Below are 144,179 nucleotides of genomic sequence, written 5' to 3'. Positions count from 1 at the left end.
GAAATTGGTCATGAGGATTCTATAAAGAACAAACTCTTCAGTTCAAGTATCCATATTTGATCGAAATAGACTTCTCAATGTATGTAACATAGACCAGGGTTTACGATTATAAAGAAATGGATAAATAGGCCTAAAACATGTGTTTAAAAATGATCAGACTAAGGATCATTTCATATCATGTGAGGCACTTTCTTTTAGGCATTCATCCTTTTTATTTTTTCAGTTGTAATATTCAACCATCTCATTTTTTCTTCTTTTTTTTTTTTGTTTTCTTATCTTTTTTTATTGCTTCGACTTTTTCTCTTTCTTATATGTTCCAACATTTACTGAAATATGTTCAAAACTTCTAAAATTCAATTTGTTTGACATTTGCCCCTACAACTTATCACTTCATCAAATAATTTTTTTTTGTAAAAAGTGATCCTTGATCAAGGTTCATTTAGAAAGAATTTACTAGGCTCAAAGGGGTAGCAAATGGATAATTTTTTATTTGTGAAAAGATGAAGAAAGATGGCCATCTGTCATCTCAAGCCCGGTTACTTGTGCTGAAGAATGATTCCTTAAAAAATCAAAATTTTATTTTTCTCACCTCTCATTTTTTATTATTTTTTTTTGCTTTTTTTTTTACTTTCTCTTTTTAGGATCGTTTGAATATCTAGAGTGCATAATGTACACATCAATATTTTTTTTACTTTTTTTTTTTTTATTTTCACAGCTCATATGACAACCAATCTTCGTCCTATCTTGGTAAGTCAACAAGGTTTATGTGACAAGGCAAATCATGTTGAAAGGGTTTGTTTAGGTCCCGATTATGCATATCATCACCAAATTAGGTAGTGGCATGAATTAGGTAAATTTGGGGCGATTGCAAATTTCTTTTCTACCAATATGCCCCTAGATAAGAAAAGGTGCATTGTGTATTCGTGGCTATAAAAATAACTTTTTATTTAAAGCATAGTCTTGACACATATCAACTCATCAACTCAGAAGGTTTTTTTTTTTAATTAGTCATTCCAGTGTTTGTTACCTTGACAATAGGCATCACAAAGTTCAAACTTATATCCTTTAGAGCATTAAGGTTTTTCAAGTGATTTTGGGACATGAAAAGGACACAAAAATATTTTATTCGAATAGATACATAATAACGATCACCAAATTTTTTAAGATTTTTTACTATGAAAAACTTGAGATAAAAAAGAAAAAAAATTTTGAATTAGCATTCAGATTCAACTTTCATACAAGTCATAAAGTTCATATGTATGTTTAATATGAAAGTGAAAAAGGAAACAAAAAAGGCATTTTTTTTTAATCAATCCTCTTCTTTGTAACACCAAATGAACCATCATTTCCCTAAAAAAGCCACAGAACCATTTTCCAATTTCTTAACTATCTATTGCATCCAAATTATTCATATCAATGTTTTAACACCTTTTGTTCACCTATTTTCTAATATATCAAGGTAGAGAGTTTTCAGTGACATGATAATCACTGTTAGTTTCAATTTTTATTTTTCTAGCTTTAATAAGATCTCTAGCCTTGTATTTCAGTGCGAGATAATTTTTCTGACGAGTGATCCTAATTTTCATTATGATAATCATATTTTGCATTAGGATCATACTATTTTAAGTAAAGGGGTTGAAGGGGTTCTAGATGCATAGGTTTCAAAAGTTTATTCTTGATAAGTTGAAGTAACAATTCTATGTAAGATATGGAAATAGGATCGAAAGTGATTTTTTTTTTAGTATTTTTTAAAGCTCTCAGACCACTATTTGGATTAGATCTCTGTTCTGATTTGATAGGTACAACGAGATGATTGTATAAATAACTGGGTGTCTAAAAAGATGGCTGAAAATAAGGTAGATAAGCTGGTTATTGTGGTAGCTGATACGACTGATAAGGATGAAGGATGGATGTAACATTATTTATGGGAGGGTAATGGGTTCGGTACATTAGTGTGGGATATGAAGTGAAACCTCTGAACTGTTGCCCCACGTAGTTTACTACTTGGACTTTATTTTTTTTCTTTTTGGTAGCTCTACATTTTTTTGCTTTATTTGTCTCTCTTGTATCAAGTTTGCCACTTTTTTGGCATTTTCAATAATTTCACCTAATATCACCATATCTGTAAAGTTTTTGGTTGCATTACCTATCAGTCTCTCATAGTACAATGCTTCAGGGTGTTCGTGAACAAGACAATTGTCTCTTTCTTAGTGATGAGAGGTTGTACTTGTGTGGTCATATTTTTCCATCTTTGTGTATACTTTTTAAAGTTTTCTGTTACCTTTTTTTCTATATTTTATAAAGATAAACGGTCTGAAGCTAGATTCATAACATGCCGATATTGTGTAAAAAATACCCTTGTGAGCTCTTGTCAGGAATGAATACGAGTATTGTCTAATTGAACATACCATTTGGCTGTAGATCTCGTAAGGCTATCTTGAAATACATGCATTAATAACTTCTTGTCATGAGCATGTGTCATCATCTTACGACAATACATGGTAACATAAGTCATTGGACATTTCGTGCTATCATATTTTTTAAATTCAAGGTCCTTAAATTTAGGTGAAATGACCACATCTGGGATCAAATAAAGCTTGATTGCATCAATAGGCCATAAAAATTTATTTCTTACACAATTCTAAGTCTTTCTTCTAATAATTTCATCTTTTGTTAGGCACTGGTATCTTTTACTTTCTCGAGTATCTTTATCCCTGGCTTTTCTCTCTCCTTGGGATCATCCAAATCAGAAATCAAGATCAATTCAGGTGGTTTTTCCATTATAATAGGATTAATAAAATTTTAGAATTATTTTGGAGCAGCTGTGAATGTCATTCATTGATAAAGATTGAAATATCCATCAGGAGTAGGAATTTGCACTCTGGTTCCTTAAAAAGGATGGGTTGGTCATGGCTCAAATCCTAGAGGGTAAACAAGATCCACCATGTCTGGCGATTGCTTTTGAAAGATGAAATTTCTTTTCATTGCTTTTCCTTTATCATGTTTCTTGAGCTTGTCCATTATCTTATCAATATCCCTTTTTAGTTCTTCTTGAGCCTTTTCCATCTTCTCAAATCAACTAGCATGTTCTTGTTCCATGATTCTTGTTTGAGCTTTGATGTTGTATGAATGGAAAGTAGGTTAGTCAAAATTCTTGGTGGGCAACTTGTTCTTGAACCTTTATTACCATAAATTTTTAAAATCAAAATGCCATGCATTGAAATTTTTATTTTTTTAATTTTTTATTTTTTTTGAAAAAAAAGGTGTACATGATGCATGAATACAAGTGAGAGATATCTGCTCTCGGATAAATTTTAGCACTAAAAATTTTTATTAATTTCATACAACTTTTGTTACATAAGATTTATCATCCTAGAAAAGGATGAGCAACTCTATAGTTCTATGGGATCCATGAAGACTGTTCGGGAGAAAGATGTCATAGAGCAAATACCTTAATGCAAAATTGTATAATATGATTAATGTAAAAAGAAAAAGAAATCAAAATAAAATTGAGTTAGTGTGAAGATGTGATTTGAGATTAAAAAAATATTTTTATTTTTTTGAGATATTTTTGTTTTGTTTTATTTTGTTTTGTATTACACACAACTTTTATTCTTATACGCTTTAGACTTAAGTATTTTCTACGAGAGGGTGGGCAAGGCTCTACCTAACGTTAGCTTCCTAGGCTTATTACATGCTTAGTTTAGGTTGACATACATCTAAAGGTTCTCAAATTGTTCTTTATTATCGTCCACGCTAAACTAGTAAGGCACCCCGATCCTCATCCATTATAGGCTACGAATGGAAAAGATTCAATTTGAGTGAAAATATTTCACTTGTCATTATGAAGGTTATCACCTCACGAAGGCATAGGTATTTTACTTCCTCCTATAAAGGATGAAGCTTGGGTATAGAGCTCATGTATGAGATGTATTGTGTCATTGTGTGTGCATATGTTTTCTAATTTATTAGGAATAATACATAAAAAAATAATAAAAGAAATGCGTATGAAAATTTTTTCATTTTTTGGTTTGTTTTTTATTTGTTTGGTTTTTTTTTAAGTAAAAAGAATCTAGAAATTAAAAAACAAATACCAATTAAGACTTTTTAAATCAAAATTTGAGGATAACATGTAGTTAATTTTGGCTTGACTCTTAAAAACAAATGGCATCCCCAGTGGAGTCACCAAGCTATCCTAATGGTTTTCTGTCCATCGAACAAATTTGAAAATGAATAAAAAATATAGAGTCGCCACTAATCTTTTTTGACTAGGTGCGATTGGTCACCTATTAAAGCATATCGTTTTAATGAAATCTTAAAATTAATTAAAATTTAATGAAAGGATAATTTTAGGGTCTACAAAATAGTATGGGTTCGAGAATCGATTACGTGTGGGAAAGAATTAGCATCCCTACAACACCCATTTAAAACAGTACCAATTAATTACGTGTTATTCATTCATTTTGATAAAAACAATCTTATTTTCAATGTTTGAAAAATAATTTTATTGATTTTTTCATTTATTGGAAATTAATTTTTTTTATTTTATTTTTAGTGTTCAAATTTTATTTGAGAAAAAAAATTATAGCCATTTTTATCGGAATAATTCTTAAAATACTTCAGTATGTTGGTAATATTAGAAGAACTTTTTCTCACATAGAGATTTCTTAGGCATCGTTTCTCAGAATATCTTAGAATCTCATCCTCAGATATTCGAATTTATTTTTCATAAAAACTATGTTGTGCATGCAATGCAAAAAAGGCTAATATGTTAATGCACACATTTTATTATTGATTTTTATTATCATTTTATTATTTATTTAAATTTTTGAAAAAAAAGAGAAATTTTTATTATATTGAAGATTTTTTATAAATATTCTAATATACTAGTAATATTTAAGAAAAATATTCTCACCTAAAGATTTCTTAAAGCATCTCTACTTAGAATACTCTTAGAATCCCGTCATTAGATAAAATTTCATTTTCCTCATTTTTTATCACCTTATTTCAATTTATTAGTTAATTTTATTTTTATTAAAAAAAGAAAAATTTTTATTGTATTGAAAACTTTTTTTATAAATATTTCAACACACTGATCGTATTTTAAAAAAGTCTTTTCACCTAGAAATTTCATAGGCATCGCTTCTTAGAATACCTTTGAATCACATCGTCGAATAAAAAATTTTTTTTTATTTTTTTGCATTTGTTATTATTTTTAAGTTTATTATTTTATTTAAAAAAAAAAACAAAAATTATCAAAATTTTTAATTATGTATTTCATTATTTATTTATATTATTTCAACAAAAATTTGTTCTAACAAAATTTAAATTTTTTTTAATATGTATAAATACCAATAATAAAATTTTAAAATAAAAATAATACATAAAAAAATAATTCAAAAAATAAAAAAATACCTTAACCGGACCAGTCAACGTCAGTATGGTCTGGTCAATTCAACGATTCGGCGTCGGTCTAGTCTGGTCCGAGTCAATTCAGCTAGACCGATCAGGAGTCAAAGGGAGAATGGTCATCGGGTCAGGTATACAGACCTCGGGTCGAGTTATGGGCCGACGCACGGATCCTTTGGGATAAAATAGTATCGTTTTGCTTATTGCCTAAACGGTGTCGTTTTGAAGGCCTATTTAAAGGCCAAATCAGCTTTTTTTTTTTTAGTTTTCTTCTTTTTCTTTCTTTTTCTTCCTTTCAGACACACACACTCTCTCTAGAACCTAGAGTCCAACGACTGATATGCCGTGCCAGCCATCATCGGTGGTTACTGATCGTCATTTGTCAATCGCCAAAAAATTCTAAAATTCACCAAATAAAGGTTCCCAGCCTCTTGAGTTCAAATCCAAGCTTAGTTTTGTCAAAAAAAAGCTTTGAACAGCAGGGATCTGGCCTGGAAGGTTCGACCAAACTGATTTTTCTTATTTTGTGGTTTTTTTTTTACTGGCGCAATAGTTCCCGTTCCATAGACTATTTGTTTTGTTTATGTTTTGATTCATCCTTTTTTTTCTCACAAAAAGTTTTTTTTTTTAATTTGGTAGTGCCTTTTTTATCTCTCTTTTTTTTTGTAAGCCTTCATCTTTCTTCCCTTTTTATTGGCTTTATCACTCTATTTATAGAGCAAAAAGAATATCAAAATCCTAAAAATCTAAGATTTTGATGGCCTAGGATTAGAGCAGCCATCGGCTGTCAGAACGAATGTCGATGGCTACTAGGGTTGCTAACAACGTAGCTACAAACAGTTGTCAAAGCCGTTATCAGAAAAAAATAAAAAAAAATAAAAAATAAAGAAAAATAAATAATAATAATAATAATAATATGGTGTCTACAAAATCCATGATATACCGATATTGACTAATGAAGTCACGGACTATATCACTCTAAGAACGAATGCTGGTTCTATCTAGCTGGACATATCACCTAGTAACAGGCCAGTAAAGTTATCTTGAAAGATGTGCATTAATAGCTTTTCATTATGGACATGGGCTACTATCTTCCAACTGTACATAGTAATATGAGTCTTCGAGCACTTCGTACCATCATATTTCTTAAACTTCAGTACTTTGAACTTTGAAAGAATAACCACATCTGGGATTAAACAGAGCCCTGCAGCATCCACTGAACTATAAAAACCAATTTCTTTCATTGCCCACAACCTTTCTTCCAGCATACTAATCTTCGAGTCTTTTAGAGATTCAATCACTTTTGCCTTCTCTCTCTCTTTTTCATTCAAATCATCCAGATCAAGAACTTAGATTGGTTCCACTGCCTTTTCATTAAAAATAGGATTCACATAGCTATGGTAATGCCCTGGGTTCGAAGTTGATGGCATTCTAAAATATGTAGGGTATGTGAATTATTATGGTGGTACCTCTTATATAGACTAGGCTTGAGGTGAACCAAAATCAAGTGGATATAAGGGGTCGACCACCTCATGTGATAGAGATTATTGTTGGCTAATATTGTTTTTTATTTCTTTCCTATTTTTTAACTTGTTTAGAGCATCCAAAATTTTACTCAGCTCACTTTCAAGCTTTTTTTAAGCTTTTTTTATCTTCTCAAGACGATGAGAGTTTTTTTGCTCTATTTGTCTAGTTTGGGCTCTTGTATTGTATCGATGAGTGGGGTTTCTGCTGTGTGGAGCTATCCTTGAACCTTGATTACCATAATTATATTATTATTAGAAATTATATGCTTTATGTTTGATATGTTAATGCATGAACGAAATGTACTAATATTTTCCACACCACTATTATTGATAAAAGAAATCTCAATTTGAAACTTTATTTAATAAAATTTCAAAATTATATCCTAGTAAAGCCAAAGCAATATTCTAAGGTTGTAAGCATCATCCTTCATTTTTATTGCCTCCTTATAAATTTCCTAGCTTGCTGGTAATGATTTTATGCCTCGTCTAGAAAAATTAAGCAATTGTCACCCATGAACTCCCACAAATTGCACCACAGCCTTCAAATCTTTCACTTTTTCTTCCATTTTTGATGCTTTGTTTGCAACAATGCATAGCTGATTGAACAAATGCCTTAGATTTTTTTTTGTGCACATGTCTTTTCATTGCTCACTCTGTTTAGCTTATCTCCTGTATTCATTAGATAAGACTTCTACTTATGTTATGCATCGACCCACTATCTCTTGTAGCATCTAGCTATGTTTATGTGCCCTAGCAGTGGCATTTTGTCTTTCTTCCACCTTTGTTTTTAGTAATTCATTTTCTTTTAAAATTCGGGCAAGCTCGAGTATAACTGACGAATGTATCATATCTAGATCATTGAATAAGGCTTTCCACTGATCTTTTTACTCCGTGAGGCTTTGGATTTTTTATTCTTGAAGCTTTAAACTCTCTTTTATTTCTAACTTCAATCGCTTATTTTCTTGTTCCAACTCATCTTTTTTATTTGAAGTTTTATTTTTGCCATTTCCACTTTAAGTAAGGGATCTTAAGGAATCAATTTTGGGGAATGGCCAAATATTTGTTCTCAAGGAAGCATAATGTCTTTACCCTTCATTGCATGCCACACACTATATTATGGGATGACATCATAAGTAAACCTCCCTTGATTAACTCGAATAGTTTACTTCCATGCTTTTTTTACATTTTCAATCATTTCATACGCCCTTTTATCAATGAAAGAGAATTCCCACTGGTTAAATACATAGGTTTTTAGAATGAATTGCTCGCATCTGGATTGTCTTCTTACCAAAGTTAGGTCATAAGTAACAGCACCTTATAGGCCCAATAAAAACACTCAAGGTTGACTCTCACAATTATACAACACTGTGTTATGACACATCTAAGGAGCTCTCTAAATTATCCATTGGCTATTAAAAGCCTGAAAGTAGAAAACCCATTATTCTTTTGCCTTTGCTTTAGGCCATGTACTACAACAAAACTCTTTAATTAGAATGTTGAAACATAGGTATGATTTACGAAACTAACTTTCTTTACACCCAATGTGACTCTTCATCCATACATAAAATAGCTATAAGCACCTATTAAACTGACCCTTACCATTTTGGCTACAAAAATTCAAAGAATGAATAGTTTCTACTAAAATGGTTGGTGCTGCATTGACTTGGTATGCTAACTAATCAACAAAGTTTATCACTATGACATCAACATACCCAATGACTTTTGAGAAAATCATCAATCCATATAGAGCTATAGCCATTACCATTAACCTCTGATCATCATCCAAATGTCCCTAGATGAAGTCTCGTAAAAAACTCTATGGGATAGCCTTACTTCACCTTTTATCTTGACACATGCATTAACTTAAGGTAAGCTAAGTCCAAGCATTTGCACCAGCTTTTTACGATAGCCCACCTTATTTGACTAGTAAATCTTGTTCGAGTTTGGCAAATTGAAGTGAAGTAGAACCATATATTCTTCAATTGTGGACATCATGTCTGATTCATTAAAAATGAAACACCTATAAGAAGGATCCCAAAATTGAATGATGGCTCTAATCAAATTATTGTCCATATCCACTGGAAGTCGTGAAGCTATGTCTCTATATTTATTCTCAAATACCTTTTGCCTTGCTCTATTCATACATCCCTAGACATTGCTTAAGTTAGTCAGGTCATTTTGTTAGAGATCGAAATGAACTCTCTCAAGCAATGATGAGATAAAACCCTCAGGCAAGCAATCGCCCTATTTTTTTTTACCTTCTTTTAACTTGATTTTTAATTGATGAATAGATTCATGACGAACTGATGAAAACTTTGATTGCATTTAGTTTTCTATTGATGCAAGTGTGAGATCTGATTTATCAATAACTGATATATGGCAAATATTTTCTATATAAGAATGATATAAATGATAATATTAAAACATGAGCACAAAAATGATGCATAGAATGAAATGATATGAAAATGATGTAGATGCACAAAATCAAACAAACAAAATGGTTAGATAAGCAATATACAAGTTGTTCCATCTTGTGTCCTAATTTCGGGTTATATCTATCAATGGATAGGAATGGCTCTATCTTAGGAGTGGCAAGAATGAACTATATATAAGGTTAGGTGATTTTGATCACTAAAGGTTCTTAAATTATTCCTTACATCATCGTCCATCACAAATTAGTAAGGTAATCCAATCTTTACCCATCACAGGCTATCAACAAAAAAGATTCAACTTGAGTAAGAGTATTCCGCTAGCCATTGTGAAGATTATCATCTCATAAGAATGTAGGTTCTTTACTCTCTCCTAAGAGGGATGGAGCTCAAGTATAGAGCTCATGTAATGTAAATGCATGTGATAGTGTGTGTGAAAAACATATAAGTTTTCAAACCCTATAAATAAAATACAAGACAAAAAAAGAAAAATATTAGTAAACAAATAATTACAATTTAAAACCATTAGATCAAAGGATAGGATAAAATCAAAATGCTATGTCCTAACTCTCTATAGTGTTCCCAGTGGAGATCCGAAAATCTATAGCTAGACAGAAACTAAGGAGTTGCCACTATTTTTTTTTTAACTAAGTGTGATTGACTACCTAAGGAATCTAACATTTTAAAAAGCTCCTAAGCTTGACTAAGGGTCTCTAAAAGAATAGGTTCAGGTCTACTAACTAGAACAGGGTTTAGGAGTTTAGTTACATGTAAGAAAGGTTATAAACCCCCACATGCACATCCAAAAGATAATACCATTTTATTTTAAATTTATCCTAAGGTCTTAATTCTAATGGTCTTAAATTTTTATGTTGAATATTAAAAATAATTCATAAGATTCTTTCATCAATTTGGTAGAATTCTTAAAATATTTCTTCACCTCAAAAGTATACAAGAATCACATTTGTTTTCCTGAAGAGGCTCCATTGTCGGAAAAAAAGTTTAATTATTTTTTATTTTGATTTTTTTTGAAAATATATCTAATTATTCCACCATTTAGACCAAATTAGAAATATTTTTTTTTTTTAATTTCTAAATTTTTCACTATTTGGGCCTATTTAGAATTTTTTTTATTTCTTTTTTTTTAAAGAAAATAATATGACAATTATTTTTTCTTGAAATTTCATTTAAATTCTTTCACCATTTAGAACACATTTAAAGAAATTTCTCACCTAGAGATTTCTTAGAAATTTACCATTTGAAATTTCTAAGAATCTCATCATTAGATAATTATCAAATATTTTCAACCAAAAGTTTTTTTTCTTTTATTTTGGGAAAAGAATATCATTTCTTTTATTGAAATTTCATCTAAATTATTTCATCATTTGAGACAAATTTAGAGAAATTTTTCACCTAGAGATTTTTTAAGAATTTACCATTTGAAATTTCTAAGGATCTCATCCTTGAATAATTAGTATTTAATTTCAAAATTTTTATTAATTTTTTTTCTTTTTTTTTTTTTATGAAAAGTAAATATTAATTATTGTTATTGAAACTTAAACTAAATTATTCCACTATTTGAGACAAATTTAGACAAAATATTTCACCTAAGAATTTTATAAAAATTTACCATTTAAAATTTTTATAAATTTCATCATTGGATAATTAATAATTATTCTCAAAAAATATTTTATTTTTTATTTTTTATTTTTTCAAATTTAATCATGCATAAATACTAAAAAAAATAAACAAACACATAAATAAAATATTAAATAAAATAAAAATATATATATCAAAAAATAAAAACGGCTCGACTTGACGGCTGAAACAACTCGATTGGAGGCACAAATAATGGCTCAAAGGTGCGGCTCGGGGACGCGGCTTGGCTTGACTCAGTTGAAGGAATTGGTTGAAACGCGGGTCGACAAAACGGGTTACAATCGGGTCGGGTCACCCAAATGAAAAACAAACTGATCTTGAAGCTCCTTAAGGCGAAAACGACATCATTTTAAGACTGGTATAAAAGTCCAAATTTAGTTTTTTTTCGTCAGATCTCCTCTGCTCCCTTTCTCTCTACTTTCCTTTTTCTCTCCCTTTTTCTCTAAAATCCCTAAGAACACTGGTTGAATCTTATCGAATTCTAGGATTTTCACTGAAATCTAGGTTGTTCGCCAAAATCTAGCCAGAAGCTCACCAGTTTTTGGAAAATGATCGTCGAAAACTAGGAACCTCGCTGAAAACTTGGGATCTTACAAGAATCCTACTGAAAAACTTAAACGATGCTAGAAAATTTTCAAAATCCAATTAAATTTAATTCATTTTTTAGAAAATTTAACCAAAATTTGGAAATTTTCTAGAAAATTTTCAAATTTTTTTTTTAAAACCCAAAAATTTCCAGACAAGCTTCTGACTTTTGCGTGCTTTTTCTTACCTATGTGTTTCTACTTTCTGCTTTGATTTTTTTATTTGTTTATTGTGTGTTTTCTATGTGATCCAAGGCTGTATTTATAAGGCTTCAAATTCGATAACCCTAAACCAAAAAGGATTTCAATCGCTTCTAAGTTCTAACTTCAAATTTTAATTCAATTTAAACTCTTCACACAATTTCACACCAACTTAACACCTATTTTTTTCTTTTTCTTTTTTTTTTATTTTTATTATTTTTTTATCTTTTTATTAATAGAATTATCTAAATAGACTCCCAGACAGATTGGGGTGTTTATAATTACGTATATACTTTTATATAGAACTAAATTTGGTACCATGCATGTTGAAATTTTTGGGTAAAGGGAAGCTATCCACCATAGTTGATGAAATTTTAAGAAAAGTAAACATACTTTATAACCATCTGTCACTTTTCACACTTTGCTACTTCTTTTTTTTTCCTTTTGTCTTTATAGCTCTTAAATTGCCTAAATAAATCACGTAGAATCAATTATATTAGATCAGCTGCGTAATGGGTATTTTCAAATATTGCTTTCATTTCAATTTGATATTGCAAAATTGAGGAAGCTGAGACCTAGTTTCAAAGAGAATGGCATTGTTACTACTGGCAATGTCTCAAGCATAAGGTCAATTACTTAGCATCTTTATTCGTTTATATAATAGGTAACATTTCGATTATGTTAAATCATCTTCATATTAGGAATGCTTAAGTAAAAGGCTTATTTTTTTACTGAATTCTTCAATAAACCAATTTAGTTGCCTTATATTGGTAGTTTAGATTTCACTTTGATGAATTGTTATTTATAGGCCTCTTATTGAAGGTTGTACAACTATGCTATTACCTGTTTGATCAAATACTACTTTTCATAGGTTCAAAAATTATGAATGATTTTCAATTTAATCTCATAAGTCTTTTAAAAACATGATATAGAGTTTGTAATTAAACTTGTCTTATTGGCAGTGGTGGTTTGTATTTAGCATACATCTTGTATATTGAAATCAAGAACATTTAATCATAATAGGTGCTTATATTGTTAAAAAAGTAAAATTTGTTGCATTTGGTTACTTCATATTTTATCATCATAGGATTCTTTCTTAACTTAGATACTACTAACTTAAGTGCATTGCTTTGTTGTGCTAAGCACTACCAAATTATGACACTTACGAAGCAGGGGTATGTACAAAAGATAGTTGGCTGCTATTAGCTATTAGCTCAACTTGAGGATTGAACTTAAGAGATACCTATTTTGTTGAAGTTTTTTTCTATTATCAACGAGGCCATCCAATTGGGAGTAGTGAAAAAAATTTTCCACTTCATTCACTTGTCCAAGTCATTGGTAAAGTAGTTATAGAAGTTTAGCTTTCTAACATTTGATATTAGATTTGTTACTTGCTGTGATTGAAGATTTTTCACAACTGAGACTTGAAAAGAAGCATTTTCTGTTCATATTTTTCATATACCTATTAGATAAACAAACATATCTATAATATTTTTTTCATGCTTAAAAATATATCCAGTATGTTGTTAATACACATGTTTAAACTTTATATTAATAGTTTTTTTAAAAAGGAATGATTAATTTATATAGTGTAAAATAAAAAAAAGTTTTTATATTTTTTTAACCTTTAGTTTTAATAGATCCAAAAAATAAGAAAGAGAAATAAAAATAAAAAATAATAATTTAATCTTATTATTTGCATTTATTAAAATTAATAGTGAAAATTTATGAAAAACTAAAAAAAAATTTAAATTATGTAAGTCACTTTTTATTTAAAGAGTTTACAATTTAATTGTACTCCTGACGCGTAGTGCCGGCTACACACTAGTTATATATTAAAATTTTTCCTTAAAAATTTTTTTTTGACACATGTCCAATAAATAAAATAATTTTTATATCCTTTAATTAAAATAAAATACTTAAAATATAAATAATGAAAATTTTAAATATATGAAAATTAAAAAAAAAAAAAACAGATCTATAAATTTTCTTTGTAGATCAAACACACAAATCTGCAAATTTTTTTAATATGAAATCTACACCACCCATCCTTATCACCATTAACCACTGTCATATTCATCTACGTAGTCAATCCAAAACTCAATTATCACCAAAAAAGCCAGACTAAAGCCTACCACTTAGTAAAAAAAATACTTAAAAAAAAAAAAAAAAACTCAAGCATCATTCCATCATTAAGGGAAGCCACACAAGGAAAAAAAAACAGTAAAATCAACCAAAAAGTAAGATAGGGTAGTTTTGATTTTGGGAAGATTCAAGGGATTTCTGGGCTTGAAAATTAGAAGGAAGGAAGGGATAGGGATAAACATAATAGAAGATAAGGTTATTTTGAGCGGCGGATGCAGGTGTTCGGTGATTTTTAGGTCTCAACTAGGCTTATAGATTTAAGTTTTTAGAGATTAATTTTGAAAATTCCGAGTTTGGAACGGTGACGAGGAAATTGAGAGGATGTATGATGAAAATTTTGAGTTGAAAGGGCTCAGACGCCAGCAACGGACAACGGCCAGCATGGCACTTCTCAACGACCAAAAATCATCTAGAGAAACTTTCATTGCAATGACAGGAAAGGTAAAAATGAAAAAAAAATAATAATAAAATAAATAAAGTTTAGCATTTAAAAATGAGAGAAGAAAAAAGAAAGAAAAATAAATAAAATATAATCATTTTAAAAATTAAATAAAAAAATTATCAGGCTGTAGTTTGCAACGGAGCATAGGCCAATGATACTTACAGTATGTTTTCTTTAGATATTTCAAGCAAGCAATTGTGATTATTCTCTGCCGACCTTATGTATTGGAAGAAAGTTACATAATATTTAGGAGAACTAGGATGTCGCCTGTTTAATTAATTCTTCCATTCCTAATCTTAAAAAATGGGAAATGAAATATTAGAGTTGGAGAGTCCTGGACTGAAGAATTGGTTTTGTAGAGTTTAACTATGTTCAATCTTCAAGACCTAAATGCTGCTAGAAATGTCGTGTTGATACCCGTCACCAAAGTGATATACAGAAGTTCAATCTGGAAGTTTCTATTTGCACTTTCAAATTTGTTCTATACATTTTATTTTTTATTAAAACATATTTTTAAATAAATTATTTAATTAACTTTTGTCAAATTATCTTTCAATCCTTTCACACATTCATTTTCTTTTTTTTCTCTCTGCTTATCTCATCGCAAATCTTAAATTATTAAAACTACTTTTATTGTTTTATATATTATGAAAATAGATATCTAAAAAAAAAAATTATCGAAATCTAGAATACCAATTATTTAAAGATATCAATTCCCAAAAATACAGACGTGGAACATCAAACTTCGAACTCCTTTAGGGTTCGCACACCTTGCATGATCGGTTAGGATTTTCTCTTCTATTTAAAAATGTCATTAATAATCCAAGTATGCTGATTCCCGATTTAGGGTAGGTTAGACTCTTCCAATCAACGATCGGTTGTCACTTGTTGGACTTTTCCCAACCTAAAGTTAAGCTTCATTATTAATCTGATCTAAAATTGGCTCAAAACTAACCGATTCCGGTTTGTAAAGGGTTGCCGATCGACTGACTTGTCCTTTTTTGTCTCATTTTATTTCTTTGAGAAATTAATTAGTTTGTTAATTAGCAAAAATACAAAATTTGGTGCTTACGTGGTGACTCCCGCACCGCTCAAGACTGAAATATCTCCTCTAATACTAAATTTTTCTGACATTAAACCTTTTTGACAACTTTCCGTAATAATGAAGTCTTATCATACTTCAACTTTTCAGTTCCTTGATTGTAGCTTTGCCTCTTCATTGTGCTTCAGCACAAACCTCATAACCGGCAAATAATTGCCACTAAACTACACGCTTGCCTAGATATTTTGTAGCAAATGTCAGTTGCCATGGAATTCCACCCAAATTGGATTGTATAGGCCTTCATATATTTGGTTCAGTCCACGTGATTATGAAATGTCTCTTTTTCAGAATCATATATCACAAAAAAGACAGTGAGCCTCTAATCTAATGGATTGGGCTACTATTAAGACCCGTTACCGTTGATTGATTTTAATATCTAATTAATCAGGTTTAACCTAATTACCATTTATTTATATTTGAATTGGGTTGGGCTTAATCAAGTTTTATGACTAAATTCCTCAATTTTATGAATGATTTTTGTCTCAACAGAAAATACTATAGTTAGGGAGAATGTCCCATTCCAAATGAACAAATCTATTTACGGAAGAACCATCCTTAGGCCAGGCCTTTTAAAGGGTTCATATCATAATTGTTAATTTTGTTTAGCTATCAGTTGTATGGATCGATAAATTTTAATTATATCAAAATATAATACATTTAAAAATGATTTTCATACTAGATTCGATATTGTATAATATCAATTATTTTTGTTAATTTTGATTTATTTTGATAAATTTTAATAAAATAACATATTTCGATTGATACGTGAATATAAATATATTTTATAATTTTTAATTTATCTATTGTTATTTAATTATTTTTTATCTAATAAAAATAAAATTAATTGATAAATTAATCCTTAAATTTTGAGTTTCTTTATTTTTTATTTTAACTTTTTTTATACTTTATTTTTTAAAACCAAAATTTATTATTTTATTTTTTATTTTTTCAAACCAAAATTTATAAATATTTAATTTTTTTAAGAAAATAATTATACTCCTTTTATAAAGTTTAATAATTATAAAATTTTGATTAATTGTTTTCATCTCTTTATTTTTATCTTAATATTTATATAAAAAATACTTATTTAAATATCATATAATTAGATTAAGTGTTTAAAATTATTATAAAAAATTTATGATATTATTTCTTATGTTTTAAACTTATTTATTTGATTTGAATATATTACATATTTATTTTGTGACTTATTAATAATATTATAATGTACGAATTTATGTATATTTATAAATATATTTATATTAAACAAAAAAATTTAAAATAATATATTGAAATAATTAATATTAATATATATCATTTTTTTAAAAAAATTAAAATATTATCTAATACGATATTAATAACTTTAGTTCAGATACTGTCAGATATTTCGCTCAAATTGTCACCATGAATCCCTAGTGATTTTTAACGGTCTTAATAATCTTAAGACAAAAATTATCAAGATAAAATCCTGTAAAAAATTACTTGAAAAAAAGTGTGAAGCTTTATCATTAATTTGGAAGACTATCAATTAGCGGAATTAAAATACTCTACCGTCATATGTTGGATAATCATCCACTTTCGAAAGTCCAAAGGAAATTTGGAAACTAACTTTTGCGGAGAAATTTCAACTATTCCCTTTCAACTTCAAAGCAGTTCCATCCCTGGCTTTGGAAACTGCAATTGACCAGTTAAGTCTGGGTCCCGGGGCTTTTGACCCAAAACAGAGCAATTTCCACGTTTACAATTTCAACCTCCACCAATATCGATTGATAAAATGTTGAATATTACCAGAATTAAGATGAATCAAATTCTTATTTCTATCAATTGATAACTACTGATCATTTTTCAACTTAATTTTTTTTCTTTTGCAGATTAATGAAATTTCGTCACATCCCATTGATGGAAGAATAAAACTTACTTATTCATCATGGATATAATTTTAAGAAAAATTTTCATCCACATCGGCAGGCTTATCAAACAGGTTATCCTGGACCAAATAAGAGGGCAAAAGAAATCACATTCTCGCTTGTTTCCCCTTTTTCCATGGATACACTTATTCATTAATTAAAAAAAAAGAAATCACATTCTCGCTTTTTTCCCCTTTTTCCATGGATACACTCATTCCAAAGAGATGATATCTCAATTTGTTAGTCAGGTTACAGCCACTCACAAATCAAACTCTCCCCACCCAACAAAATTAAAAAAAAAAAGCTGTTGAATTCATCAGTTTCACTCAAAAGTAGTTCTATATATCTATATGCTGAAAATATGAGAGCAAATAGAATGAAACGATAACAAGAGTTATCTCCCTATTAACTAACCCAACAACAAGCAAATGATCAATTTCAACTTGAGCAAAATGATTCTTCTTTGATTGTCTCTAAGGAAGGTTTTCTTGACCTACAAACAGATAACCTGTACTTATATTCTGCCACCGGAAACCCCTCATCAACCCCTTCCAAGCTCAATCTTGATCCTCGATCTTCACATTCTATTGACCTTTTTTGCATGTGAGCGTTGCCAGACTCTGATAAAATCCTCACTTTTCCACCAGATATTCTATTGGCTGCAGAGTTGGCTGCCATGAAAAGTATAGCCATATCAGCTGCAGTCACCACAGAGTTTACTCTCTTTATCGGGAACATGATGAAAACGTTACCAAACTCCAATTCTTCATCAGCACTTAGAGCTGAAAATCTCCTGCCTATATGAAGAGATTGGGAATTTGTCAAGAAAAAGTTTGGACACTCCAACATGAGCTCTGCAGCCTTTACAGACTCCCGGAATTGCCTGATTTCACCTCCGGGAAGGATCACCCTTGCAGCTTTCCCACTCTTGATTAAAGGGGTGGCCAAGGTGCACGAAATATAATTTCCCATGGTGAAAAGAAAGACCGAAAGGGCAAGAAATGTAAGGTTTTGTTGAAAAAAAGAGGCTTCTTGAAAGGAAAACAGTTATGGTTTTGTTAAAGAGAATTTGAGGGATCTTGGGATATTTTTATGGAGAATGTAATGGTCAATTGTAGAAGGCTGGATAATCTTATGCTACTAGAATTAGATGATAATAATAATAATAACAATAATAATAATCTTGCAATGAAAGTTGCGGTGAGTCTTGATTTTTATGGGTTGTTAGAAAATAAGGACGCGTTAGGCAAAATTAGATGACAGGCCAAAGGGGAAGGAAAAGGGAAGGAAGGTTCATGTTTCCCTTGGTTGTACTGATTTGTAATGCTAAAATTCGCTGTTAATGCGTGTGGGACCGGTGGGAAACAAAACATTAGGTGGCGATGTTCTCATTGCACTCGTTTGTTTGAAGGCTAGGTCCAGTCTTTCTTTTTATGTCTCTAAAATTCTGTTAGAGATTTTGCACTTTGTTAAGATTTAAAATTTCATCTTTGTATTATAATTTGTAAAAATTTAATTTTTATATTATTTTAATTTAATAATTTTAATCAAATCATTAATTTTATTAAATTTTTATGATTAAAAATATTAATATGATAATTGATTTAATAACATAAGTATTAATTTTATCGATATAATATTGAATTTACGATGTAACAACTTAAATTTATAAAATTAATTGTTAAATTATATAAATAATATATGTACTTATATGAAATTTTAATTTTAATTTTTTTAATATAATTTATTAAAATATCATTCTCATACAAATTGAATTTAATAATATTGGTTCAATTATTAATCAAAATAATATTTTTTGACTTTTTTAAGAAATCAAATTTAATTATTTTTAAAATATAAATTTCAAATTTTTTAGCATATTTTTTAAATATTAAATTATTTAAGGTTTTCGTGTTTCGTCATTACTATATTTTCTCTAGATTTGTATACTAAAACAAAACAATTTCTAAAATCTCATATCTTCTCTATAATTTATTTATTTATTATTTAAATATTAAATAATTTTTAAAATTTAAAAAAAAAACATAAAAATATAGAAAATTTTATAAAAATTTCAAAATTTTTAAAAAACAAATAAATATTTTGATTAAATAAACATGTTGAAATTTTTAAAAAAATTTCCAAAGATAAATTTTATTTTAAAATTTTCAAATATTGAAAAAAATAAATTTAATATTTTTCAAAAATTTAGAAATTTTCTAAAAAGTTCAAAATATTGAATTTCATTAAAAAAATTAAATCTGATTTTTAAAATTCAAAAAATATGATTTTTTAAATTTCAAAATATTTAAAATTATTAAATTTAATATTTTAAAAATTTTAAAAAAATTAAAATATTGATTTTAAAAAAATAAAATCTTATTTTTTAAAAAATAAAAAAATAATTTTTATAATAATTGATTCAATATTATCAAACTCAAATTCTAAATTTTGCAATAATATAAAAATCTTTAGCATAATTTGATCTATTTTTTTCCCCTATGTTTGTTTACACGAACCAAATATCTTTGGCTGGACATTAGCTTGGTGGGGTTAAAGGTAGCAAATGGACACACTTGTTTCTGTTTATCCTAGGTACACATTATTTCGATTTTGAGTTTAAATTATTTCGTGTTTAAATTATTTTTGAATTTTAAATATTTTAAATTATCAAATATATATATATTTGAATATTTCGAATTCAAAACATTTTATATTCAACCAATCTAGCGTTTTGATTATTTTTAAATTCGATACAAAATAAAGTTTCGTTAGTTTCAATTTAATTAGAATTAATTTTAACAAATTTTAATCAAAAATTGATCTCGGGATTGATTCATTGTCTGTTCCAATTTCTTTGAATCCTAATCGCTTCAACTATGAGGTGTTTCAAGTTCAAATCATCTCTTAAATTCAAATTATTTCGAATTTATATTTTTTGAGTTTAATCTTTAAGGGCTATTTACCAGACTCTTTTATCTATGATTATTTTTAAGTGCTGCACGATGCATGTGTAAGTTTTATCTTTAAAATTTTATTTTAATAAATAATTTTATAATGATAAATACTAATAATTTAATTTTGATTTTAATATAATATAAGTAAAAATTAATAACTTTTGATATAATTTTGATTTTAATAAACTTTTGATAACCTTCAATACAATTTTGGTAATCTTCATTATTAGCTTGGTAACTTATGATATAATTTTGATAATTATTAATACAATTTTAATAATTTTTTTATAAACTTTTGATAACTCTTAATGTAATTTTAATAACCTTTCGATAACTTATTGCATAGACATATACTTTTAATAATTATTGATAAAATTTGTATCGTTATATATTTAGCAATAGATTCTCGTAAGAAAACACATAATTAGTTCGAGTATAAGATAATTTTTTTTTATAATAATATTATTGTTTTATTCAAATTTAAAATTTTCTCACTAAAGTTTTTATTTAATTGATTCATGATAAGTTTATCCTAACCCCACAAGATGAAATTTCTAACTTTGTTTTTGCTAGTAACTAAGGTTTAATTCCTAATAATTTCAAGTATAAAAAAATTAATCAATTATTGAAAATTAAGTGATCATTGATTTACTATTATGTTATAAATGATTGACTACAATGTATCAATGATATACTATTTCATTATCAATGATTTATTACTAAATTAGCATTGATTTACTATAAGTTTATAAATAATTTACTATTAAATTATTGATAATTTACTACTAAATTACTAATAATTTGTTATAAAGCTATAACTGATTTACTATTAATTTATTAATGATTTACCATAAAGTTATCAATAATTAACTAATTTACTACTAATTTACAATTAATTTATTAGTGATTTATTATTAAGTTATCAATAATTTACATCTAAATTATCAATGATCTACTATTATCTTATTATGCATTTACTGTTATGTTATTATTAATTTATTATTTAGTTTTCGATTATTTACTACAAAATCATCACATTTTTATTATTAAATTAACCATAATTCATTATCAAGTTATATTGATTTATATTAAATTATCCATAATTTATTATTAAATTATTATTGATTAGCTATTAAGTTATTAATAATTAACTACTACTAAGTTATATTGATTTGCTTTTAAATATTTAATTATTAACTACTAAATTATCATTGATTTATTACTAAATTATTTATAGTTTACTACTTAGTTTATCAATTAATTACTATTAAAATGAAATTGATTTATTATTAAGTTACCAATAATTTACTATTAAATTATTATTGATTTATTATTAAGTTATCAATTATTAACTACTAAGTTACTATTTGATTTTTATTAACGTATCATTGATTTACTAATATATTGATACACATTTACAATTATGAAACATGAAATTTAAAAAGTTCATCACTAATAATATATAAGATAATTTTTTTTTATATATAATAACATTATTTTTTGATTGAAGTTTAAAATTTTTCACTAATTTTTTTATTAAATAGATTTATGGCAGAGTTATCCTAGCCCCAATAATAAAAGTTTTGACTTCATTTTTACTAGTAACCAAGGTTTACTTCCTAACAACGTCAATTATAAAAAAGTTATAAACGATTGGCAATTTAATTATCAGTTATTTACTATTAAGTTATCAGTTATTTACTACTAAACTATCAATTATTTATTACTAATTTATGAATGATTTGTCATTAAATTATGAATGGTTTACCATTAAATTATGAATGATTTTCTATTAAATTATTAGTAATTTATCAGTAAGTTATTAATGATTTATTATAAAATTATAACTAATTTATTAATAATTTACTAAAAAATTATCAATGATTAACTAATTTACTACTAAATTATCACTAATTTATAATTAAGTTATTGGTAATTTACTTTTACGTTATTAGTAATTTACTACTAAGTTATCAATTTACTACTAAATTATAAATAATTTGCTATTATATGTTTATATATTTACTATTATGTTATCATTGATTTATTATTCAAGTGTTGATTATTTACTACAAAATTATTATCAATTTACCACTAAATTATTTATAATTCACTACCAAGTTATTACTAATTTATATTAAATTATGCATAATTTACTATTAAGTTATTATTGATTAATTATTATGTTATCGATAATTTACTATTAAGTTTTACTCATTTACTTTTAAGTTTTTAATGATTAACTTTTATATTATCAATTATTTACTACTAATTTATCATTAATTTAATATTTAAATTATTTATGATTCATTACTATCAATTAATTACTATTAAACTGAAAATGATTTATTATTAAACTATCACTAATTTACTATTAAATTATTATTAATTTATTATTAAATTATCAATAATTAATTATTAAGTTATCACTTATTTATTTTTCATTTACTATAAACAAAAAAAAAATCTCTTTTATAATATGTTTATTGTTCATTTAAGACGATTAAAAATTATATTTACAATAATAATTTTTAAACCGTTATGCAAGATTTTTAATATATATTCAGTATTTTTTTATGTATATATAACAAATTGTAATTAAAATTTTATCAAAAATATTTAATCATAAAGTAGTCTCCTAAAAAGAATAAACATAAAATATAACAAGTATTTATTAAAGTTATTCACAAATATTAAAACGAATTTGTTCATACACATAAATGAATCAAATAAATTTTTATTTGTATTCAATTTATTTATTAAATAAATATTAAAGCATTATTTAAAATTATTTATTAAATTTGATAAACAAACAAAAATTAAATATATTTATAAATAATTTTTCAAAAATTTTATTCATTTACACTCAAAAGAAGCCAAATCTGCATTCAAAAAATGCTTTAGACCTTCGGGTCAAATCAGGCTCATCGAGCCACACTGTTTTCAATCAAAAGAACTAAAAACTATTTTCTGTTTATGGTTTCTTCTGGAAATTTCTTTTCTTGTTCTTACCAACTATCAATTTCATTGAAACTAGTTTTTTTTTTAGTTCCAGAATAAGAAAGCATATTTATTGTAAAGCTGAGCAGCATCTCTAATATTAAATTGGATCCACTTCATGTTGTCATGGTCCAAAAGTGAGTGGACCACCTATTTATCTACCCAATTTTGGTCATAGATTTACCGCCATCCATTTATGAGGGTTATCCTTCTCCAACTTACTATCAATTCCTCTGTTCAGCTTCTGGCTCATGGGACTTTGGATTGGGGAATGGATTCGTCTAACATCCGAGGTTAATCTATTATTTGAATTAGAATAAGACACCCAATACATCCGGGCTAATCACCCAAACTATTGCAAAACAGCCTTGCATATAAAATACTTTGAGAAAAAGTTTAAAAAAAAAAAAAAACAGAAGAGAAATATAAGACGAGTAAACTTGTATTATTAAAATATCTATATATATATATATATATATATATATATAATGCAAGAGTAAACACGTGTCAGTCAAGTTCAGATGCGTACAAATGAGAGTAAAAAACCTTTTGTTTATAGTTGAGATCCTCTTATATCAAGATTGAGATTGATCCTATCAATGGCTCTAAAGAGAAACATAAGATAAGAGTAAATGTTACTCAAGTTCAGGTGCATACAAATTAAGGTGAAAAATCTTCTATTTATAGTTGAGGCCTTTTATATTAATAATTGAGATAGATTTTATCGAATGGCTCGTATAGAGTCCAAAAATTACTTCATCGTTCAAGTTTGAACAGGTGGAACTCTATCCTGAAATGTTCCAAGTCTGTCTTCAGCAGTGCCCGCGCGTAGGCCCACCCTTGGGCTCATGCCTAAACCCACACACTTGTATCTGTGCCTAAGCCTGTTTCAAAGTTGAAGAGCCTAATTACCTAACCTGGGCTCTTGAAGCCCTTTGCACACCCATTGAGTCTTGATCCTGCCCCCAAAACCTCAGTTGCACCTTTGGACTTGATCTTTCTCACTGTTTGACTCAATCCCACGTGATTTAGAACTCTACGCCGACTTGGAGAGATCCTCTGGGCCTGATTCATTCCACAAATCGTCACATTTTTTCTCTCATTCTAGCAATGCCGTTATTGTTAAGGGATGTTGCGCCCAAATTGCATGATCCTGTGCACATCGGTTTCATCTCTTACCCCACAAATCAATTTTCTGTCATTTGATCCCATACTTGAATAAATACGCTACACATTCTCTCATAAAGTTGATGAGGGAAATAGTGGCAACGGAGTGCCACGATTGTGTTTGTTATTTGATTGTCATTAAATAGGAACAGCTTTGATATTTGTTTTTTTTTTTTTTTCAGCTTAGCTGGACCTTTCTTGGATCCAATAATAATCAAAATTGACTGTCCTAACTCCTAATTTTGAAATCTGTATATATTGGATTGCCTACTAGCCCTCAGACCTAACCCATCTTGGGCCGGGCCCTTGATAGGATTTTTTAGACCAATTCACGTTTGACCAGACTTAACTTGATTTATGGATATCCGTGCCTTAAAAAATACAGGAGTTCTGGTTTAAAGCCCCTTCTCTCAAATAAATAAGATTAGGGTCTTCCCTTGGCGCCTTTCTAACATTTTCGTCTGCCTACACTGTCATTTGTTCTAGGAACGCCAATGCTCAGAGTTAGGAAGTGAGCAACACAATTTTTTTTCCCTCTTAGCAAGCAAACACTAAGCACTATTGTTCTAATAGTAAGAAGATGAGGCAATTAGCAGTGCAAAATTGACACACATTTGACTAAAGAGCATTAAGTATACCATTGTAAGAATATATTTCATATTGGTCATTCAACTATCACAAAAATCTCAACTGGGTACTAAACTTTAATTTATCCAACAAGATTACTATAATTTGATAAATGTACCAAATCTAGTTACTATAAAGGATTTTTCCAAAAAGTGATAGAAAATTATGTGGCTGTCATGTTAGCTATCATATGAGTTAAACTAGTTTATGGTTGAAGGGAGTGAGAGGAAGAAGAATAAAATTTTTTAGAAAATAAGAGGCCTATATCGTGGTTGACAATGGTGATAGCGACACCTTTTGGTAGCCATAAAGCAAAAGCCTAAAGAGAAAGGAGAAGATCTGTTAAGAGAAATTGTAGAGAAAGAAAGAGAAAAGGGAAAAATAAAAGTGAATTTTTAATGAATATAGATCCCTCCTAGTGAAGATTGATCCCTAACCCTTTAGCGGTAATATATTTTTGAAATACAGCACAAAGGATTGATCCTTCAAGCATAGGGTTGATCTTTTCATGCTTGACACCAAGCAACGGGAAGAAAGTGTCCAAATTCAACTACACTATTCATATTTAATGAAGATCCGATGACTCTAAATCATTTCCAAGTATAAATAGAGCCTTAAACACTATTCACTTAAGGAGACAACAATTGCAAGAGCAATTCATCAACTCTCTAGCATTAAAAAGCATTTAAGTGATTCAATCTTCAAATTCTTCATTCCTTGCATTTAATCTCATTAATTGTCTCTCACTGTGCCAAACAAATACTTAGCCTTTGTAAGGTATTAAATTTGCAAAAAATGTCGCTTACCAAATTAATTTTTTAAATTTAAAGGGAGTGAATCTTTTGAGTGAAATTAGTAAAGATTTGGGTAGAATCTTAAGGGTTTGAGTTGTAATTGTAAAGGTTATGCCTTAATCTTGGAAATGTAATTGTAAAGATTAAAGAATGGTGGATTTAACACCTTTGGCGAGAAAAGCTAAGGGAGAAAATATAAGTATTTTTAGAATAAAATCAAATTTTTATAAATTTTTGTATTTGATCCTTTATCTCTTTCTCTTTAAATTGTTTAAGTTGTTTATATTGCTGTCTTATCAATTTTTCATTAAGTCTCACACTTGATTAAAAATAGTTGAAAATTTCTAAATAACCCCCTTTTGGTTAATGAAATCCTTGAGCAAACACTTATATCAGAGTTTTGAACTCTTTTTAAGGTCTAAAAATAATGATCCTAGCTCAATTTGAATATTGTGTTAGATTAAGTGAGTTGCAATATACGTGTAAATTGTGGTTTATTGTATTTGAGAAAACACTCGTTGTCAAGCCCTTAGATAAAAAAAAAAAAAAATACATTCTAAAAGTTCTTTGGTTATATTTTTATAAAATATTTTTACAATAGACTACATTTTATCTTATCTTAAAATCGTAATCTATGTTAATTTTACTGAAATCCTTTAGTTTTTGTTTTAAAAACATAATCTCTGTTGAAATTATACAATTTTAAAAATTAAATTTTCTTATAATATATCAACAAAATTACATTTTTTTAATCTAAAAAATAGTCTTTGTTAACAAAGATAGTGTAAAATTTTATAATTTCAACAACGATTAAATTTTTTTAATAAAAATTATATTTTTATTTAAAAGTTTGTTAACAAAAATACGTTTTTTTTCTTCGTCCGCCAAAGCTAACATTGTTGTTTATATTTTGCTCTCAACTTTATTCTTCAAAATCATTGAATGAATGTAGTTTATTTTAGGGTTTCTTTCAAAGGCTTTACGTCAACATCGTGGAGCAAATGTATTCATCCTACACACTTATTTTTGGGTGCTACAAAGGAAGGTAAGGGTCTCGTGAAGATTTGAGCCTAAGTATGATCATTAAGTAGCGTGCAGTTAATAAAATATTACGTTTTTATTTTAAAAATAAAATCTTTATCGAAGATAAATAAAAAAAAATTACTTTTCTTATGAAATCTAAAAAAAAAATCAAGGAGTGAAAGGTTTCTAATTCTTCTTATTTTTCCCAATTTTAACCCGATTGAGAATATAAAATTCTTGACGTGAAAAAATTTTCCTAACTAAATTATCAAAAATTAAGATTCCAAAAAAAATATTAAATTTTACCAACCAAACGACCTTTTAATAATTCCTTTCCAAATACAAGAGCTGGTGTGTTTAGGTTTAGCCTGAATTATAGAAGAATATGGAAAGTATTTTAGCTTTTAGAACTTGAGCCCAAACACTATTAGGATTAGTGAACAATCTCCAAACCAATTTTGAAATTAAAGCTGTTAGTATGACATTTCCATCTGTCATTTTTCAACGTTTTAAGCATCTTTGTACCTTCAAAAGGAATCCTTACAAGTCCTCTAATCCGTTCTTTGTGAGGTGTGTTTCAATCAAGTTTTTACCAAACTTCTCATTTTAAGAATCAAAATTACCCAAACCACACCTTGCCTTCTTACTTTTACAAATTTTAACGAGGCAGTGAAGAATTCAAAGATTTGATTTTATCTCAAAATTTAACTCAATTAATTTATTTAATCACTTTTAATATTAAATAAATCTAAAATTCCAATACCAACAACTACAATTACTTTTTTTATTCTTAAAATACTCTTAAACTAAGATATCTTTTGTTAAAAAAAATTCTTAAATTACAATTTTTTTATAAAAAAAAAAAAATGATTCGCTTCTGTCATAAAGAATCCAAACTCGGCGTCCTGGCCCCATGGTTTATTATTTCGGTTTTGCTTTTTTGCTTTTGAAAGAAATAAAATAGGCAAACAAGAAGGCAGGGAGTGAGCGGCGGGGGAGTCTTCTAGCCAACCTATTTCCTTGGGAATTTTATGCTTTTAGCAAAATGATATCCCTGCAAAAGTATGAATTCAAATCACAATTTTAATGGAACGGGGGGGCAATCCTCCTCTTCCTTGTTGATTACATTTGCTTACACAACTGCTAGCTCCTAGCTAATTTGGCCACCATATTGATAAATAAAACGTAAATTTCTAACCTCGTAAAGGCTAAAAGTTTTCAGCACCCTTATAGCAAAGCTTCCCGTTCTACTATTCCCAAGTCGATAGCACTGCTGAAATTTACCCTCACTGCTCCACACCAAGATCACCCCACCGAACATTGTATCTCGCTGCAAGATAATGAGCCCCAACAGGGCCACGGCTTCCATACGGATAGTATTCAGGTATAATTTTTTTCACTTCCAGTTCTGCCAAAACTGGAGTGAAGAGTTCCCAGGCTGCATCCAGCTCATCACTTCGGATAAACAGCCTCCTCTCACCCTCAATTGCATCCAGTAGAAGCCTCTCATAGGCATCAGGGATCTCTTTTGAATATCTACAACCAACATTCCAGTAAGTTCAGTTTGGAATTTGATTTTTTTATTTATTAAAATAGTCACCAAAGCAAACACTAAATTAGTTGATGTAGGGACTTTTTTTTGGCTCAAATGAAGTGTTGTCAAATTAATAACAAGAAATGTACAACCTGGATGAGCTTCTAGCTCAACATCTTTAAACAGTAAAAGCAACTACATATAACATTTCATCCATATACTTAACCAAACAGATTATATAGCTAGAAACAGTGAAAATTTTGAAAAAGCAATTTTAAAGTTTACCTAGCAGCATAATGAAGGTTTAGGTTACTGCGGTCCAATCTCATCCCCAATCCAGGGACCTTGTTATTGATCTTCAAATAAATAGCTTCATCTGGTTGCACTCGAATGACAAGCTCATTTGTGGCTCGATCAAGATCAGTTCTAAAATTTCGGTTATATAAATTGCCAGGAACATGCCTGAACTGTACCCTTATCTCTGCCCTGGATAGGTGAAAGAAATCTAAGTAGCAGGCATGTATTAAATAATCCAATGCTAGATAGAATCTACACTAATTCAAATTTCTTTATCAATTCCATTTACCTCTTATTGTGTAATGCTTTTCCTGCTTTCATCAGAAAAGGCACGCCATCCCATCTTGCATTGTCTATGAAAAGAGCAGCAGCTGCAAAAGTTGGGGTCAAGCTACCTTTGGGAACAGTCTTGTCATCAGTGTAAGCGGGGTAAGTAACTCCTCCTTTATTGTGGCTCTTGTACTGTCCTATAACTACATTTTCAAGCTGCAATGGCCTCATTGACCGCAATACCTTAACCTGAAACCCATAAAGCAGTTTAGTTAATACATGCATATAAAAAGACAAGATCATGCTAATAGCCCACATCACGTTACCTTTTCATTTCTAATATCCTCAGCATCCAAACTTACAGGGGTTTCCATAGCAAAGAGAGCAAGTATTTGAAGTAGATGATTCTGCATTATATCTCTAATTATTCCATAATGGTCAAAATACCTAGATAACCAACAACAGAAGCAAAAAGTTAGAAGTCTTACACAGAGTTTTAGTTCAAAAGTAAAAACAGAAAAAGATGGAAGATTACCCTCCGCGTCCTTCAGTTCCAAAATCTTCAGAGAATATCAGCTGTACATTTCTTATATACTGCCTTGACCACAAGGGTTCAAAAATAAGATTAGAGAACCGGAGAACAGATAGATTTTCCACAAGTTCCTTTCCTAGATAATGGTCTATCCTGCAAAAAGAATATCAATCGGATCAGATTGCAGTTCACATTCTTTGCAAATCAAGCACCAATATGGGCACGAAAACTCCACCTGAATATTTGATCCTCTGCTAGGTACTGCTTCAGAGCTTTTGTCAATGCAGCAGAAGATTCTGAATCTCGACCAAAAGGTTTCTCAACAATGACCCTGGTCCAACCATTACCAGATGAAGCTGACAAGCTTGCACATTTTACAGCCTCAATAAAAATATTTGGAGGGATAGATAGATAAAAGAGGCGATTAGAAACCCTCCTACCCTGCACGAGCAGTTTCACATCATCAAAGAGAATTGAATTCTCAAATTATGAAAAGAACCATTAAAATAATTCTATCCACCCAAAGAAAATTATAATAGGGTACAAGCAGATCCTCCTACGCTACTAGATTTTAAAGAAAAAGAATTCTTAAATGAAACATGTAAAATACTTATTGCAACCCCATACCTGGAGTGCATTAGCTCAATAAATAGACAGTCTTGTGGGAATATTATGATGGCACCATTTTCACAAGTTCAGATAATACAAAGAATCTCCAGCCATCAATTTCCCAGATAAAAATTAGCAACATAGTTATTAGTCAACTATGGATACTGACTTACATACAAGTACCATCGCTGTTTAATAGAACCAGAGCGAGAATACTTCAAAATATCCAGTTCAAAAAAGTAACTTAAAACTTGAGAAAGTGTTGAACTGCTAGGGCACAAATTCAACTCATCAGTAAAAATGGAGAAATAGGTAAATATTGTGCCCAATGCATTACTCGAAAACTTTGGTCTAAACTCTCAATATGCTTGCCACCAACACATTCAATTTAACAAAGATCACGGACAGCAAGCCAGAATTCACTCACCCCCACAACTGAAATCGTATGAAATTCCAGTTAAATGGATCAGAACCTAATTACCTCATGCTCCTTGAGCTTCTTGTCCAGCTGAGCAAAATTTTCCTGGGAATCATACTGACCAGAGTGGTAGAAACATCTTTTAAGAAATTGTTCCATCTTTTCACCACAGTTTTCCCTGAATTTATATATCAGACTCATTTAAAGTTTTATAAGCAATTAAAAGCCAACATCAAATCCAATTTTGACTGCATGTAAGCTTCAAATGGAAAAAAAAATGATAGAAAAAAGTTCACCTTTTATCAATTCTGCAAGTAAGGGTCTTGCTCACCATATTCCTTAGTTCTGCATCAGTCATCTTACTCCTCGCATAACCATAGACGGTAAAGTGCTGCAACAAAATAAACTCACATTTTTCAGACGTTAATTAAATTACATCATTAACCAGATTAAAGTTTCAAGCAGTTTAGAAGAGAATAATAGAGTGACACTTTTGGACGAATAGTTACAAAGGGGAAAAAGAAAACCTAAACCTTAGGAAGACAGTCTTCATAATAAAGTGCAAAAAGTGCAGGAAATATCTTCTTTTTTGCAAGGTCCCCAGAAGCTCCAACCACTGTGATACTGACAGTTGACTCATTTTCATTGATATCAAAACCTGCTTTCTCATCCCATTCTTTTGAAGACGTAACTGACAACAACTCATCTTTCAATTTCTCCAGACCAGTTTCTTTTTCCACAGTGGTCGCTTTTGTAGCCACTGCACCTATGCATGAAAACCATTTGTGTTACGATATTTAAACTCAAAGTCTAAAGGAAGTTAATAACTTTGTTCATGAAAAAAAAAATCTAAATCAGCCATATAATTGGAATTAAGCTAATTGATAGTGAAGTTAGGCTTTTTTTTCTCAATCATAAACAGAAACTGAAATTTTTGTCCAACATCTTGCCTGTATTCCCGTGTATTTAGAAACAAAACAAGAAAAAATAACAAATTGAAAATGAAAGGAGAGAGACCCAAAAGAAAGACTAACCATCTTGCATGAGCACAGCGTTTTGATAGGAATTTCTTTGAGATTGAAGAAAGACCTTAGCTTTAGCCGGAACAGACAATCTCAGAAAAGAAGAAGAAAAAGAAAAGCGTTGATTTCGCCCTCCATTTATTGATGAAGAATAAGTATATGAATATGAACGACAATGCGTTGCATAAAAGGCTGCCATCTCTCTATTAAAACTCTATGCGGTATAAGCTCTCTTTGTTGAATCAAGAAAAACAAAAACGACAGCAAAAGAATGACAATTTATGTAAAAGAGAAAGAAACGCAAAGATAGAAGAGTCGCAGTTGGAGTTTGAAGGGGAAGACAGAGAGGTTAAGACACCTTCGGAAACATCGAGGGGTAAAACCCTTGAGATCTCCGAAAGGGTATCCACAGGGAGAGAAAGGGAGGACAAAATTACAATTTGATTCCTTTTTATTGTATTTAGTTTTGGTAACAAGGTATTATTTTGAATAAATTATTTTTCAACAATAAGATTGGCTGGATTATTTTAGAGGGCTAGCCCAATATGCTTTTATGAAAGCCAGCCCAAATTTTTAAAGGGCCAAGCCGAATTTTAAACGTTAAGAAACGACTCCCTTTTCTTTTTTTATATCCTAAAATTGTGTATTCTTAACATCTAAAATTTTTATTTTTTATATTTAAAATTATTATTCATGATTATTTTTTATTTTTAACATTAAAAATCATAATTTTATGAAAAATCAATTTAATATTAAGTACATTAACATTAATTTTTTTAATTTCGTGAAAATCAAAAGTCTTAAAGATTTTGAGATTAAGGGAGTATTATTTTTTTAATAAAATTAAAATTTTAATTAAAATTTTATTTAAAATATAAAATTTTAATTAAACATCTAGATGGTAATAAATATACTCTCAATTGGTATTGATTGACCACTAACCATTGTTGTTAGTCACAATGATCAGTGACAATCACGATGTCAAACTAGACTTAAGTAATGATACTGAGCTGTTAAACAATCCAAAAAAATCTTCTAAAAACACTCAACCTCAACCTTAACATTTTCTCAACTAAATAAGAGCTTGAATTCTAAACTTAAGCCAAACTTGATAAATCCTGAAATAATCAATTAAACAAATTTGAAAAGTAGAGTGCTTTATTAGAAAGAATAAAGTTAGAGCCGTAAGGAAAGGCCATCAGTCATTTGAAGGCTGAAAAAACAATCAAATGAGATTTGAAGGCGGTAAAAACACCAATCCGAATTGCAATACTGCAATCGAACTTTCTAAGAATAAATATACTACAGATAGAAACAACAGGTTTCCCTTCAATTTCCCCATAATTTTGTTTACCTTCCATTTCTCTAATTCAAAATTCAGTTTCAAGTATTTAGCACTTTTCCCTGTGTGAAACAATTAAGTTGGAGAGTCTAGGCATGTAATTGGCTACTTGAATTCGGAAGCCTTGTTTTAGTGCGGAGCAGTTGGATATGGCGGGCCCAGTTCCTTGGTCGTCTTCCCTCGTCTAAAGCAGCCTACCACAATTTAGAGTTAAACATTGCATACCAATTAAAGGATATTAGATTTATTTTTTAATTTTTTAATTTATTAATTGAAGAAATATTAAATAGTTAATATTATTTTATTCTAAATAAATTTATATAAATAAAATAATTATTTTATGACAAATAAGATATTAAAATGATTTAAAATAAATAATTGTTTAAATAATTATAATTATTTAAATTTATTAGATAAACAAATTTATTTTATAAATTTTTTACTTATTAATCTTTGAAATATTAATAAATTATTATTATTTTATTCTAAATAAATTTATACGAACAAAAATAATTGTTTTAAGACATATCAAAATGTCATAACAATTTGAAAAATATAATTGCTTTAAAAGTTATCACTATTTGAATTTATTCAATGAATAAATTTATTTTCTAAATTTTTTATTTATTAATTTTTAAAATGTTAATAGCTTAGTATTATTTTATTTTAAATAAGTTTGTCTAAATGAAAATAATTATTTTATGACAAAAGAATAGATAATAACAGTTTGAGTCAAATAAATTCGAATTTTCTTAGTAAATATATTAATTTTTAAATCTTTAACTTATTAATTTTTTGTATATTTATAAATTAGTATTATTTTATTCTGAATAAATTTGTATAAATGAAAATAATTATTTTATAATAAAACAAAAGGTAATAATGATTTAAAAAAGATAATTATTCAAATAATCATAATTAGTTGAACTTATTCGACAAACAGATTTATTTTTGAAACTTTTTACATATTAATTTTTGAAATATTAATAAATTAGTATTATTTTATTTGAAAAAGCTTTTATAAATAGAAATAATTATTTTATAATAAAACAAAACTTTTAGAGCAATATAAAATAGATAATTGTTCAAATAATCATAACTATTTAAATTTATTTGGTAAACAAATATATTTTATAAATATTTTACTTATTAATTTTTAAAATATTAATAAATTAATATTATTTTATTTCGAATAAACTTGTATCAACAGAAATAATTGTTTTATAACAAAACAAAATGTTATAACGATTTTAAAATAAATAATTGTTCAAATAGTCAAATTAGTTGAACTTATTTGGTAAACAGATTTATTTTTTAAACCATTTACTTCTTAATTTTAAAACAATTAACAAATTAGTATTATTTTATTTCGAAAATGCATGTATGAATAGAAACAATTATTTTATGATAAAACAAAAAATTATAATTATATGAAGTCATACCTATTTAAACTTGTTCAATAAATAGATTTATTTAACAAAATATCATAACAAATTGAAGTAGATAATTATTCAAATAATCATAATTTGTTGAATTTGTTTGGTAAACAAAATAATTTATTAAATCTTTTACTAATTAATATTATAAATATTAATAAATTAGTATTATTTTATTATTAATAAACTTGTATAGACATAAGTAATTACTTTATAACAAAACAAAATATTATAACGATTTGAAATAGATAATTGTTCAAATAATCATAGCTATTTGAACATATTCGATTAATAGATTTATCTTTTAAATTTTTTACTTATTAATTTTTTAAATATTAATAAATTAGTATTATTTTATTTCAAATAAATTTTATGAACGAAAATAATTATTTTATGATAAAATAAAATATCATAGCTATTTAAAATAATTAATTATTTAAAATAGTCATAACTATTTGAATTTATTTGATAAACAGATTTATTTTTTAAATCTTTTAATTATTAATTTGTAAAATATTAATTAATGTTATTTTATTCCAAATAAAGTTGTATGAATAGAAACAATTATTTTATAACAAAACAAAAAGTCATATTGATTTAAAATAAATAATTATTGAAACAGTCATAACTAATTAAATTTATTCTTGAACAGATTTATATTTTAAATTTTTTACTTATTAATTTTTGGAATATTAATAAATTAGTTTTATTTTATTCCTAATAAATTTGTATGAAAAAAATAAATTTTTTATGATAAAACAAAAAGTCATAACGATTTGAAATAAATAATTGGTTTACAAGTAATAATTATTTAAACTTATTCAATAAACATATTTATTTTTTAAATCTTTTACTTATTAATCTTCAGAATATTAATAAATTAGTGTTATTTTATTCCAAAAAACTTGTATAAATAAAACAATTATTTTATAACAAAACAAATGTCATAACAATTTGAAATAGATAATTGTTCAAATAGTGATAAATATTTGAACTTATTTGATAAACATATTTATATTTTAAATCTTTTAATTATTACTTTTTGAAATATTTATAAATTAATATTATTTTATTTCAAATAAGTTTGTGTGAACAAAAACAATTGCCTTATAACAAAGCAAAATATTATAACAATTTAAAATAAATAATTATTCAAATTGTCATAATTATTTGAATTTGTTCGGTGAACATATTTACTTTTTAAATCTTTTACTTATTTGTTTTTCAAATATTAATAAATTAAGTTTATTTTATTCAAAATATGTTTGTATGGACAATATTAATTATTTTATGATGTTAGCTTTATAGGTTATATGGTGATCCAAGATGGGGGATGAATTAGATTTCTCCAAATTTTTTTCAAACAAATGATTTCAATATAGTTGAATGAAAATTAAAACAATAAGCACTTTTGATGAAAATATAAAGCAAACAATAACAATTAATGAATCTAAAATCAAATATAAACAACAATAAATTGTAATGAGATATGGATAGAAAAATCAAACACAATGATTTATAGATGTTCGGTCATTCTTCACAAGGTACCTACGTCTTATCTTCTTGGTTGTCCACACCAAGGCTTCAATCCACTATTCTTGAATTGAAAATACAACCTATCTTTTTCTTTCAAAAGCTTAAGATAGAAACCTCTAACCTTTGTAGTAATTTACACAATCTCACTACAAAGCTCTCAAGAGGATACATCACCTCTTGTTCTCTTTCACCCTTGTATATCAAAGGTAATTTTGCAAACAATAGAACAACCTCTCTAAAGCTAAGTGTTTGCTAAGTTTAAGTAGAAGAAAATGATGAATGAACAACAAATAAAAATTTGATACAATAAATACAAAGATATGGACTTTGAAGCTCTAAAAACTCTTGATTCTTTGAGAGAATGAAAATGTGGCTTATTGGCTCTTGCTCTCTTGATTCATCTGTCTTCTTGGTGTGCTGGAGTGTCCAATTTATAGAGAAATTGAAAAGGTAGCCGTTGAAAGTGTTTGGGAGAAGAAAATAGCTGTTGGAAGCACCAAAAAGTAGCCGTTGAAGTGTTTTCACCCAGAACCGATCGATCCCTTGCTTGAGAGGATTGATTGGTTCATGTTTTGAACTATTTTTCACTTGAAAATCACGACCCGATTGATCCCTTCCATGAGGGGATCGATCCTGTCAGTGGTTGGGTGATTATCTATTGTTTTGTATTCTACTCACTAATTTGATCATATCTTGAGTGATATAAATCCAAATCACAAATCGATTGAAGATTTAGAAACTAGACTTAAATGGCTTTCTATCCATATAAAATTCATCACGTAATTCATTGATTATGAATTATAGTAAATTTTCAAAATTATGCCTTGTGCAGTTTTTCTGACAACTGCATAATGTCTAGTAAAAATTCAAAATTTTTTCTTAGAAAATTTGGATTTTGATTTTGTTTGATCCATTAGAAAGTAGACTCAAAAAACTTTCCAACCATATAAAATTTAAATTTTAAGACTTTGTGAATTAATACAGAAAAATAAAACAATTTCAATATTGAAAAACTTTGTTTTTGTAAAACAGCTTTCTTAAGTTAATCTATTTCTCAAAACCAATATTATCAAAATTGTATTAAGTCCAAAATGAATAAGTTCACTTTAAAAACAACATTTGAACTTTCATTTAAGCTCAAATAAATAATCTTTAAAGATAGATTTGATTTGAGAAATATGAAAACAAAGAAATGTTTGTTTAAGCTTTTAAAATCATTTTATTTATTTAGTACCAAAATATAAAACTTAAGAACATGTACTAAATAAATCCTTTTTCAAAATCTTGATCAAGTTTATTTAGCTTTAATATTTTATCATTTCAAAATAAGGATCAATTTAAGATTAACATATGACAAAACAAAATGTCATAATAATTTGAAGTAAATAATTATTTAAATAGTCATAACTATTTGAATTTATTCAGTAAATAATTTTATTTTTTAAATATTTTATTTATTAATTTTAAAATATTAATTAATTACTATTATTTTATTATGAATAAACTTATATAAATAAAAACAAATATTTTATGACAAAACAAAAAGTCATAGTGATTTAAAATAGATAATCATTCAAATAGTCATAATTAATTGAACTTATTTGGTGAACAGATTTATATTTAAATTTTTTAACTTATTAATTTTTAAAATATTAATAAATTAATTTTATTTTATTCTGATAAGCTTGTATGAAAAAAAAATAATTATTTTATAACAAAATAAAATCTCATAATAATTTGAAATAAATAATTATTTAACTAGTAATAACTATTTGAACGTGTTTGATAAACAAATTTATTTTTTAAATTTTTTACTTATTAAATTTTTAAATATTAAAAAATTAAATTATTTTATTTCGAATAAACTTGTATATACGAAAATAATTCTTTTATGATAAAACAAAATTCCATAACAATTTAAAATAGATAATTATTTAAATAGTCATGACTATTTGAACTTATTATGTAAATAAATTTATTTTCTAAATATTTTTCTTATTAATTTTAAAATATTAATAAATTAGTATTTTTTTATTCCGAATAAAATTTTATGAACATAAACAATTATTTTATGACAAAACAAAAAGTCATAACAATTTGAAATAAATAATTGTTCAAATAGTAATTGCTATTTGAAATTGTTTGGTAAACAAATTTATCTTTTAAATCATTTACTTGTTAATTTTTGAAATATTACTAAATTAATCTTATTATATTTTAAATAAACTTGTATGAATAGAGAAAATTGTTTTATGACAAACAAAAACATTATAATGATTTAAAATATATAATTGTTTAAATAATTATAATTATTTAAACTTTTTCAATAAATAGATTTATTTTTTAAATCTTTTACTTATTAATCTTTTAATATTAATAAATTAATATTATTTTATTACGAATAAGTTGATATGAACAAAAACAGTTATTTTACGATAAAACAAAATGTCATGATGATTTAAAATAGATAATTATTCAAATATTCATTATTATTTAAACTTGTTCGATAAACATATTTATATTTTAAATATTTTATTTATTAATTTTTGAAATATTAGTAAATTAATATTATTTTATTCTAAATAAGTTTTTTTGAATAAAAAATAATTATTTTACAACAAAGTAAATGATTGTAATGATTTGAAATTTTTAATTATTCAAATAATCATATTTATTTGAACTTATTCAATAAATAAATTTATTTTAAAAAATTTTTACTTATTAATTTTTGAAATATTAATTAATTAATATTATTTTATTTCAAATAAACTTATATAAATGAAAACAATTGTTTTATGATAAACTAAAAGATCATAACAATTTTGAAAAAAAAATACTTGTTCAAATCATCATAATTAATTAAACTTGTTCGATGAAAAATTTTATTTTTTAAATATTTTGCCTATTAATTTTAAAATATTAAATTAAAATTATTTTATTTCGAATAAACTTATATGAACAAAAATAATTGTTTTATAAGAAATTAAAATGTGATCGCAATATAAAATCAATAATTATTCAAATCGTAATTATTTTAACTTGTTTGAAAAACATATTTATTTTTAAATTTAAAAATATTAATAAATTTATATTATTTTATTTCGAATAAGTTTTTATGAATAGAAACAATTATTTTATGATAAAATGAAAAAGTCATAACGATTTGAAATAAATAATTGTTTAAAGAGTTATAACTATTTGAATTTTTTCAATATGCAAATTTATTTTTTAAAATTTTTACTTATTAATTTAGAACTACTAATAAATTAATATTATTTTATTTCGAATAATCTTCTATGAACAAAAACATTTTTTTTATAACGAAACAAAATGTTATAACAATTTGAAATAAATAATTATGCAAATAATTATAATTCTCTGAACTTGTTTAGTAAACAATTTATTTTTTTAATATTTTGCATATGGATTTTTGAAATATTAATAAATTAATATTATTTTATTCTAAATAAATTTATATGAATTGAAACAATTGTTTTATAACAAAGCTAAAAGTTATAACAATTTAAAATAGATAATTATTCAAATAATCATAAATAATTCAGCTTGTTTGATAAAGATATTTATTTTTAAAATTTTTTATTTATTAATTTTTAAAATATTAATAAATTAGGTTTATTTTATTTCAAATAAGTTTATATAAATGAAAAAATTATTTTATAACAAAATAAAATGTCATAATAATTTGAAAAAAGATAATTGTTTAAATAATCATAACTATTTGAATTTATTTGTTAAATAGATTTACTTTTTGAATCTTTTACTTATTATTTTTAGATAATAATATAATAGCACAATTTTATTCCAAATAAGCTTGTATAAATAAAAATAATTATTTTATGATAAAATAAAAATGTTATAACAATTTAAAATAAATAATTACACAAATAGTTATATTTATTTGAATTGATTCAGTAAGCATATTTAATTTTTAAATATCTTGCTTATGAATTTTTAAAATATTAATAAATTAATATTTTTTTATTCTGAATAAGTTTATATAAAAAGAAACAATTGTTTTATAACAAAATCAAAAAGTTATAATGATTTAAAATATATAATTATATAAATAATTGTAACTATTTGAATTTATTCGAAAAATAAATTTTTTAAAAAATATTTTACTTATTAATTTTAATTTTATGAATACTAATAAATTAGTATAATTTTCTTCCAAATAATCTTATATAAATAAAAACAATTGTTTTACGTTAAAATCAAAAGATTACAACAATTTGAAATAAACAATTGTTCAAATAATTATAACTATTTAAATTTGTTCAGTAAAAATATTTATATTTTTAGTATTTTACTTATTAATTTTTAAAATATTAATAAACTAATATTATTTTATTTCAAATAAACTTGTATAAATAAAAACAATTATTTTGTGACAAAACAAAAAGTTATAACGATTTTAAATAGATAATAATTTAAACAATCATATTTATTTAAATTTGTTCTGTAAATAGATTTATTTTCTTAAATCTTTTACTTATTAATTTTTGAAATATTAATAAATTAATATTATTTTATTTCAAATAAGTTTGTATGAATGAAAATAATTATTTTATGATAAAGTAAAATGTCATAATAATTTCAATTAGATAATTTTTTAAATAATCTTAACCAGTTGAACTTATTGGATAAATAGATTTATTTAAAAAAAATTTTTTACTAATTTTTTATATATTAATAAACTACTATTATTTTATTTCGAATACACTTATATGAACAGAAATAATTATTTTATAACAAAACAAAATGTCATAATAATATGAAAACAAAAAATTATAATGACTTAAAATAAATAATTATTTAAATAATCATAACTATTTAAACTTTTTAAATAAACAAATTTATTTTGTAAATCTTTTACTTATTAATTTTTAAAATATTAATAAATTTGTGTTTTTTTTAATAAACTTGTATGAACATAAATAATTATTTTATGACAAAACAAAAAATTATAAAGATTTAAAATAGATAATTATTCAAAAAGTCATAACTATTTAAAATTATTCGATAAATAGATTTATTTTTAAAATTTTTTGCTTACTAATTTTTAGAATATTAATAAATTAATACTATTTTATTCCACATAAATTTATATAAATAGAACTAATTATTTTATAATAAAACAAAAGATCATAACGATTAAAATAAATAATTATTCAAATAGTTATAACTATTCGCACTTGCTCAGTGAACAGATTTATTTTTTAAATCGTTTATTTATTAATTTTTAAAATATTAATAAATTAATACTATTTTATTCTAAATAAGCTTGTATTAATAAAAAATATTCAAATAGTCATAAAATATTAATTTAAAATAATAAATTATTCAAACAGTTATAAACATTTGAATTTGTTTAGTAAAAAAATTTATTTTTTAAATGTTTTAGTTATAAATTTTGGAAATATTAGTAAATTAATATTATTTTATTTTAAATAAACTTGTACGAATAGAAATAATTATTTTATAATAAAACAAAAAATCATAACGATTTTAAATAAATAATTATTAAAACAACTATAACTTTTTCAACTTGTTTGATATACATATTTATTTTTTACTTTTTTTTTACTTATTAATTTTCATAATATTAATAAATTAATATTATTTTATTTAAAATAAATTTGTGTGAACAAAAATAATTATTTTAAGTAATAACGATTTAAAATAGATAATTGTTAAAACAATCATAACTATTTGAATTTATTTAGTAAACAAATTTATTTTTTAAAATATTTAACTTTTTAAGTGTCAAAATATTAATAATTTTTATTATTTTATTTCGAATAAAATTGTATTCATAAAATCAATTATTTTAAGACAAAATAAAATGTCATAATGATTTGAAATAAATAATTGTTTAAAGTGTAATAACTTTTTGATCATATTCGATAAATAAATTTATTTTTTTATATTTTTTACTTATTAATTTTTAAAATATTAATAAATTAATATTATTTTATTTTGAATAACCATGTATAAATAGAAACAAATGTTTTATGTTAAAATAAAGCTCATAATGATTTGAAATAAATAATTGTTTAAAAAATCATAATTATTTAAATTTTTTTAGCAAACAATTTTTTTAAAACTCTTTTACTTATTAATTTTTGAAATATTAATAAATTTATATTATTTTATTCCAAATCAATTTGTATGAACGAAAATAATTATTTTTATAACAAAACAAAAAAATATAATGATTTAAGAAAAATAATTGTTTAAATAATCATAATTATTTAAACTTATTTGGTAAACAAATTTATTTTTTAAATATTTTACTTGTTAATTTTTGATATATTAATAAATTAATATTATTTTACTTCGAATAAACTTGTATAAATAAAAATAATTGTTTTACGATAAAACAACTTATAACAATTTAAAATAAATAATTATTAAAATAATTATAACTATTTGAATTGTTTAGGTAAATAAATTTATTTTTTAAATCTCTTACTTATTAATTTTTGAAATATTAATAAATTAATATTATTTTATTTCAAATAAATTTATATCAACAGAATTGATTATTTTATAACAAAAAAAATTATAACTATTTGAAATAGATAATTATTCAAATAATCATAATTGTTTGAACATATTTAGTAAACAAATTCATTTTTCAAATCTTTTGCTTATTAATTTTCTTAATGTTAATAAATTAATTTTATTTTACTTCAAATGAATTTGTATGAATAGAAACAATTTTTTATGAAAAAATAAAAAATCATAACAATTTGAAATAAATAATTATTTAAATATCCATAACTTTTGTAACTTTTCGGTAAATATGTTCATTTTTAAAATCTCTTTTTATTTAATTTTTTAAATATCAATAAATTAATATTATTTTTTTCTAAATAAACTTGTATAAATAGAAAGAATTATTTTATAATAAAATAACAAATCATAATATTTTAAAATAAATAATTATTCAAATATTTATATCTTTTTGAATTAGTTTAGTAATTAAGCATATTTGATTTTTAAATCTTTTACTTATTAATTTTTAAAATATTAATAAATTAATATTATTTTATTCTGAATAAATTTGTATAAACAAAAATAATTGTTTGGTGACAAAATAAAAAAAATTATAACAATTTGAAATAAATAATCATTCAAATAGTTATAATTATTTAAATTTATTCAAAAAATAAATTTTTTAAAAAATATTTTAATATTAATTTTTAAAATATTAATCAATAAATATTATTTTATTTCAAATAAATTTATATGAATAAAAAAATTATTTTGTGACAATACAAAAAAAAATTATAATAATTTAAAATAAATAATTATGCAAATAATCATAACGATTTGAACTTATTTGATAAATATATATTTTCAACCTTTTACTTATTAATTTTTGAAATATTAATTAACTATTTGTACAAATAAATTTTATCAACGTGCCCTTATTAGGCCAAACAACCTTCCATCTCATGTGCATATAGATTGTCCCATGCTCCTTAATCTTACAAACAATTACATGTTCAAATTATCTCAATGCCCTTTAGGTTTGAATACAACCACACATCCCAAATTATCTCTGTGACTTTTAAGCTTGCACATAATAACGTGTGTAGATTATCTTAATATATATCACCAAACTCAACTTGTCCAAGCTCAAACCTTTTGTAGTTCGAACACAATACATGCCCAAATTGTCTTAATACGTAGCACCATACTAGCCATGTCCTAGCTTGAACCTTAACTTTAATACCTGTTGATAGGAAAATAAGTTATACTTGAAACTTATGAAAACATACCAAAAGGAGCTTATATATATAAGTTGGATACCACTTAAACTCAAAAGTTTACTTTGTTGAATTCTTAAGTCTTACATATATATATTTATATATATATGACACATTTTCAATTTATATCTGAGTAATGAGAGAGTTTTTTACTCATATGTGAATCATCCTAACATCTTTTTTTTTTTTCACAACAACCAAAAAAAGGAAAAAAGTTAAATTAGGTCGATTCATATGCTGGCAACACAAAGCAACATGCTATATCCACATATTTTGTAATGCAATTATACTTACCAGCAACACATATACTTGGTGGAAATTAGATAACCAATGTATGCAGATTTGATTCAATGAAAATTCAAAATCACTTTTACCTGCACAAAAAACTGACTAATACTAGTACTCGTAGATAACTTGTAAGAACATATATATTGCCCCCAACATTTTATTGAAAATATATACACCCTATTTTCTATTTCATTGTCAGTTATTCTTTATTTCTTTTTATTTTGCCAAAGTCAAAATTAATTAAAAAATATCATCAAGAGAATGTTATGCAATGTGTAAGTTTAATTGATATAAAAAACATTTAAGTATATGGCAGATGAAATGTGTTGGGAATCTGACAACAATAGCATCAAATTTCACAACACGGATCTAACTTTTATAAAAAATAAAACAACAACAACAACAAATTAAACTTTATATCCCATAACTTTGAGGCCAGTCCTATGAAAGGCAAAAAAAAATAACAAATAATAATTTATCAAACAATAATAGAGAACATAAAGAATCACACAACATAATAATTTATGTGAAAAACTTCAAAACTGGAGAAAAACCATAGGCCAACAAAGACAAATTCTATTATGTGAAAAATTATTCAATCATAAAGAATTACCACTCACCCATGATTCTCATGTGTTTATCACTTTTTAGATAAACAATAAACCCTAAAATAAGTCGAGAAAGAAAAGCCTAAAAGATTACAAGAACAAAAAGTTCTTTCTTTTCTTTTTTTTTTTCCTTGCTAGCTTTTTTTGCTTATGATTCATAAAATAAATGGCATCACTATTATTAGAGCCCCATTACTTGATCATTAAAAATTTCTATTTGCTATAACTCTTACCCAAGTATATTTATCTTTAAATAAATTTAATCACCAAGTAATTATCTAATTAATAAAATTTTACAAAAATCTAAACTAATTCTTAATTAAAATTTTGGCCAATAGTTAACAAATTTACCTTGCATAAATTCATTAGGCAACCTTCAGTATTTCTTCAATACACACTACCTTAACTTTGTCTTTCAACCACAATTCTTAAACTAAATAATCAACATATTCCACTATAACGAGTATACACACTTAAAATTCACAAATTTCAAGAATTTTATGTTGACTCATGTCAAGCAACATTGTTGATTATGGTGCAACTCTTACATTCGGTTTTCTCAAGAGTTATTTAATCATCAATATCATTCCACCACACACCTTGCATCAAAACCAAATCATTGCCCATGTGCAATCTTGTAGACCAATTAACAATAATACATCCTCTATCATGACAACTAATGACATGCCGTAAGGATATTTGTATCCTTTCCAAAAGAAATCTATATGTTTCTAAAATATATACTGTTAGCTACCTTTGGAGTTATTAGTCGAACTATTCTTGGTAATTTTTTTAAATGTGCCTACATTGTTCATGCATCAAGCAAGTTGAAAATAGTAATTAAAAATAGTAATTGGTTTACCTTTCACTTGTATTAGCCAAACAATCCTTTGATGTCAATATCAAACTTCACATTTTGCCTTATGCCTTAAGCCTCGTAAATGATCACATCAAAGCTTAAAATGCACCAAAGGAATCTCCAGCTATGATACTACTTGTTGAAAATCTAAAAATAGTTTCAAATTTTGCAACACAAATCATAAAAAAATCAAACAATAACAAAGAATATAGAAAATAACACAACATAATTTATGTGAAAAACTTCAAACTAAAAAAAAAAAAAAGGGCCACCAAAGACGAAATCTACTATACAAAAAATCATTACAATCACATAGAATTATCACTCACCCTATGATATCACTTGTTGAAAATCTGAAAATAATTCTAAATTTTGCAACACAAATCTAGCTTCATAAAAAAAATCAAACAATAACAAAAAATATAAAAAATAACACAACATAATTTATGTGAAAGACTCCAAACTAGAAAAAAAAAAATACGACCACCAAAGGCAAAATCTAGTATATGAAAAATTTTTACAATCACATAAAATTATCATTCACTCTAAATTCTCGTGTTTTTTTCACTATCCTAAAATACATACGCAACTAACCCCAAAACAATTCCAAGAAAAAAAAAAAAACATGATAAGAACAATTTTTTTTTTCTTTCTTACTCTCATTCTCTCACTAGCTTCACTTGCTAATGATTTATGAAACAAATAGCATCACTATTTATAAAGCTCTATTAGCTAATCATTAAGGATTCTTATTTACTAAGAACTCTTAACCAATAATATTATGTATATATAAACTTAATCACCAAATAATTATACAATCAATAGGATTTTACAAAAATTCAAACTAATTTCTAATTAAAATTTGGATTAGTATCTAAGTAGAATGAGAATCACTTATTATAATTATCATTATTATTATTATTCAGCAAAACGAAAAAAAAAATTTATTGTGATTTTTGCGTATCAAATTTGAGTGATTTACATATAATAAACCGGCATAAAAATGGAAAAGAATATTGTCCTTTTTCATAATGGCAACAAATTTTTACTATTGCTTCAATAAAAATTTTAAAAAACCAAAACTTTATTCATTTTTGAAAATTAAAAAATATTATTCCATATGATACAATTGTTTGGTGAATTTCTATTCATTGACAGCTATAACTCTACGTTAACACTTTTTTTCATTTGTCCAATGCTCACCATTTAAGGTTATTTATTTTTAAAAAAATGAAAAAGATTGTGGGAATAGTGAATGAGTAAAAGAGATGGAATAGATTTATTATTATTATTATTATTATTTTAAAATTTGTCTGATTACATTCAGGTTATTTTAATACTTCAAAATAATATAAATTATTTGAATTTAATTGTACTTTATTTATTTATATATAAAAATATGACAAATTGTGAGTTACTACATTTAAAAAATTTTTATTTTAGGATTTTTATTTTTGTTTTAGGAGGTTTTCTAGATTTTCTTTCTTTGTTATTAATGAGTAAAAGAGATGGAAGAGATTTATTATTATTATTATTATTATTATTATTATTATTATTATTATTATTATTATTATTTTTTAAAATTTATCTGATTACATTCAAGTTATTTTTTTACTTTAAAATAATATAAATTATTTGAATTTAATTGTACTTTATTTATTTATTTATAAAAATATAAAAATTGTGAGTTATTATAGTTAAAAATTTTTTATTTTAGGATTTTTTTTTTTGGTTTTAGGAGGTTTTCTAGATTTTCTTTCTTTTTTGTTAGAGATTTTGATTTTTAAAAATATTTTTGGTATTTTTTTAAAAGAAAAATACAAAAAGGTAAGGACCTAACTTAATTAGATATTCATTTAGCTCAAAACACTATTTAAAAGACTATTTTTATATATAAGAAATGATGTTGTTTTGCTCCTTAATTAAATTTAAAAATATTTGTGGAGGTCTAAGTGCTTGACAAATGTCAAGCAATGAGGTTAACAATTAAGGCCAATGAATAGTAAAAATTAAGAGATTATTTATAATTATAGTATATAGTAATAAATGTAAGTGTTTATATGTATGCATACATATATGTTTAATTGATTACTGATATTTTATAATTTTTTTTAATTTTTCATAAAAATATTTATCAAGAAGTATTTTTATTATTTTTATAACAATTTTATTTTTTAAATAAAATTTTTTATAAAAAATAGAATAGTAATCTCCTAAAAGGGCTAATTAAATTAGAAGACTACTTTAAATTATAATATATGGTAATAAATGTATGTATTTTATGTATGTATATATACGTTTAATTGATTATTGATATTTTATAATTTGTTTGTCATTTTTTATAAAATTATTTATTAAAAATAGTAATTTTTTCATAATTTTTCATAATATTTTTAAAATAAAAATATAATAGTAGTCTCATAAAGGACTAATTGCTTGACATTTAAAAGACTACTATTATATATAACTAGAATATAACCCGCACTATGCCACGCGAGTTATATGACATAAATGTTTTATCATGTAATTCTATATTATTAAGGTAAGGAATATAATTAAAAAATAATATAATAGTTCATTATACAACCACAATTTATCATGAATTAAAATGTAATCATTAATTACTTAGACAATTGTTTAACTTTTAAGGAGATATTAACATGTTTGTATTCATGATACCATTCAAATCTAAAAAGATAGAAAAAATGCAATATTTTTTTGAACATATGAACATATATTACGAAAAATGCAATATTTTTTTGAACATAGTAGAATGAATGTATATTGATCGTTGCTTATTGTTATCTAAAAAAGGAAAAAGTATGTAGAGAGAAGACATTGCACCTTCATAACATTATTGTGGACATCAGCCTTTTTGTTCTCAATCTGAACAGTCTTTTTCCTAATGGAGATAAGATCATCACAGAACCTATCCAGCTCTCGCTGCAAGAGATATGGACGTCAGAAACAGAGAGGAGGAACATCAAATGTTGGTAGACAAAAAGATACTTAATGAATCATACCTTGCTTTCACTTTCAGTGGCTTCAATCATGAGTGTAGCTGGATCAGGCCATGAACTGTAAGAGCATGGAATCCATAGCCCATAAGACGTTTGACAACATTTTCATGCTTTATTCCAGCATCATCCTACAGCACTAGTGGCTTACAATCAGTCATGGAAACAAACAGTAGACTAAAAAGAAAAAAGATAAAAAAGTTGTATATTATTATTACCTTAAAAGACTCTCAAATCCAAAATGAATTCATAAGCAACTGTTCCATGGTAACCATGGAGAAGAATAAGGTTGTGGTTCTGAAAACACAAATCAATTACCAAAAGAGAAAAATGAGAAAGTTAAGATTATCATGGGAGCAATAATTCATAACCTTGAGCTTCTAGTTATTATTGTAATTTACTATAATAAATACCATTTTATATAATTATAACAAAAAAGTAAAAGAAATAGCCTTGATCCTCAATAAAATGGCTGAAAGGACATTCAATTTAGAGGTTTCAAGTTCAAACCGTGGTAAGGCGGAGTTTATGATGAGCTGGGAGTAGCATACCTCTTGCTGTATAGCCCAAAGGCACAACAGGTGTTATTATATCTAAAAAAAAGTTAAAGTATAAATGAGCAATATCACCATCATAATAAGAAAAAGCCAATTTTAAAGCTTTGACACTTACTAAAATGGTAAAAGACATGTCATGTTTTTTTATGAAGATCAAAATGCATTTCGATTTTTACAGATTATAAGCACAGAGTTTCAAGGAAAAAAGTAGGTACTCCGAGCTAAAATATATGAAACATAAAAAATAAACTGATATATAACTATTTGGATTTAATTCATGTGTATTTATACTATCTGATAGATATGTAAACAAAAATTTACTTCGTTTACTTATTAGGAAGAGACAGAAAGGGAGAGAAACCTCAACTGGTGCCAATTTACTTATTCCATGGGGTTTTCTTATCGACTTTCTTGTTTCAAGCTCACGAACTTTTCCACCTATCTTTTTCCTAATAATTCATTGAAACACATTGAATATGATATTAAACAATTTTAAGTGGTATATATGCGTGTATATGGTGGAATTTCTAGATGATCATCAGTGTATGTATTATAACATGCATGAGTTTACTACATATTCTCTAAAAACTAAAAAAGAAACAGATCATGTATCCAATCATCAACTGAAAATTTCCATGCGTCATGCAAGCAAATCATTCTATGTACGAAGAATTTCAATAATTAGCATGAAAATTTCCAGGGATTGTTCTAATTAAAGCAAAACTAATTGAATATTGATTTTTACAATTAGCATGAATATTATTTCAAGCAAATTATATTGTTTTATACTCAAGCTAATTATATTGAACATCGAAAATCTTCTATATTCAAGCAAATCATTCTGTTGGAACATTTAATTAAAGTAAACTAGTATAAAAACAATATTAAGAAAAAAATGAAGCATAAAATGTTATGCTAAGATGATGAAGCGACAGGCGGTCCAGCAACAGGTGCCGGAACCTATATCGATTGGGATGTTTGTACCCATTCTAGCCACCAACCACCAGATCGGTACTGATCTTCCGGACCCAGTCTAGCCACCGTGGTCTTCGTCTCGATTTCCCATTTCCATTCCCTTCCTTTTTTCTTTGTTCTTCTCGAGCCATCATGTTCTTCTCAAGCCATCAAAAGGCAAGAAGTTTCTTCAGAATCATGAAGAATCATGAAGTTTTACTCATCTTAATTCTAAACGGTTTGAACGACTACCAATAGAATCATGAAGCTTTTGTCTTCTCCAGAAGCTTTTATTTGTTTTACTGTTAAAATCAACACTTCAAAAAGTATCTCAGGATCTAAAAAATCATTTTGTTTAATTAAGGAAAAAAAGCCACATGTCAAGCTAATAAGCTGCCCTTTTCCTATCCCACTCCATAGGCTTCTACATTTGTTTCCCTTGACCATCCAGAGAAACTTCCCTTCTCCCGTAAGCTTCAAAGCCTCTCCTCTTAGTTTTAATTTAATTAAAAAAATTACATACTTGTCAAGCAAATGAAATTGAACAGATGTCAATCTATATTTCAATTGTCCGAGGCTACTTTAAATATATTGTTATAGATTTTAGATTTAATTATATTTAGACAATTGCCTATAATACTTAGGAAAAAATACCCAAATTTATGTTAGCCCTGGCCATGCACATCTTCCAAAATATTTAACATTATGATTAATATAATTTTTTATGTAATTTAATCTTCACATCAAAATTTAAGACAAATATTAATTGTTTATAAATTAACCTCTAATTTTTTAAAAGAAAACTTTACTCTATTCTATAGATTTTATTTGAAATTATGTATTTTTTAGATTGATTGTACAAAATTTCATAATATATGCACTTCTTTTATTTGCTTTCAATAAAATTAAGTCGAATGGTTGTCTTTTTATTGCAAATTTTATTTTTTTATAATTTAATCTTCAACCAACAATAAAAATAAAGTTATTTTATACATTTTGATTTCAATTATTCATTTTTTCAACAAATTTTAATAAAAATGATAATTAAAAATATAATTTCTTTTTAAAATAAAATTTACTAAAAATGATAATTAAAAAATTCCTAGCTTTGTAAGTGTGGGTTATTTTCTAGTTATATATAAAAAATTATTTAACACAAAATTTAAAATTTTTACAAACAAAATTAAAATTAAAGATATATCTATAAAAATTCATTTAAAAAGCCAATATAATAAAAAATACTGTATTAGTTAAATTTACAAATTTCACCTTCAATAGTTTATGATAAGATATGATATGTACAATTGTCAAATTTACACTTATTTAATTGAAAATTTTATTTTTTATCTGAATAAAGATGTAAATGGGTATTATATTATGAGGATGAAGATAAGATAAATATAATTTTAAATTTTTTATTAAGTATGAGAATGAAGACGAGTAATATAATATTTGTCTCATATCCATACTCATATTTTATATATATTTATATTTTTTATTAAATAATATAAATTATTATTTTAAATTAATTAAAACTAAATATTTTTATTTAAAATAATTTTAATATATTTATAGACAATTATATAAATATGTAAGATAACTTTTTTAAAAAAAATTTATAAATATATATTGATTTTTATTTTTTTAAAAAATTATAGATACAAAAATTATTCATATTTATTAAATATTGAAAAATAAAAATAAATTTAAAATATTCATTAAATATAAATAATAAATATAAAAATTCAGATATATTTAAAAAATAAAAATAAATTTAAAATATCCATCATATAATATAAAATTTCGGATATAAAGAAGGAAATAACTTTTTCATGCTTAATATCCCTAATTATATGATAAGGTAAAATGATCATAATAACAGTCTATAAGCAAATAAAAGTGTTTCCTTTGATTATTTATTTATTTTGAAAAGGACAGCCAGCAATCTTCTTGTTATGTGATTAAGCAGATTTCGCCTGCTCTGACCATCCACACCCTTCTTACCCTTTTCTTTCGTTCTCTCTCACGCAGACAAGCCATAGCCCACACCCCTCTTTTCTACTTTCAACAGATCATCTCTTTCAAACTTTTCGAAACTCCCAATTTTTCATAAAATCTCCATCTTGTTCTTTCCGAGCTTTGTATAATCATTCTGTGATCTTCACTCTCTCTTTCTTTGACACTACGACTTCCCGACCGTCCGATGGCTGAAGGCAAGTTCGATCTGCCTGACGATCTCCTCTCATCTGATTGCCCGTGGACCTCCAAAGGTACTTATCTCTCATTCATTACTTTCCTTTCATTTCCATACGGTTTTTCGTTCGTTTATTTGCTTGATTTTTACTGACCTTAGAGAAAATGTGAGATTTCTGGAATTTATCGATCTCTACCGCAGCCAAACCCAGTAGTCCTACAACTTGATTTGTCCTATTGGATTTTAACTTACTCTTATAGGGTTTTGAACTTCTTGAGCTCTTGTTTTATCATTTTCTGTATATTACATGATTGATTTCCTTTCTTAAATTTTTTTTTTCATACTAGGGCATGGCTCATACACTTTCTGATTGTCACGGAATAATAGTAATTAATGCTTCCATTTTGCAATTTTTATTATTTAATAAAACAGCCATCATCTGGTTTTTGATTAATTTTTGAAATTATAACGTTACTGCTCGATTTGGCAAGTAACTGAGTAGATTATAGTTGCTAGGAGATCTTGAATTTCTGAACAGCAATTAATATATTCTTTACCAATCATTGTTTATGTTTTGTTGGTTTATGTTGTGGGGGAGAACGAGTGTTTGTTAAGGGTTCTCTTGTTGCCTATCATACTATGTATCAGCTGAATTTTATACATAAAATTTAACGTTCTCTCTTCTGTTTTCACTTTTGAACATCTTACAGCAGTGGAAGGTTCGGGAGGAAATGAGGAAAAAGTTGATGAATCGAAAGGTAGCTTTATGTCCATTGATCTTGCAGTGGTTTTGTTGCCAAATAAGGAGTAACTTGGTGTTGCTATTTTGCTTGTTTCTGTCATTTTCTTTTTTTAGGGATTTTGCTTGTTTTTTGAGTAACACTTGATTTGACTTAATTGGTTGCTGCAGATCAACTGGCAACAGAGAATAGCATACCTTTGTCTCCGCAATGGCTCTATGCTAAACCCACTGAGACAAAGATGGTATATAGGTTTCCTGAGCTTTTGTTTTCATTTTTTTTATCTGAGTAGCTTTAAACTAAGAGTTCAGAGTAACCTTTTAAGGCTATACATATGCATGTGATGGTGATTCAGGCACCGTAGTATAAACTTTTAGTTTTCCCTCAGCGTTTCTGCTACAATTTAGATGTATTGTATCATGGAACTTGATTTCCTTTCCTGCACCCTGATTTCACAAAAATTGACACAAACTTGAGTGAGACAATTACTCATGAATATTTTAGGGACTTATAACAGTATGTGCAATCAATCCTTTTAATATACTCCTCTGCATCAAATATTGTTTTCCATCCTGGTCACTCGGGACTTGCAACTTCTATAGGGAAAATGAGTCCATGTTTTCACTTGTTCTTATAATATAATTTCCTAAAACAAGCTTTATTGAGGTTTGTTGATCACCTTGTGATTTGAAATGCTTGTGAGAGTAACTCTGAAAAGTTATATCATTCTTTAGTTATGTGAAATGGACAATTTTCCTAGAGTGTGAGAAGTTGTGTTCGTGTGTGCGCGCGCACACGTGTGTATATATAATGCCCACTTGGAGAATGTCCACTTTGCCAAATGTTATACTTCATTACATGCTTCTTTAACTATTTTGACATGTATCACAGGATACACGTGTTCCAAATTCTGTGTCTACTGGAAACAGCAGTGATCCCAATCAGAAGGAGGGCTGGCGCTTGGATGGATCTGAGGAGAAAAAAGATTGGAGGAGGACTCTGACTGAGAGTGAAAGTAGTCGCCGCTGGCGTGAAGAGGAAAGAGAAACAGGCTTACTCAGCAGTAGGAGAGACCGCAGGAAAGGGGAGCGCCATGTTGACACTCCTTCAACAAGGGAGACAACCGAAAGTAGATCTTTGTCATCCTTTGATAGGTGGCATGATGGTAACATCCGCAATCCTGGGCATGAATCTCGCCGTGATAGCAAATGGTCGTCTAGGTGGGGTCCTGAAGACAAAGAGAAGGAATCCCACTCTGAGAAGAGGACGGATGCTGAAAAAGGGAAGGAAGATACTCACAATGACAATCAGTCATTTGTTAGTAGCAATCGTTCAGTTGCCGAGCGTGAAACAGATTCTCGTGATAAATGGAGACCGCGCCATAGAATGGAGGTACATTCAAGTGGTTTAACTTCCTCTCGTGCGGCACCTGGATTTGGAGCCGAGAAAGGAAGGGTGGACTGTCATAACCTTGGTTTTACCGTTGGACGGGGAAGGTCAACTGGAATTGGAAGGTCTTCATGTGCAAGTCCCATTGGTGCCGTTCACTCATTTAAAAGTGAAAGTGTCCCTGGGAAACCAAACCCTTCAGCTGATACTTTTTGCTATCCTAGAGGGAAGCTGCTTGACATTTATCGCATGCAAAAGCTTGGTCAATCCTTTGCTGCCATGCCTGATGGGATGGAAGAATCACCTCCTTTAATTCTAGTGGACGATATTGAACCATTGGCTTTTGTTGCACCTGATACTGAAGAGGAGGTAACATATACCTTTTTTGTAATTAGCTTACTTTTGTTCATATTGTGATTTGTTACTCTATGCTCTTTCCTTGCTCTGGTAGTTGATTAGTTTGTTCTTGTAACACTTACAGACTATCCTTAATGATATATGGAAGGGTAAGGTTACTAGCAGTGTAGTGCACAATTCATGTAGACAGGGGAAATCAAATGAAAATGTCTCAGGTACAACTTTATACTTCAATATTACCTCATTTTTCTATGCTTGATGGTTTATCTGACTCTTTCAATGCCTTGTGTAGAAGTTGGAGACTTAGAATCCTCTGAGGAGAAACAGGCTATCCTCAGTCAAATTCTTACTGGAGCAACTGTTGATAGCTTACAAGAAGCTGCATGTGCTGATGCATATCGAGCTCATATGGTAGTTGGTAAGTGATGATTTGTGTATTACTCAGAAAGGAAAGATAATTTGGTTTAAGTTCTTGTCCTGGTTTTACATAAATTGGAAATATGGTGGTGCAACCGTTTAGATTAACAAGGGACCTGACTGTGTTTTGTAGCAGGAAAAGAAGTCAGTCATGAAGAAGAGGATAAAATTGCTTCCAGCTCTCTCCCTTCAAATTCAGATGAAATTATACCAACATTACCTAAAACTAATGGCATTTGCAGTGCAATAGAGATTGGTTCTTCTCACCATAATATTAGTGAAAATTGGCAGATGGATTTTGCATCTTCTAGCCATCCTCGATTTGATGGCAATGAGCCAACCCCTTCTTTTGACGTTAAATTGAAGCTTCCCAGTGATTCAAGCACTCTATTTCATGTGGCATTTGAGCAAAATCAGAGTCGTGATGGGCAAGTAATGGAGAGTAACAGTGAGGCAAAGAGTTTGGGAAGGCGAACTTCTGAGGAGTTTACTTTGTTTTACATTGATCCTCAGGGGAATACCCAGGGTCCGTTCCTTGGGGCTGACATCATAATGTGGTTTGAACAAGGTTTCTTTGGGCTTGACTTGCCAGTATGTCTGGGAGATTCTCCTGAAGGAACACCTTTTCAAGCATTGGGTGATATCTTGCCACAGCTGAAAGCCAAAAATGGACATGCCAGCATTGTTAATTTGAATTCTTGGCCAGAGGAATCTGGGGCTTTGGGAGGAAATTTGGAGGCTAGTTTACCTGCTTCTGCTCCAGTCAGCAACATTCCAGATTCATCCAATGAAAATGACCTGTGCCACCCAGTGTCTGAGTTCAACAACCTCTCATATCTGCATGTTCATTCAAGAATTTCTGAGCCTGAGGGTCGACTGCAACTGCCACATTCTAAGGGTCAAAATTTTGATGATTTTGTTGCAAAAGATGAAGGTCCTTTTATTTATACTTATTCAATGTTGTTCGAACTGTATTAACTAGTAGTTTCAATTATTCTGTATATTCTATGCTGATGATTAATTGTTTCTTTCCAGAAATTGTATTCCCAGGAAGATCTGGAAATTCTAGCTATCCTGTTGTGAAACCTGTTCATTTTCAGGATCCTTTGGCAAATTCTGGGAGCAACTTGTCTCTTCCAAATGAGTTGACTGAAACTATACCAAATCAAAATGATAAGTTGCATCGGTTTGGCTTATTGTGGTCTGAGCTTGAAGGTGCTCAATCAAGGAACAATCAATCTTCCAATTTTCCTATTGGCATTGGGAGGGCTGCCCCATTTGGTCCTGTGGCTGATGCAGCTGTTGCTGGAGAGCCCTGGTCTGATGTTTATATAAAAAGTGTACTTCCTGACCACAACTTGTTCCAAGATGCTTTGGCTGCCCAGCACATGTTGCATGTGGAACAAGAATCAAACCATTTTGATTTAGCAGAGCAACTTATGTCTCAACAAGTTCAGAAACAGCAGTTCCAACAGCTAAATATGTTGTCTCCTCATGGACGCCTTAATGAATCAGTTCTGGAACATTTGCCAAGTCAGAATCAGAATTTGATCCATCAGCGACAATTGTCCAACCATTCGACCCCAGATATGGAACACCTTTTGGCTCTAGAGATGCAACAGCAACGGCAGCTTCAACTCCAGCAGTATCAATTGCAGCAGCAACAGTTTCAACGGCAGCAAAAGCTTTTACAGGAGCGACAGCAGTCTCAAGTTCGACAAGTTCTTCTTGAGCAACTGTTGCATGGTCAAGTGCCTGACCCTGGCCTTGCCCAGTCACATTTTGATCCTATCAGATCTCGAAGTGTACTTGATCAGGTTTTATTGGAACAGCAGCTTAGACATGAGCTTCAACAACAGTCCCATCATCATCCAAGACATGTTCCTTTGATAGAGCAGCTCGTTCAACCAAAATTTGGTCAAGCACCACAAGAAGAGCTTCAAAGAGACCTATTTGAATTAATTTCGCCGGCACAGCATGGACAGCTGCAGTCTTTGGAGTGTCAGCTTCTTCAACAAGAGCAGCTGCAAAGGCAGCTCTCAATGGGACTGAGACTGCATAATGGAGAAAGTGATGTAGACTCCACATGGCCGGCTGATCAGAGCAATCAGCTTCTCAGGAACCATGCTGGTATTAACCGAGTTCATTCTTCAAGCTTTAGCCCATTAGACTTTTATCACCAACAGCAAAGGCCTATTGATGAGGAGCAGCCAAATAATGTAGAGCGCAATCTTTCATTGAAGGAGCAGCTTCATCAACGGCTTTTTGAGCCTTCATCATTGCAATTCGAGCAATCAATGTCTTTGCCTGCTGTTGCTTCTGGGATTAATATGGATGTACTAAATGCTATGGTTCGTGCTAAAGGTTTAAATATACAGGAGCCAAGCACGCATATACAATCTGCTAGTCAAGCTATAACATTTTCTTCTGGCATCCACCCTCATAATCCTCAACACTCTTCAGTCCCCAATCAGGGTCATGTCTCCCAATTAGATGCAAATGAGGGCCCCTGGTCTGGGAGCAATGCCCAGCTGGAAGATGACTGGATGGAACCTGGAATCCAGAAATTGCATATTAATTCTGAAAGGCAGAAAAGGGATTCAGAAGTCAAAATGACTTCTGAGAATCCAGGCTTATGGATGTCTGATGGCCTTAATGATGACAAGTCCAGGCAATTGTTAATGGAATTGCTACATAAGAAATCTGTCCATCAGCCTGAGTCATTAGATAGGGCCTCATCTGGCATCTATACGGGATCGAGTTCTTTGGATCACCCATTTAGTGTTCTAGCAGAGCAAGAGGCAGGTCTAAACAAGTCATTTATTGTAGGCTCTTATGGTTCAAGTTCATCTGAGCTGTCTCATATTTCTTTAGCTGATAAGCAGGGTGGCAGTTTAGAAAGCAGTGAAAGGCTGCCATTTAGGGCTGAATCTGCAGCATTTTCTGAGGGACAGCCATTCTTGTCACGCATCAGTGAGAATGCTCAGGTGATTTACGGAGGTGCTAATGTGACTGATTTGTTAACTCCAACCAAAGAGTCACCAGATGTGGAGTGGAGAAACTATGGATCTAAAAGCGATATGGTGACAATAGGGTCAATGTTTGAGGGTCAAGACAGCATGGGCAAGCCAGGAGGGTTTACTTCTGCAGACCAAGGGGAGATTCCTTTTAATGCTCTTAGTAGGCATCCTTCAATCAGTGTTTCTGGTAAATTTTCTGTTATATGTATCTGATATTTTGCCTTCTTTTTTGGAAAGAACAAGTGAATTATGTCATAAGACATATATTTTGAAATTCTCATAGGTGGAAATACTGGCTTTTACGATGACCATATTGGATCGTGCAATTCATTTCCAGATGATGTGGCCAAAGATTGGTTAGTTTCATGTCCATGAATTCTTTTTTCTTCTTTTTTTTTTTGTTTTACATTACTAAACTACTGTTGGGAAGCTATTTGTTAAGCCTGGATGGCCATGAAAGGAGAAGTTGTGAATGAGCATTTTTCATATATTTGCGTTCAATTTTGAACTAAACTTATAAACACTCAATTTGGAACTAAACTTATTAAATGATCTTGTGCTTCTTGGTTGCCTCACCTTATCAACCCTGTGGTGGTCTTGTCTGATTGTCCTGGATGAAATGAGGTGGATAACCATGCTTTTGAGACACACAATAAGTGTCTGGTTGCCCTAATATGACATTAAACTATTGAATTGGCAGAAAATGAGTTAGTGTCTCCTTGCTTGGAACAGCTATTTCGTCATGTTTCATCCACTTCATTTTCCCTTTTTTTTTTTTTTTTCCAGCTGTTTTGTCATTGCCAAATAACCTCAGCTTTGAATGGAATAGGAGCGTCTATCTTATATTGATATAGTTTTGCTATCAACCAGTTGGAAACTTACATGTGTCATTGAGGATGATGACCTCTAGTTTATGTGCATTAGTATGGTAGCTGGTTTCATATTTTCTTACGTAACAAAATGCATCGTAATTATGCTTTGCTCATTTTTGGCCTTTGACAGTGTGCGAGTCCCTGCCAAAGCCCAAGACAATATGTTGCTGAGGCATACATCTGTCTCTCATACTTCATTATCTCAGGAAGGATTGTCTGATATTGTCTTCAATCCAGCTGGCACGGGAAAATTTTCTTTAGGCAGCAATGAGGGTAATACTAGCAACTCAATACCTTACATATCTTTCAAAACTTTTTGGTGAGAAACACTGAGGGAAAGAAGGGTAGTGATAAATCATTGAGCATGAATGATTTCATTGTGTAACACCTTTACAGGACTTGTGTTGGAAACTAGCTGTTCATTTTATATCAGCTTGTATTTGCGTTCTAGACTACATTGCTTGAAAGTAATGCTTTTCGTGTCTGATATTCTCAGGAGGAAAGCCAGATCCTGGGGGAAATCTAGCTAACCAGTTGGACGTTGGGGCATCGGCCAAGAAAGGGATGCTCTTCCGGCGTACCTCATCATATGGGGATGGTGACGTCTCTGAGGCATCATTTATTGACATGTTGAAAAGTAATGCAAAGAAGAATGCTATGCCGGAGGTCTATGGAACAGCGGGCCCAGAGTCTTCCGATGGGACCCAAGGGGGTAGGGGTGCCAAAAAGAAAGGAAAGAAAGGGCGGCAGATTGATCCTGCACTTCTTGGTTTTAAAGTCACAAGCAATCGCATTATGATGGGTGAAATACAACATGTAGATGATTAGATCGTTTCTTCTGTAATTTCTGGACGACATCTTTCCCTGGTAAGCTGTATAGGTTTAAGGCTCTTGGCGAAAGCGTCTTGCTGATAAAAATTCCTTTATTATTATTATTATTATTTATTTTTTTTTTGGTTTCTTTTGCCCACCCCTTGGTGAAAATGAGAATACAGGTGCCCGGTTTAGAAATCCAATGGTAGGACAAGTACAGTGAGTCAATGACAAAGGTTTAGATTTGTATAGACTAACAAAGGTTACAAAGGAAAGCTCGTATATTTTGAAGCTGTATCCAATAAACATTTTGCAGATGTTCTTATATTGTTTTATTAGCTTTTGAAACCTAATGATGGGCTCTTATTTAAACTTGAAAAATAATTTCTGCATTAAAAGTTATTTCGACAATTTAATTTCGAACACAGCATGTTTGTATTTTTTGAATTTTATATTTAACAAAAAATTCATGGTATAAATAAAAATACTGTAAACTTAACATAGAAAAAATGGATGTGGGTGTATTATTGTTGGTAATTCTCACTAAAGTAACCAGAAGGAGCCAATGTAAGGTGAATAAACAAGCCATACACGAGTTAGGCAAATCAATTTGCGTAAGATAAAAAAAAAAAACATTTCCGCCACGTAATTTCAACCAAACCAGCAGAGGACCCATTCGTCATTTTGCCAAAAAAAAAAAAAATCGTTTTCTTTTCGTATTCATTCGACTTCCGTGGTCTCTCTTAACCAAAAAGGCACTCTTATCAGTTGTCAGTAAGTATAGCTCAACCTTGACCTCCAGATTATCCAATGGCGGCTCCTTTCTCAACCCTGGTATTTCCTCTAACTCTCTTACTTTATTTCCATTTATTTCCTCCTTTTTTTGTCTGACCGTTCTTCGTTTGCTTGCAGTCAAATGTGGGCATGCTTTCAGTTCCAAAAAGCATGTCCAATAATCAAACGCTTAGCCCAACATGTAATGCAGTGAAGCTTCCTGGAAAAGTCTCAGTTTCATTGTCTTCCAGCTTCTTCTCTGGGTCCTTGCGCCATCTCCCTCTTACTTCATCCCCGATGAAATGGAATTCCCGTATTCTCCGCCGTGTCCGGGCTGAGGTTAGGGCTTTCCCTTATGATTATTTAGTTTGCTAAAGTAGTAAATTATAAAATCATAGTAATAAAGTATTGGTTTTTAAATCTGAGGGTGTAGGTAGCAACTTTACAATCAAAAGTAACTCACAAAGTGTATTTCGATATAAGCATTGGGAATCCAGTGGGTAAGCTTGCTGGAAGAATTGTGATTGGATTGTACGGTGATGACGTGCCCCAGACAGCCGAGAATTTCCGTGCTCTATGCACAGGTTGTAAATTTGTTTTGCGCATTCACTTAATTTCACATAAAGCATATTGCTTTTAACTCCTTATTTAATTTTCAATTTTGTGCCTTCTTTTTTTAGGCGAGAAAGGCTTCGGGTATAAAGGTTCCATGTTCCATCGTGTCATTAAAGATTTCATGATTCAAGGAGGGGACTTTGATAAAGGAAATGTGAGTGCTTCTTTCAAACTCATTACCTTTATGGTTTATACCACGTTTGATTATGCTTTTGTGGACATTTGAACCCACGCTACTTCCCCAGTTAGATTACCGAAAAAGCTTGCAAATCACTTTCATAGTATTTATGGCATCAGAGCCCAATAATACTGCAATGAATTAGGAAAGATTAATGTTTTTAAGACGTGGATGGAGCATTCTTAGTCTTTGACGAAAGTGGATAAAATCAGCTTGGCAACAAGACGCCCTGGTTTTCCTTTTTGTTTTATTTTTAGTCTGGGGATGTATGTTAATGAGAGAGTTTCTGTTCCCCCTCCACTCTCTATTTAGGAGTACCATTAGTCTCTCGCTCTCTAAATCTCTTATCCACCTTTGTTCAATGCAAGTCTTAACTTAGTGCAATTTAGTATTTGATATTGACAGAAAAATACGTCATAGCTTTTCTGAGAAACAAAATTTTTTCACTTGACGTAGGAGAGAAGAAATTTATTTGACTCATTACTTAGCCTGGCAGTCCTAATCTCCATATTTCATATTGATTTATTATTCTTCCTTTACTTTGTAATTTTATGTTGCAAAGGGAGTACATCTCTTCTTATCAGTTAAGATATCTGTGGTCTCATGGAGTTATATTTGTAGTCTGTCAACATGCTCTGACCTAGGATAAGGCTAGTAAAGATGAAGCTCTTTGCATCTTTAGGCATGCATGCATGGAGAAATGTAGCTGTCTTAAATTTCCTTTGTAGACTAGGTCACCTTAAGGGCTATGTAAATCCAATATGATTAAATTAGGGGCTCCATTTTTAATGATGGTTTCACCACTTAGATCCATGACTTTCTACAAAAGGCCAATTCTTTTTTTTAATTAGTTTTTAGTTTTTTTCTTTGTCAATTCATGGAGTTAGTCTCATAGAATATGCTTTCTCTTTAATCCATTTTCATCTTTATTTTAGATTGAATATTGGCAATTTCCTTGGAGATTCTTTGAAAAGTCTTCTTGGCTTTTGCCAAGAAAATGTACCTTCAGTTGTGCCTGCTGCTGTCTTTAAAGTGGGGCATTAGTATATGAGCTTCCATGTAGATCAAGAATGTAGGCATTTACCAGCTTGCTTAATTATAATACAATGACTTTTGAAATTTGTTGCAGGGAACTGGAGGCAAAAGTATATATGGTCGTACCTTCAAAGATGAAAACTTCAAGTGTAAGTCGATTGCTACTTTTGTATCAACTTAGAAGTGAAATTATGGCACCTTGCTTTAGCAAGATTGTGTAGAGGAGTCTTTTTTCAGGATAAACTTACGAAGAATTGAGCAGCAATCTATGGCTGTCCAATTTACTGTTAATCAAGCTATAGTTTGTCAGGAATTAGTGAACAATGCTTCCGAATTTCTGTCATCCGGTTGTTCTTTAATTGCCTTTAGTGCATCAATTTCTGATAGTTAGAATGTCTTGCAGTATCCCATACTGGACCAGGAGTTGTTAGTATGGCAAATGCAGGCCCCAACACCAATGGCAGTCAATTTTTCATTTGCACTGTCAAGGTATGTTTCCCTGTTCCATTAACCATCATTCCTACAATGGCACACGGTTTATTTTTGAGTTTAATGTTATCATCATAATTTTACACACACATACAAAAAAAGTGAGATAAAATAACAATTTCTTTTTTCTGTTATTCTTGCACCTCATGTTGGCTGGTTGCCCATTTTGCCTGTAAATATTTATTGAAAGTACCATTATTGTACTCTCTGGCAATACATATACTAATTGACACTTTAATTGACAAAATTTGCAGAAAGACTTGACATTTTGCTGGCCAGCAATAAAATTGAATAGATTTTTGCTAAAAGAATATCATCTTGTTTATTGTGATTTAATGTTTATGTATATGTGTATGTTCTACTAGTGTCTCGTGTGGAAATTGAGTTCTACAGTAAATCCCATTGCAAATATTACACTATGCAAAGGACTTTCAGTGAATACGGTTCACTAAACAATCTCAAGTTATCAAATATATACTTACTGTAAGTTTGCAACCAACATCTGATATTTGCTTGCAGTAGACAACAAGCGTGTTTTAGGTTTGGCTAAAATACTAAAATGGTTCCTATACTTTCTCAGAAATTTCAAATAAGCCCTCATCTGTCTATTGTACACAATTGAGCCTTTAAAGTACTATTTTTATTTGATTAAGCCCTTATTTTGCATGAAAACCACTAAAATCCGTTACACAAATAGGGGTTTAATTAAACAAAAGTAGTACTTTAAGAGTTTAATTAGGTAGAATAAAAGAATAAGGGTTTATCTAGGAAATTTGAAAAAGTATAAGTGCTTTTTTAATATTTTAGCCTTTTGGTTTCAATTAATGTTTATTTATGACTGTTGTTATCATTTTCTCAATTTTTATAGGTTGATTCCTTTGAGTGGAATGGAACTGTTTGACTAATAGCAATTAGTTATTGATAGTTACATTTGTGTGTGTATGCTCGGGCTTGCATGTTGGCTTATTAAATTCAGTTAGCAATAAAGAAGAACTACTCCAAATCCTTGTGTGTTAGCTTCGTCTTAATGATCTATCTAAATTCAGTTATGCATTGTCATTTCAATGTTAACAAATGTATGGCAAAGGGTAAAAAAAACCTCAAATAAAAATTCAATAATCATTTAAACTCTTAACATTTTATTACAATTAATCAAATCTTAAATTTTCTATTTAATATTAGTTGAATTCTTAAATGTTTATTTTCATCTCAATTGATTTAGACTAAGATTAGACGGAAATGCCTGTTGTTAGTTAACTAATTTTCATGAAATAAAGGCTCAATTAGTGAATAGATGATTGAAAGCTTAATTAATACAATAAAACGATAGAGATTTGGATGATTATTGAATTTTTGTTCCAAGGGATTTATAGGGCTCTTTTTGACCATTGGGCAAATTGCAGACACCATGGCTGGATCAAAGGCATGTTGTATTCGGGCAGGTTTTGGAAGGCATGGATATAGTTAAGCTTATTGAATCGCAAGAGACTGACAGAGGAGACCGTCCTCGAAAGAAGGTGGTTGTTAGTGATTGTGGTGAGCTTCCAGTTTCCAATGCCTGATTCTAGCTGTTCATCTTCAACTTTTCCTGAAACTTCAAGCCAGTTTACCCAATTTAAAAGGCTCTAGCTTAAATGAATTTTGATTTTCTAGAGAAGGGCTTTTGTAATCACATGCACGAATAGAAGGAACCAAGACTTGCTTTTAGATTGGTTGGAAAATAATCTAGTAAAAGATATTGAAAACAATTAAGCTTTCAATTAAATTTGAGCTTAGTTAATAGATGGGATTGCAATGGTTTGAGGCACTTTGATGTTGGAACGACAAGAATCTATCCCTAAACTGAATTAATTGGTGGAGTATCCTCGTAGATCTTGTTGACGGTGGAATGCATTCTTTTGTTTCAATTGGCGTAGAATGTGTGATGCCATTGAATGGCCATGGCCCACTTGGACCTCAAATAATTGAACTTGGTTGCTTAGTAAGATTCGGCTTATCGTACTCGGGTATGGATTGGGCACGGCACCTCAGGCTTGATGGGATTTATGATTTTACGCATTGGCCCTAGCCATTTTCCTTTTCCTCAGAAGGGTCATCTAACTGCTGATCTTGACTTCTCAATTATCCCAGCCTTGAAATCGCTTTGTTGAAAATGGATTTGTCCAGTGAACATAAATGACATTTTATGTAGCTTTTATTTATCTTCGTTTGCAGTCAGGGTTATGCTGTATGCATAAAGATATCCTATATTATTAAATAACAAAACTCTCCTAACGACCATGTCTACCAAGCCTGGTATGAATGATGCGAACCGGTGGTGGATGGATGCAGCTTTAGCCACAGAGCCCTCCATTCCCTTCTTTGAGAGACAAAGATCTAGGTTCATATATTTTCTTTTATTTGATTGAAATTAAGACATTTAATACACATTTAATTATAAAAGACCTACGCACTTAATATATGCCCTTCTTTGTTTAATTTAATGAGCCTAAACTTATAACTTACACTCTTACTGCAAGGCAGTTTCTCCTTACAATCAAACTTGCTTTAGCATTGTAATTGAAAATAATTTTCTGGTGACTTGCTGAATTGCTTTCTTTCATTTATACTAGGTAATTGCCCGGAAGTACAACCTCAAATTACTATTAAAATGTGAATTTCTACTATCTTTTTCGATAATCATGCAAAACATCTAAAAAAAAGAAAGTTTCAAAGAAGGCAATTTAACCATATCTTTGTTGCAACAGAGAGAATGTCTTCCATGTCTTCTTGAGAGTCGGTGAAATCTCATCCTTTACTCGCATGTTGAATATCATACAACGTATTCTGAAAATAGATCAAGGAACGACAGAAATTAATAAAAAACCTAAGCTTTTCATCTAAAGATATCAAAACACACAAGGGAAAACCAAAAACAAACCTCCAGCAAAAGACAGATCAATTGTTTCAGATATATCGTGTTGATTTGAAGAAGGCATTTTCTTCCTTAGAACTTCGAATGAATCAAAGAGAACCCGACATCCGGAATAAGCACCAAGATTAATCAGCAACAGACCCTTGGCTTCACCATCAAATTACGCACATGTTTGATGATAGAGAGGATCCACTGCAAATGCAACTGAAAACAAAAAGATCGCATCATAATCAAAGCTTATACCTCACGCTGGAATCATGATTGTTGGTATCTATGATTACCTTCAAATTTCTTTACATTAAGAGCCTCAACATTGAGAAGATTCCAATGTTGATAAAGGTGTCATGACGTTTATTAATATTGAACTAATCCTTAAGCTTCGCTTCGTTTCGGAATAATAATTTTATATTAAATAAATTAAATAAACGATTCGGATGTACTTATAAATAAAAAAATTATAAATTTAAATATTATATAAGAAGTTAGTATATAAGATTATTAAAATTAAATTCAGCTTTTATGCTTTAAGTTACAATAAGACAGTTCAGGGAAACATAATTCCCATTAAGCGAAGTTTCCACTTTATACATTACAATAAGACTTCTACTTTATATCATTACAATAAGACTTTCACTTTATATATTAAGCCAAGTTTCTATATATAATTGACTACTATTAATGAGATTTTGCAAGCTTGACAGTTACATCAAAACAATCATATAGCTAACATTATACATGAAAATAGTAGAAATAGTTAAGAGTCTAATATGAAAAATGCAATTAGAACTTATAAAACATAAAATGTATAAGAAACTAATTCAACATAAAGCAGACATACCAAAAAAAGAAGAAAATACTTGTAATCTAGTGCACCAACACAATTTACAATCTCACACAATAATGATCCATCTTCAGCACCGACCACCCACCTGAAAAGGTGAAATTACCATAGAACTGATCATAAAAAATAACAATACTATTAGTAAATAAAAAATTTGAGAATTTAGGTGAAAGAAGAACACACAAACAGAACAAATCCAAAGTTCACAGATAGAGTTTGGAACCATGATCCTTTTAAGATTTTAAAGAGATTTTTAATTTTTAGCATTTAGCCAATGATGAGATAATGTCACTAGCTTGATAATGCCAAAGGAACCCTTCCCTTGGATAACATAATTCCCAGTTTAATAGAAATACAAAACAACAACCCCAATCACACGAAAGAGTAAGATAACCACAAACATAGCATATCCAAGATTGCAAACTGCTTGTTATTAAATAGTTACTATCATTTTGATCTTTAGCAATTATGTTTATAATCAAAGCAAACTGAAGATAATTTATGTAGAATGATACTGTTAGAAGTGTCAATCCACAACATTAGGAACTTAATCCAACTCTCCAATAATGTTTTTGGTTTGATTTAGGCTCCCAATTAATTGAATCTTAATTATATGATTTCTCAGCTTGATTTCCGTTATGTAAGAAATGATAATAGTGATAGATTTAAGATAATGTCCAATGTAATGTCAAATCATGCATTTGTCAATGCTAAAATGTTGTAAAAGCAGTATTATGTAAAATCTTAACTATACAAAAATAGAAAATGATAGTGATGATACTTGAAGAAGTGCTTTGACAATGGAAAGTGTAGTCAACAACAGGACTCCATCAACTGCAAAAGTCACTTGAATTTTTTCTATGGGTTTGCCAGTAAACCATTGAACTCTGTACAATGGTTAAGCCTCCCTCCTTTCCTCCTTTCCTCATCCGTAGTTGGCCTCCAATTAGGTGGCACAATACCCAGATTAGTTAAAACAACAAAAAGCAACTCCATAACAGCATTAGATACAAAAACTCTGCTCAACATCCCATCTTCACCTTAAAAAATCATTAAGGATTTAAACATCTAAACTGTATATAAGTTTTAACAAAACATATATGCTATTCATTTAAGCATTGAAAATCACAAAATCCACACAAATCTTAAGAAAAAAAGCAAATAAGATTAGCAAAAAATGTAAAAGCCAATAAACTCCATTATTCTATTAAAATCTAATATATATATATATATATATATATTATATAACAACATACATACACAAGTTCGTCACATGAGCGTTTATGTAGACAACTCTTTTAAATGACATATAGGATAATTTTTTTAAAAAATAAAATAATCTCTTTTAATTACAAATTACATAATTTTAAATTTATTCAGATATTAAAATTATTCAAATTATAATTGAAAATCAAATCAATTTAAAGATATATTTTTTAAAATTAAAAATATGAAATATGAAATATATTTTTTTAATAAATAATTTTAATTGTTTACCAAATAATCTTATTTAAAAAATTATTTATCAAAATCTTTTGAACATGTTTAAAAATTATATAAATTAAATTTATCTAAAATTTTTAATAATATTTTTTATCTTGATTTAAAAAGTTATTTTTTAAAAAAATTTACGTAAGACATTAAAAATTCAGGTAACTTCATGTAAAATTTTAAAAATTCAAAAAATTTTCATCTTAAAACTTCTAAATAATAAGATCATCAAAACGATTATATCTATTTGAACTTTTATTATTAAATTTATATTTAAAATAAATGCAAAAAAATTAATATTATCTTTGTCACTTATTTTATCCATTGTACATTTTAAAAATTAACCACTTTTGTCGAGTCCCGAGATCAAGACGCAACATGATCATATTACCTTGAAGAAAATTCCAAAGTAATACGAAGCCTTCTTTTTTAATTATTCTAAAATTCTTCAATAAAACAATCTACCAAGTAAAATTCATATATTTAATCCAACTGATAATACATATTTATATGTTTAAAAATTATCTATTTAATCCTAATTGCTACTAAAAAATTTTTCTACAAATTTGAGACTATAAACGTAATTTATTATACATCATTTTTTTTATTTTTTCAGTAATTTTTTTCAAAGTATATTTTATTACTATTGTAATTTTTTTTTTGTTTATAACTTTTTTTCAAGATATATTTTATTGTTATTATAGTTTCATTTTTATAAAAAAAAAAAATTTTTTTCAATTTTTTTTTCTTGTTTTACATATTTTCTAACATTTTTCATATTTTGCATAATAATTTAGTCAAGATTACTAAAGTGAAAGTATGTTAATACTTCTTTTATTATTTAATTTATAATTCAATAATATATATTTTATTTTTTAATAAAAGACAGTTTATTTTTATTTGATATAATCTTACAGATGTATAAATATTATTTTAAATAAAAATATCCAAAAGAAAGATATAATTTTTTTCTTGCTATTTTCAAAAAACTTATTTTTTAATGACAAGCCAATATATATATATATATACATACATATATATATATATATTATATACTATGAGTTATAAAATTTTAAATATAATTTTGAAAATAAACTAATATATATATATATTCATATTAAATAAGTAAAATTATTTTGTTAATAGTACGAGTTATAATTTAGTTATTTCATATAAAAGCAAAATAACCAATTTTGTATCCAATTGCACATTTAACATTTGCATCCAGTAGCAAATAGCAATTAATTAAGTAAAACATACTTTAATTACCAAATAAGCAAATGATTAAAATATATTTCTTAGATATACATTATTTAGGATGGTCAAACTTTTATAAATTCCATTGTCATTCTAAGTTAATTGTTAAATATATTACACGTCAATCTTATAAGGTTTTAAATTCTATTGTCATTATGTAAGATAAAAAAAATTTAATTGTTGTATATCCTAAAGTTTTATGCATTATTTTGCTTTTTTTTTAGATTTTAAAAGAAGGAGATTTGAGTTGATTACAAAATTTCTATACACAAAGTGTTGTAACAGTAGAAAATCACATCAATGCTAATTAAGTGCACTACATGAATATATAAATATTGTCAAGAATTATTGAATCAAACTTAACCAGCCCTTATTTGCATCCAACAATCATTATTGCAAGAAACAATTTTAGATTGATCAATGAACAAAATGAGACATGGATTTTATCATATGGAAACTAAATTGCATTTAAAAGGGTAAGTAGTCAGTAGAATAAATTGCTAGGTCATTTATAGCCATTTTCAAAATGATTTGTACAAAACCTCATCAGCATTCACATCTAACCAACAATAATATTTCTAAAAAAATAATAGATAAACATTAGAATAAAAATTATTAAAAACCAAACAAGATTAAAAAAAATAAGTAAAAAAGAAAAACACAATCTTCCAAATTACCTAAGTATAAGTGACCAATTACCTTGAACAATCACTGTTAATGCATATTCCTATCACTAAAACAAAAAATAGAAAATATTAATTAGATAAATTTTATTTGAAAATAAATTAAACAAATTCAAAGAACATCTCAAAATTCATTAAAGACATTTTTCACCAATTGGGGCAGTATTGCAACAGGTAAGATAGAGCAAAAGGCCTTCTTGGCACACTTCTAGAACCTCATTAACAAATCAACACTGCTCTCTATTTCGTCATCTTCACCGCTCTCCTCTTTCTCCGCTAAATCGTCAAAGAAAGGTTCATTGATTCCTTCCATTTCCTAACCAGCTGAACCACCAAACTGAAAAAAAGGCACATAGGTTAGTGGCAAACTGGTATATTAACAAAATGAAAAAGGGGAATTTTTTATTGATAAAGCTACCTAGCTATGGAAAAAGGGCAAAATGAGGGGTTTGGAACAGAAGGATTTGTGACAGAAAGAATGGGTTGCGGGTAGGAAGAGTGAAGAGTGGGAGAACCCTTGATTGGAGTTTCTAGAAATTTTGACTAAAAACTAAAAAAAATTATTAATCTTTAAATTCATGACAAACAAACAATCTAAACTTGTATTTAAAATCAAAGGATCAAAACTCACATCACAGGAGGAGATAAGAGAAAAAAGAGGGAAAACAAAGAAGAAAATCTCCATGCAGAATTAAGATCTCCATAAGTTTATTAGAGAAAAACCAAAAAAATCTAGTTTAAAAAAAAAAAAAGCAAAGGGAGGAAAAATAAGGAAAGGTAAATTTTGAAAAAGAAAGACAAAGTAATGGAATGAAACAGGGGGATGCGAGAAGAAGGTTAAGAAGAGGGTATTTTGTTAGCATTCTTTTTCTATGATCTACTTTTTCTCTTGTTACACCTGTTAAAAACTCTTACCACGTAATATTTAGAAAACAACATATGGCAATCAATCTGACACTCAAATCCTCCAAAAGCTATGCAAGGAAGCTTCCAGAAACATAAAAGAATAATTAAAAATAGAATAGCAAAAGGGAAAACCCACAAAACAAAAAAAAAAAACAGTTGTTAAACACAGGATCCTTAAGGGATCCTTTTTATCTATAACTAGCCAGATGCTGCGGGCATGTTTAAACCATGAAAATGAAGTTTTTTTATATGAAAAAAAAGCTGCTAAAATGATGAGAGTTAAAAGTCAAAGTTTACAACATAATAATGAAGAAAATTATTCATAATCATGATAAATTCTGTTACCAAGAGATTCTGGAATGACTTTAAGATCAATAAATTTTTACACAAGATTTTGAAATGATCTCAAGATCAACAATGGAATGATAAAATATTTTATGAAAATTTTGATCCTCAAGATCAACATGATAAAAGATTCTTAAATGACCTCAAGATCAATAAATTTCTACAAACCACAAAACCAAGAATAAAATGAGAATAAAACTGCCCTAAAATTGCTTGTGGTATTATTTTACAAAAATTCTGCATGTTTTTGGCCAACTGAAACCTTTTCAACTCAAAATTTCTAATATTTTAAGGATAGAAGCAAATAGAATAACAATGTAAATTAACATATGAATTATTGTTTAGAAGTTAGAATTGCTTCTAAGTTAGAGGTCCAGCTAAGTCCCTCCCAATGTATAGTCAAAATCCACCAAGCTAACACATAGAAATAAGCAGAAAGCTTAAAAATTTCATAATTCAAAAAAAAAAAGATCTGCAATTGTTTTGGATACAAAAGAAAACAAATTCATGTAGAAAAGCCATTCACATTATAAAGCAATTTACAACACAAGTATTTAAAGTTTAAACCACTTACCTTTAGTTCAAACTCCGCAAATGAAGTCGCATTGCATATATCTCTGACCAGAGATTCCACCTGCAGTTAGAAATTGTAACCTACAAATATCTAAAAAAAAGCAAAATTTAAAAGTATGTTTTTTCACTCATTTATAAAAAAAGGTTCCTAAGCAGACATATTCACATATCCAAGTCTCATCTATTGTTTCTTCTCGGTTGCTTCAAACAGAGTTAAAACTCGAAACAGCTATGCAAGCATAGTTCATTAACCAACCGGTAAACTTCAATAATGATTTTGCATAACATATATGCTTGCATTAATGATTTACAAAAACAATTATGAACTCACCCCAGATGAATTTGCAATAAACTGGCTATCAAACCGGTCATTTTAATCTCTTTAGAATCATTTGCTAATTTTGAAGTAGCTGCAAGTCAGCAACCAAAAGGATGTAGATATAAATTATGGATTAACAGAATAATATTGTCACCCCAATCTTAAGACTTTGACACATTATATATAAAATGAAAAAGAAAGAAATCTCATAAAATGGCATTTCGTTTCAAATTGAAAATATGAAGAATGTTCCTAAAATAGTGTAATGATAAATGGTCTAGAATCATAACCATAGTGGAAATGAAAGAAGAAGAATTAGGGAAAAAAGAGGCATTAAAGTTCACCAGCAGAGCTCTATTAAAGTAAAAAGTTGAAAGTACAAAAAGCAATCCAAGAACAAAACCAGCTAAGCAGGTTACAAAAGTTTCAATTAAGCCTTTTATATTTACAGGAAATATCTGGGAAAGAAAAAAAAAACATTTAGTTGCCATTAGCTATGCATAAAATGATGAAGAAATGAGGATTAAATCTCTTGACTAACGTCTGCCATTATAATACATGGGATTCCTGACATCCCTAATGAATAAAATCCCATGCACATCTGAATGTAGAAAATAAAAAAAATATATAAATAAAGCTCATGTATCTAATAAGGAAACCAAGACAAAATAAGTAAATATCTAATGTAGCCTTAAGAGGCCTCTAGACTGTGCAATGACTGAAGAAATCTGACAAAAGAACAAACATGGTTGATAGAAGTCATGGTTTTCACAACATTCTTCATGCTATAGATAAAAGTATCTGTTGTGCCTTTATTTTGTTTCCCAGTTGTTAAATAGATGAACAATGAAAATATGTTCAATACAGATGTAATCAACAGGATAACATGTTTAAGGAAAAGGACACAGAAGTGTTGGTATGTAATTTGTATTGCCAGGATGCCAATAAGTTCCAAAATTGGAGTGATTTCCTCCAAGCAATGAAGATCCTGCTCATGACATCTTATATCTTTCAAAAAATAAAGATCAAGGGAAAATAAGATGAAGAAAAGACAATTTCTAGATGGTGTAAATAAAATTTTATGTGATGTTTTTGAAGAAATTGCAAGAGGAATGAGACGCCTGTAAGGAAGCAACCAAATAATGCACCAACAATCGAAACTTGCAAGAATGTTTGGATTTCAGTAGTAGTTTCTCAATTTAGTTGAAACAAAGGGCAATTGATTGTTTTATAGTCTAACCGTTAGAAGAGGCCTTCTCCCAGATGTATAGATTAGAAGTATATTGAGAATGTTCATTACAATCTATATAAGGATATGAACATAATGAGGGATACACACCAGGATGAATTTTGAATCAATGTTACAAATGAAAATAGATAACACCCGTGTTACAGCCACTGCTATAATTCCTGTAGTGCTTGGAAACCCTGTTGAACAAAATTGTCAGTTCCTTCTTAACCATGTAGTTTTCAAGTTATTTGAGCATTATTTTTACTATCACATAATTACCAACTAAATAAAAAATGTTGTTTGCATAATATGCAAATCCTTTGTAACCCCGTAGTGGTTCTAGTAGCATCAAGTCAACTCCAACCTATGCCAAAATCTTATTATACTGAAGGATCAAACATGACATTTACAGTCTATATAGAAACTATGGATCAATTAATGTGACTCACAATGATTGAATAAGCAAATTTCGAATAGAACAGATCCAGAATCTTATAATATCAACTTTGGAGGTTCATTAGAACTGCCAAATGGAGGCCATCCTTTTCCATCTCTAGCTCCCCCAATACCTTTACCATTGGCATATCCAAGCCCACATGGCAGCAGCCGCAAATGACATTGCACCCCTTGAGCCATAACCACTCCTAATATTAGCAGAGTCCGAACCCCTTGCAGCAGCAGTTTTACTGCTAGATCCTGAAGCTGCATTAGTTTGTCTATCACTTGCATCTGGGGCAGGTGTGCCATCTGCATTATGGCCATCTTAAGCTGGGGCAAGTGTAACTGCTATTTAAACCCCTAAAATCCCTAAACCCATTTTCCCTTTTATTAGATATATTCACTCAACCCATTTTCAAATTTCATTGAATTTTTCCCTCTTCTCATCAACGTGTACCACATAAATAAAATAAACATCATAATACCAATATATTAGAAGTCACAATTAACATATATTTATATTCTTAGATCTATAACTTATGTACATAGAAAAAAAAAAAAAAAAACAACCCTTTCAGCTCTTCTCAGCTATTCTTGATATCAGCTTCCCTACGGCCAGGTCTTGGAGTATCCACTGTAAGGGCAATTGCCTTGAAACCAACCCTTTCGGCTCTTCTCACAATCTGTGCAACCTTCCTGACTTTGTATACCTGAACAATATGCAGTAATGATTGATATATAATGATATAAAATGAAATAAAAGCTTTAAAAGATCATATTTTCAGTATCTTGGTAACATGTGCATCCAGCATAATTGTAAAGCCTGGTTATAGCTTATATAAACTATCTTTTTAAGGTTCTATTTTAAAATCAAACAATTATATCACAATACTAAAAAGCAAGACAAAATGTATAAAGTATAAAGAAGATATCTCAAACTCATATAGAGTTGGAAGAAGTGAATGTCAGGTCCTGTTGAAACAACCTCTTCAACACTGAAAGTAGCCCATGAGGATAGTGTTTGCAGGGGAAAAAAACAATGGCAATAAATATCGATTTCACATAACAAAGTAGGATAATGTGCATGCCAAATGCAGGCCACGAACATTAACAAAATTAGAAGATTTAAATTTAGCTTAAATGTAAAGACGAAGGGACATTGAGAAGCAAACCATAATTCTCCTATTCTCCCGCATAAAGAAACACACTTTAACATTTAGCACATATTCTATGTGGCTCAAGAAGATAATAAAAGTTTTGATGCTGACTCACTAAGGCCTGTAAATGAAGATTTATATGATTTTGACATTCAAAGCAATGTCTAACTCAAGTTATTCTGAGTTTTAAGATAATTGTAAAGGAAAAAAAAGACAATAAGCAAATTTTTTTCCTTTTTATACCTGTTAAAGTAATTCACAAGGTTGGAAAAGTCTCACCTTGGTTGTTTAAATAAAACTACTTATATCGAAGAAAATACAGGAAATAAAAAAAATGTGTCCATCAGATTACATACAGAAATTCTACTAAAAAATTATTCTCTTCAAGATTTCACTCACTTGAATAACCTTGCCGTGCAGTTTTCTGTTAACTCATGCAATAAGGTAATTCATGTAATATGAAGATGTAAGAATAATGATAGAGACTGGTTTAGTACTAGCCTGAGGTTTAACTTGTACGATGTGCTGGCCGCTCTTAACTGAAACTGGCTCATTAGCAAGAACACTTCCGAGGTGATCTAAAAGCTCCTTAGCCTGGTAAAATCCAAAATTAGGATCAGAATACAGGAAATTCCACACAAGAGCACTAACATGCAAAGACAAAATATTCCAAAAAAAATACATTCAAAACAACATGCAAGCCTCACAACAAATATTTGACACAAACTAAAACCCAAAAAAAAAAAAAAAAAAAGCAATTCTCGAGTCAAGCATAACCTTCCTTATTCAATTAAATCAAGCAAAACTCAGCACAAATTCTATTTCTTGCATCTACAAACCCAAGTCCAATTTTTTTTTTAAATCACCAATAACATGAATAATGTAAAAAAAAAAAAAACAAAGAGATTAAAATATTATGACTCAAAAATTAAAATAACATAGTCTTGGGCAGTCAGGACCGCCCATTTCGTGCCCTCAACCTCATTATCGTCGCTCAGATGGAAGAACCTAAAAGTTTCTGACGGTATCCGAAGGACATCTCCAGATCCCGCAATGAGCCAATGAGTCTTCGTCCAAATCGGTGATCTTTGTTGTCGTCGACGACGCCGCTGACGATGTGGAATATAGTGTATGAATCCGCCGAGGAAGGAGAAGTGTCACTAAACCCACGGAGATTAAGAGCCACGCAATGATACCCAAGGGATCAGGGATGAGAGGAAAAGAAGCCGTTTGTGCCGGAGTAACACAGCTCAGCGAGATTTTGTAGTCGAAAATGTTAGAAAGCAGATGAAGCATCGAGAGCTTTTTTAACCCAAAATTAATGCGGGGTCGTCTTTACAGTACCAAATGGGGATAACTTGTATTACAAGTTATAGATAGTGTGATCTGGATTAGAAATTTCCTTAAATTTAAAGATGATACCACAAACATTTTTTTTTGTCTGTTTCTCTCTTTGGATTCTTTTGTCGTACGAATCAACATCGGCATTTTCGACTACAAAATTTGGCATTATAATATAGTATCCCATTTCGTTAAAAATTTGATAGGATAAAGCTGAGTAAGTTGACAGATAAAAAAAATCTGACCATAACCAATTTTTACTTTTTCATGAAAAAGTTTATTGACATCAATTGAGGTTCTAGAATGTCAAAAATTAACTTTATGTAAGGACTAAATAAGTTAGCATCATTGTGCTAAATATGAAGTAATGAAACAGATGGTTAATAACTAATGGTATGTTTTGGACATCATATGTATAATAACTAATGGTATGTTTTGGACATCATATGTATATATGTTTATGATGCTGAATAAATTTTGTAAAATCCTTAACATTAGCATGCCTTTTGTACAAACTTTTGCATTTCATCTGTGCAATTGTATAGATTATTTTCTTACCCATAGTTTATTTCATTATTTAATAGTTTAGCAAAATCAAGAACCTAAATTAAAGAAAAGCAAATGTCATCAAAAGTTACCTTGATAAATAACAAATTAGACATACAAAATGTGACGACGAGAACAAAGCTAGGTATCGCTGTAAAAAAAACCTATTCTTACTCATTTTCTTGACTTACTCTATTTATTCCACAAAAATTTTGTATGCCTCTAAATAATCTGAATTCACTTTTAATGAGTAAAATTTAACACCAACTTACAAAGTACAACTGAAGTAAAATGTAACTCATTCATTAAAAACATAGAAAAAATTGATAATATTATCAATTATCAATCCAAGATTTGTTTGGCATTTTTTACAAACATTTTAAAAAACTTTTGCTTTCACAGTTATAATCAGTGGTTTCGACTTAACATTTGCATAGTAGTTATGCATAGTCTGACTAATGTTCTCTTGAAAAATGCAAATGCACTAATCCAGAACAGCACCATTCAAATAATCTCTTATGTCAGTTTAAGCATTAATTCAAGCAGTGGAATTTAAAATTGCGACAACATTACTAACCAAAGATAATGCCTTTTCTAATAAAAAAAAAAACAATAAAATTTGTTACAATCTTTACTCTAAACTACCAATAATAGCTTCAAAATTTTCATATTAATCTTATTCAAATTCGATTTTTGGGTCGATCAATATCTTTTTATTCAGTTTTCTACCATATTAAATATAAGAAAAATGTTATATATGCCTTTTGAAAATTCGTCTTTGTATCATTTTCTTCTTCAACTTTGATAATATCACGAAAATGGTCTATTGTTAAATTCAACTTTCAAGCATTATTTAATTAATTTTTGCACTAAGAAAATTTAAAATAAAATTAAATGCAGACAAAATTACATTAAAATAATTCAACCATTAAAACTACATTACTATCGCTTAAAATTTTCTTAATTTAAGAAAATAACACAAATGCCCTTATATATTTAAAAAAATCACACAAATGCACGCGATACGGAACTTACAGTGTATTACTTTAATTCTAAACTTAGGAAGTAAAAAAATTTGTTGGAACAAGTGCTATAATGATTATCTTTGATACAAAGTTATATAGTCTGAATATAACTTTTTTGGATTTCAGCTTGAACAATAACTTAAACTTAAATCAAATTACAAATTATTATTTTATTTATCTTTATATATATATATTTTATGGAATCTACTGGATTATTAAGTAAATGAGATCTCCTTCAAAGATAATAAAAATTACTTAAAGAATCATTTACCGCCCAACAACCTATGAAAAATAAAAAGGAAAAAATTTATATACAAGATTAATTCTAAAACGACAAAGCTTTCAATTTTTTGGAATAAAAGATATGGTTGATTTTTGTTGAGTAATTATCTGGATTCAATAAATTATATTATAAGTTTCCTTTAAGTTTGATGATAATGACAAAATTATATCTAATATATAATTTTTTTCTTTCAGTAAATTAAAATATATAAAATCCAAATAAAAAAATTAACCAGATAAATTATAATTTATTCATAAACTTAAAAATTTATATTATATATAAATTTATTGAACTATAAATATTACTTCCATAAATAGATTTAAAATTAATTTATTTTGATGTAAAGTTATCTAGTTTGATATAAGAATATAATCGATCGAATTTAAATTTATATAATATTAAGTTTAAACTTAAACTCGATTCAAAATTTAAGAATCAAAATTTGGATCGAACTCGATTGAATTTTATTTTTTTAATTCGAGTTTGACTCAAGATAAAAATCAAATTACTTAAATTCGGTTTATTAAGTTTGATTAACATATAAAAATAAGCTCAATTTTTATATTTGATAAAAAATTGATTATTTTTATTTGAGTTCGAGTTCGAATTTAAGATATTTTATTAATTAAAATAATAAAAATATATTTAAATATAAATGCTCAACTAATTTCGTGAGTTACTTGAATCGAGTATAAAAATATTCAAACTCAATTCAATTGATAAATCAAATCACTCGAGCTTGAGCTCGACTCGATAATAATTGAACTGAATTTAAATTTTATTTAAATCAAATTTAAATAATTTATAAGTATTAAAGTATAAATTATCTCTCTTGTTTTTTTTATATATATATATATAAAACGGGTTATTTTGGAATGCAAAATCTGTAACCGGTGCTACCCGCTAGAAGTTGAGCTAAAGCAATCCAAAATCAAGCCCTTCATTTTGAAAGCTGATAGCAGTAGTTCCCAAGCAAACCACAGGAAATTTGTGTTTGATTTGAAGAAGGGGATAAAGGGGAAAAAATGATAGCGGCACAAGCGGTGTTGTACTCGTACCCATACCTACACAGACAGTTAAAGAACTCCTGCTCCTCCTCCTCCCATGGCCATCATCACCGGCATCCGCTCTTCTTCATTTCTAGGCGTCTTAAAAGGAGAAATTCTAATTCATGGAATATCGCATCTACCTCCCAATCCCAATTACCGACACCACCTTATAACGATGAGGGGCAGCAGAGGAAGGTTTCCGACTTAAACATGCTGTTTCATAGATTCTGGAAGGTGGCTGCCCCATATTGGTTCTCTGATGATAAGGTCGAAGCTAGGCTCCAGCTGACCGCTGTATTCGCTCTCACTCTGGCCACCACCGGCATCAGCGTCGGCTTCAATTTCCTTGGCCGGGACTTTTACAATGCGCTAGCAAGTCTGTTTTCTTTTCTTTCTTCAGTTTCCTTGGCTATCTATTTAGTAATAAAATGTCTGATGGCGGTTTGATTTTGTAATTTGTTCCAATAACAACAAATCTACATAAAAGACAAAGATGAGGAACAATTCACCAAGCAACTTCTTTACTATGTCTGTGGCTTTGCTGGTGGAATTCCGGTGAGAAGTTATGTTTTGCTTTGCTATGCTACCAATCACTTGTTTCTTTCGCTTCTTCTTTAATACTAGTATGTATAACTGTTGTTTTGCTCTGCTGCCACTTATATGTCTTGTTGTTTCTTCTTAAGTTAGTTTATGTTTTTCTAGCTTTCAGTTTTTCGTTTTGAGAGATTATGCAAGAGAAACTCTTTCTTTAAGATGGAGATGTTGGATGACAAGCTATTTCATGCAACGCTATCTCACCCACCGGACCTTTTACAAAATCCAATCTCAGTCCATTATTGATAACCCTGACCAGCGCATAGTGGATGATCTTAGTTCCTTCACTTCCACTGCCCTTTCCTTCTCTTTGACTCTTTTCAATGCTGCTGTCGACTTGATTTCTTTCAGCAATATCTTATACACTATCTATCCTCCCTTGTTTGTTGTTCTTCTTCTCTATTCTATTGGCGGAACAGCTATTAGCATCTTTCTTGGCAAGGTATTGCATGCTCTATCAAACTTGCTCTACTTCTTTTTATTTCAACGCTTCGAGCATAACTTTGCTTTCTCCCTTTGTCTCATTTGTCATTTCAGGGATTAGTTACTCTTAATTTCCTTCAAGAGAAGAAAGAAGCTGACTTCCGTTATGGACTTGTTCGTGTCCGAGAAAATGCTGAATCCATTGCTTTCTATGGTGGTGAAGATAGTGAACTGCAACTTTTGTTGCAGCGCTTCACAAGTGCTTTTGAAAATTTAACTGTATGCACATTCTCAATCTCCTCTCCTCTTGATTCCTAAACTCATGTGCCATTTCCCTAATTTAAAGCATTCGACAAAATGGCTGTATCTTCTTCTTTCTTTGCTGTTATCTCTTGCAAGCTTGTTCTTGACTTGTGGATGTAATACTATGTAATTGTTTTATGACATTAACCTTTTGGTCCTTTCCTTTTGCAGCAATTGTTGATTTCTTCCAGAAATCTCGAGTTTTTCACCAATGGCTACCGCTACCTCATTCAGATTCTCCCCGCTGCTGTAGTTGCTCCTATGTATTTCTCTGGAAAAATTGAGTTTGGTGTCATTAATCAGTCTGTATCAGCTTTTAATCATATCCTTGGAGACATCTCCCTCATTGTATATCAGTTTCAAGCAATTAGTGCCTTTTCAGCTGCCATTGATAGACTTGGTACATTGTTTTCACCCCCTTTACTCCTATATATCATTTGCATAATTTAATTAGGCTCTATAGCATTTCTTCAGAGTTTAAAATTGTAGAAGAAATGAGTGGCTTGACTGTTTGTTGTGATAAAGAGGAAGAGTAAAGTATATTTATTTCTAGCTCCCAAAGTAAATATTTAGTTCATTTTGTTGTAAACTTAACCATACAGACTTTTCAAAATATATATATAAAAAAAAAAGAGCTTTTTCAACATTTATGACTGAAACATATTCCTTTGGAGTATAATTCAATTATGAATTGCAAGATTTGTCTTGCAGGTATCCTGGCTTTGTGTAGAGATTTAGGAAGGGCATTTCATTTCTTTTTCATGTAAAAGTGTATATTTCTTTTTGTTTATTATCCTTTTCTTTAGCTCATCTTGGATACAATATACAATGATTGATGAAATAACTTATAGTCTGTGCTTCTGTTTTTCTAGACTAACTAGTTATCATTCTCACATTCTATCTAATTAAGGTCATTCAATCTGTTCCTTGCTGATAATTATTGCTGATTTGCTGCCTTGTCCTTCATCTGTGAAATTTTGTGAAATTGCTTTCTGATTGATTGTAGTGTTTTTCATTGTTTGCCCACTATGCTTTACATTATCTGTTTATGTGTTTAACTAAGATAATTATGTACCCAATGATAACAATTTTGACACCAAACACATTTTCAGGTGAATTTGATGATGTTCTGGATATCAGCAGATCAAAATGTCTCTCTGATCCCATGGAGCATATTAATCTTACATATTCTTTCAAAAAAGGGTCACAAGTTTTGGATTGTAATGGATCCATACCAGTAAACACGTCTCTCAGATTGCTGGATGTAGAAAATTTGAGTCTTAAGACGCCAAAAAATAACTCTACTCTTGTTAGAGACTTATCATTTGCGATTAATGAAAAAGATCATTTGTTGGTTAGTATCATAGTTTGTACATTCAATTTTTTGAGCTTGTGTACTGAGTTGATAAGTAGGGCTAAAGATATTTGTTGTTGAATGTCTTAATAGGTAATAGGACCTAGTGGTAGTGGCAAAACATCTTTGCTTAGAGCACTGGCTGGCCTTTGGACTACCGGAAAAGGGAAAGTCACATTTTATGTGGAGAATGGAGGTGATGCTCAATCACTCACTTCTTCAGATATGGCTCTTGTTGATGTAAATTCGGCAGATATGAATGAGTTTGGAAGACCTATAAATGGTAATTCTAGAAGTGTGTTTTTCCTTCCTCAAAGGCCATATATGGTTTTGGGAACACTTCGTCAGCAATTGCTTTATCCAACATGGGCTGGAGAGGCAGTTGTGTCAGATGATACCAAATTTGGAGGTACGTCCCACCTAAATAACAAGTCCACATACCATAATCAATTTAAAAAGCATTTGCAAGTTTTAAGAAGAGCAAAACAAATTTTCTGAATGTGTAATTAGTATTATATAATTTAAAACGAAAAGAACAACATGTACGGAAGTGAAATTCATTTTCCATGAAAGAAATATGTACAGGCTCCATTTTAATCTAGTGCAACCAATCTGTTATCTGGTCAGTGAATATCCCTTAGAAATTTATTCTGAACAACTCTTCTACTGATGTAGGACAAGTAGGGAAAAGAGACCAAATATAGAAATTTAGGGATAAACTCAGAAACAGACAAGAACAATTAGAAAGAAGCAAAGGAAATTGGGGGATAATTAGAAGAACTTAGGAAGAAAACATCAATAGAGGGAAAATGTTATTATCTTAATAACTCAATATTCAATATCCAAAACCTAATTGAAACTAAAGTAACATAGGTATTTATAACTAAAGTCAAAACTCTAATAAAATCCAAAATAGCAATAATAACCCAAAGCCCTAATATGTAGAAAATAAATAAAATACTAATGGATATTAAATAGCCTAAATAATCTAAATAACATAGATAATTATAAAGATTACAATCAAACCCATAAAATATAAAATAAAATAAAATAAAAAATTTCTCAATCTCTTAATTAGCATAACTTTATTTTCTATCATCTACTTTTGGTGAAAATCAGATTTCTTGTTTACTTTATGTATACTTTGTTGACCATCTAATGCAAATCAATATGAGTTTGAGGTTTTAATAGCACCATGCCAACAATTTATTTTTGGCTTCCAAGCAATATTTTGTCAAATTGTTGCCATGGAGTTAATATTTCAACATTTAGGACATTTCCTTTGTTTAAGTTTCTAAATGAGTTGTATCTTGTGATGCCTTTAATCCCACAATGAAAGAATGTGAGGATATGATATGATATATATGTAGAGATTTAAACCCATACTTGTGAGGCGTCTTTTGTGGGACAAAACCATGAGACTTTCAAGTTAAATTAGAGTGATCACCAATCGGATGGAAGCTAAGTTTCCATAAATGGTGTCAAAGTGGTCACCAATCACATGGAAGCTAAGTGCTCTATAAGAGGCGATTGTGACGTCCCCAATCCCACATTGGAAGAATGTGAGGATATGATATAATATATGTGTAGAGATCTAAACCCATACTTGTGAAACACCTTTTATAAGATAAAACTGTGAGACCTTTTAATCAAAGCGAACAATACCTCGCAGGTCGAGTGTGGATTTTCACATACCTAGTTTCATCTTGTTTAGGCTCAGCATAGCTAATTTTAATCAAGCTTGAATAATTAAGGAGCTGAACTTGAGCTCCACAAATTATCTTACACTCTTACTACATTACCTTTATGTTTCAGTTATATAAGTCTTCTCATATGTAAATTCTTTTAGAAAAATCTCTTATTTCAACCCAATCTAAATTGATTTGGGATTTAATTTGGGGTAGCATGCTTAACAATTTTACTTTTTCCTTTCCGTGCTTAAAATTTTCAGTACTGGAATTTGAACATTTAAATTTTCAGGGCTAAGAAATTCAAATTATCAAAAAGAACTTTAGATTAGCTACTTAATATATATAGCTGTTTTCCCTTTATAATATTCCATTAATTAAGTGGTCTTCAAAATGAGTAATTAAAAGCTTTAAGAAAAAATAAAGGATGAAAACTTAAAATTTGTAATGAACCAAAAAATTTTTCTAACGATATATGATAATTGATTCTTTGACATCTGGGCGTGACATGTGCTCTTCTCAAGACATGGGGTGAATTTCTAAGATTGTTTTGACCATTTCTGACTTTTGTATTGCTTTTAGAGTTATTTCAACATTTTAGGTTGGTTTTGGGGTATTTTGACGAGTACAAATTTCTTTTTGGGGGGGATTTTCTGGGACAGAAAGAGGGATGAAGGATGAGAGAGAGGAGGGCTGATGGTGGCTGGGGTGGGAAGATATTGTGATAACACTCAAAAACAATCTCCCAAGGGCAATCAGTCAAGAAAACTAGACGCCTCTCTTGGTTCACAAGAAAGATAACAATCTTAGGCTGATTTTAACTTATTGCTCTTTGGGTAAGTAGATGCATTCACCATCTATTTCTTGTAATAACTTTTAAATTTCTTTGATTGGCTATATGGCTTTTTTTAATTTTATTATTTATTCATGTGTGAGTGTATTTGCATCCATTTTTATCTCAATACGGTTCTATAATCCTGCTAAATAGAACAACAGGAAAAATACTAAGAGCGTTCATTAGTTTTTACTAAGCTTTTATTGACCTTAAATTGTAGGTTCACTTTCTTTCTTGACACGACCACCAAACTTTGAAAATGTGGGTGAAAACCGTGGTGTGCCTATTCCTACAACAGATGATTTAATGCAGGTTTTAGAAGATGTCCGCCTTGGCTATATATTGTCTCGTTTCAGAGGTCTGGATTCAGTATATGAGTGGTCCAGTGTTCTTTCCCTTGGTGAGCAGCAGCGCCTTGCTTTTGCTCGCATGTTGCTTTCTAAACCAAAGTTGGCCCTGTTGGATGAATCCACAAGTGCTTTGGATGAAGTCAATGAGGTATGTCTGGATTCTAAAATTTCTGTTTTTTTATTTTATGAAGCAATGAGGTTTATGTATTATCTTTTCCTTTCTTTTCTTGTATTTCCTTGCTAGATGCCACTTCTTAAGAGTGACTGTATGAACCAACTGAGCTAAACTCCAGGTTCAAATGACTGTATTTCCTTGTTTTTGTGATAGAAGTTTGTTAAGATGAATGTCTCATATCCAAGGTGTCCTTGTCCAATGCATACGCTCATATCCATTTAGTGGTGGGACCTATGCACTTCTAGTGGTGTGGGACAATTAACTCAAAACTCAATTATCAGAAGATATCAATAATTCAATCATCAAAAGCCTCCTAAAACTATTACAGCTTAGGTATTTATAACTGAACCTAAACCTTTATAAAAGAAAAAATACTAATTATAACCCTAAAGCCCTAATATTAAGAAAAAAAGTAAAATACTACTTAATATTAAATAACCTAAATAATCTAAAATAACGTAGATAATTATAAAAATTACAATCAAATTATAAAATATAAAATAAAGTCCTAAGGTCATGTTTGGTGCATATGATGATTGATAGGATAGGATAATAATAATTTTATATTATGTTTGGTTTGTATCTAAAGAAAAGGATAGGATTTCAAGGAGGATTAATTATCCTCCTTGTATAGGATGATTCAATCCTTTCAAAATGGAGAGGATTATTTTTAATTTCTGAGATTAAACTTATATGTTCTATTATACTCTTAAAAATTACATCAGTAATTTAAATTGTATAAACTTTGAGGAAGGATAATTTTGACCAATAAATAAATTATCTTATCCTAATAATTGCACACACATCAAACATAAGATAGGATGACATTATTTAATCTAATCTTATTCATAATATCATCTTATCCTATTTTATCATAATCTTATGTACCAATCACACCTTAATTAACTTAATCTCTTAAATAGGATATCTCATTCTCCATCATTCTCCCTTGATTGGAAAAAACTTAGACCTCGAGTTTTGAAAAATTCAAGTAGAAAATTTTCTAGCAAAATCCACAAACAAAATAGTGTCAAATCTGTTCTTCTCAAACAAGTTTAGATTTTACCTACTCCAATGCCAATCTGAATTTTCAAGATCAATTTATTGATACTTGCTTTATGAACGTCCATAGAGTTACTTTTAAATTTAATCTTTAAGAGCTCCTCAATCATTCTCATCTATGGAACAACTACGACAGTTGTGCATAGATTCGACACTCCAAATCACAGAGGTTTTTGTGGATACCCAAAAATAAGCCAAGAGAGAGTTTAGGAGAAAACTTTTCCTACTTTAACTAGGATTCTCACTTCTTGTCAGTTTCTACTAGTATATGTGCCTATTTATATTGCCCAATAGTGATAGAGTCATTTTTAACTCGATAGTTTAAAAAATGTCTAATGTGGTACTTGTATTAAAATAATATTTAATGTGGTATCTAAACTTTAATTCCGTGTATTAGTCCAATGCCTAACACCCTTAAAAGGGAGTCACTTACATGTTTGTTAATCAACCAAAATTTGACACTTGCTTAAAGAAATGCCACATCATCGTTTGAAATCATTTTAATATGTACATGTGTTGCATATGTGGTGAACACGTGGCTGTTACGTGTCAATATTTCATTTGGTTTTTTTAGGGAATTAGGTTTCTTTTGGGGAAAAAGGATTAATTAACAAAAAAGCCCAAACCAATAATCTAAACCCTGGAAACTCCAAATTTTCATAACCTAAACAGTCCCCAAAAGCAACAAACCATGGCATGTTCCTTAAAGTTCTTGGAGCTCCTCAGCGAGTTTAGTCTGCCAAAGGGCTGCTAGCTTTTGAACGATCTGGTCGACATCATGTACAACCAGACCACAAGGTTCGTCTAATGAAACAGCAGAAGAGCTTGGAGTATTGGCTCAATGCCGTTGGGAAACTGTCTTGTATGAACTTATTTGGGTAGCATATTTTTATATTTTTGTGAATAACAATAATCCTAGCAAGATCAGTTTCGATAATCCAATGGGGTTGTCATGTAGTTTTCCTGTGGTTGCATTTGAAGTCAAGGAGAACAGAGGAAGGTGAGGTTATTATTTTATTATTATTTACTTTGACTTATTACTAAATATACGAAATTTTGAAAAAATTATATTTATCTCAAAATATTGTAATGAATATTTGTGGGTTTATATTTCACTTTTTTTTTTTTTTTTTATCTCTCAAATCCATTCCAATCTCAGGCAAAATCTCATGGTATGTTGTTGGGGTTTTTAAGGGTTATGAAAGAAAGAAGTTTGAAAATTTTCATGTTTAGGGGTGATTTTTTTAGATAAATTCATTTTTCCCAAAAAACCATACCTAATTCCTACCAAGAGAGGACTCAATGAGAGCTTGATACGTGGTAGCCATGTGTTCACCACATGCACATATTGAAATGATCTCAAATAATGAAATGGTATTTCTTTGGTCAGGTGTCAATTTTTGGTTGGTTGATGGATACATCAACAATTCTCTTTAGTGGTGTTTGGAGTTGAATTACATTAATACACAAAAATACAAAGTTTGAATTTTTTTTAGTGCATATACCACATTAGCCATTTTCTTAAACTAAATGTAACATTATCCCTTACACATATCATAGTCCTATTAGCCATAAACTTCTAATAGCACATGTGCAATCATATTTGAAAAGATTCTAACTCAACTCATATTATGAATTAAATGTATTCGTGAATGTAGTGATGAGTGTGGTTCCACTTGACCTGATTCATATTCGAACATTGTGTAATGTTATTATCATAACTTAGACTAGATTGTTGATAGTTTATCCTATTTTAGGCTAAAGATGATTCCTCCATGATTACATAATGTTGAAACTTCTCTTCCATGCAATATTTACATTGTGGTGCTTAATTTTACAGGCCCATTTGTATGAGAAGACCAACGCAGCTGGCATCACATATATCAGTATTGGCCATCGTCGTACATTATATGCTTATCACTGTAGGGTCCTAAAGATATCATCGGCAGATGCAGATAGCAAACAACGTAATTGGAACATTGAATCTATTGACCATGACAATTTACACAATTTCTTGAATCTATAGTTGTAGCTGCCGTAGAGTTAAGTCGAAATGCTCTTTTGTTGCCCATACGCTCAAAGGTGACTTCTTTTATATGTGTGATAACTATTATATAAATATAGAATAGTAAATTTTTATATAATTTTTTGTTCTGATTGATTAATTTTAAGATTATAATAAAAAAATTATAGATAAAATATTTCATCGCGTATATGTGATAACTTTTTATGCCAATAAGAATTTTATTTTAAACTCTAATAATTAAAATTAAAAATCTAACCTTGTATAAACATCTTGGCTCACCGATGGCGACAGCAGTACTTGCCTGTCCGGATGTTAGTATGTCCAGCCAGCCTGGTGGCATTTGCTAACAGGGGCCAGCAAGCAGTTCCTTTCTCACGGGCTTTATGGGTCTTGTTTGTGGGCTTTAAGTTCAGATAAATAAGGGTATAACAGAGTTGAAAACCCAAGAAAAAAACGAATAAAGAGAGTTTTGTTACGTCAAGCAAACTGATGAAATTCACAGTCAAACCCATGTTAAAATCTGGGTCAGTCCTGACAAAAAGACAAAAAAAAAAAAAAATCAAAGCAGCCAAATTGAGACACGGAGCCATACTAAAAACGCCACGTATAGTCTTTCCCAACCACATCCAATCTCTCCAAAATTCCCACTCGGAGGTTAGGAAACCCCGTATCTGCCAATCCCACTTCCTCTCTTAGCCCACAGCTTAGCTATAAACAACTCATTTTGGTACTCTCTTTTTCCTCTATTATTCATCCAAGTCCTCTGCGTCCAAGGTAAATTTATTTTCTTCATTTCCTCTTCTTTCCAATCACTCGCTTTATGTGCTTATTGTACTAAATTTGCGAGGAAAATCATGTACTGCTAGGTTGACAAGTTGGATATCTTATTTTAAGATTTTTTTTTATATAATTACCATTAATACAATATTATGAATGAAGATTTCTAGTGATCGACTTGTACATTCTTGCTATGCCTCTAAATTACATTTTATTTGTGAAAAGCTGGCTTTATAACAAATAACTGGAATGGATTTTCTATTATTCAAGCTTTGGATTTTCTATTCTCTTGCTTTTGCAGTTGTTGCAGTGAATGTCACTTTGCTTTGCTGTTCAGAAGGCTGATAATGAACTGAAATAAAGTTGTTATATAGGATAGTAGTACATTCCAGACACATTTCACTGTTATTTTCCTTATCATCTGGATAGTTTAACTGAGCCTGTTCAATTGTCAGAATATAACAAGGTAGTTGTTTTATTGCTTTATTTTTTTGGAATAAAATTTGGTCATATTGAACCTACGCACTTATTTACACTTATGGACTTAAATATATATATATATATATTTTGATTAGTGGACTTAAATAACTGAATGAAATCAATGCTTCGTTTGGATACAAGTGTTTTTGTTACAACTATTTATTCACCCTGCTGGTGCATGTTCTTTTCCTAGTGCAGATGGCAGCATCATCAACATGCCTGCTGGGGAATGGTCTGTTTACCCACACAACAAAATCAAAGTTGAGCAAAGACTTCTATAGAAGGAATATTTTCTTTACCTCCAGCCTCTCATCATTAGGTAGGACATCAAAAGCTGCCCTCGTAAAGGCATCTTTAGAAAAGAAACAGCATCAAGGAAGAAGAGAATTCTTAAAGTCATTGCTTGGAAGTGCTGGAATTGGAGTTCCTGCTTTATTAGGAAGTGGGAGAGCGTATGCTGATGAACAAGGAGTTTCTTCCTCAAGAATGTCCTATTCTAGGTTTTTGGAGTATTTGGACAAGGATAGGGTTAAAAAAGTGGATTTGTTTGAAAATGGAACGATAGCTATCGTGGAGGCTGTCTCTCCTGAGTTGGGAAACCGTGTTCAACGAGTTCGTGTGCAGTTGCCAGGACTCAGCCAAGAGCTTCTTCAGAAGTTTAGGGAGAAGAACATTGACTTTGCTGCCCATAATGCTCAAGAAGACTCTGGTTCACTGTTATTTAACTTGATTGGCAATCTGGCATTCCCACTAATCTTGATTGGAGGGTTATTCCTTCTTTCAAGGAGGTCATCTGGAGGAATGGGTGGTCCCGGTGGGCCTGGCTTTCCCCTTGCCTTTGGTCAATCGAAAGCAAAGTTTCAGATGGAACCTAACACTGGTGTGACATTTGATGACGTTGCTGGGGTTGATGAAGCGAAGCAGGACTTCATGGAGGTTGTGGAGTTCCTAAAGAAGCCAGAGAGATTTACTGCAGTTGGGGCTCGCATCCCCAAAGGTGTTCTTCTCGTTGGCCCTCCTGGGACGGGAAAGACTCTTCTGGCCAAGGCAATTGCTGGTGAAGCTGGCGTGCCGTTCTTCTCCATTTCTGGTTCTGAGTTTGTTGAAATGTTTGTTGGTGTTGGTGCCTCTCGAGTTCGTGATCTTTTCAAGAAGGCCAAGGAGAATGCCCCCTGTATTGTCTTTGTGGATGAAATTGATGCTGTTGGACGGCAAAGAGGAACTGGTATTGGTGGAGGGAATGATGAGAGGGAGCAAACTCTTAACCAGCTTTTGACTGAAATGGATGGTTTTGAAGGTAACACAGGTATCATTGTAATTGCTGCAACTAACAGGGCAGACATTCTTGATTCTGCCTTGTTGAGGCCAGGACGGTTTGATAGACAGGTAATAATATCTAATTGTGTTCATATCAGTCTTATAATCTAGACAGAAGCATTCAACATGATGCTTTAATGCAGGTGACTGTTGACGTTCCGGATATCAGAGGCAGAACAGAGATCCTAAAGGTTCATGCCAGCAATAAGAAGTTTGATGCTGATGTATCACTTGATGTTGTAGCCATGAGAACACCTGGTTTTAGCGGAGCAGATCTTGCAAATCTGTTAAATGAAGCTGCAATATTGGCTGGCCGGCGTGGCAAGACTGCAATTTCATCTAAAGAAATTGATGATTCAATTGATAGGATTGTGGCTGGAATGGAAGGAACAGTTATGACAGATGGGAAGAGTAAAAGCTTGGTTGCTTACCATGAGGTTGGCCATGCCATATGTGGGTGAGTGAGATAAGAGTACTTCTGGTGTTTCTATTTTTAAATCTTTTTCTGTCTTGAAGCATTGGATCTGGAATGTCCAATACTTATAGAATTAAATTTTATTTTCTTTGGTAGCATATTCTGTTATATAACTGATGGATCTTATCATGATAAGGCTCTTATCAAAACTATGTAAGGCCAAAGTACAAGTGTACAATATAACTATGCTGAGAAAATTGTTTGAATGTTAAATTGGAATTTCTCGTTCATAAAGAAAGAAACATATATCATGTTATCTCTCAAAATGGGATAATATTCTACAATTAGACGAAGTACTATGATCTTTTGAGCTTGTGTCAACTTTTACGTTGTCAAGTTATTTGGATGGCAAAGTATTTGTGAGACTTAGGTGTAAAACCCTCATCATGCTAATGAGTGGGTTGTTATTATGCTCGAGACTAAAATTACTAAAAGCACCATTACATTGTTGACTTATAGAGCATGACCATTTGGTTGTGAACATTTACTTAGACCTAGTAATTCATGTATGCATTTTTTTAGCTTTTGTTAGACCCATATATGGTTTTGCTAAAATTTTAACCCGAGTCACCTTTATGTCTTATTTCGTATTATTTTTGTGTCGTGTTATCATATCGTTTTTTAAATTACCAGGTTTACATTTAAGTTTTGGGACCTATGATGTATTTGGCAGGACAACAATTAAATCATGCAGTGCTCTTAAATTATTAATTACCTATCTCAAATATTCAAGAAATTGAGAAAGGTTTCATGGTTATGGATGATGCTACTTATTGTGGAATTCCATTATTCCAATGATTTAGTTGTTATGACGGTTGTTGGTGATAATACTTTTGTTACATATGATCATTGTTCATGTTTACCTGCTTGCTACTGCTTTTGAACCTCACTGTTTGTCAATTGTACCCTTGAAGTGACTTTTTTGGCCTTCATTTTGCATGCTTCATATTATCTGTTAATACTGTCTGCTTTATTTTAGTATGACTATTTCAGAAACTTAAAATGGTGATGTCTTCTCCGTGTCTCAGAACTTTGACACCAGGTCATGATCCTGTTCAAAAGGTGACCCTGATTCCACGCGGCCAGGCCCGTGGTCTTACCTGGTTCATTCCTTCAGATGACCCCACCCTGATCTCTAAGCAGCAACTCTTTGCTAGAATTGTTGGTGGACTTGGTGGCAGGGCTGCAGAGGAAGTCATCTTTGGTGAGCCTGAGGTGACAACAGGTGCAGCTGGTGATTTGCAGCAGATTACTGGTTTGGCTAAACAGGTAATTGGACATTTCTATTTGTCCACTTCAAGCTGAATTTTGAACATCTGTCAAATTCACTTGTAGTTCCATACCTGTTTTATGGAATCTTATTAGAAATTCAGCTTGCTGAGTACAATACTGCATATGCCTAAATTTCTTAGGATAGTGCATTCTGTTTTCTTTAAGTCCACTGCTCAATCACCACTGAATGGGGTGGCCTAGTGGTTGGTGCTTGTGTCAAGCCTATAGGTTGGGTAGCTTTTGTTGGATTACGTGCATATCTCCAGTATGGCCCTCTGCTGTGAGTTCCCTAGGAGCCATTTCATTAATGGGGGAAAAAGGATGTAATGCTTAACCGCCCCAATTAAAATTGCCTCGTGTGTGTTCCTTCTTTACTTACTGCACCATTGCAGTTTAGTGACAATGTGAATCGATCTCTTTGCAGATGGTGGTGACATTTGGAATGTCTGAAATTGGTCCATGGTCCCTTATGGATTCATCAGCCCAAAGTGCAGATGTCATCATGAGAATGATGGCAAGAAATTCAATGTCAGAAAAACTTGCAGAAGATATTGATGCTGCTGTGAAGAGGATATCAGACAGAGCTTATGAGGCTGCATTGCGTCACATAAGGAACAACCGTGAAGCCATTGACAAGATTGTAGAAGTCCTTCTTGAGAAGGAAACAATGACTGGGGATGAATTCAGGGCAATCCTTTCAGAGTTTGTTGAAATCCCAGCTGAAAATCAGGTCCCTCCATCGGTACCCTCTCCAATCTCTGTTTAAGCAGAGCTTAACAAGCTGTACACCCTAAATCGTTTAAATCTAAAATGTGTAATTAGAAATGTGCACTGTTTTGAATTTATGAATGAGAAAGTGGTATAGTTTTTTGCCTATGTCAATGGAGTAGGTTTGGCATTTTTATATACTTCGGCCCTGAATCGGGTTGTTAAGCTCAAGCTCCTTCCTTGCTACAAGCATTACACGAATCTGTAAAATATTGTATGTTCTAATTTATTAAATTTTATAATTTTATTTCACAAAAAAATACTATCTCGATGTAAATATTTATATATCAAATTAAACTTTGAAACGTAGCTGATGTAGTACCGGGAGATATTTCTTTGACTTAGAAAACACGTCACCTATATAATTAATATTCATATGCACTAATTTTCTCATAGAGTAGTCGAAAGCTGCTTACGCGTCGGTTGGGCTCGGGTTTTACCGAATTTGCTATCCAAATCGAAGTTTTCGGTTGTTCAAATTTCAAAATTATAAACCGAAACCGCACCGAAGGGTAACAAGAACCAAAGTTTATTGCTTTGGCTTCGTTTTATGAATTCAAATCTGGTGTTTGCAGAAGTTCATCCTCAATAATATCAATAACTCTTTCAATGATCTTTTTTTCTATCAAATGAAAACCACAAAGCTATAGGCATTTATATCAAAATTTCAAATGTATATACGATTAGAAAGTTTGAACTTTATTCAAATTGTATTCACGTGACTTACATTAAATTATTTAATTATAATAAAAAAACATTTGATTCAAAAATTATTATATTTCATTATTTTAATAAATATGTAGGTCGATTCAAATAATATTATATGTATTTTTAATATTCAAAATTGAATTGAATAATTTAAATTACCTAAAAAATAAAATCGAATCTAAATTACTTTAAGTTAATATTCTAATTGAATCAAACCGAATACCTCGAATTGAAGTGGCTTTTGATTCCCCACCCCCCTTTTTTTTTGTCCTCAGCTCTTGTAGTCTCACCGATGGTAGCCAGTGGTTCTTAAGCCTTGCCCCCTTGACTTTCTGGCAATAGAATTTCTTGCTCCCCTTGATAAGAGGTTCACTTTCTCAAAATAGAATATCTTGCTCATAGGCACATAAAGGTTTAAATTAAAAAAAGAGTAACTGCGATTTTAACACTACTTAAGTCTTATTCATTCATGATTACATGGGCCCAGAAGAAAATGAAATATGTATTTATCATAAAATGAAAGTACAACTATTTCACTTACAATCATTATACTTACCTCCAAGACGACCTGCGCAAATCGTGGCTAGGCTTGCTCTTGCACAGAATGCTGAGCCATCATCATGATACACATAATCCATGTCATTGATATCATGCAAGAAGCAAATGGGTCTAGCCTCTGCAGAAAAAAAATTTTTTTTTGAGATTTTTTTATGTTCAATAATTATTTTAAATTTTAATTAATTTAAAATTAATTCAGATCGAATTTTATATGAAAAATAAAATTTTTCATTCGTAAAATTTAAAATCAAAATTTTAATTAAAAATAATTAAATTTATTATCACTCAAATCAACATACATTGATAATTTTTATAAAATTTGTAAACTTGGCTTGCATTTCATTAACAATTTTTGAATAATAAGTTTGTAACATATTTATACAAAAATTTTTTTGAATATTTGTATACATTTTGTAACAACTTTGTAAAAGATTAATTGTTTTTCATCAATGAAACAAAAAAAAATTATTTATTATATTTTAATCTATTATAGTCTATTTTAAACGAAAATATAAAAAGATATAGAAAAATAAATTGATCTAGAATATTAAAAACAATAAAAAATTAAAGATATACTTATGAAGATTTACTAGCGGAATTTTATTATTTTCAACTAAAAATTGTAATTTCCAACGAAACATAACTCGGCAGAATATTTTCATAACGAAAATTTTTTATGAATTAATTAAATTCCATAAATATAAAATTGTATAGTGACAAAATTTTATAAATTTTCAACCAAAAATTCATTTGCTAAAATTATCCTATTTTCAATGAATTTTTTTTTTGTTTCCGGCAGTGACTTCAAATATTCCTACAAAAATTTTCAAATGTTTAAATTTTTCGTTGAAAATTTAAGGAGAAAAATCTATTTTTTATGGAGAAAATATGGTAATTTTCGATGGAATTTTCCTTTGCTAAAAACATGTTCCCTTGCAGTAATTTAGCACATCTTGCACAAGCGAGAAACCACCCAAAAGTGGTCACTTAAGGCATGAGAACGGTTCAACAACCTTCCTCTACCTCAATAATCACTCAGGTAAAGGAGCTAAGAACTTCACGTGACGTCTCAAAGAAGCCAGTAAGTGGACCAAATGACTATGCAAGGTGAACCTGCGATGAGCATGGGAGAACTTACACTTCTCTTGGCGTTTCAAACAAAGAATGTCATTTTTATCGATCCCAGACTTGTGATTTGCGAAGGTGATGTAAAATAGAAGATTCAAAGGCCTACTCAATGAGCGCAACATAAAACTTACAATAATGAAAAAAGAGACATATTTACCATGATCGATATTCATGTTAAATTTTTTATTGCTTTGATGTTTTATTAACTTTATAAGTTTTGGTGCTTGAAACTTTGGCTGAGATAAACATTTGGATCATATTTGATTTGCATCTTAAAAAAAAAAAAAAATTACAAAATGAATTAATCATCTTTTTTATAAAATGATTCAATTATTTTAAAATAAAAAAAATTATTTTTAGTCAATGATATTGAACTTATATATTTTATTATATCTTTAAAAATTATATCAATAACTTAAATTATATAAAAAAATTTTTAAAAAAAAATTTGATTAATAAATAAATTATAATTTTATTTTAATCTTTACATATATAAAACATAATATAAATAATATTATTTAATCTAATTTTATTTATAATATCATCTTATAATATCTTATCATAATATTAACAAATTCCTTATAAGAAAATTATACATAAAAAATAATATATATATATATATATAAATATATATGTATATAAAGGCATTTAAACGTATCCAGTGTGTGCACGTGTCATATATTAAATGAAAAATAAAAGAAACCAATCTAATCACGATATAAAAAAACTAAGATATAAAAAACGTGTAACATAAAAAGAAAATAAAAACGAATACAGTTGATGATCATGCACTATCTTTATTAGCTGACGCTCGAACATCATACCTTAAGAGTATTTGTAGCGTTCTATGAATTGTATTAGGGAATAAAAAAAAAAAAAAAAGGCAAAAATAGAAGAATATGAGAGAGACGTGTTTAACGGTCATAATGAAAATTTTGACGATGTTTGATTATGGATGGGTAGTCAATTTTAGGGATGGAAACGAGATTAATATAATTTTAAAATTTTTGTAAGGAATAGATATAAGAATAGATAATATAAAACTCGTGTCATACTCATATTGTATATATATTTTATATTAAAAAATAAAAATTTTATTTTAAATTTATTGGAATTAATATATTTATATTTAAAAAATATAATTATAACAAAATAATTAAATGTATAAGATAAAAATAAAAAATTCAAAAAATTAAATTTTACTTTTTATTTTTTAAAAGATCGATTATTTATATCCATTAAATATATATAAAAATCAGAATTAATTTGAAATACTTGTTAAATATAAATATAAAAATAAATATAATATAAAAATTAAAAATAAAAATTAAAAAATGCTCAATTCGTCTTATATCATACGTCATTATCCATTGATATTTTTATCATATATAATATTATATTGCAATATATATATATATATATATATATATGAAAACTTAATAAGATTTATTTACGTAAACGTTTAGATGATAATCTATATTATTAATATGTAAGATAATTTTAAATAATTTTATCCAATCAATTATTTAATTTTTTAAAATTTAAAAATTTACATTTATACAAGTTTTTCAAAATATATAAATTTTATCTTAATTTAAATTTAAAAATTAATATAAATTAAAATTTTAAATTATAAAAAAATATAATAAAAAATTCAGTGCATGGTACAAATATAAATATAAAAATAAAAAATGAAGATTTGAAAATGCTCGATTCGTCTTATATCCTACGTCCCTATCCCTTGTAATCCCTATTTGATATATATTTTATAAGCAACTCTTAAAATTAAATCTAAATTTCCGCATAAATTTGATTTTTCAAAATTTAAACTTTTATCTATTTTAAATGCAAAATATGACCTTTTCATTTTATAGATAAAAAACTTGTTTAATAAAAAAGTATATATATATTTATAAAATTTTGAATTAGGCGTGAAAAGATTGATTGATAATTGAATTTAGAATGATTTATGATAGATAATTTACTATAATTAAAGTGTGAATGAGAAAGAAAATAATAAAGGATTTTTGTCTTTTGGTTTCAGAATTCATGTAATAATAATGACAATAAATTATATAGAATTATGGTTTCCAATAAAAATAATTTATTGTTAAAAAAATGGTCTACCTTGCATTATTTCCTAAAATATAAATATGATTTCCACAAGCAAGTATTGTAATAATTAAAATAAATTACTATAGGCAATTAATTGATTTTTCAAAAATAAATAATGGAAATAAATCATGAAATTAATTAGTTTTTAAATATATAAAATTTAAATTTATACATTAATAATGGATACATAACAAATATTCAAAATTATTCAGCTGTCAAAAAATTAAAAACACCACCTGGGGGCCAGTTGTCTCTTTTGTCAAAAACTTTAATTTTTATATATTTATTTAAGATTAAGATTATTATATCTAATTAATTAATTTTTTCAAGAGTAATGAAAATAAATCATATGTAATTAATTATTATTTTTAAATATATACATAAATAAAGGACATACAGCAAATATTCAAGAATACCTGTGTAAAAATTTTAAAACATCAAATTTTTTTATTTTTATATATTTATATGAGATAATATTTATTTTAGAGAAAATCACTGATCACAATTAAATGTAACTTTCTCTTATTTTTTTCAGAAATATATAAAAAAAGAAAATAATACATGGCGCAGGTTTGCTCGTGAAGGTCCACCAGCTTACGTTAGCATCTCTTTCCTGCGGTCAGAGACCACTCCTCTTGAGTCCCTAAATCATCCTGATTGGGCCACGTGCCATCATTTGTCTCCCGCGTCGTACATCTATCCGTTAACCCTAGACTATCTATTTTCATCACTTTGTCTTCTCTGTGACCCTTCAATCGAAGAAGAGAAGAGAAAAAAAAACAAAAGATAAAACCAATAATATTCAAACGAACGTAGAAAAATAGTTATCAAGAAAGAAAAAAAAAGGAGAAAAAATTGAAAATGGGGAAACTTCTTTGCGATTCGTCGACCGTGGCGGAGACATTTCAGACGTCATCTCCGACGGTCCCTTGGAGGGAACCAAACTCAGCGACTCTTGAAGCAGTTGATCTAGTTGACCAGACCATCGCGTCCACGACGGCTGCCACGTGGGAGAACGTTATTGGCCTAGAGGACCAGCAGAGACGGCATCTAATAAAGCTTCACACCAAGGGAGTGCTGTGGAAGCACCCGAACGAGCAAGGCTCATCGTTGGTGTTCCGGCTGTCTCATGGAGGCGATGTGTCGGCGGATGGAAACTGCCTCTTCACAGCCTCGCAAAGGGCGATGGCGCGTGAGGTGGACGCGCGGGATCTGAGGAGGCGGACAATTAAGCGGTTCTTGGAGGATTTTGGATCTGCTAAGGAAGAAGAGAGGCAAGTTATAAATGAGGCGATTAGGAATATGTACTCGCCGGATCTGAGGAATGGGTGGGGGGTTCATGTGGTTCAAGAAGTTAAGTTGTTAGCCAAGAAGGAGGAGCGCGTTGCCTTGGACTTGGCCATTGACGACATCGTACAGCTCGGAATGCAAAGGTTTTTTTTTTTTTTTTTTTTTATTGGATCTGTTTGTCTGATTATAGTTTGAGGATGAGTTCTTTTCAAATGTTTACATTTTTCCCCGAGAAGATGCACGAAAGACAAAAACAAAAAGAATTTAAGGCAAAATTTAAAAACAAAAATTTCTCACGACTAGCTGCATTTTATATTTAAAAAAAATTAACCCATGTTTGGACATTTTTACGGCATTAAATTTAATTTGGAATATTTAAATGTTAATTTTAGATTATCATATTAATTCTTTGTTGGATCTGTTTCTTTATCATCTATTTCTTCTGATTGAAGAGAATTGGTAGCGGAATCTATTTACAAAGAGAGATGTGTTCCTGTGAATGATGACTCAAGCTGGGCCAAATACATGTCGATTTCTGGTTCACCTGATGATGAATATGATATCATCACCTTGCAATATACTGAGGAGGGTTTATTATCTGTAGATGAGAATAGAGAAGGTCATGCTGCTGCATTTGGAGATGACATTGCCATCGAATGTCTTGCAACGGAGTTTAATAGAGAAATATATGTAGTAAGTATAAGCATTGTTTATATCATAAATTCGTAATCTTATGATCGATTGAATTTTGCTGATTTGCTACTTTTAGTATGCATATTTGGTTGCTCAAACCTGATTCTTTTAAGTAAATTCAGGGGAACAGATTTAAATATTAAGTGCCATGTCAGTTGTTATTGTCTTCAAAGCATTGTATTATTTGATTGGTGCCTTTTATTTCATCACACTAGTTGTTTATGTTGGGCATTAGTAATTTTAGTTCATAACCTCATGTCGATGTTTTAATCAATCAATACATCAGTATTCCATGACTTCTGAGACTAAGATGCTAATGCAGTGAAGAATTCACAAATGTAGAACTTTGTTATTTGCCAGGACGAAAAGATAATCTTTTTAATATATGGTACTAAACTAGGGGTGCATATAAACCTTTTTTTTTATTTTTTAAATTCAGTTCTCTGATTAAATCCTCATTCTAGATGCATGCATGGATTTGTTATTTACACTCTGTTTCCTATACTGTATTATATAGGAAAGCATTCCCTAACATTTCTTGGTACTAATTGTCAATCTCATATGTATATACTCTGGCCTTTCTCCTTGTATATTGTAGTCTTGGATTAAACTAGCACAGACCAAACAATTTTGGGTGATGATGTTGCCAATGCGTATGCAATGGAATAGGCACTAATGAATGTTCATGTTCTTTATAAACTCATTTCACTTTTAGCTTAGATTGAACTTTCATTATTTTAACTCATTCGTTACAGGTGCAAGCGCATGGATCAGATGCTATGGTTGATGAAGACAATTGTGTTTTCTTCCTTCCACATCGTCCAAGGAGTGAAATATGTGAGCCTCCCTTCTTCCTGTTTATGAAAGGAACAGGTAATAGAAAATTTTCATTAGTTGTATTGCTGATATTGGCGCGTACTTGAAAGATTTTATCGTCAGATTGCAATTTTGCACTTTTAAATTTTCCCTAACGTGTAGGTTGGTGTGGTGCTGGCGCTGATCATTATGAACCTTTGATTGCCCATGCTTCTTCACTTGTTTCTCCTGAGAAGGTTGCTCTGGTACTCTGAGGGTTTCGTGGCTAAGAGATTAAATAGAATTAGTTCATTCCCCCCCCCCCAATGTTTGGCAAGCAAAGGAGTTCTCTAGATCCTTTTTCTATGAGAATTCCATTGCATAGCATTCTCCTATTTTGTGTTAACATTATCTAGAATTGGTTGTACTCGACATTTAGTTTGAGTAAGCGTTAGTATTTTGTAGTGGTTTTGCCGGCTTCTTTTGTTGTGGTTGAGTTAGTGAGCTAGGTGCTTTTTCCTCCAAGCTGGAATAGTGCCATCCTTGTTGTATCTTAGTTGGACTTTGTCCATTCAATGATCGAAATGACAATTTTTTGGTCTGCTCAATGCCTAGCTTTTTATCTTGTCTGGTTTTCTTGTCAGTAATGATCCATTTACAACTATAGCTTGTACGGACAAAATAAAAAAGCTTATGCTTTTTAAAATGAGTTAAAAAAGTTTAACACCAATATTTTAACGGGCTCCAAATTTCTTCATTTCAATTAGCAGGGCAAAAGATTCATAATTTTAGTCACTGTGTGTAATTGGGGCGTTAAATTGTAGAAATAGATAAATGTTTAATGACTGGGGACTTCGAAGGTAAACGTCTTCAAATAAAGCTGGATGGTCTTGCGTCTTTCCGTTTCAACTAGGCATGTTAGTGTGCGGCCTTTTTTTTTTAGATTTCTAAACGAATAGAATATTTGGAAAATAGTTTTTATTTGGTAAATTCGTATATTAATGTTTTGTAAAATATCAACAATTCATAAATTTGTATTATATTTAACATAAAAATTATGTGTTATAATTTGTATTAATACAAAAATATGAGATATATATTTTTTATTTTATTAAAATTTTAAATCGTCTCACTTTTATTTTTCATATCATTTTTTAGTCCTATTAACATATTATATTTTAAATTTTCAGATCTAATAAAAAACACATATTTATGCAAATAGACAGAAATGGTTAAGCATATATTTAGCTCACAGATACACAGAGAAAAAAAAATTACTCAATTGTAGATATTATATGAGAGAAATCTGCGTACTTGCTTTACAAGCTGATATAACAAACATAAGATTATATACAACAGATCAGTTAAGACAAATATTATTAGATTTTTAAGAAAGAAATTTATACAATTCAACTTTTAGCAATAAACATACCAACTCAAATCGGTATCATCTTATTGAATCTGATTCAAAGATAATTAGTAAATTTTAATATCATTTAATTTATGAAAGTGATAAATATATGTGGAGCTTTAAGTGATAAATATATCCTATTCAATGTATGAGCCTTATACACAACCAACTTCTTTGCTTTAATACTTGTTAAAACATAATAATATATATGAAAAGGCAATTAGTGTAGTAATTAATTTATCAAATAAATAACTAATAAAATTGATTTTCAGTGGATACACTTAAATTCTAATTATGCCTTGCAACACAATGATAATTGAGCTTCTAGCCACCTTTGTTTGTTAACTCTAGCGATAAATTCTTCAACTCTTTTATTTAGTTCCTCAGCAGGCAATCCAACCTCTTCTTCAACAATCTCCCTTTCCTCTTCTTCCATTTCAGATGTTTCTTCCACTACTCTATCTTCCTGTTTCGCTTCTTTTGGTTCAGATGTAATCACTTTTTTAACTTCAGCTTCCTTTTCTTCTTTTCCATTCAACTTCACTTCTTTCATTTCAACTATATCTTCATCTTCTTCTTTCGAATTCACTTCTTTATCTTCAGCCGTATTGACTACTTCCTTCATTACAGCTTCTTTTCCCACTTCTTCTACCTTTTTCTCCTGCGGCTGCCTGATCTTCTCTTGTGGTGTTGAGAATGAGACTTCTCTAAGGCTACGACTTCTTTCCATATATTCATTGTAAAATTCACGAGTTGAAGATGAATTTGGGCCCACAAGCCTTGATTCTCCAACAAGGAAGATGACAATAACATTAACCACAATGAACAAGCACTTGGGATTGAAGAAAGAAGACCAAATACAAGGGAGAGAGATTAAGAAAAAATGCTTCATGGATGAACATAAAGAAGGAAACCAAAAAGGATTGGAGAAAAATAAACTACAAGCTAATCCAGCTAGCAAATGAAGGAACAGGTTGTAAAGAAACCCACTTTTCCTGTACTTCATCATTGCTTGAAACTTCTCTGCCTTAATTGAATCCATATCCTTGATAGATATTCTAATAAACTTGGTTAAGAGAGAATTTTGAGAAATTTGTGGTAAGGAAACAACCAAGAAGGAAATTTTGTGGATTTAACCAAAAGGGCTATGTTGGAAAACTCGCATCTGACTAAACATGCAGCAGTATGGCAAGCAACAATGAGTTAATATAGTGGGGGAGAAGAGAAGAGGATATTTTGGTGGGATTCAAGAGATTCCACTTGTTTTTTTTTTCTTTTGCATGAGCGGGTTACTTTATGAAAAAGCCAGGGCAGGTTAAGAATGTGTCTATTTACAATTTAGGTGCTTTTTTTAGGCCTGCATTTGCTTTCCGGCAATGTTCCTGTCGATGGTTTTGAAATTTCAACTATTATAACCGAGTTAGAATTTATAGTAATACATTATTCTCTTTTGCAATGGGTGTCATTGATTAAGTAGCTACGTTAAGAGAAAATTAATTAACATCAATTCATCCAAAGAAGAAAAAAGGTTTGATGCTTCCTGCTTTTCAAGGGTGCATGCGCACTGGTACTGGAAGAGAATGGGAAGTTATGATTTTTATGCTTTAATTTATATTTGTAAATGCTTTTGGTTATACTTTTTCCCTTTATAATTGAAGCCGTATGTAGCACGTGTGTCAAATGAAGTTAAAAAGGAGCTTGTAATTAAAGGAGATCTATATAAAATCAATCAATATTCCATGAATACGATTTAACTCTTGCATGTATAATAAAAAACGTAGCTGCAGCTGGTCGAAGCTCAATTATTTTGAAGACATCGGGCACACGAAGCTGCTGGATTTGTAGTTCAGTGGGCGTGAGTTATTTTTACATAATATTTCCCTCTGAAATGCAAGACGTCATCCCTTTTATCATTTTTTGATTTCTAAATTTTAAGAAACATTACTAGTCGTATAAATTTTTCCACAAACTTGTTACGTAACTTAAGTTCTATGAATTGGTGCTCAGAACTTTTGCAAGATGGAATCCATAACAAAACTTCCTTTAACATTTTTTTTTTTTTTTGTGTGTTTATTTTAAGTTCAAGTTCTATGGCACTAACGTGAATTTAGTTTAATTTTATATTAGTTTCTATAGTTTATTTATTAATTAATTTAATCTATTGATGTGATATGATTATATATATATATATATATGAAAGTTATATGATTGTAATGAACATTTTTACATGTATTTGTAACCTAACAAAAAAAAAGTTCCAATAACCCAGTTAACAATCAAAATATATCATTACCTAATTTTATCCCAATAAACACTGAAATTAATCACTTTGAAGAAGAGCCTGCAGGTTAATTCTGTAGGAATCTACTATTTTCATTCTTTAATTAAGCTTGGTGTTTAAATAGGTTTAAGGCACTGATCGGGGGAAAAAAAAAAGAGAGTAGGTTTTCGGTCCAGTTACAATGAAGCAGAAAGCTTGGCTCCTAACCACACCTGATAATTTTTATTCTTGCTTTATTGATGTTGAAATGGAAGAGAATATTGCTTTTTGGAAGGTGGAAAATACTGCGTAGATTCCTCAAGTTTTCTTTGTTTTTCCCCCTTGGTTTTGGGCAGCCTTTGATGATTGAATGGCTGAAATACCTTCCTTAGCACCTAAGAGATGCATATGGCCGGCAAAGGAAATAAGAGAATTTATTTTGTTTGGGCACAAAAAGTAGAGACGATATGGTATCTTCTCTTTTTGGTATATATAGTGAACTGGTCCCCTGGACCAATTTAAGTAGGCATTGGCAACGAAATAACTCAAACTGCCTCATTAACAAGATGCTTAAATTCCTTATCTTTTTCCCAAAATTCTTTAGTACAAATGATCGAGTTTACAATCTAGAGAGAGAAGAAGAGGTTGTAGGTGATAAGGTTTGAACATCAAATCCACTTAATGTCATATAAAAATAAGCAATAATGTGTTGAAAGGAGTTTAGTTTTATTGACTAATATTACATGTATATAAATACGGCAAAATACGTTTAAAAAAAATGCAACACCATCAATATTTTTGTTTTTATTTTTATTTTTATTTTTGGAAAAATAATTTGTGTTTTCTAGAAATATATTTGGTGAACGAAAAAAAATTTATTTAAAAATACAAAATCATGAAATATGTTTGATATAATATAATTTTTTTAAGAAAAAATAAAAAATAAATAAAATATTCAATTATATTATCACTTATTTCATACTTCTAAATTTTATTTGCTAATTTCATAAACTGTTGTAAAATGAATTTGAGTGAAAAAGAGGCAAAAGAGATTATAAATAATTTAAGATGTCAAATATGTCTAAAGGCAAAAAAAGAAAAAAAAAACTGCTTATGGAAATAATTACTATTAGGCTTCTAATTATAAATATATAATACATATTTCATTAATTAATGGCTTAAAAAAGTGTTCAAATATAAGTCAACTCATTAACTTGCAAAACGCAAAGTAAAAAAGTAATGAATTTCCTTTATTTTCATAGTTGTAAACAACTTTTTCTTTCATATTTGAATCCATTTTCATTTTTTTTATATAAAAATTTGTTTTCATTTTCAGTTACCAAATACATTTTTACTCTTGTTTTTCATTTTTCATGAAAAAAAATGGAAAATGCCTCTGTTTTCTAAAACTAACACTACTGAAGATTTTAATTACATAAAATCTGAAATTTTGTCAGCAATTGACAGCTTCTAGTGTTTTCTTTTGTGATTGCGTATCCTTGACATGTTTGATTGCATTTAGAATTGATCTGCAATAACATCTGTGTGATTTGATTTTGGTGTCATTATTATATGCTTGCAACTTAGTGCTTGATTGCAGCTTTTTCTAGCTGTGTGATTGTGGACTGGTGTTGTTGCGGATCTGCTTGTCGTATCTGTTGCTACTTCTTGGTTCTGCTGGATAAATCCCTTAACATGACCTGACAAAATGGTCAAGCAATCAGCTACACCAATCTTGGCTTGAAGAAACACGAGTCTTTGTCTCGCAAGTGGTTTTACAAGACCATCAGCATGCTATTCTTTAGTTGACATATAAGATACTTGATATCTGGCCAAAATTGACATACTTGCGAACAAAGTGATAATCAAGTGCAAAATGTTTCATCTTGGAGTGAAACATTGGATTTGAACTGAGGTAAGTGGCGCCAACATTGTCACATTTAATTGAAGAAGAAAAGTGGCAAGGGATGCATAACTCACTCAGAAGGTTTTGAATCCATATAAACTCAGCTGTTACGTTTGCAAGAACTCGATATTCAGGCTCTGTAGATGATCTAGCAACTGACTTTTGTTTAGGGGAGTTCCATGAGATTGGATTTCCTTCTAGATAGATAACAAAGGCAATTGTTGATGATCTATTATCCATGTTTCCAGTCCAATCAAAGTCACTGAATTCTGACAGAGTAAGTTGTTTTGGATGCCTGATAATCCTTTTGAGAGAAGACTAGTGACATTGACTAGGTGCATGCATAAACTGAGTGAGCTTGTTGACAAAGTAAGCAATGTCAGGTTTGGTTAAGGAAAAAATTTGAGAGAGTCAATAACTTTCCTAAACCATGTGGGATCAGTATCTATGAAGCCATCCTCAAACTGTAACTTTACATTGGTTGCCATATGTGTATGAATATCCTTAGCATTGAGCATATCATACTTTTCTAAAATATCCTTGATATATTTATGCAGAAATAAGAACATACCAGTATTTGCATCAACAATTTCAACTCTTAAGAAGAAATTTAGTCTGCTAAAGTCCTCGAGAGAAAATGTTTGAGACAGTTGCTGGAATAAATAATTGAGAACTTCTAATTGATTGCCAATAACAATTAGATCATCAACATATACAAGGAAATATATAATGATGGATTTTTTTAGTAAATGAACAATGACGCATCAGATACTGAAATTGTGAACCCAAACTTAATCAGAAACTTGGTTACTTCTTAATACCATGCCCTTGAAACTTGTTTGAGGCCATAAATGGCCTTATGTAATTTGCACACATGATTTGGATTGTTTTTGTTGATAAAACTAGCAGGTTAGGCCATAAAGACTTTATCAAAAAATGTGCTTTGCAGAAAAGCATTGTTCTCATTGTTGCAAGAATGCCTCATCAACTGCATTATGTGGACATAGCTGATGTGTGATGAATAGTTAGATGTGTGTTAGTGGTTTTATGGAAGTTAGATGTTTGTTAGTAGTTTATGAAAGTTAGATGTGTGTTAATGGTTTATGGAAGTTAGTTGTGTGTTAGTGGTTTTTGTTTATGGCTTGCAAATAGGAAGATCATGCCTTGTGACTAGTAGTCATTCTAGTTTTAGGTTAAAATCCTTTTGTATTTAAGAAAGTTGCATCAAATGAAGAAGTGGTACAACATTTTCAGTTTCATATTCTCATTGTTCATTCTCACAAGATTTTTTTGTCTCTGTAAAAACCAACAAAATTAGTATTAAAGCCAAGCTTCTTGAAGGATCTGTAAGTTGAGTGAACCAAAAAAAAATTATTACAAAAAAAAATCTTCTACACAAACACAGCATCACACAAAGCCCTTAGTCAAATGGAGTCAGATAAGACATTCTCTGTTGAATCACCAGTTTTTGATGGTTACAACTATCAAGCCTGGACTATTAGAATGATAGTACATTTGGATGCTTTGGATCTATGGGAAGCAGTGGAGGATGGCTATCAAGTTCCTGCATTACCTGCTAATCCAATGGTTGCTTAGTTTAAGAATCATAAAAAGAAAAGGACCAGAAAGTCAAAAGCAAAAGCTTGCTTATATTCTGCAGTTTCAAGCACAATATTCACCAGAATCATGAACCTATAATTAGCCAAAGAGATCTAGGAGTATTTCAAGAAGGAATACCAAGACAATGAAAGGACAAAAAACATACAAGTGCTGAATTTAATCAAAGAATTTGAGATGCAAAGAATGAAAGCGTCAGAATCTATTAAAAAGTACTCTGACAAGTTGCTCAGTATTGTAAACAAGGTGAGACCATTTGGTAAGGATTTTTCTAATAAGAGAATTGAGCAAAAAAATTTGATTACATTACCTGAGAAATATGAAGCTAAAATCTCTTTTTTAGAAGAGTCAAAAGATTTGTCAAGCATTTTTTTGACAGAGTTGGTAAATGCATTATAGGCATAAAAACAAAGAAGGATAATGAGATAAGAGAATTTTATGGAAGGTGCTTTTCAAGCAAACACACGGGATTCAGGATAAGGCAAAGAAAAAAGGAATAATAGGAAGCAGAACAACAACAAGCCTGGCAATAATGTAGGCAACAATAAAAGTAAGGATGTAACTTATCCACCTTATCCATACTGCAAGAAGACTAATCATCTGTAGAAGAAGTGCTGGTGGATGTTAGATATTCAATGTAAAAAATGTGGTCAGATTAGGCACATGAAAAAGAAGCAAATGTCACTACTGAACAATATCAGGATGAGCAGTTGTTTGTTGCAATATGCTTTGCAACGAATAATAGTTCTAGTGACTTTTAGCTTATTAATAGTGGTTGTACAAACCACATGACAAATGATCAGAAACTTTTTAAAAAACTTGATAAAACTGACATTTCCAAAGTCAAGATGGAAAATGGTGAATATATCGTAATCAAAGGCAAATGAATAGTGGTCATAAAGAGTCTAACAAGTTTGAAATGCATTACTGATATTTTATATGTGCCTAACATTGATCAAAACCTACTTAGTGTTGAACAACTACTTGAGAAGGGTTTTAAAATATTATTCGAAGATAAATGATGTAAGATCAAAGATGCAAAAGACATAGGTACATTTAAAAAAAAATAAAAGAAAAAAGCTTTGCTCTGAATCTAATGGAAGAAAAGCATAGAGCTTTTCCATGTAATACAAGCAATGCAAAATTATGGCACAAGAAGCTTGGGCATTTCCATCATGCTAGACTTTTTTATATGTAAAAACACGATTTGGTGAAATGGGTACCATTGCTGAAAGAGAAGATGGTAGATTGTGAGGCTTATCAGTATGGTAAACAAGTCAAAAGTCTTTTCTTCAAATTGCATAAAAAGTAACACGCAAGCTTTAATTGGTTCACACAGATGTAGGAAGACCTTAAAAAACATCATCTTTAAATGGTGGTAAGTACTATATTGGATTTATTGATGATTATACTAGATTCTGTTAGATTTATTTTTTTAAATTCAAATATGAGGTTGCTTGTGTATTTTAAAAATTTAAAGTATGGGTGAAAAATCAAAATGGTTGCAAAATACAGGTAATAAGGTCAAATAATGGGAAGGAACACACTTCTGATAGGTTTAACAAATTTTATGAAGAAGTTGATATTGAGCACCAACTTACAGTACCTTATACTCCATAACAAAATGGAGTAAGTGAAAGGAAAAACAAAATCATAATAGAGATAACAAGATGTATGCTATATGAAAATGAGCTACTAAAGAAATTATGGGCAGAAGCTACAAATATAGTAGTCTTTCTACTAAATTGACTACCAACCAAAGTTTTACAAAAGAGAACTCCATTTGAAGCATGGTTTGGTTATAAACCAGACTTGCAACATCTAAAAATCTATGGTTACCTATGTTTTTCTTATGTGCCACAGGTAAAAAGAGACAAACTAGACAAAAAGAAAAAACCATGAGTCTTTATTGGATATAATAGCTCATCTAAGGTTTACAAAATTTTTCAACCATAAAATGAAAAAATTCTTGTGAGCAAAGATGTTAAGTTCATAGAGAATAGGCAATGGAACTAGAAAGAGTTAGAAAAAGAGCAACACTCAGAGTTTCAGCAAAATCTTAAGGATGACATAGATGAAATACCAATAAAAGGTATAAGGCCATTGCTTGATATTTATGAAAAGTGCAACGTTGCTATTTTTGAGCCTACAGAGTTTAAAGAGGCAGAAAAGGATGGCAAGCGGATTAAAGCAATGAAGAAGGAACTTAGAATAATAAAAAAAAATGACACTTGAGAGCTGGTGGATAGACCTTAACACAAAAAACATATAGGTGTCAAATGGGTTTATAGAACCAAACTTAATGCAAATAGTTTTGTAAACAAATATAAAGCTAGATTAGTTGTGAAAGGATATGCTTAAGTGTTTGGAGTAAATTTTTTTGAGACTTTTGTTCCAGTAGCATGACTTGATACAATTAGAATGCTACTTACCTTGGCAACACAAAAGGGATGGAAGGTTTATCAGTTGGATGTAAAATTTACATTTTTAAATGGTTATTTGCAGGAAGAGATCTTTGTGAAGCAACCAGAAGGTTTTTAAATCAAAAGATAAGAGAAAAAGGTTTACTTGTTAAAAAAAGCCTTTTATGGCTTTAAACAAGTTTCTAGGGCCTGGAACAACAGTATTGATGAACACCTGCTAGGTTTGGGTTTGTTAAAAGCTTAAGTGAAGCTATGTTGTATGTAAAAGAAACTGATGCTAATCTGATCATAGTTTTTATTTATGTTAATGGCATGCTTATGACAGAAAGTGATGATGAGTTAATAAAAAAGTTTAAAGTCGAAATGCTCAAAGTATTTGAAATGACAAACCTTAGCTTGATGTCCTATTTCTTGGGAATGAAGGTGAAGCAAAATCAGGATGGAGTTTTCATATGCCAAAAAAAATATGCAAAGGAAATACTTAAAAAAATTCATATGAAAGATTGTAAATGCACAAATACCCCAATGAATCAAAAAGAAAAATTTAGCAAGAATGATGGATCAAACATAATTGATGAAGTTCGGTACATAAGTTTGATTGGTTGTTTGATGTATCTTACTACCATCAGACCAAATATTATGTTTGCAGTGAACCTGTTCTCATGATTCATGCATTATGCTAGTGAGGCATACTTTTAAGTTGCTAAAAAGATTATTAGATATATTTAGGGCATAATAAATTATGGTATCAAATATTTCTACTGTTAAGATTTTAAGCTCCATGGTTACTCTGATAGTGATTGGGCAGGCTCAGTTGATGATATGAGAAGCACAATAGATTTTTGTTTTAGTTTTGGATCAGAAATGTTCTCATGGTGTTAAAAAAAAAGTGATAACTTAAAGCACAGCTGAGGTTAAGTATGTTGCAGCCACTGTAGCTATGAATCAAGCACTTTGGCTCAAGAATATATTTACAGACTTACACATAGAAAAGAAAGAGCCAACACAGATTCATATAGATAACCAAGCTGTAATTTCAATATCAAATAATCTTGTTTTTCATGACAGGATTAAACACTTTAAGATCAAATTATATTTCTTAAAAGAAATACAAAAAAGAGGTGAAGTCAGTTTATTTTATTACAGAATCGAGGATCAAATTACAGATGTATTAACCAAAGCCCTATCCAAAGCTATATTTGAAGCTTTAAGAAGTAAAGTAGGTCTTTGCAACTACTGAAGCAAGGAAGAGTGTTACAAGAATGACTCATCAACTACATTATGTAGACATAGGCTACTAATGTGTGATGAACAATTAGCTATGTGTTAGTAGTTTATGGAAGTTAGATGTTTGTTAGTGATTTATGAAAGTTAGTTATGTGTTAGTAATTTTTGTTTATGGCTTGCAAATAGAAAGATCATGCCTTATGACTAGTAGTCATTCTAGTTTCAAGTTAAAATTTTTTTTGTATTTAAAGAAGTTGTATCAAATGAAAAAATGGTACAACATTTTTGGTTTCATATTCTCATTGTTCATTCTTACAAGTTTTTTTTTTTATCTTTATAAAAACCAACACACATCCAATTTTGTTTGATAGCCCATGCATTATTGAGAGTTATGCATAGAATAATTTGACTGGTAATAGGTTTAATGACAGGACTGAAAGTTTTTTTATAGTCAATACCAAGATGTTGATGAAACCTTTTGGCCACTAATCTTACTTTATACCTTTAGATAAATCCATAGAGTTTCTTTAAACTCTAAACCTCCCATTTACAGCCAATGGTATTCTATTTCATGTTAGAAGGTACAAGGCTCCAAGTTTTATTTTTTACCAATGCATTGAGCTCTTTAGTCATAGCTAGCCTCCATTTTGGATCTTTGATAACTTGAGTAACACTTGTTGGTTTAAGAGGAGTAAGAAGTGAATGTTTAGAGACTAGAAATATTGTTTTTAGTTTAAAGATGATGTTCTGAGACCTGATTGTCATTGGGTGTGTTTTAATAATAGAAGGTTGACCAAGTATCAAGTTTGTAAAAGGAATAAGTTATAGTCATGTAATGTAAAGAAGGTGAAGATTCATTACCTAGTGATGGATTTGTTACAATAGGTGACAAGTGAGGAGTTTGAGTAAGATTTACTTTAGAGTTGGAATGGTTGATATTTAGCATTATGTCAGCAATAGTAACTGGGTGACAAATATTAAGTAAATCATTGATTGGAGACCATTCATCATACATTGACATTGTAACCATAGGCATGAGAGATTTTAAAAAGGTGAACGGAAAGATAAACTTATGGAATAGTACATGTTTGGAGAGAAAGATTTTTTTGGTAACAAGATCATAACACTTTAAAGCACTTTGAGTGTTTGAGTATCTTAGGAAAACACAAGGTCTGGATTTAGGTTGCATTTTATTGTTATTATAGGGTTTCAACCATGGATAATAGAGGTATCCAAATGCTTTAAGCTTATTATAATTTTGTGCTTTTTAAAATAGGTTTTCAAAGGGAGCAAATTATGAAGAATGAGGGTGAAAAGTCTATTTATTGGGTAGATTATGGTTTGAAAGGTATGTGACCAAAAGGTTAGTGGCATGAAAGCTTGATGTAAAAGAGTTAGATTAGTCTTAGCACGTTGTTTATGTTTTCTTTTTGTTATACCATTATATTGAGAAATACATTGAGGCTTGTGAAATGAGAAATACCATGGGATGCAAGTAGTAGCTTTTCATACTCTCCTTCATTATTAGAGTAAACATATATAATAAAGGTGCCAAAGAACTTCTTAAGAGTAATTTAGAACAAAGAAAATAAAATGTAAACTTCACATTTATGTTTTAAGGGAAAGAACCAGATATCCTTAACATAGTGGTCTATATAGATAACATAATACTTAAAATTATCAATGGAGGTAACATGTGCTGGTCCAAAAACATTAATGTATAGCAACTCTAAATGTTTTAAGCTAGTTAAATTGGATTTATTAAATAACACAAATTAACAGGTTTCGAAGACTACTAGATGACAAATTAAAAGACTTAATCGTATGACTAAAGACTTAGGATGATGAATGACCTAGTCTTTTATGCCATACATTAACAAGAGTCTTGGTACTAAGTAGTGCTACTATTGATGAGTGAGAATCTGAGATTCAGTTAGGAAATTCACCAAAGATGCCTTGGTGTTTAAATCTTTCACAAGAAAATGAGATGAAAAAAATTCAATAAACTTTGCTAATATTGTAAAATTGAGAAACAAAAATGAGATTATTTCTCATATTAGGTACAAGCAAGACATTTAATAATTTAAAGGTTTTGTGGCAGTAAGAATAAAAACAGAGCATGTGTAAGTAATTTGCAAACCTATACCATCACCAATTGTTATTTCATCTAATCTACCATAATTTGAGTAAAATGATAAGTTGTTATCTTCCATAACCTGAATGAAGTGATAAGTTATTTAAGTTTGTTGTGACATAATGTGAAACTTCAAGTCCATGATTCAATGTTGATAATTCTTGAAGGAATAGGTGATAACAATATTGGTTGTTTGCTCTTTGGAGTAAGATTTTTTAAGCCCACAAGTTTTGGCAGTGTAACCTGGCTTTTCACACAATTGACAAATAGGTTTGATAGGTTGATAGGTGGTGTTTGTTAATTTTCTTTCTTGATTGTTGTAGTTGCCTTTGTTGGAGTTGTTCATATAATTTCCTCTGAAATTTTGTTTGAAATCTTCTTGCTTGATAACTAATTCAAAATCACTAAACTTATCATGAAGCTCTTAAAAAGTAATGCTAGTCTCTCGAGCTTTTATGGTTGTAGAGATTTCTTTAAACTCAAAACTTAGCCTATTCAAAATGAAGATAATTAGATCTTTTTCAGCTACTAGTGCTTGAGCAAATGCTAGTTCATCTATAGTATTCTTCATGAGCTGCATATAGTTTGTAATTACTCTACTCTCTTAAATAGATACTATCAACTACTTTAAAGACATGATCCTTTATCTTATCTTGCTAGCAAACATTTTTGACAAATTTTCCCATGCTTTTTTAGATGTTTTTGCTATTACAATAAAATTAACAATGGACTCTATAATCGAAGCTATCTTGGCATGTAAGATGAATTTATCTTATCTTTGCCAAAAGTTATATGTAAGATTTGGTGAATGTGTTGATATTGTTTTGATTGTAGATTCTAGACATGGATTGTTTCTTGTCAAATAGCCATTCAAATCATATCCTACTAGGAGAAAAAAGAATTGGATTTGCCATGATGGATAGTTTATAAAGTTGAGTTTCAATGGTAGCTGGGTTGCTGCACTTATTAAAATAGGGATAGAAAAGTTTTGATTTGTGGTAATGTTTAAAGATAAATTAATTTCTATTTCTATAGAGAATAGATATGTTGTTACTCAAAAAATTATTCCAATACCATATAAAAGTAAGCAATAAGGTGTTAATAGGAACTTGATTTTATTGACTAATATTATAGGTATATATATGCAACAAAACATATTAAAAAATATAACACTATAAAAAGGCAAAACATATTCAAAAAATATAACATTATAAAAACTAAGATTTTAATTACATAAAATCTAGAATTTGGTTAGTAGTTAAAAGCTTCTAGTGTTATCTTTTGTGATTGCATATCCTTGACATGTTTGAATGCATTTATAGCTCTTGATGTTGCAATCACATTTGTGTGATCAGATTCTGGTGTCATTCTTGTGTGATTGCAACTTAGTGTTTGATTGCAGCTTCTTGTAATTGTGTAGTTGTGGACTGGTACTGCTACTAATTTGCTTGTCATATCTACTATTTTTTGGTTCTGCTAGATAGATATCTTGTTGGTTTTGGATCATGCTCAAACATCATTCATGTATAACGAAACTAAAATCAAAACAAAATATAAACCTGATAATATTATTTGAAGCCAAAATAATTATATACTCATCCATATGATTAGAATCATTCCTTAACTCAAAGATATCATAATCCTAACTTAGAATAACCTTTAATTTGCTTGAATATCAAGGAATCTCAAGACTTAAAACCATTCAAGTGCTTGGCCTCTAATGATGATCCAAACAACCATAAGTCCTAATCATTTTCTAAGGTACATGGACCCTCGTGCTAACAAGGTGGCTTAAAGGCCTAAATCAAAAACCCTTTTTTCATAGCTCAAAAGATCATTTATACAACCATCATATGAGAATGTTGCTATAAACACTATGTGATTTACTAAATAACATTATCATATTAGGTTATATTTAGTAAATTTATTCTTATTTCATCTCAATTTCACAACAAATGTCTAAAGATCTATTATAATATATAAGTTAAGATTTAAACCCAAACTTATGAAGTATTTTTTGTAAGACAAAACTGTGAGATATTCGGATCAAAATATAAACCTTTACAGATCACTCGATAATACTATTTAGAGCTAAAACAATTATATAGTCATCCATAAGATTAGAATCATTCCTTAACTCGAAGATAACATAATCTTGATTTAGAATAACCCTTGATTTGCTTGAACATCAAGGAATCTCGTGACTTAAAGCCATTGAAGCATTTGGCTGATGATCCAAACAACCATAAGTCCTAATCTTTTTTTATGGTTCGGGGAACTCTTATGCTAGCAAGGTGGCTTAAAGGTCTAAATCAAAAGTTTCTTCATTTTCATAGTTTAAAAAATCATCTATACAACCATCACATGAGAATGTTGCTATAGATACTATGTGATTTATCAAATAATATTCTCATATCAGGTCATGTTTAGTAAAATTGTTCTTATGACATCCCAATCTTATATTGAGATGTCTGAGGATCTATTATGGTATATAAGTTGAGATTTAAATCCAAACTTATAAGGTTCTTTTTGTGAGATAAAATTATGAAACCTTCGGATCAAAGCAAATAATATCTTGTAAGTTGGATACAATTCTCCATTAATGGTATCAAAGCAGTTATCAGTTGAATGAAAGTTAAATGCTACACCGTGAGAACCACCTTTAAAATCCTGAGGGAGTTAAGAGTTACATGATGGAAGTTTCTTCTAAAATCTTAATGTTTGGTGTGATCTTGGTTCTATGGTTCTATGTGTACGATTTTGTGGTTTTGTGTGTACTTTATGTTAAGTTTGACAAGCAAGTCAAGCTTTAACGAGTGGAATTCGTGATATCCTAATCCTACATCAAAATGTTGTGAGAATCTGCTATGATATAAAGGTTGAGACTTAAACCTAAACTTATGAGGTATCATTTGTGAGATAAAACTGTAAGACTTTCGAGTCAAAGTAGACAATATCTTATAGGTTGGGTATGAGTCTTTATAGTTCTTACAACAAGCACTCACTTATTAATGCAAGTTTATCCCAACTTTAACATATGAGATCGATTGTTTACTTCATAAATAATAGTATAACTATGTACCAATCTCAACAACTTTTGTTAATGTCCTTTTTTTATAAATCATTGACTAAGAATATTTTAAAAATATAACTTTTATACAATAATGATCTCATAATTATAATTCTATTGTAATTCCTTTATAGAGCTTTATTTATTCCAATGACTTTATCATTTAAGTACTAATAATATCATTGTAAAAACTTAATGATAAATCAAAACCTTAGTATTATCATTGTACATTCTTGGACAAAGAGAAACTGAATGGAACACGAAAGAGCAATTTTAATATTTTGGTGAAATTATTTGGTAAAATTGTAGTCAATAAGTTGAACATATATGCTTAAATAGGAATAGGTATGATTAAACCACTTGAAGGTCAATTCGTAAAAATAACATATCACATTTGAAATAATATATGATATTAGCTACCCTTTAATATAATTTTTAGAGATTTTATATAAATTCTAGATAAAAGTTATTAATAATTTTAATCTGACTATTTTTATTTTTATATAGGATTGCATTTTGGACCATATATAGAACTCATATAAAAACATGTATTTCACATTCCAAACCAATATCTTACATTGATAGAAAAGGTGAACCAACACAAAATATTATGATAGGTTGTGTCTTTAAATGATTGTTTTTTGGGACCAATAAAGGTTTTTTGGGACCAATAAAGGTAATCGTCAGGCATGAAGAAGAAAAGAAATTTTAATCATGGAAACTCTTCATTGTAGTCTCTAATTGAATAAACATTTTGAATGTGAAAGAAAAGATTACCTTATTCTAAATTACTTATTTTAGAAGCAATTTTTAATTGTTAATACAACTATGATTTTGCATAACTACACTCAAGACATGTTGGAGCCAATGATGAAGATTCAGAGAGCTTTTCTATTAAAAATCTTAAAATTTTTAAGAAATTTGAAATTAAACCATCTTAAATACATCATTTCTAAATGATATTAAAAATATTATTTTATTTGAATCAATATTTCTTAAAAGAAAATATACGTTATTGAAATTTTATGAGATAAAAAATAATTATAAAAGAGAATGATGATATTAAAAATAAAATATACAAACATACACACACACACACACACACACACACACACACACACACACACACACATATATATATATATATATATATATGTAATATGGGCATAATTTGATTTGTAAAAATGTATAAACAAATATTATCAATAATATAAAAAATAAAAATATATCCTAGAGTTAAATAAAATGATACTTTGTTTCTTGAGTTTTATATTTTATAATTAAATTATAACATGTGTGATGCATGAAATAATTTTATTTATTTAATATGAGAATATATATATATATATTCAAATTAGTTTCTTTTCAAAATTATATATAAATTTTTAAAACTCATAACATGTATAAAATTTGTATACATAGACTTGTCATTAAAAAATAATTTTTTTATAAGCAACAAAAGAAATTATGTCCTTTTTTTGGATTTTTTGTTTACAATAATATTTATACACCTCTAAGATTATATCAAATAAAAATAAATTATGCCTTTCTTAAAAAAAATAAAAATATATATTATTAAATGATAAATTAAATAATAAAAAAATATTAACATACTTTCACTTTAGTAATTTTGACTAAATTATTATGCAAAAAAATGAAAAATGTTAAAAATATGTGAAAAATAAAAATAAATTGAAAAAATATTATTTTTCATAAGAATGAAACTGTAATAACAATAAATATATCTTGGAAAAAAGTTACAAACAAAAAAAAAATTGCAATAATAATAGAATAAACCTTGGAAAAGGTTATTGAAAAAATAAAAAAATAATACATTACATTTGTAGATTTAAATTTGTAGAAAAATTCTTTAGTGGTAATTTGAATTAAATAGATAATTTTTAAATTAATTTTTTAAAATTTAAAATGGATATAATAAGTGATAAAGATAATATTAAATTTTTTACATTTATTTGAAATATAAATTTGATAACTAGAGTTCAAATTAATATAATCGTTTTGATGATCTTATTATTTAAAAATTTAAGATGAAAATTTTTTGAATTTTTAAAATAAAATCTATATTTCATATTTTTAATTTTAAAAAATATATCTCTAAATTGATTTGATTTTGAATCATAATTTGAATAATTTTGATATTGAAATAAATTTAAAATTATCTAATTTGTAATTAAAAAATTATCTTATTCTTTTAAAAAATTATCCTATGTATCATTTAAGAGAATTATTCATATAAACGCTCATGTGATAAATTTATTTATGTATGTTATTATATAATATATATATATATATATATATATTAAATGGGTTGCGTTGAGTAAAGTGCAAAGAGATTTGAAGAAATTTTGAAAAATTACATTTTTAGGTGGAATTTTAAAAGGGAATTTGACATGCTCAAATCTCCTATTAAAATTTCTCTTAAATTTTGAAAAAATTTCCCTGCTTTTATACAAACAAGTAGATTCATTTTTGAATTTTTTTTATTTTTTTAAAACCTTTATAGAAATAAAAATCTCCATTGATAGAAATAATTACTCTTTGGATGGCGAATTTTGAAATTTTGAAAAATTTTGGAATGTTAATAATTTAAAATGCATCATTCAAAATAACAGATTTGTAATTGCATTGCTTGGATAATTATTTTTTAGAAAGAAATTTTAAATATTAGAATTTGATGTGATATAAAGTAATTATAATTGATAAATAATGATATGAGGGATAGAAAAAGCAAAATAATAAAAAAATAAATGTGGATTTCTTACGTAAAATTAAAGAGTTTCACAAAGAGGTGAAATTTGAAAAGAGAATTACAGTTTTCCAAAATTTTTTACTTAAATGCGAAGAAATTTGATAATTTTAATTTATTTATTTTGACAAACAAAATAATTTTATTTTAGAACTATAAAAATCTCTCTACAAATAAAATCTCTCCTTAAAATCCCTCTAGAAAATTTTAAAATATGCCTAACATACCAACTTCAACTGGAGGATATTTTGGTTAGGGTGAAGCAAGTTCTAGAAATAGTAGTTAAAGTGACCTTCAAATTGTAATGTGCCGAATTCCAGAGGCTATTTTGATTAAGTTGTATCAAGTTCCAGAAATAATAGTTAAAGTGTCCTTGGAATTGCAATGTTAAGGGAAACTATAGCGGCTAGTCTAATTGAGTCCATGTGCTCAAAAAAAAAACTTTGTACCCTAATCTAATTCCTGAGTCTAATGAGGCTTTATGTGTTTTATAAACTTAATGTGCTCTTCGTATATTACAAAAAGTTATCCATGTAAAAACCCTAAAAAATAACAAATGTAATGTGGTAGCAATAAATACTATAAAATTTAGCACTTAAATAAATTAAGAATTAAATAGAAGTATAAATTCATAAGTTAATCTTTATAAATTTATATGATATAAATATGTATATATACAGATAAATTGTAATTTTATATTTATCAATATTAAAATTAAAAATTATTTACATACATATTTAAAATTTTAGATTAGAAACACGTTTTAATCATTTAACAACGTAAAAATACTAAAAATATTAGTTAGAGTAATAAATTTGTAATTTTTTATAATTATATTTATTTATTTGTATCATATAAATTTTTAAAAATAAATGAAAATTCTTCCAATTATAAAAGAAATTAAAAGAAAATTGTAAGTGGTGATTTTCTTGAAATTCCTACTTGAAAATTTTTCTTAAAATCTTAATAAAAATGTTGAAAAGATTTTGGAAATGCTTCAATAAATAGATTTTTTTATTTATTTTCCATAAATTATTCAGTAAAAAATATAAGCTGATAAAATAAAAAATAAATAATTTTTTTATAAATATTAAATTAATCTGTCGATACATCCCCTCCTAAGAAACAATGAAGTTTCTTGATATTTTACTGAATTTCCAATCGCATATGACACAAATGATATTACCAAGCGCACGTGACATGCTTTTTTGAAGCAAAGTTTCTGTCTCTGCCCGCGCCTCGATTTATAAACGAAGCAAAATATCAGAAATTAGAGCCCTAATGCAACTACGTTTCTCTGTTGTTTTTCAAAATCCTAAAATCTCTGCTTTTATCGATCAAATCCCCTCACCCACCAAAACATTGCTCGAAAGTTCTTCAATCTCAATGGCTTTCCTAGTTAACAACAATCAAGTCAGAATAAAAACTGAAACCAACGTGTTGGACAACATAATCCAACAGAGTCCAAGTCAACTACCCCCCATTGATATCAGCAGCGGTAGCAGCAGTTCTAGTATATGCAGTAGCGATTCTTCTGATATCCACGACTCGTTATTAAGTCTTCTCCAATCCAATGTGGGTCAAAACAAACGAAATTCTGATGAGTCTGGCGGTTCTTGTTTAACCAAGAAAACGAAAATCGAGAATTCTGGTTTTGAGTTGCCCTTAGGATTTCTGGCTCCGCTTCCACCAGAGGACGGGCAAGAGCCATTGTCTGTACGAGTCCCGGAGACGGGACCTTTATCTGTGACGGAAGCGATTGTGGTTTCGAATAGGTTTGCGGTGCCAGTTGTTGAAAACCGTAAACTAACTTGCAAGCAGTTTTGGAAAGCAGGAGATTATGAAGGAGGCAATGCATGCGATTCTGCCATGTCTTCGGGTGGTTAATGCCTGCTTTTTCTTTTAGTGTTTTTGTTTTAAGTTTTTTTGTCCTGTATTTTTAATTTGTTTTTGGCAATCGACTTTTTAATCTAAATGTTGTCCCTTTTACTGTTTACTTTTAGAGTTTTTTTTTTTTTCTTTTTCTTTAATGGTATTATGATCGCTAAAGTAATTTACCTAATCAAATATTCATTGATCTTTAAATGTATATTTTGCAGTTGGCATGGACCATGTCAGGGTCCATCCCAAGTTTCTACATTCAAATGCAACCAGCCATAAATGGGCTCTTGGAGGTACACATTAGTTTTTGGATGTTCTGAATAATGAAAATATTTTTTTCCTATTCGATGATTATGTTTTAAAAAATAACTTTTTACTCTTTGTACAGCCTTTGCTGAGCTTTTGGACAATGCAGTAGATGAGGTATTTGCAGGCTTTTTATTTATTTATTTATTTGAACCGGAATTGGAAAATCCCCTTTTGCTTGTATTCATATTTTCTGACTAGATATTGTTGGTCAGGCTTGCAATGGAGCTACATATGTTTGCATAGATATGTTGAAAAATAAAAAGGATGACAGTAGGATGTTGCTAGTTGAAGGTAATTGGCAGTATATGCATTTATCAATTTCTTTAGCATCAATTTCTATAATGAATATTTAATCAAAATGTGTGTAAAAATAAAAAAACAGAATATATACAACTTGGAAATCAGTTAGAACATTGAGATAAGAAATTTGTTGCTGTTTTGTAAGTGAATTGTAGGATAATCAATATAATTCAGGTGCCCGATTGATTCTTATATGTGATTGTTATCTTCTCATTGTAGATAATGGAGGAGGAATGAATCCCGATAAAATGCGGCAATGCATGTCTCTTGGATATTCTTCAAAAGGCAAAATGGCAAATACCATTGGTCAATGTAAGCTGGTCTTCATTTGTCTAACACAAGGATATAACAAGAATTACTACATAATTCAATATTTTTCATAAAAAAAAAAAATTAAGTGTGTATGTATTTTACAAGCCTTTCCATTGAAGAGCGAATTCCGTTAATTATTTCTTTTTTATTTATGTTTTACTAAATTTCAGTTGGAAATGGTTTTAAGACAAGTACTCTGAGGCTTGGAGCAGATGTTATTGTTTTTTCTCAAAGTCGAGGGACAGACGGAAAAAGGTTGGCTCAATTATCAAAGTGCAAACTTTGGTTATTTTCAGTCTTTATGAAAAACAACATAAGAACACAAACAAAATTCGATACCTTCTGTTTTTACTTTTCTTTTTTGAAATCTTATTCGTGTGCAGGTTAGAGTCTGTTATAACTCCAAAAGCTAAACTTGCTCAATTATTTCCTTTTGTCTTAGCCCAACGAGGACTATTGGAATGCTTTCCTACACATTTTTGACAGAAACTGGAAAGGAGGACATTGTGGTTCCAATAGTAAGAGGACTTTAAGTTATTTATGCATATGTATACATATATATATATTTATTTGTTCAATTGTGGTTGTGATGTACGATAGCTGTTTGTACATAAGATTTCAGACAAAATTTGTGGTTAAATATGTAAAAACAAGGGAGGGTTCAGTACATAAGACGTTTCCCAAATGTTAAGAAGATAAAAACTATCAGGCATGTAGCTTTCCTGGTAGTCCAAATTCTTGATGGCATAAGTGCCATTTCTGTTCTTTAATTAAAAAGAAAAAGGAAAAAAAAAACAAACTGATGTTTTTTTATGTATATATTTCCCTATGGAAGTTAAATAATAGTGAGAGAGAATATGGAGAAAATATTTATATATATTATATATATTTTACTCATCTCCCTCTCTGACTCTGGCAGTGTCTTGTTGATGTCTGTAAAACAGTTTCTTGACAATGTCTTCCCATATTTTGCTCATACCTCTCAAAAGATTATGCCTTCTAACTTTCTTTCTTTTGAATTGAAAAGATTGATTATGAGCAAAGACGACAGGATTGGACCAAGATGACACGTTCTTTTGAGGATGATTGGAACAGAAATTTAGAGACTATATTCCAGTGGTCGCCATACATGTCTGAAACTGATCTACTTGAGCAAGTAAGTTTTGTTATTCATATATTCATTCTTATTTGATATTGAAGTTAACATTTTGATGGAAATAAAAGAACCCTTCTAATTGGTGTCTTGTTATTTTCTGTTCCAATTTAGTTCAATTTTCTTAAAGATCACGGTACACGCATAATAATTTACAATCTTTGGGAGGACGATGAAGGAAAGGTGGAGCTAGATTTTGACACTGATGAACATGTACGTACTGTCTCCAACACCTAATATATCACTATTCTTATTTTCTATGAATTTCAAGAACTGAAAGATGTTGGACACATCTTCCAATAAATTTCAATTACTTCTGAAGTTTGGAATGGCAGGATATTCAAATTAGAGGAGTCAACCGAAATGAAAAGAACATAGCAATGGCAAAAACATTTCACAACTCCAGGCACTTCTTAACTTATCGACATTCATTAAGGGTAAGCCTTTGAGAATTTTGGCAATTGGCATGTTCTCATATTTTGTCTGGTGTGTTGGTGCATAAAGCTCTTTTCCCTGCAAGTTCTTTTTATTATTATTACCATTACTAATTCATAATGACTTCATTGATATTTGCTTTGTCAGCTGACTCAATCCTTCTATATGACAGTGATTATTCTAGAAATTAGACAATCCTGCTAGTGGTGCATAAACATTCTTGAATTCTTATACTGCTTTATTCTATTTTTCTTGCATTAATTCAGTGTCGGTATTCCTTTTGCTCTTAAACCTCTATTATTTAATCCTAACAATAAATAGATCATCTTTCTGTCCATGACATTGTTTGCATGAACCTTTAGAAGAATGCTTGTTTAAGGGATTTCATTGATGGCAATTGTTTCTTACAAGCGTACCTGATAATTCGAGCCCCTGACTCAGCCCAGCATAGAGAGGCCAAGATTCTAACTTTGTGGAAATTTCAAATCTTACTTTATACTACAATTAATGCATCTATTTATCATACTAAATTGTTACTATTGTCTTATCAGGAACTGCAAATATTTCTTGCTGAGTTTCTTACCATGGGTGGTTAATCATCTGTTTTTCCTTTCATTCTTGGTAGAGTTATGCATCGATTCTCTACCTTAGGCTTCCAATCAACTTCAGAATGATTCTGCGTGGTAAAGATATTGAACATCATAACATTGTCAATGACATGATGCTAACTACAAAGATAACATACAGGCCTCAGATTGCTGCTGGAAAAGCACCTAGTAGTTCAGATGTACTATGGCTATGAGGCTTAACCTCTGATTTGAATTGTTCATTTATTCCTTCCTTTAGACTCTTTGAAACTGACCAATTTTTTTGGACTTTCGTAACAGATGGTTGCAACTGTGACAATTGGGTTTGTGAAGGATGCACGATACCATATTGATATTCAAGGATTTAATGTGTATCACAAGAACCGACTTATCAAAGTTAGAATTTTATTTTATTTTTCTCTTTTTTAATTAGGCAAAAGAATCCAAAATCATTGGTGAGACGCTAATGGACTTTAACCTTTTTATTTTCCGTTCATGCATGGAAAAATAACTCCTTCATCAGCCATTCTGGAGAGTGTGGAATGCAGCTGGAAGTAGTGGCCGGGGAGTGCTTGGTACTTTTTTTTTTCTCTTTAATGTCGAATAATTATTTATACTCGACTTTTTCTTTCACATTTTAATCTCTTTCTTTTTATGCAGATAATTTGATAATTTGATTGGTAACTCTTTTTCCTTTTGATATTTTGCAATAGGTGTGTTGGAGGCCAACTTTGTCGAACCAGCTCATGACAAACAGGGTTTTGAGCACACTATTGTGCTCTCAAGACTAGAGGCAAAACTAGTTGTAATTCAGAAGGACTACTGGTTTGTACTTCCCATTACATGTGTGTGTGTGTGTGTGTGTGTGTGTAGAGAGAGAGAGAGAGTATATATATATATATATATATATAGAGAGAGAGAGAGAGAGAGTATATATATATATATATATATATATAGAGAGAGAGAGAGAGAGAGAGAGAGAGAGAGAGAGAGGAGGAATCGCTTACGCCAAAGGCAAAACTAGTTGTAGTTTAGTTTTACATCCATTCATATAATTTTATGCGATTTATATTTTTTAAACCAGTAGTTGAATTTTATGCTCTATTCATGTAGATTATGCATAGCAAATTTCAAGTTAATTGATATTATATATCTAACTATTTGTTTGATGATAATGAAATTTCAGTTGTTAATATATATTAATATGTGTGTGTGGCGGCTTTGTTGTTATTCATCTCTTAACTTTCTCTTGCTTTTCTATGTTAGGTTTAAAAATTGCCATGAAGTTGGTTACGCAGCCAGGAGGCCTACAAAGAACTCTGTCTCTGAAGACCCAAGTGTCGTTTCATGTGTTAAAGAGAAGTCTTCTTTACATCCAACTCAGGATGAGCAGGACTCCACAAGCAAGGGCTCGACTATGAAATCCGGTTCTAAAGAGAAATCTAATTCATTCCCCAACCAAAATGGACATGGTACCCCTAGCCGTAAGGAGAAGTCTTCTTCACATTCAAATAAAAATCAGCAACTTTCTGTTAGAGGAAGTACCAGAATTCAATCTGATAAAAAGTTTGAATATAAGTCACTAGTAGATGAAGCAAATCAAGACGGAAGCTGTTTTAGAGCATCACCTTCAAATGGTGAATCTCGACAATATCCCATTTCAAAAACAATACCACGATTATCACATTTGAAGGTAAATTGTTAGTTATGCGTTTTTATTTGGTTGTTTATAGTCTTTCCATCGTAAACAATGTTGGTAGTTATGTAGGAAGTATTATCTGCTTGTATGATCAGGCAAGTTTACTCCATGTTTTAACAGCGAAACGATATATAAATTATGTCTAACGAACTTTGGCCAAAAAAAAAATTGTGCATAATGATCACTGTCTATATATAATCCATGTAACTCTATTCTCCCTTATGCCCTTCCAATAGGACTGTTTTTCCTTAAATTTGATTTGATAGGTTTTTTTTTTTTTTTTTTTTTTTTTTTACCGTTTTGTCTAAATGCCCATTTAGCTCCCTCGACATGCAGGCAACTACGGTCGACAGAGATGGAAAAGTGTCAAATAATTGTGATATGGAGAGTTTAATCAAGTTGAAAGCAGAGAATCATGATTTGAGGGAAAGGTATTACTTAATTTTCCCTTTGATTCTATGCTCATGATTTAAGATTGTGTTTGTCCTGTTTTAACTATTGGAATGTCCTTTTTTTTTTTTTTTAATGCAGATTAAACAAAGTGAACGGTGATTTACATTTTGAAAGAGATAGACGCAAATTACTTGAATTGCAAGTATGCTTACTGGGAGATTCGCATTTTGAACTTTTTATTTACGATTCTGCGCTTTTGTCTCTAAGGGAGTATGTTTGTCAGCATATTTTTATTTGCTGAATGAAACAGATAACAATAAAGAGTGCAAAAGAATATGATAATCTGATTAATAGTATGTTTGTCAGCATATTTTTATGCAGAGAATTTGATCAGTTTTGAGAGCGTACGTGTTTCATTTGTGCGGGTTACTAATAGAATGTCCTGTCATAACAGATTTTCATCTTGACCTTTTTACTTTGTAAATCAGATTAAGCAAGAGCAACAACGAAGCGAAGAGTTGGACAAAGAGCAGATTGCTCTAATTGTTATGATTTTGGTGGTATAATTTCCATCAACGATTTTCTTTACCTTTTCAAATTTTTTCCCTAACGGACTTTTGAATTTATTATTTAATTTTTGTTTCCCTGTAGGATGCTTCTGTCACCATAGATGAACTGCTTGAGAAGGTGAAGCAGCTCGAAAGCAGGGGAGTTGCATGCATCAAAACAGAACATTGAAAGTACATTAACATGAAACGGCAATTGATACTGTAAAAAATTGGTTTAGGATTTGTCAAATGATGGATTTTCAGTTTAGTATTTTTGAACTAATGTCTAATGCCATGCCAATGTAATGCAAAAAAAAAAAATAATAATAATAATAAATAAATACAAAAACATAAAAACGATTGTTAAACCTAGTCATATATTGGCTAAACATTTATTGAGCAAAAGGAAATTATTGCAAAAACCCTTTTTTTTTTTCCTTCAGGAAAGGAAGCAAATATGCATTTAAAGCTGATTAATGTGTGGAGTCAAAAAACATTAGAGATGTTCACTATTTCATCAGAAAATTTATAATGTCCGTTTAAGTTAATCTATGACTGAAATTTAATGACCTGAGGGGACCAAAAGGCAGAAACCATGCATCATTTTTATTTAAGCTCTCTGAGCTAAATTCCTACAAGCAACCATTCAGTTTTGCAGTGACACGCAGATGAACATGATTTAATGAATAAATTTTTTTTTACTAAATTCGTAATCCAAACGTTATGAACTGAAAAACTGTAATGAAACAGGAAAGAAATCCTCCTTACGTTTTTAGGGTGTGGGTGGAGTATTAAGTGAATGGTTAGGTGCACGCATAGCATACATATTTACATAAAACAATAATGTTATTAAAATTAAGCACGTACATTCTACTTTTCTATACCAATTATATGAAAGGTTTGAAATCATGAATAATAACACACAGTATCAAACATAATTATTTTGGAGTTTAATTGAATTTAGATCATCTTTTTATGGTGTTTGGTTCTGGGGGATGCTCGGAGGGGAAGGGGGAATGTACGGAATCCAGGTTTTGGGGTTTCCCAGATTAAAGGCAGGTGGGGGAGGAGGAGATAGTGTAGGGAAATTAGGAAACCAAGTTCTTGGATCTCCTAGATTAAATGCAGGTGGAGGAGGGGGTGGGGTAATAAGAGATGGGGTTGGAGGAAAAGGGAAAGGCAAAGATGGTGGATTCGGATACGGCAAGCGGGGAAAGGGCCAAGATGGCAAAGGTGGCAGGGGAGGGAATGGGAGTGATGGAAGCGGCGGTAAAGGCATTGATGGAAAAGGCCAAGGGAATCCAAATCTTGGGAAAGGAAAAATGCATTTTGAAGAGTTAAAAGAAGAAGTCGGCGGCAGCCCTTTGTGATTTCTACATAAGGTGGCATTTCTCTTGGATGGCCTGTAACTCAGTGCATTCAAGCTGTAGATGCAGAGATTATCTTGTTTTGACTTGACAGATATCTGATTTGTCGAAGTCTTCAAACCTGGTACATTGCATGCTGCAGATTTGCTCCCTATTAAACTTGCCTGGCATAATGACTCAATAGCCAAACCTTCCACACAGTCAACCCCATCAACGTGCGGGATTTCTAGCTTGTATACTCCATACTTATCAGTACTTCTGTTGACTGACACCGTCATTTGCTCTGTAGTTTTAGGTGATTTTGCTTTAAACTTGCATTGAATGTTGACTTCCACACCTGGTAAAAAAAAACAAAAAACAAAAGGCAACTGAAATATATTACAAAAAAAAAAAAACCAATTTTGTGGCTGAGGCACTGATAATTATTGCACCTGGCAAGAAGTAGCTGCGTCTAGAGAAAGCGTTGGTTGAACAGATATCGCAGAAAACAACACCCACTACTGTGATCCGAGAGATGGGACTTGCTGGTTGAGCTATTGCGGAAAGTAGATGCGTAAAAGAGGATGTTAGAACAAGAAGGCGAATGATTGGATCCATGGCAGCTAGCAAACATGAGAGAAGTGAAAAGAAGCTTCCACTAGGGCTTCTCTAGTGCAAGTAGAGCACGAGAAGCATTTTATTACTATAGCATAAGAAGAAATATGATCAGTACCAAATAATAAGCCCGTGAGTCGTTGGTGTTAGGACCAACTGTGAAGCAAGGAGCTGAAAATGCTTTATCTTTTCACCAAAAACAAAGACATGTGAAGACCCCTATTGGCAGTTTGTGATAAAAAGATGGAAAGACAGAGGTTGCTACTCTGTAGCAGATTGATAATTGACAGGTGGCGGGATTTGATTTGGAGGTTCTATAATTTCCTCGATAACATCGAAAGCACTAAGGAAAAATTACAAAATGATACTCTCATCTAACAAAAATATTTATTTGTTTGTATCATGATAAAAAATGACTAATAAAAAATTATTAAAAAAATCGTTATTTTTTTTATGATCATGACGTTTGAGGATCACAATTACATTCTTTGTCATATATGTGTTGGCATAATATATGTACATTCAGATTAAAGTATACATACATAAATGTCTTATAATGCATGTACATTAGGAATTATTAAAAAACAGTTTTTTTTTAAATTATGATTAGTAATTCATTTTAAACATAGTTTTATATTTTAAGAAATTTAATGTAAACCCTAAACCTAAGCATTTTTTCTAATAGCAAACTAACAAAAAAATTTTCATAAAAATGGATAATAAGATATGAGATGTATATAAATTAAGAATATATGTATATTTATCTGGAAAGATGTGTATAATAAACTTAAAATATTTGTACTTTTATAACTTTCATTGATAAATAAATGAAGTTTTGTGTTTTTGTCGATATAAATTTAATAATAATTAATTATACATATTTTGACATGTTGAAAATAATTACTCAAATTACTTTGAGTATTGTATCTAAGTTAAAGTATGTATCTCAGTTAAATTATTGTTACTTATGTAATTATTTAATTATTTGATTATACTTCTGTTGATTTGATTAGATAAAAACATTTTGCCTAACTATAGTATCAAAGCGATCGTGATCTCCAATAAATGATATTCATTCGAGATTTGGAAAGAGGTAAGCTAAAAAAAGCTTGATTTATAAAAAGAGTTCAAGTTCATATTTTGAAAATTAATTTACATGAAGCATGAAGACACACAAGAGAAGATGATTGTGAGACTTTCATTATAGATGAAGTCAAGAATGTCTAGCGTGAAGATTGATGACTGATGAAATTTGAGTCAAGGTGAATATTGTTGAAAAAATGACTCAAATCTCACAAGTGATTTGTTTGGGATTGACCAAATATTGCTTGATAGATAAAAAAATTTACAGAAAAAAAATTCTAAGAGAAAATGGATTCTTGATAGAAGAATTATAAGAGGAAAGTGATTTTTAATAGACAAATTTATATGCTTATAAGTGGTAAAGTCTTAATAGGATTAGTCATAAAAAAAATAAAAAAGTTGTAGGGTTTTATAGGATAGACACTCTATGACTATTGAAGATTTACATCTTATGAATATTTATGTTTGAATGTTTGTGAATAGACCAAAGCAAACTGAGAGGGTTAGCAAGATATGATGCATGAGTGCACATTTTAGACACCCCAATTTGTCTGAAGGTATACTAGATTTGGATTTTATTAATAAAAAATAAAAAATAGAAAAAAAAAAGAAAATAGGTGGTTAAGTTTAAGTTTGGGTTGAATTTGGGATTTCTATCTAAATTAGGGTTTTTTGGATTAGAATCCTATAAATATAGGCCCTAATTGAGGAAGTAGAAGACACAGAAATAGAGTTTAAAAAAATCACATGCAAAAAAAGTCAAAATTTTGTGGAAAATTTTTAGGGAAAAAAATAAGGTTTTTTCTGAAAATATTTCTAGAAATTTTTAGTTTTCGATGAATTTTTCAATGCTGTTGAATTTTTTGATGAGTTTTTTAGTGTCGGTTGAATTTTCTAACAAGTTTTCCAAAATTCGGTTGAAAATTTTGATGAAGGTTAAATTTTTTGGAGAACTTTCGACGAATCAACCCATATTTCGATGAGATTTTTCAGAATCCGACAAAGATTCAATTAGAGTTCATCCGATTCTAGAGAGAGATGAAGAGGAAAGAAGAAAAGAGAGAAAGAAAGAAAGGGAGATTTAAAGTAAAAAGCTAAAACTTGGCCTTTTATACCTACTCCAAAACGATGTTGTTTTTGCCTTAAATGGTCCCATGATTCACATGTTTTTATTCAGACCAACCCGACCCCAATGCAATCCACTTCTATCAACCTGCATTCCAGTCAGTTCCTGCAGCTAAGCCGAGTTAAGTTGAGCCTCTGAACTGAGTCATTGAGCCACTTTTTGTATCTGAAGCTGAGCCACGTTGAGTCATTCTAGCCGAACCCTTTCTATTTGTTTTGGTATTTTTTTAATTAGTTTTTATTTATGTGTTTGTTTATTTTTAAGGTTTTTTTTTTTGCATGATTAAATTTAGAAAAAGAATAAAAAATAAAATACTTTTTGAGAATAAATAATAATTATCCAATGATGAAATTTTTAGAAATTTCAAATGGTAAATTTTTATAAAATGTCTAGGTGAGAAATTTTCTCTAAATTTATCCTAAATGGTGAAATGATTTAGATACATTTCAATAACAATAATTAATATTTATTTTCAAACAAAAAAAGAAAAAAAATTGATTGAAAATATTTGACAATCATCCAATAATGAGAATCTTAGAAAATTCAAATAGTAAATTTCTTAAGAAAATCTCTGGGTAAGAAATTTCTCAAAATTTGGCCCAAATGGTGAAAGAATTTAAATGAAATTTCAAGAAAGATAATTATCATTATATTTTCTTGCTAAAGATAAACAAATTAAAAGGAATAGGCCTAAATGGTGAAGAATTTAAAAATTTAAAAGAGAAAATATTTCTAATTTGACACAAATGGTGGAATAATTAAATGTATTTTTAATAAAAAAAATTAAATATATTTTTTTTATGACGGAGCCTCTTCAAGAAAATAAATGGGATTCTTGAATACTCTTGAGGTGAGAAAATATTTTTAAGAATTCTATCAGATTGATTGAAGAATCTTATGGATTATTTCTAATATTTAACATAAAAATTTAAAACCATTAGAATCAATACCCTAAGATAAATTTAAAATAAAATGGTATCATCCTTTGGATGGGTATGTGAGGGTACTATAACATTTTCTACATGTAACCGAACTCTCAAACTATGTTTTAGTTAGTAGACCTAAACTTATTCTTTTATGGACCTTTTGTCAAGTTTAGGAGCTCCTTAAGAGGATAGATTTTTTAGGTGGCTAATCACACATAGTAAAAAAGATTAGTGACAACTTCATTTATTATGTTTAGCAATAGATTTACGGGTATGTATGTTATGACAGTTTGGTGACTCCACTGGAGACTCTATAGAGAGTCAGGCCATAACAATTTTAAGTTTACCTTATCCTTTGGTTTAATGGTTTTAAAATGTAATGATTATATTATTTGTTTACTAACATTTTTTTCTTTTTTTGTCTCTTATTTTATTTATGGAGTTTGAAAACCTATATGTTCCTTCACATACACTATCATATGTATTTACATTACATGAGTTATATACCCAAGCTTCGTCCCTCTTAGGAGGGAGTAAAATATCTACGCTCTCATGAGATGATAATCTCCGCAATGGCTAATGAAATATTTGCACTCAAATTGAATCCTTTTCGTTGGTAGCCTATGATGGATGAAGATTAGATTGTCTTACTAGTCTGTGATGGACAATGATGTAAGGAATAATTTGAGAATCTTTAGTGGTCAAAGTCACTTAACCCAGTATATAATTTACACTTAAGAGGTCAACCTTAAGATAGACTCATTCATACCCAGTGATAGATATACCCCAAAACTAAGATATAAGAAGAAACAATTTATGTGATATATTACTTATCTAACCTTTTTTTTTTTTAACTTTGTGCATTTGCATTTACATGTCATGCATCATTTTCATTGTCATATATAACATTATATATCTATATCATTTTCATATTAGATTTCATCCATGAAAATGTACATTTCATTCATGTATCAACATATCACGCATAAAGTATAACATTTTTTTATCATAATTATGGTATTCAAAGTTCAAGGATAGCTCTACCAACCAAGAATCCTACACATTTGACTCACTAATATAATACAAGGGCTCGAGCCAAATAAATGAAACAAAAAAATTTTAACCATCTCGAGAGGATAGAGAAAGCTCAAAAGAAGCTTAAAGGAGAGTTGAATAGGATTCTAAAGGCTTTAATTAAATTAAATAAAGGAAAGGGAATAGAAAAAAATACTCGGTAGCAGGACTATCCATCACAATAGGTGATTAACCCTCTATACTCTCCTGGTTTTGAGCTTTATCAAGCCTAGTCCACTCAAGATCTACCACCACAGCAGTTTACCTATCCTGTAGGATACACATATCCTGAAATGTCATCAGTTTCAAACACAAAATAATATCAAAATTATGTAAATCATGTCTTTACTAAGAAAAAAATAGAACCAGTACCAATCCCCTACTTAAATGATCCAAAAAAAAAAAAAGAGAACTAAGACTTAAGGAGAAAAAGACTTTATAAGCCTCAAAAGTTGAACAAAAGATGAACCTATTAAAGAAAAAGTTGAGAGTAATAGAGGGAATTGATTTTTATGATTTTGTAGATGCCGCTGGGTCTGTTTAGTCCTGGATGTGATTATTCCTTCAAAGTTCAAGGTTTTAGAGTTTAAAAAATATGATGGTATAAAATGTCTAAAGACCCACATCACCATATATTACCGAAAAATGATTACCTATGCTAATAATAAAAAACTGTTAATACACGTTTTTCATGATAACTTTTGAGTTCTATTGTTAGGTAGTATGTCCAGCTAGACAGGACCCGTATTCAGTCTTAGAGTGACATGACCCATGACTTTATTAGTTAATATCGAGATATCATAGACTTAGCCCATGATCACCTGTCTTTGTAAAATATGAAAAAAAATGTCTATTCACCTGTCTATTGTTAGGTAGTATGTCCAGCTAGACAGGACCTGTATTCAGTCTTAGAGTGACATGACCCATGACTTTATTAGTTAATATCGAGATATCATAGACTTAGCCCATGATCACCTGTCTTTGTAAAATATGAAAAAGAATGTGACTGAATAATTCAATGAATATATCCAGAGGTGAAAAGACATAGCTACTAAAGTGTAGCCTTTTTTGACTAAAAAAAATCACAATGTTATTCATCAACATTTTAAAATCTATCTATTATGAAGAAATGATAGGAAATGTAACGAAAAACTTCCATGATATGATAATTTCAAGGAAAATCATTGAAAATGCCATTAAGAGTGACAAGTTTCAAAAAGGAAAAATCACCAAAAAAAAAGGGTTACCCAAAAAGAAAGAATCTGAAGCCCAAGCTGTGAACTTTGATGGGCAACAATACATAAGCTATGCTCCATATCCATCGCCAATTCATCCTATTTACTATTATACAGTTAATGGTATTGTGTAGGCCACTTACCAACTATATCCACAACCAGCTTACCCACCAACCTATTAATCAATTTTTTAAGTACCCGCACTAACTTTAAAGCCTAACAACCAAGCAAATAGTTTAAGAAGATTACGAGATAATCAAGAAAAGGCATACATTGATCCTATCCCCATAACTTACATTGAGTTATTCTTAGAACTGATTAAAAATAACTTAGTATCTCCAGTTATTCAAGCCTTTTTATCCAAAGTGGTACGATGCTTATGTAACATGTGATTATTATAATGAGAATATGGGTCATTCTATTGAAACCTACCCTGTTTTCGAACATAAAGTGTAAAGTTTGATTCGAAAAGGTTTAATGAGCTTTGACGAATCAAGGAGGTAAGATGTTAATAAAAATCCTTCACCTTATTACACTGGGACATAATTTTGAGAATGATGTTAAGGCTGGTTGGAAGTTGCTTGTCATTTTAAGATTTCTTTTAGAATAATATTAGGAATTCTTTTATGGAATAAGATCTCATTTGTTATCATTTCAATAAAAGACAAGTTGATGAATTTCATTACATTTTCTCTTTCATCCAAGTTATTATTTCATGCTTTGTTATTTCTCATATCTTTTCATTCCTATTCTCAAATTTTAAATGATAAATGTTTAAATAATGATAACAATAACTTTGAGATTTAATTTTAGAAACTCATTCATATTGATTTATGGAGACTATTTGAGCAAAAAAAGTAAGCTGATGACATATGTGAAATAGATATATCTTGAAGATATATAGTCTTTTATAAAGATTTATGAGTTTCTTTTTGTTTAATGGATGATTTTCAGTTAAAGCATTCACATTTAATATGAAAAATGGTCATCTTTTTTTTTACCATTCGTAAAACCAGTCATTATTACCCCTTTGAGCTAATTATGATTTCTTTTTTCAAAGAACCTCAACCAAGGATCACCTTCCACACTAGGAGACAAATTGAGAAAAATATGCTTGAACAAAAAAATAGGTAAAAGATCATAAAAGGTCTCAAAGATAGAGTAAAAAAAAAGAAAAAAAAAATCTTTTACAAAAAAAAATGAATACCACAAATGAATTGGGGCAAAGTAATGAGAATCTTTTTGTGAGGAATGAGATAAATAAAAAAAATAATGAAATGATGTGAAATGGGGTAAAATGCCAAAATTTAAAAAATGATGAAAAATGATAATTTGGTTTTGAACCCTTTAAACACATATTTTGAGCTTATTTTATCTATTTCTTTCATAACCCCTCATCATGACCTACATTATAATCTTTAAAAGTTCATTTAGATCAAATATGAGTGCTTAAATTAAATGATCATATGTTGGGCTAAGGCATGCTTATGATGAAATAACGAAATCATGTTACTTTACTCTATAGATTGATGTATAAAAGATATCACTAACGGATGAAAAAAAATTAAAAAAAAAAAGGGAAAGGAAAAAAAAGAGAGAAAATGAGTAAATGAAAGAATGAAAAAAAAAAAGATGAAAAAGAGAAAAAAAAAAACTCAAATTGAAAACCCAAAAAGGCTATTTAAGTTAAAAAATTTCTAAGGTGAGAGTTGGATAAACAGTTCACATGGAGGAAGGTCAAAGACATCTGAAGATCCCTCAAAGCTGGGACAAAGTTCAATAAGCTCAAAATTGATCTCAAAAGTCAATAAAATGAGTTTTTGAAAAAGAATTCTAGATTAATGTTAAGAATTGTCTAAGTATTCATTGTTTGGACATTATTGTACCATTCAATACCATCCCTAGTGGTATACTTTAAATTTGTTCTTTTGTTTATTTATTTTTGTACCGTACTTACTTCTCATTAATTACCTTTCTTTCAATTCATATTGTGTTCTTTTATTCTTACATTCTCAGAATAAACTGAGAATGTACGATTGCATTATATTTGTCATGATTTAAAATGATAATGAATGAATGATGATGTTCATGAAAAATTCTTGCATTTTTTTGACAAGAAATCTAGAATGATAGGGGGTAAAAAATGAAGAGATAGTAAAAACTTGAAAAAATGACACATACTATGATCAAATATGGTGATGGATTGATCAAAATAACTTATGAGATATGATCAAATGATAAAAATAATGTGGATTAGTGGACGAAATTCATGGTTAGTGTTGATAAGCTTGTGAATGGTGATCAAATGATAGAAATAATATAGATCAGTGGACGAAACACATGACTTGTGAGTGGTGATCAAATATTATGGATCAATGGATAAAATTCATTTTGAGCAGTTGAAAGGGAATATGGGGTAGAGGAGTCTTGAGATCCATATTACCATGATTAATTAGAATTTCATGACATTTATCTATATTACATATATGTAACTTGGTTTGGCCATGCATAAACTAGCAAACATTTGAATTATGACCTAGGATATGACATCTACATTATTGTGAGAATCTAGATTATTGCATTTACATCATTGATCAAGACATCTATTACATACAAAATTTTGATTTTGATAAAAGTTTGAAAGCCATCCAGAAAAAAATTTTGAATATTTGAATGAAGTCTTTTAAGACAAGATTGTGAATCCTCAAATGAGAATCTTTGAGTTTTTAAGTGAGAATTTTTTAGTTTTCAAATGATAATCTTTGAGTTTCAAATGAAAATATTTGAGCTTTTAAATGAGAATCTTTGAGTTTTCAAATAAGAAAATTTTAGTTTCAAATGAGAATCTTTAAGTTTTTAAATGAGAATTTTTAGGTTTCAAATGAGAATCTTTGAGTTTTAAATGACAATTTTTGAGTTTTCAAATGAGAATCTTTGAGTTTTCAAATAAGAATTTTTGAGCTTTCAAATAAGAATTTTTTAGTTTCAAATAAGAATATTTGAGTTTTAAATAAGAATCTTTAAGTTTTCAAATGAGAATCTTTGAGTTTCAATTGAGAATCTTTAAGATATGAAACCCTAAAATTTGTCGAATACAAATCTTTGAATTAGAATGAGAAGCTTTAAACTTTTGGATGCAAATTTCTAAATTTATGAAGGAAAACCTTTGAATGAGAAACTTAAAAATAATTCGAATGTGAATATTTGAAAAGTTATAAACTTTTTGGATATAAACCTCAAATTTGTCGAATGTGAACCTTTGAAGTTAGATGTGAAGCTCTAAGATTTATTAAATGTGAATCTTTAAATTCGAATGAGGAGTTTTGAAAATTTGGATGAAATCTTGAAGCTTTTAAATAAGAAATTTTTGAATCAAAATCTTTGAAATCTGATAAGTGAATCCTTGAAGTTTTTCATAAAAAAAAAAATTTTTAGATGTGAATCTCTAGAATTCGAATGTGACTCTCCAAAATTAGAATCTTTAAATGTTGGATATGAGCTTTGCAATTTGCATGCAAACTTTTGAATCAAAATTTTGGATGTGAATATAAAAAATACGAATGTTGAAATCTTGCAAATTAGAATTCTTGCGAAGTTGAAAAACCTTACAAATATGAAATTTTGTTAATCAAATTTCTGTGAAACTATAATTTTTAGTATTAAATTTTGGTGAATTCTCACGAAATTGAAAAATTCTTGCGAATTTGAAACTTCGCGTGAATCTTTGAATTGCGAACTTTCGAATTTCGAACTCAAATTGTGAATCTTTGAGTTTCGATTACAAATTTTAGTAGATATGGTCTAGACTCCTTTAAACATGATTGTCGAGGAGCTTTATTTATTTTCTCCAAAGTTGTTGAACCTCTATTTAGGGGAGCCGATTTTATTTTTTTAAATTATTGAGTTTTTGTTTAAAAGAGCGTATTTTATTTTTCAAAGTTGTTGAACCTCTGTTTAGAGGAACCTATTTATTTTTTCAAAATTGTTGAGCCTTTGTTTAGAGGAGTATTTATTTTTTCAAAGTTGTGAAGCTTTTGCTTATAGGAGTTTTTAAGAAGTGTGAGTATGTTTAAAAAAAAAGGTTTAGTTGATTTTGATTGGATTGTCTACATCTTTGTACAATTCTTGTTTTATAGAAAATGTGCAAAGATGGGCAGCTATAGCTACCCTAATCTATCTGGGGTCTACTATATTTGGATTTTGTTAATAAAAAATAAATAAATAATAGAAAAAATGAAAAAAAAAGAGAAAATAGGTGGTTGACTTTGAGTTTGGGTTGAATTTGGGATTTATATCTAAGTTAGGGTTCTTTGAATTAAAACCTTATAAATATAGGCCCTAATTGAAGAATCAGAAGGCACAAAAATAGAGTTAAAAAAAATAACAAGCATAAAATAGTCAAAAATTTGACAGGGAATTTTTGGAGAAAAAATAAGGTTTTTTTAAAAAAATTTCAGGAAATTTTTAGTTTTTGGTGAATTTTTTGACACCGATTGAATTTTTCGATAAGTTTTTCGGTGCCAGTTGAATTATTCAGCAGGTTTTTTAAATTTGGTTGAAGATTCCAGTGAAGGCTAAATTTTTTGGTGAACTTTCGACGAACCAACCTTGATTCTAGTGAGATTTTTCAGAATTCAATAAAGATTCAATCGGAGTTTATCTAGTTCTAGAGAGAGAAGAAAAAAAAAAGAGAAGAGAGAGAAGGAAAAAGAGATCTGAAGCAAAAAGTTGAAAGTTAGATTTTTATGCTCATTCCAAAACGACATTATTTTAACCTTAAATAGTCCGAGGATTCACGTGTTTTTATTTGGGTTAACCCGACCCGAGCGCAACCCATTTTTGTTGACCCAAGTTCCAACTAGTTCCTACAGTTGAGTCGAGCTAAGCCGAGTCACTAAGTTACTTTTTGTGTCTGAAGCCAAGCCAAGCAAAGCCACGTCGAGTCGCTCCAGCTGAGTTGTTTCTTTTTTTTTAGGCATTTTTTTAGTATTTTTAGTATTTTTTTATTTCTTTATTTTATTTAATTAATTATTTATGTATTTGTTTATTTTAAAGGCTTTTTATTTTTGCATGATTAAATTTAGAAAAAGAATAAAAATAAAATAAAATAAAATATTTTTTGAGAATAAATAATAATTATCCAATGATAAAATTTTTAAAAATTTTAAATAGTAAATTTTTATAAAATTTTTAGGTAAAAAATTTTCTCTAAATTTATCCCAAATTGTGAAATAATTTAGATAAAATTTTAATAACAATAATTAATATTTATTTTCAAACAATAAAAAATAAAAAATTTTGGTTGAAAATATTTGATAATTTAAAATTTTCGAATGGTAAATTTCTTAAAAAATCTCTAGGTAATAAATTTCTCTAAATTTGACACAAATTGTGGAAGAATTTATATGAAATTTCAAAAAAGATAATTGTCATCATATTTTCTTGCAAAAAATAAAAAAATAAAAAATAAAAAAAAATTTTTAAATAGATCCAAATAGCAGAGAATTTAAAAATTCAAAAGAGAAAATATTTTTAATTTGACCCAAATAGCAGAATAATTAGATGTATTTTTAATAAAAAAATAGTTAAACCTTGTTTTCCTATGACGAAGCCTTTTCAGAAAAATAAATGAGATTCTTAAATACTTTTGAGATGAGAAAATATTTTTAAGAATTTTACGAGATTGATGAAAGAATCTTATGTATTATTTTCAATATTTAACATAAAAATTTAAAACCATTAGAATCAAGACCTTATGATAAATTTAAAATAAAATAGTATCATCATTTGGATGGGTATGTGATGGTGCTATAACCTTTCCCACATATAATCGAATTCTCGAATTCTATTTTGGTTAGTATACTCAAACCTATTCTTTTAGGGACATTTAGTCAAGCTTAAGAGCTCCTTAAGAAATAGATTCTTTAGGTAGCCAATCACATCTAATAAAAAAGATTGATGACGATTCTATTTATTAAGTTTAATAATAAATTTATAGGTCTATATGTTATAACATATATAAATATATATTTATTTGAATTGAGAATATTTTATAAGATTAAAAGTGATTGAGATGATTTATGGGTATTAGTTGAGTGTTTGATTTGATTATATGATTGTAATTTTTTACAACTAATGAATCTTATTTATCATTTATAAAAATAAATAAATTTGATTAAATATTAAATTATTATTTGTTATGTGATTAATTAATTATTTATTTATTTAATTATATTTCTGCTTATTATTTGATTAGATAGAGACTTATCGCCCAACACGACATTGTCTTGTCCTACACGGATCCGGGACTGATTTTGGATTCATTTCTTGCATAGAAGTCAGAATCTTTAGCCACGTTCTTGAATTAATTTGCTGCTCATGGGTTGAATATTTGAAGACCATATCACTGCTCACAAATCGAGTATCTCCATCCACAATCCACGTGATAGTGGTATCATACAAACTTTACTACTTACCAATCTGTCCCCATCTTCCCAAGAACAAAATATCTCCCAACCATTTTTGTACAAGATATGCAAGAAAGAAATGCAAAAGGACCATCAACTTCTATAGTACTGAAGTACTCATATAATTACCAGACGACGAAAGAAGAATTTATGGATAGCTTTTCTAATTTTACATGTTTCATGTTATATCTATCATATCCCTGTCTTGCTTATTAATATAAAAAAAAAAATTATTCATCATTAATTTTACACTATTACGTATTAGCCAGAATTTCGAATCCATTCCAATGTAACTTTTGGAATTCTATTGAAAATACAACTTTCTTATATCAAATTTCAAATTCAATTAAAAACAAAATAATATTGATATGTATGAAGTTTTTTCATTAGACAAAAAATGATATAATAAATTTATTAATGCAAAACATACTTTTGAAGTTTCAAATAAATCAAACTGGAATTTAACTTTTGTTTCAATTCCAAAATGGATCTATCTTTGTCTACCACGGTCCTCTTTCACCAAAATTTTTTATAAAATTGCAAAATAAAACCTTAAAGTTGTTAGAATATGGGGTTTGAAAATTTTTTTAAAAAAAAATTTAAGGTGTGTAATAGTGTTATTTTTTAAAAAAAATTTATTCATTCTATCATTTGGTTAATTAGTATGCAAAAAGATTATTAATATATAAATCTCAAAAAAACAATAAAATTCAACGATTGACAATATTTTATATTGACGAAATTAACTCACTGAACATTCATTGATATAAGAACAAAATTATATGATTTGATTATGAAAAATTTGTGAGGGTTTTTTGGTTTTTGTTCTATGATTTTTTGTTAGTTGTCTTTTTATATCTTCAAAAAATGAGAATTCTATTTATAATTAAATAGATATCTTTTTGTACAAATATGATTATTTAAATATATTTATATATCTTTATATAAATATGATTGTAGAAATAGATATCTATTTGAATAAACATGATTATTTAAACAAGTGTTTGGTTGAATAAACATAATAATTCTTAATAAATAACCATATTTTTTAAATACACATAACTTTTTACATCATATGCAATTAATGTTGCTTATTATTTTAAAAATGTTACAATAATATATATATATATATATATTTCGATCGATTATCAAACTATATATATAATAAATTATATAACTTAATTCCTTTAATTTCCTGTTCCATTAAAGTGAAGGCATTGCAACATCTTAAGTGTCCCAACTAGATCATCGCAGGGCTAAGGGAATATATATATATATATACACACACACCATTTATTATGCCCACAACTTACAATGATAGAAATTATTTCCTTTTCTAAAAAAAGATACCATAATAAATTATCATCAACGACAGACTATAGTCTATATCTACTAGTATATGCATCGAGTTTATTAAATTAATGTATGTAATACAAAATTTCTTCCATACATTTAAAACTCTTGATCAAGCAATTAACATATTACTCATAATATGTTAAAGATCATATTGCAAACGATGTGTTAAGCTAGTATAATTTGCGAAAATTTTTGTAATATTCCAAGGCTTTTGTTCAGATCTCAACAAATATTTCACTTAAAAAATGGGTCTTGTTGAAGCAACAAAATGTAAATACACATGGATCAACCAGAAGGGCATGCAGGCACCATTGACGTCGCATTTCAATGACTTAATACAACAAATTAAATGGGCCTTCCAAAACCAAAAACAAAAATACAAAACAAAAACTAGTTTGAATGACTTAAGTCAATTATGTTCTCCTCCTCCCCATTGAGGTCGCATTTCCATCAAATAGTTGATCAATCAACCCCTCAATATCTTCTGGCTGATACTTAATGTATTTCTCTACTTGTCTACTGTAATCAAGATATGACTTGAATCTCCCTAGAAAGGACCTGTATGCTGGAATCACCACGGCTGATATCGAAACTCTAAGCTCTGATTGAAGCTGTTCGTCGCTAACTACCCAAGTGCTCTGCGTCTTTAGGATTTCATCGAACAAGGTGTTGAAATTCTTGAACCTGTCTTTCAATATAGCCTTTGACACCTTCCCATTCATTTGCAAACCCTCGTGGTTTATGCACTGCAAAACCTTGCTCCATGTTTCTCTTTGATAGTTCTTATGGTACTGCCTTAAATCCGAAGTTCGTTTCCGCGACCAAGAATGACCCATCATTTCGTAGATTTCCGTGGACCCCTTGATCTTCTGCAAAATATACCTCCCATTATTCATCAAGAAAATGTAACGCAATGCTGGGTCCCTATACAGCTTCGATTTCAAGTCGATGTTGGCATCTAACAAATCCATGACCATCATTAACTTCACTGAAAAAGGGGATATTTTGGGGCTCCAATCATCTTTTTCAATGGCATTCTTAGACTCCTGCTCCTCAACTCTCTGCCTGGTGGATCCCTTCATCTTGTAGTGCTGTTGAAACACTTGCTCTAATGTGTCCTTGTACTCGCAAGCGTATTTTAGATAATTCATTGTATAGCGAGTCAAGGGATGAACTGCACCACTTGCCACTGGGATTCTCCCATTATCACTCTTGATTGAATGCTCAAGCTGACAGAATATGCTCACCGCCGCTTCACCTATCCTGCATTGTGCCACAGATGTCTCTAATATCAAATCCTGCGCAGACGAGTTATCACCAATGTTCGGAATCAAATCACGCAATGTCTCGTATATATCTAAAAACTTGAATAGTTTCTCCGTCGAGTATCGTTTGGCCAACACCAGTGCATTTGGAAAATTAAGAAGCCTTAGGGTCAAGGATGTTGCGAGGTCGCAGAACAATCTCTGAGCGATTAGAGGATGTTCTGAAAATACCGAATTGCAAAGCTTGCGTTCCGCAGAAAATAGATTAGTGTAGCAATGTTTGACGATGTGAATCCAATTACCGATCTCTCCTTCCAGTGATTCCCAGTTCATCCTCTGAATATCGTCCGCATTGATATTCTCAAACCCTTGCTTGCTCAACTCGACATCCAATGCTTTTAACCTAAGACCACTGTAAACAATGCAACATTCTGCTTCGTACCCTGCAAAGATCATTGCGGTGGCGATTTGGTTCATATTGGCGATTGATTCAGGTGAAAAAGATGGAAACTCGTCCTCTGTTTTGGAGTCATATTCGGGTGGGATGCATCGATCCATCTCTTGATTGGAGTTGAAGAAAGATTGCTTGGGTGTCTTCGGAGTTTTCGAATCTATATTTATATTGCAGCTGCGTTTAGAATTGTCCAGAAGAGCACTGAACTCGAATTCTGCTAACAACATGGCACGATGGTGAACAGAACCTGCTCGATTGAAGCAAGAAGTTGTACC

General features: G+C 29.4%; 11 protein-coding genes and 2 long non-coding RNA genes across 48 annotated transcripts in view; 6 read left to right on the top strand and 7 right to left on the bottom strand.

Moving 5' to 3' along the window:
- Window positions 1–17,394: 17,394 nt before the first annotated feature.
- On the bottom strand, window positions 17,395–18,597 carry LOC111317772 (uncharacterized). Its single transcript, XM_022920172.2, has one exon. It carries the CDS (start codon window positions 18,371–18,373, stop codon window positions 17,840–17,842), a length of 534 nt encoding a protein of 177 aa, XP_022775907.1. The 5' UTR covers window positions 18,374–18,597; the 3' UTR covers window positions 17,395–17,839.
- Window positions 18,598–28,034: 9,437 nt separating this feature from the next.
- Window positions 28,035–32,061, bottom strand: LOC111318452 (glucose-6-phosphate 1-dehydrogenase, chloroplastic). 2 transcript variants are annotated; one of them, XM_022921341.2, is made up of 10 exons: window positions 31,664–32,061; window positions 31,163–31,395; window positions 30,926–31,020; window positions 30,693–30,807; window positions 29,838–30,043; window positions 29,606–29,755; window positions 29,397–29,517; window positions 29,090–29,319; window positions 28,789–28,989; window positions 28,035–28,505 (listed from the first exon to the last, which is right to left on the bottom strand). In XM_022921341.2, the coding sequence occupies exons 1-10, from the start codon at window positions 31,848–31,850 to the stop codon at window positions 28,256–28,258; spliced, it is 1,788 nt and encodes a 595-aa protein (XP_022777076.1). In that variant the 5' UTR covers window positions 31,851–32,061; the 3' UTR covers window positions 28,035–28,255. The 2 variants fall into 2 exon arrangements, with proteins under 2 accessions (XP_022777076.1, XP_022777077.1); XM_022921342.2 differs by having other exon boundaries at window positions 31,163–31,389.
- An 11,393-nt stretch (window positions 32,062–43,454) lies between these two features.
- LOC149520223 (uncharacterized) lies at window positions 43,455–50,566 on the bottom strand. Of its 5 annotated transcripts, XR_016327475.1 has the most exons (8): window positions 49,461–50,566; window positions 49,088–49,129; window positions 48,755–48,833; window positions 48,543–48,667; window positions 48,364–48,462; window positions 45,523–45,666; window positions 44,059–44,138; window positions 43,455–43,730 (listed from the first exon to the last, which is right to left on the bottom strand). It is a non-coding gene; the product is annotated as an uncharacterized LOC149520223 (long non-coding RNA). The 5 variants fall into 5 exon arrangements; XR_016327473.1 differs by having other exon boundaries at window positions 49,088–50,565; XR_016327474.1 differs by having other exon boundaries at window positions 48,543–48,675; window positions 48,755–50,565.
- A 1,373-nt stretch (window positions 50,567–51,939) lies between these two features.
- Window positions 51,940–60,202, top strand: LOC111318448 (uncharacterized). 9 transcript variants are annotated; one of them, XM_089757287.1, is made up of 12 exons: window positions 51,950–52,317; window positions 52,952–52,999; window positions 53,152–53,225; window positions 53,873–54,739; window positions 54,852–54,942; window positions 55,020–55,145; window positions 55,281–56,078; window positions 56,180–58,351; window positions 58,448–58,520; window positions 59,167–59,309; window positions 59,533–59,903; window positions 60,032–60,202. In XM_089757287.1, the coding sequence occupies exons 1-11, from the start codon at window positions 52,251–52,253 to the stop codon at window positions 59,862–59,864; spliced, it is 4,791 nt and encodes a 1,596-aa protein (XP_089613413.1). In that variant the 5' UTR covers window positions 51,950–52,250; the 3' UTR covers window positions 59,865–59,903; window positions 60,032–60,202. The 9 variants fall into 9 exon arrangements, with proteins under 9 accessions (XP_089613432.1, XP_022777072.1, XP_089613413.1 ...); XM_022921332.2 differs by having other exon boundaries at window positions 55,278–56,078; XM_022921334.2 differs by having other exon boundaries at window positions 52,955–52,999; window positions 55,278–56,078; window positions 59,533–60,202.
- A 139-nt stretch (window positions 60,203–60,341) lies between these two features.
- On the top strand, window positions 60,342–64,747 carry PNSL5 (cyclophilin 20-2). 3 transcript variants are annotated; one of them, XM_022921338.2, is made up of 7 exons: window positions 60,342–60,683; window positions 60,762–60,962; window positions 61,057–61,207; window positions 61,304–61,392; window positions 62,546–62,600; window positions 62,855–62,940; window positions 64,344–64,747. In XM_022921338.2, exons 1-7 carry the CDS (start codon window positions 60,660–60,662, stop codon window positions 64,500–64,502), a joined length of 765 nt encoding a protein of 254 aa, XP_022777073.1. In that variant the 5' UTR covers window positions 60,342–60,659; the 3' UTR covers window positions 64,503–64,747. The 3 variants fall into 3 exon arrangements, with proteins under 3 accessions (XP_022777073.1, XP_089613442.1, XP_089613437.1); XM_089757316.1 differs by lacking the exon at window positions 64,344–64,747 and adding an exon at window positions 63,306–64,332; XM_089757311.1 differs by lacking the exon at window positions 64,344–64,747 and adding an exon at window positions 63,195–63,333.
- A 774-nt stretch (window positions 64,748–65,521) lies between these two features.
- LOC111318450 (uncharacterized) lies at window positions 65,522–76,494 on the bottom strand. Of its 17 annotated transcripts, XR_016335161.1 has the most exons (12): window positions 76,076–76,477; window positions 75,597–75,689; window positions 73,950–74,648; window positions 73,609–73,697; window positions 72,282–72,360; window positions 71,952–72,011; window positions 71,042–71,113; window positions 70,121–70,463; window positions 67,477–67,635; window positions 66,693–66,783; window positions 65,861–66,058; window positions 65,522–65,766 (listed from the first exon to the last, which is right to left on the bottom strand). It is a non-coding gene; the product is annotated as an uncharacterized LOC111318450 (long non-coding RNA). The 17 variants fall into 17 exon arrangements; XR_016335155.1 differs by lacking the exon at window positions 71,042–71,113 and having other exon boundaries at window positions 71,952–73,697; window positions 76,076–76,494; XR_016335163.1 differs by lacking the exons at window positions 71,042–71,113; window positions 71,952–72,011; window positions 72,282–72,360; ... (2 more) ...; window positions 75,597–75,689; window positions 76,076–76,477 and adding an exon at window positions 70,545–71,028 and having other exon boundaries at window positions 67,477–67,735; window positions 70,143–70,176; window positions 70,278–70,463.
- A 2,686-nt stretch (window positions 76,495–79,180) lies between these two features.
- On the top strand, window positions 79,181–88,267 carry ABCD2 (ABC transporter family protein). 2 transcript variants are annotated; one of them, XM_022921324.2, is made up of 9 exons: window positions 79,181–79,715; window positions 79,827–79,894; window positions 80,049–80,375; window positions 80,471–80,635; window positions 80,831–81,059; window positions 81,772–82,013; window positions 82,107–82,422; window positions 84,757–85,034; window positions 87,964–88,267. In XM_022921324.2, the coding sequence occupies exons 1-9, from the start codon at window positions 79,316–79,318 to the stop codon at window positions 88,147–88,149; spliced, it is 2,211 nt and encodes a 736-aa protein (XP_022777059.1). In that variant the 5' UTR covers window positions 79,181–79,315; the 3' UTR covers window positions 88,150–88,267. The 2 variants fall into 2 exon arrangements, with proteins under 2 accessions (XP_022777059.1, XP_022777062.1); XM_022921327.2 differs by having other exon boundaries at window positions 79,576–79,715; window positions 80,042–80,375.
- Window positions 88,268–88,816: 549 nt separating this feature from the next.
- Window positions 88,817–93,346, top strand: LOC111318445 (ATP-dependent zinc metalloprotease FTSH 2, chloroplastic). Of its 4 annotated transcripts, none has more exons than XM_022921321.2 (6): window positions 88,817–88,923; window positions 89,228–89,392; window positions 89,605–90,792; window positions 90,867–91,180; window positions 92,227–92,467; window positions 92,895–93,346. In XM_022921321.2, the coding sequence occupies exons 3-6, from the start codon at window positions 89,605–89,607 to the stop codon at window positions 93,234–93,236; spliced, it is 2,085 nt and encodes a 694-aa protein (XP_022777056.1). In that variant the 5' UTR covers window positions 88,817–88,923; window positions 89,228–89,392; the 3' UTR covers window positions 93,237–93,346. The 4 variants fall into 4 exon arrangements, with proteins under 4 accessions (XP_022777056.1, XP_022777058.1, XP_022777055.1 ...); XM_022921323.2 differs by having other exon boundaries at window positions 89,600–90,792; XM_022921320.2 differs by lacking the exon at window positions 89,228–89,392.
- A 5,139-nt stretch (window positions 93,347–98,485) lies between these two features.
- LOC111318444 (uncharacterized) lies at window positions 98,486–101,133 on the top strand. The gene is made up of 4 exons (XM_022921319.2): window positions 98,486–99,180; window positions 99,490–99,730; window positions 100,486–100,603; window positions 100,709–101,133. Exons 1-4 carry the CDS (start codon window positions 98,609–98,611, stop codon window positions 100,798–100,800), a joined length of 1,023 nt encoding a protein of 340 aa, XP_022777054.1. The 5' UTR covers window positions 98,486–98,608; the 3' UTR covers window positions 100,801–101,133.
- Window positions 101,134–102,172: 1,039 nt separating this feature from the next.
- Window positions 102,173–103,444, bottom strand: LOC149520222 (uncharacterized). Its single transcript, XM_089743380.1, has one exon. The coding sequence runs from the start codon at window positions 102,976–102,978 to the stop codon at window positions 102,229–102,231; it is 750 nt and encodes a 249-aa protein (XP_089599506.1). The 5' UTR covers window positions 102,979–103,444; the 3' UTR covers window positions 102,173–102,228.
- Window positions 103,445–120,726: 17,282 nt separating this feature from the next.
- On the top strand, window positions 120,727–127,312 carry LOC111317771 (protein MICRORCHIDIA 7-like). The gene is made up of 17 exons (XM_089755294.1): window positions 120,727–121,219; window positions 121,440–121,514; window positions 121,610–121,644; window positions 121,743–121,821; window positions 122,050–122,142; window positions 122,313–122,397; window positions 122,585–122,660; window positions 123,170–123,298; window positions 123,410–123,508; window positions 123,631–123,732; window positions 124,356–124,517; window positions 124,618–124,744; window positions 124,833–124,892; window positions 125,031–125,142; window positions 125,584–126,010; window positions 126,353–126,447; window positions 126,548–127,312. Exons 1-17 carry the CDS (start codon window positions 120,727–120,729, stop codon window positions 126,708–126,710), a joined length of 2,412 nt encoding a protein of 803 aa, XP_089611420.1. The 3' UTR covers window positions 126,711–127,312.
- Window positions 127,313–127,784: 472 nt separating this feature from the next.
- LOC111317656 (Pollen Ole e 1 allergen and extensin family protein) lies at window positions 127,785–129,073 on the bottom strand. Its single transcript, XM_022920097.2, has 2 exons — window positions 128,756–129,073; window positions 127,785–128,661 (listed from the first exon to the last, which is right to left on the bottom strand). Exons 1-2 carry the CDS (start codon window positions 128,919–128,921, stop codon window positions 127,931–127,933), a joined length of 897 nt encoding a protein of 298 aa, XP_022775832.1. The 5' UTR covers window positions 128,922–129,073; the 3' UTR covers window positions 127,785–127,930.
- Window positions 129,074–142,475: 13,402 nt separating this feature from the next.
- LOC111317655 (exocyst complex component EXO70C1-like) overlaps window positions 142,476–144,179 on the bottom strand; it is a 2,127-nt gene continuing 423 nt past the window's right edge. Inside the window, exons 1-2 of the mRNA XM_089755287.1 lie at window positions 144,074–144,179; window positions 142,476–143,989 (exon numbers count right to left, since the gene is read on the bottom strand). The exon at window positions 144,074–144,179 is cut by the window's right edge and continues 423 nt beyond it. Coding sequence (XP_089611413.1) covers window positions 142,599–143,989; window positions 144,074–144,179 — 1,497 coding nt within the window. The 3' untranslated portion in view covers window positions 142,476–142,598. The remainder of the gene's footprint in view (window positions 143,990–144,073) is intronic.

The sequence above is a fragment of the Durio zibethinus genome, chromosome 2 (genome assembly GCF_047325235.1).
Source record: "Durio zibethinus cultivar Kanyao isolate XHJ-2024 chromosome 2, ASM4732523v1, whole genome shotgun sequence".
Taxonomy (NCBI): domain Eukaryota; kingdom Viridiplantae; phylum Streptophyta; class Magnoliopsida; order Malvales; family Malvaceae; genus Durio; species Durio zibethinus.
The sequence above is the reverse complement of the archived record's forward strand: the minus strand, read 5'-3'. Positions and strand labels throughout refer to the sequence as shown.

Coding starts and splice junctions, on each gene's coding strand:
- LOC111318444 (XM_022921319.2), top strand. CDS start 98,609: ATGGGGAAACTTCTTTGCGATTCGTCGACCGTGGCGGAGACATTTCAG. Junction 99,181..99,489: donor GTACAGCTCGGAATGCAAAG/GTTTTTTTTTTT, acceptor TTCTGATTGAAG/AGAATTGGTAGCGGAATCTA. Junction 99,731..100,485: donor TTAATAGAGAAATATATGTA/GTAAGTATAAGC, acceptor CATTCGTTACAG/GTGCAAGCGCATGGATCAGA.
- PNSL5 (XM_022921338.2), top strand. CDS start 60,660: ATGGCGGCTCCTTTCTCAACCCTG. Junction 61,208..61,303: donor TTTCCGTGCTCTATGCACAG/GTTGTAAATTTG, acceptor TTCTTTTTTTAG/GCGAGAAAGGCTTCGGGTAT. Junction 62,601..62,854: donor CAAAGATGAAAACTTCAAGT/GTAAGTCGATTG, acceptor AATGTCTTGCAG/TATCCCATACTGGACCAGGA.
- LOC111317656 (XM_022920097.2), bottom strand. CDS start 128,921: ATGGATCCAATCATTCGCCTTCTTGTTCTAACATCCTCTTTTACGCAT. Junction 128,662..128,755: donor ACGCAGCTACTTCTTGCCAG/GTGCAATAATTA, acceptor TTTTTTTACCAG/GTGTGGAAGTCAACATTCAA.
- LOC111317772 (XM_022920172.2), bottom strand. CDS start 18,373: ATGGGAAATTATATTTCGTGCACCTTGGCCACCCCTTTAATCAAGAGT.
- LOC111317771 (XM_089755294.1), top strand. CDS start 120,727: ATGGCTTTCCTAGTTAACAACAATCAAGTCAGAATAAAAACTGAAACC. Junction 121,822..122,049: donor TAGGATGTTGCTAGTTGAAG/GTAATTGGCAGT, acceptor TTCTCATTGTAG/ATAATGGAGGAGGAATGAAT. Junction 126,011..126,352: donor CACGATTATCACATTTGAAG/GTAAATTGTTAG, acceptor CTCGACATGCAG/GCAACTACGGTCGACAGAGA.
- ABCD2 (XM_022921324.2), top strand. CDS start 79,316: ATGATAGCGGCACAAGCGGTGTTGTACTCGTACCCATACCTACACAGA. Junction 81,060..81,771: donor AGCTGCCATTGATAGACTTG/GTACATTGTTTT, acceptor ACACATTTTCAG/GTGAATTTGATGATGTTCTG. Junction 82,423..84,756: donor AGATGATACCAAATTTGGAG/GTACGTCCCACC, acceptor CTTAAATTGTAG/GTTCACTTTCTTTCTTGACA.
- LOC149520222 (XM_089743380.1), bottom strand. CDS start 102,978: ATGGATTCAATTAAGGCAGAGAAGTTTCAAGCAATGATGAAGTACAGG.
- LOC111318448 (XM_022921332.2), top strand. CDS start 52,251: ATGGCTGAAGGCAAGTTCGATCTGCCTGACGATCTCCTCTCATCTGAT. Junction 58,521..59,166: donor GATGATGTGGCCAAAGATTG/GTTAGTTTCATG, acceptor GGCCTTTGACAG/TGTGCGAGTCCCTGCCAAAG. Junction 59,310..59,532: donor TTCTTTAGGCAGCAATGAGG/GTAATACTAGCA, acceptor TGATATTCTCAG/GAGGAAAGCCAGATCCTGGG.
- LOC111318445 (XM_022921320.2), top strand. CDS start 89,605: ATGGCAGCATCATCAACATGCCTGCTGGGGAATGGTCTGTTTACCCAC. Junction 91,181..92,226: donor GTTGGCCATGCCATATGTGG/GTGAGTGAGATA, acceptor TCCGTGTCTCAG/AACTTTGACACCAGGTCATG. Junction 92,468..92,894: donor TTACTGGTTTGGCTAAACAG/GTAATTGGACAT, acceptor ATCTCTTTGCAG/ATGGTGGTGACATTTGGAAT.
- LOC111318452 (XM_022921341.2), bottom strand. CDS start 31,850: ATGGCAGCCTTTTATGCAACGCATTGTCGTTCATATTCATATACTTAT. Junction 30,044..30,692: donor AGAAGCTCAAGGAGCATGAG/GTAATTAGGTTC, acceptor CTGCTCGTGCAG/GGTAGGAGGGTTTCTAATCG. Junction 29,756..29,837: donor GCAGAGGATCAAATATTCAG/GTGGAGTTTTCG, acceptor TTCTTTTTGCAG/GATAGACCATTATCTAGGAA.